This window comes from Setaria viridis, chromosome 3, assembly GCF_005286985.2.
Source record: "Setaria viridis chromosome 3, Setaria_viridis_v4.0, whole genome shotgun sequence".
Classification (NCBI taxonomy): Eukaryota; Viridiplantae; Streptophyta; class Magnoliopsida; order Poales; family Poaceae; genus Setaria; species Setaria viridis.
Window position 1 is genome coordinate 6,200,345 of NC_048265.2, and position 113,962 is coordinate 6,314,306.

The window sequence follows — 113,962 nt, forward strand, 5'->3', positions numbered from 1 at the left end:
TTTTGCATGTTTTTCCTGGTAGGAGGCACCTGACTAATGCGGTGTCTGGAACCTTGGTTACTCCTTTTTATTGATTTCCTTCCTTAAGCTACCTGAGCACCCTAGAATAGTGATGGGCTGCCAAGGTATTGGATCAAATGAATTCAGACACCTCTATGTATTTAAGGTATTGGTGTGAGTAGCGTGTAACGACTGGTTCTGTGCTGAGTCGTACCAACCATATCGAGGCTTTGTGCACGCTACCTTACCTTGCCTTGCGCGACGGTGCCGTCTGCCTCTTGCCCACCCACGCCGATGTCAAGTACCAGCACTGGATCCAGGACCAGAGGCCCAAGAACTGGATGAACAGTGATAGCCACCCAGTGGTGCACGTACCATACAATCCTTGCTATCTGGACGCTTCGGTAAACCAATCCGTAAACAGTACAATCCGTCTAGAAGTTGTATCAGGATACGAGTCAATCCTTACCCGTGAACAGTACAATCCGTCTAGAAGTTGTATTAGGACACAAAACGGATTACGATACACCAATATATATATATATATATATATATATATATATATATATATATATGCATAATAAGTAAACAATATGCAAGCCATACAACAGCGTTGAGTTTCCAGGAAAAAGCCCCTCGATACCATCTGAGGTAACAGGCCCCTAGATACAACTGTTATTTTTTTTATAGAAATGCCATTGTTGCTGAATGTAGATTCCTTGACACGTACCGTGATTATGCTGAATGTAGATTCCTTGAGGATCCTATCGACGTCAACCATTGCCAGTGCCTGGAGCCGCAAGTCATGGTAGAGTACTGAATTATGTTGGTGAACAAACCTGGAACATGGACACCAATTCGACAGGTTGAATAGCAGAGCCCTCTTATTTTTAAGAGAACAAAAAAAATCAAGTCAGATTACGGAGAGGTTCGGGTGACTTAATAATGAATTAAAGGACCACTTCACTGGACGGATCTCCTAATATCCAACCTAATTTTAATTATGAAATAATTGAAACATATCGATCTGTCATGAGCAACAATTATATCAGGATTGAATTAGCAGTCACTGTTGAAATTGCAAATGACCATCAACCAAACCTTATTATTATAAGATAACAGCAGTAAAACTGGCTTCTTTTTTCTTGTCTGTAAGATCCTCTACTGGTGTATCATCATAAGAAAAAAAAATCCTAAGAATGGTAGTGAAGATGAGCAGTAGTAGCAGAGGTCGATTTACCTATTTGATAGCCCTTTGCCACCTGTAGAGCTCTGGTGCACTGATTGTTTCCTTCTGTGTTTCATCTTGGGCAACCACAGGAAAATTGTCAAAGGATCATAAATAAAAACAAACACACAATGCATGTTGTTAATATTACTAATGGAAAACTAAAAAAAATATCAAGCAGTAGTAATTTCAAGTGGCAACAACAGGAAAATTGTCAAAGGATCATAAATAAAAACAAACACACAATGCATGCTGTTAATATTAGACTCTAAATCTTTGGAATTCATTCCATCATGTTGACTTTTCAATATCACAACATCATTTGAATTTTCATCAGTGACATGATTTTGTACAGAATTGATACCAATTTCTGCTGTGTTTGTTTTTTTCATGCAGTGGAGTCACAATCACAAGTCATTGATGCAAATGAAAAGAGAAGGAAAAGAGATAGAGAGCGTTATGCCAAAATGACAGATGAAGAAAAGCAGGATAAACTGAAAAAACAACGTGAAGCCTATCATAGAAGGAAAGGTAGAGATGCAACACAGTACCAAAAAAAATGCGCAAAAGAGAGACAGAAATATGCAAATATGCAGTCAGAACAAAAGAAAGCTAGAATAGAACAAGCCATAACTAACCGTGAAATGAGGAGCAGCAAAACAACGAAAGGTTCAATTGCAATGGAGAATCCTGCATATATTGAAACAGATATGTCAGTTGAAGTTAGTACATCTAGCCTTAATGTTAAACACAGGAAACATGTGACGCCAGGAGAAAGGCAAACATTGCTAGCTCGTCAAAAAAAAATTCAAGAAAAAACAAAAGGGGACAATTTATTCATCATCAGAAGAAGATGAAACCATGAGCGAAGAGGACAATGACATAGAAATGCAAAAACAGTCAGAAATCATGAATCTCAGTGATATTCTAAATTTTATACAAAACTTTCGCATTTCAATACAATATATGCAATACTTTAACATTTGAATAGACTACATACATCCATATATTATACTAACAATCTCAATCAAACAGAAATACCCTCTTTAGTATGCACAACCATAGAAGACATTGATACCCCCAAACAACTAACAAACGATGAAGATAATGGTAAGGTTATCAACTCCAAAGTAAATTCTCACATGATACAAAAGAAACAAAAATATGTATTCACAAAAATCTGTACCGATAATGATGGAGTGATATTTGAACAAGACACGAACGAGGATGATTACATGTTCTCATGTCAAGGTATGCTTCAATACTTTAAAAAAAATCCTTCCATCATTATGTTAATACTTTCCTAAAATTTTTTATATAAAAAAATTCAACAGAATTGGACACAGATGTGGATATTGAAATCAGAGAAGACGAAGAAACTAATACAAAGATCTCGGATCCATATGACATTGTCTACATCAACATACCAGACGACACAAACATGCTGAAAAATAAAGAAAATTGCATATACTGCAATGCAAAAAAATTTGAGTATGAAACTGAGGGGTTATGCTGCAGAAAAGGACAGATTAGATTAGACAATCAAGAGACACCTCCTGAACTCATGAGACTTTGGACAAGCAATGATTCTGATGCAAGACATTTTCGGAACAATATAAGATTTTTCAATGGACACTTCTCATTTACATCTCTTTATTGCCACCTAGACAGTGAGACCACTGACATGAAAAAAGCTGGTATTTACACATTTCATGTATCACAATATACAATCATTTGGAAATAGTCACTCAGATCCAAAGCATCTAGAGTTATACTTGTACGATGATGATCCAAGCCTAGAGCATCGGTATCGACGTTGCCGTGAAGAAAAGTACGAGCAAGACAAACATGTAGTCACAATTTTAACACAAGTTCTACATGAAAACCCATACTCTAAACAGTTTAGAAGTTTGGGACAGATCGAAAAGCTTGATGACTACATGCTGATCTTGAACCTTGACCAAAGATTAGACCAAAGAACATACAATGCACCAATAACTTTAGAGGTAGCTGCAGTGTGGATCGAGGGAAATGAAAGAAGAAATACCTTTGACAAGAATGCAAAACTACATGGAAACAACAACGAAATATAAGGCATCAAATCATACTATGGCTGCTATGATCCATTGCCTTATCCTCTATTCTTTCCAAGAGCTGAACTCGGTTGGCATTCAAATATCCCAAGGGCCAATACAATATTGGAAGAATTGAGAAATGATAATGTTGATCGCAACAATAGTGACAACGACCCAGGTTAGAATTTCATATACTTTTGTCTTCTAAATTTAGTTTACTAATATGAAACAACTACATAAATATTCCTCTAACTTTAGCGTTCCAATTCTTACACAGATTCAAGCAGTAAGCTGTGGGTAACCATGAGAGAATATTACTGCTATAAATTCCATGCAAGACCAAGCATATTCAACCCGATATTGCATGGTGGTAGACTTTTTCAGCAATTTGCCGTTGATACATACATCAAGATTGAGAGCTCCAGATTGGACTTCATATGGCATCATCAGAAAGAAATAAGGGTAGATCTATACAAAGGCCTCCTGGATAGCATTCAAGAAGGAGAACAAAAGGAAGATAAAGTAGGAAAACGAACGGTGCTAGCATCATCATTTATTGGAGGGCCAGAGATAAATTGCGATGATATCTAGATGCTATGGCTTTAGTACGCAAATATGGAAAGCCAAACATATTCCTAACAATGACCTGCAACCCAAACTGGGAAGAGATCATCCGAGAACTAGAGTTTGCACAAACACCTCAAGATCGCCCAGATCTTGTGGTTAGGGTTTTCAGGGCAAAACTAGAAGAAATGAAGAATCAATTGTTTAAAAAGCACATTCTTGGAAAGGTAAAGGCATATACCTATGTTGTAGAGTTCTAAAAGAGAGGCCTACCTCATGCACACTTTTTGCTGATAATGACTGGAAAATATAAGTATACATGTCCAGAGCAATATGACAGAATAATCTCTGCCGAGCTGCCAGACAAGCACGAGTATCCGGATCTATATAAAATGGTCATCAAACATATGATGCATGGTCCTTGCGGCATATTAAACAAAAATTGCCCTTGCACAAAGAATCGAGCATCTTGCAAAAACAATTATACAAGACCATTTAATGAAACTACGATTCAAGGCAAGGACTCCGTATAGAAGATGAAATGACTGTCGCACCGAAACAGTCTGGAATTGTAAACTAGATAACAGATGGGTTGGGAAATCCAACCGAGACTAAAGGATAACCCTTTACCCCCGGTTGGGAAACCTAACCGGGATTAAAGGCCAATTCTCTACTAGTGCTTTAGTTTAGAAGAATAGATATCACACATCTCTATCTATTATAGAGGCGCAGTCACACATGGGAGTGAAAAAAAACTGTTCATATTTGAACTAGGCTGGTGGACACGTGTTGGGTTCACTAGTAAAGAACGCGTGGAAAGCCACGGAAAATAAACGTATGTATGCAGAGATGGAAATAACAACATTATAAGACTATTCCGGTTATTAAGTGGTTGGATAAAGAATGTTAGTGGTGAAAATAATAAAGGAAAAATACCTAATTAATTAACTTGTATGGTATTATGTTACCTGTTGGGTGTAGCCTAGCTACTATGATCTTGAATTGAAATATCTGCTGATTTCACTCTAGGAAAGATAATAGCAGCTTTCCCCTTAAACTGTAATCGAATTTGATTTTAAGTATTCAAAGAAATGCGAAATATGTCCTCTTCCTTTTTTTTCTCTTTCTGCAAAGTGGTGTTCCCAAGTCCCAACAAGATAGAGGTCTTGAAGCACCTTCTTTCATGGCATCTAGAGGTCCCTCGGTAGCTTAAAAAATCTACACAACAAAATTCGTTTTGGCCTGTACAGTTTTCTCTGCTTCTCTCTAGACTTGTACTAGGGTTGCCTTATGATCTTACTTGCTAAGTTGCTAGTAGTGTCTCTACCTGAAGCAGGTAGTGATTCTATTAGAAGTAGGAATGTAAGGTTCTGCCCTGCTGTTCTCTTTCTATCTCGTTGCTGTAAACTCTAAAACTCTGCTGTACTATATATTCCGTTACTCGTCAATGGAAATGGGGGCCACCTCGATCCGACAAAAAAGGGGATAATAACATGAACCCGTATGTTGCAGCATAAAAAAGACTAAAAGGAGGCGCAAATATCAACTTTGATAAAAATTACTAATATGCTAAACATACAGTTATATGGATCTGCACCTAATTCACAATCCAAAAGCCTGTAGGAACTTTTCAGGTATATAGCACATACTTGAACAGAACAAACTATTGTCGATGAACCCAAAAAGGCTCATAACATTATGACATCTCCAACAAAATGAATATACATGGTTCACAAGCCTGTGCGGAGTGTTGGAACCCAAGACGCTAAATCTATCTCATAGGGGATGCTTACAGTGGAAGCCCAAGAAAAAGCTGCAGCCACCTGAATATCTCCTTAGTTCGGAGATCCAGCCAGAAGTAACGGCTGCCCGGCGCGACGATGAGCACGACGCCGCTCCTCTCTGCAAACCACTCCAACCGGACCTTGCATGTCTGCCAACGACGACCCAACCAACTTGTGAAATTCATGACCGCGTCAATCTTGATCACAGCCTCGGGCCGTTCACCCCACCTCGCCGGCGAGCAGCCGGACTGAGACCAAACGGAAATCCTGTCACTGTCCGTGACGAGCACGCACAGGTTCATGCACGCCGGCTTGGTCGCCAGGAGGATATGCTTCTGCCCTGCGGCGGCCCTGCCGTATGCGCCATGGAAGCTCGCAGAGAGCTTCGTCGCCGTCACCTTTGCTGATGCTTCCCCGACGTCGAGCTTGAAGATGTAGTATGTGGTGTCCGACCGGCACAGCCAGTGCACCGCTCCGTTGGCAACTAGGGGCGTTCGTCGTAGCCAGCCTCCGTGCACGTAGCCGGACTCGAATTCTAGGGCTCCATGCGCCGTGCACCGAGGAGAAGGTTTGGATCTGCAAGCAGTGGCACCGACTGCGTTTCGACATCACCGACGTCACCTTGAGCACCTGGAACGACCGGCCAATGACGCCGCCGTCACCGTCGCCGACGAGCAGGACGTACTGGCCGTGGAACGTCGCTCCGCGGTGGATGGTTTGGCTGCGGCCGGTTACGGGGCTGCACACGCGCAGCTCCTCCGCCGCCACGTTCGCTTGGCAGTCGTACGGACGAGGACGAGGCCGTCGCGCGCCGCCACGGGCTCGTGCAGCCTCGACGGCTCGCCGGACGGGAAGCACCCGGCGGCGGCGAGCTGACCCGTGTCGTAGTCCACCAGGTACTGGTCCATGCCTCGCGTATCGACCAGGTGGCCGCGCAGGAGGAAGGGACGAAGCGGTCGGCGTGGCGGAGGCGGAGGCGGCCGTGGAAGGCCGGGTCGGCGATGCGGCGGTGCAGGTAGGGCTCGCCGCGACGCAGCGCACGAGAGTGGCAGGGTCGGAGAGGGCCGCTATCTCTAGAACGAGGTCCAGCGGGAGCGGGAACGGCGGCGACGAGGATCCTCGCCTTGATCCTTTCCGCATCGCGATCCGTCGGAATCGATAGGCCTTCTTGAAATCCCTTGTTTCGTTGCATTGCACCCGTTTGTATTTGTATATATATTATATATAGATATAGGTATTTTCCGTAGTATAGAAGCCAGCCGTAGCGTACAGATTGATCCGTCGACGCCGTCCATGGTGCCCGCCGTTAGTCACGATCGCGGGGGGCAGGGTCCTGCCGCCCAGGCCCGGTCCTGAAACTTTTGTGGCTTGGAGCGAAACTAAAAGAAGAACATGTACTCGTAAAAGTAGTAAATGTAGTAATAATAATTATAATAAACATTTAAATCATGTGTCCAAAGCTAACACTCATATCAAGCAATTTATATTACATAAAAAATTTCTTCTAACATTTCTAAATGCGAAGTCATTGATGATGGCATCAAATTATTAGATGGGATCGACTTAATCAAATTATTAGTAAATTATACAAGTTATAGTACAAATGAATTTTGAACTTCGAATGTCAATGGAGGGGGTAAGTTTGTGTTACCTATTTTACTTCTGACCGTGGCTCGGTGACTGCCTGTGGTGTTTCCGCGTTTGTCGGCGTCGGACGGTCGGAGGCGAGTTCCTGGAGATCAGATCCCGGGATCAGGCAGAGGGAGCGGACGAGGATACAGGCATACATGCACCGCACAGCCAGGCCGTCGCCCGTCAGGCGTCACCGGCGGCGGCACTCACCGCGTCAGGGACTCAGGGTTTCAACGGAGGCGCGCGCGGAGCTGCAGAGGAGATGAGGAGTCGCCACTCGCCAGTCGGCCGTCAGGCGTCGCGTCAGGACTCAGGCGTCAGGGTTTCGTCAGCATGCGAACAGTCATCGATAATTCATGGTCGATCCGTTCGTCAGTTCGTGCCTTCGTGGATTTAGCTGCTGGCCTGCTGTTTGTGCTCGTCAGCTCGTCAGCCTATGGGTTTGGCCCAACAGATTAACTGAACGTCTGAAGTCTGAACCACGCAGGTAAGCAAGCTGGAGCTCAATACCCTAAAAGTATGTATACACGGGGATGGGCCCCTCCGTTATTTGGGCCCAGGGCAGCCGCGCTCGACACCCCCCTATAGATTTCCATTTGGCCCGTGGGCCGGCCCACAGCATGACATTTTGGCCCGGTACAGGCACGGCCCGGCACGACGGCCTTGCAGGCTGGGCCGACCCGGCCTACAGCACGAGCCGGGCCTGGGCCGCTGCCTCAGCCCGTGGGCTGGCCCGGCACGGCCTGTCCCATTTGGCCCGTGGGCCATAAACGGGCGGCACGGCCTGCCAGGCCTGCCTCAATCCCACACCGCACCGAACCCCTCCGCTCCTACTGCTTCGAGCCGCCTCCCTGGTCTCTCCGCACTCCCGCACTGCCTCCGTCTCCGCCGCCTCCCCTTGCCTCCGCGCCTCCCCCTGCCGGCTTGCCCCCGGCGACCTCCGCGCCTCCCGTGCCTCCGCCGCCTCCCCCTGCCGGCGTGCCCCCGGCGACCTCCGCGCCTTCCCTGCCTCCGCCGCCTCCCCGTGCCGGCCTGCCCCCGGCGACCCGGCCGGCCGGCCCCTCGCTCGTCGCGATTTCCGCCGCCTCCCCCTGCCCCCAACGGCCTGACCGGCCGGTCGCTCGCACGTCGCAACCTCCGCGCCTCTCCCTGCCCCTGGAGCCGTGCCCCCCGCCGGTCCCGTGGCCCTCTGCCGCCAACTCCCCGACCGGTCCCGTGGCCGTCCGCCGCTGCCTCCCCGGCTGGGACCGTGGCCCTCCACAGCTGTGACGGTGGGGAAAAGAGGGGCTAGAGCCGTGCCCCTCCGCCGCCGCCTCCCCGGCCGATCCCATGGCCCTCCGCCACCGCCTCCCCGGGCGGACCGTGGCCCTCCACTGCGCGGCGGCGCCGCGGCGGGGAAAAGAGGAGCCGGAGCCGTGTTGCGGGCCGGCATGGGCACGACGAGCCTATTAAGGCCCACCAGGCCAGCAGGTCAGCACGGCCTGCCTAAGAAGGCAGCAGGCCGGACCTAGGCTGCTCCTTCGGCACGTGGGCCGGCCCGGCCTGGCATGATTACTGTGCGGGCCTAAACAGGCTGGGCCTAAGCAGGCTAGGCCTAATCAGGCTCGTGCCAGGCCGGGCTAGGCCGCCCGTTTGGCCATCTATACCCCCCGGGCCGGGCCTGCTGCCGCCTACGCCGCCCGTCGCCCCAGCGGCCGGGTAAGAGGCGGGCAGGGCGTGCAGGAGGAGATCGACGGCTTGCCCCTAGGCGACAAGGGGTCCTGCTCCTCATCATCTCACGCGTGGCTGGGGACACCGCGGACCTCGTCAGGTGCGCCGCCACCTGCCGGTGGTGGCGCCGCCTGGTCTCCTCCCGTCCGCCGACGCCGCCTTCATCTGCCTCCATGCGCCGCCGCGCACGGACCGGTCCGTTCCTGGCCTCGCCCTGGGCTTCTTCCACCTCGACAAGATCGAAGCCCCGCGCTTCGTGCCGCTGCCCTCCGCGTCGCGGCTGCTTGGGGTGCTGGGCCTGCCGTCTCTCGATCGGTTAGCCGACGGCGAGGGGCGCAAGATCCTCGACGCCTCCTCCCGCGTGGTGGCGTCCCGCGCCGGCCGCCTCGTCGTCGAGATCCATCGTCCCACAAAGAGCGGCAGCTCCACCCTAGAGCTGTGCGTGTGCAACCCCGTAAGCGGCGAGGCCGACACTAGTAGAGAACTGGGCTTTAATCCCGGTTGGTAGGGTGCTTTTATCCCGAAAATGCATCCGGGATAAACCAACCGGGACAAAAGGGGGGGTCTTTTATCCCGGGTCACTCAACCGGGACAAAAGACCCCCTTTTGTCCCGGTTGGTAATACCAACAGGGATAAAAGGGTCGAGAGCGCCGACGCTTCCCAAAAAAAAAATTCCCGAGCTCCCAGGAGGCCCCCCGACACGCGCAAGTCACAAGTCACGCGATTTTTCACGCGAAATATGCGCGTGCGCGGTTCGTGGGATTCGAACCCACAACCTCCAGCCTCGCGCGTAGCTTCCTTGCCATCCCACCTACACACCACATCTGACTATATAGGGGATACTATCCTTTTGTATTAACTCGTGGGGACCCTTTTATCCCGGTTGGAAACACCAACCGGGATAAAAGACTTTATCCCGGTTGGTGTTTCCAACCGGGATAAAAGGGTCCCCCCGATTTAATTCCTTCCCAGTCACTTTCCAGTCACCTCGTTGGGAGTCCTTTTATCCCGGTTTGAAACACCAACCGGGATAAATGACCCCCTTTTATCCCGGTTGGTATTACAAACCGGGATAAAAGGCTCTTGACCCTTTTATCTCGGTTGGTGTTACCAACCGGGATAAAAGGGGGGTCTTTTATCCCGGTTGGTGTTTCAAACCGGGATAAAAGGCCTCTCAGAGTCTTTTTTTCCCACTAGCCTTTGCAACCGGGATAAAGGTCCCGGTTGGTGAGCCCCCCACCAGTGACCGAGTTTTAGTCCCAGTTGGTGAACCTTTTGTCCCAGGCCAACTTTAAACCGGGACAAAAGGGGGCGGATGGAAAGTCGTTTTTCTACTAGTGCGACGTGCTCCCGTGCCTGCGCGGCGACGACGACGCACCCGGGCCCTACGCGTGCGCGCTGCTCGCCGTCGACGACCTCCGCTACTACTGCAAGGACGACGCGCCACCGCGGTCAGCGTTGTCCTACCGCTTGGTTCTCGTCTTTGACCGCGACGGCTTCACGGCGTACCGGTGCTTCTGCTCCGACGCCGGCCGCTGGGGGCCGGAGGCGCGTGTAACTGGCGGGAGGCCGGCGAGGATTGACACGACGTGGCTGCACTGGCCGCAAGGCACCATCGTGCACCGTGGCGTTGTCTTTTGGCCGCGTCTCAAGTTCGCCCTCCTCACTCTGCCGGCGGTGAACACCATGGTCGTCGTCTATCACTGGATTGTCTACCGATCATCACTACATCAGCCTACTAGGGTCGACCCCGAACGACAAGCTCTGGCGGGCCTCGACGGACGGCGTAAGCAGTATAAACGTGAGTTCCCGAGATCTCTTCGGTGAAGACATATTCTCCGTCGGAAAGAGTGCCATGAGCGGGCTGTGGTGGTGCTTCCGAGGTGTGATGAGGCTGCCGAAGGTCATGCCGGAATTATCAGCGGTAAACTCGATGAAGCTGTGGTGGTTCTGCGAGCAGAGCGGCCTCGCCTTGGCCCGGACGTCGAGGAGTGCTGCTGTTACACTTTGAACCTTAATACCTGGAAGGTCGACAAGGTTGCAAGCAACGGTGCCGGCGGGAAGCCGTGGCTTGCCGTGCATGGATATGAGATGGGCCGGGTGTCATTCTTGAGCTCACTTGGGGAAAAGAGATGATGCATGGCGCGCAACTAGCTGGCTAGTGAAAAAGAAGAATGCACACGCTGTTGCATGGACAGTTTATCAGTGCGCTATGTGTTGCTTGCTCTGATTACAAGTAAATTACAGACTTGCCCAGGTTTATTAATAATTTTTCATGTTTTATTTAGTTTATATGGAGTTGTTCTCTCAATTATCTCAGATGTAATAATCAAGTGCAGAATTTTCAGTCAATCAACATGCAGTATAGGCTTGAGGCGGTAGCAAAATCCCATCAAAATTAAAAATTGTCACGGCCAGAAGCAGCATTTTGAAGAAGCTTAGCAAGATATTAGGTTTAGTACTTATCTGAGGCAGAGTTTATTCGCCCATGAGTGCAAGGATGACGATGATGGCTATTTGCCCGACCTTTTTCACTGGCCCAAGGTCAGTCGGTTATAAGCCACATCTGGGCTGCCAATAAAATGGGCCGAACAATGAGATGGTTGGGCGGCCCTAAACGTGACAAACAAGCTGGGTTTTAATCGGGCTTATCTTGGGCCGAATTTTCTCTCAGATGGGCCCGTGGTGCTTTGATTCCACTGTTGTTGTTCGGCTCCGCCTCCCGGAGTCCCGGGCTCCCGGCGCGGCGGGCAACCTTCCTTCCGCCTCTGGTCCCCCCGCCCCCGCCGCCTGCTTAAACCCCCGAAACCCTAGCCGTGCAGCACCCCCGCCCATTCCATGGACGAGCCCCAGCCGCCGCCGTTCCCGCCGCGCCCGCCGGTGGAGCTCGCCGGCGCGGCGCGCGACGCGGAGCTCCGCCTCGCCGCCGCGCTGTCCCGCGAGGAGGTCCTCCGCCGGCGCCGGCGCCGCCTGCTGCAGCTCTGCTCCCTCTACCGCGCCCAGTTCTGGGCGCTCGCCGACGAGCTCCCCGCCAGGCACGGCGAGTACTGGTGGGAGCACGGCGCCAGCCCCGCGCTCGGCGACGAGCCCCCGCCGTCCCTCCGGCTGCTGAAAGGGAATGGGGCCGGTGCTGGGCCGCCGGAGAATGGGGGCCTCGTTGGGCCGCTGGAGAATGGCTGCCGCGGCGCCGTTGCTCCCGCTGCGGCGGCTGCGGGCGGTAGGGCCGGGTGCGCGGCTTCGAATTGCGAGGCCAAGGCGATGCCCCTGTCCCTGTACTGCTTCAATCATATCCTCTTGGACCCCAAGCAGCAGCTCTATCAGCCCTGCGCCTTCCCCACTAGGAAAAGGTATGCTTCCTGGGTTGACTAGGGGAGTTCAGGATTGGATCGTGCCGTACAATTTCGCAATTTTGTTCTGTAATTCTGGTTTTCGCTGGACTATGTGTGGTGCCCTGGTCAGAAATGTTGAGTTTAGTTTTTCTACATGAAATTACAGTAAGAATTTTTTGTCGACAGCTTTTCAAGCTCATTGATTTGGTCGCTATGTTACTGAATTTTGTTTTCTAGCACTTGATTTGGAGAGGACTAGGTTTGTGGGCTGTTGAAGTCTTTGGCAAAGGCTCACAACTCTGGTTGGAATAGGTCGGTTCCTGCTTATTCCTTGTACCCCTTCTGAGTGGGGCTAGATACAGTAGCATCTGGACTGCTATAATTACATCCTATTTTAGTGAAATGTAAATGCTAGTGGATATACATGAGGATGGTTTATAATGGAAAACTAAAACTGCTGAATGAAACAAAACTAGTAACTGGCTTGATAGCTGTCTCCTGGCAGGCGCTTTTTAAAACACCGGATTGTGGATTCAACTTGTAGATTTTGAATCAAATATAGAAGGGATCAATTGTTAGCTCTTAAAAACTATATACATGCCATTTCAACATTTTTTTAAGAATGCATGTTTATGTCATAAATATAGGCTGAACATTATCACTGAAGCCCATACAGTTTGGTAAGCATTGATACAAGTGTTGCTGTGGAAACATAAATTTTAAAATGTGACAACAATTTTAATTGAACTCATGAACTATGTAACTGTTGCATTCTTCATTTCCTTTTCCTATAGCTATATTCTGTAACCTTTTTTAGTTTGTCAAATTATGCAATCGCGTATCGAGTACATCCACAGCTCCATGTTGTTTTGGGGAAACTGAACTGTCATTTAGATATTTGATTGATAGGTAGGTTTGTCCTCATGAGTACTTGTTATTCTAAATGTTCTGTTTTTTTTAATCTTTCCATTTTTTTAGCTTTGGCCTTTGGGTCTTCCTGGCACTTTATTGCTGCATTGCATTTTTTTTGGTTAAGCTCTGTTTGCTCATCATGTGTCATTTAATCCACCATATCATCTCTCTCTGGAAATCCATCTATCACCTCAACTGCTATCAGTCTCACCAACCAGAGTAAACTGGCTAACAGAAATAAGTTTTGGGATGCACAAGCCAGTACATTAGCTTGGATCTTTAACTGGAACTTTTTAAATTTTTGGGAACTTCTGGCGGGTTTACTCTTTCAATCATCTCTGTATGTTTGATTTTCCTCCTGCTCTATGTGCTCTTTTGCTTTACCAAGCTCCACATCTCAGGATGGCAACGGCCCCCGTCCCCGCCCCGATCCCTGAACTCTGAACCCCACCCCGGCCCCGAAACACTAATCAGGGGGAAAAAATAGCCCCGTCCCCGACCCTGTCGGATCCCCAAACTCCGTCGGGGCCCCGTGGGAAAACAAGAACTAGCAAAATTCCTCTCCATGTCAAAAACTTTTCAGTGTATATGCATTGGAGATTCAGATCATAGATCACAAAATAGATAAGAAAAGGAATTTCAAGCAACAAGTCAGATTGCATATATATTTCCGAATGAGTACAAGCATTGAACCACCAGTCCACCGTGAAAAAGAAACTAAATACTGCATGACAGCACCATCACGCTAGCAATCAGCACCACTAGCACTGAACTGAGAACGGAGAACACATTCAAGATAATTGAAATCGAGGATTGAGGAATCGAGAAATCAAAAGTTCAAGACTTAGACAGCAGGAGGATAGCTACATGGAGGACAGCCTGTGCGTTGACTTGGCTACTAGATGATCCACTCCACGACAAAGGCACCGAGCGACGAGCGTCCTCGTGCCCTCCGGCTCCGGCGGGCCTTGCCTCGTGCCGTGCGCTTCGAGTGATGGCGAGAGTGAGGATGGAAGAGATAGATTGAGACAAACGGGTGGCGGCAGCCGCCGCTTGCAGCTGCGGGAGGAATAGGGTTAGAGTTCTGGAAAGGCTAGATGCGGATGGGTGAGGTTTATATACATGGGCTGGAGTATTGGGCTGGATTTTTGGATGGTATCATTGTTTTCGGGGGGCCGTGGTGCCTCCACGGGGGAAAATCATCCCCGGCCCCGCCCCATTAACGTTTCGGGGCCTCGCCCCGCTTCCCCCGCGGGAGAAATTTGGCCCCGCGTCCCCGCCTAATTCGGGTCGGGTCTCCGCGGGGATCCGCCCCCGCGGGGAAAATTGCCACCCTGATCCACATCTGCAAATAGTGCCTTTTTATACTTGCCAGTATTTTAAGTTGCTTCCTAGCATAGGCACCAATGTGGAAGGCATATGCATACCTTCTCTGGCTTAATTCCTCAGTTTCTCACCCTTCTTGGAGAAATGAGAAGGTTCCAGCATAGTATGCGGTATGCCGTTCCTTGGCCTTCTGCAGCTCAATTTCTCAGTCGCCCACCCTTTTTTTTGGCTTGGCTCCATCCCCGTTCCTTGGTACACTTGAAGTTTTTCTTTAACTTAGGTTGTAGTCAATTTGGTGGTATCACTTATTGCAGTGGTGGGTTAAGGTCTTTGTTATCTGTTTACTACTAGTTCATATTTTCATCTATTTGCTATAAACTTATTATGGGTTTAAATTTATTGGTCTGCTTGCAATCAATACTTGGTCTTATGCATATGCATGCTGCATGCACATGTGTGAAACATTTATGACAACAGTGTACAGAAGAACAAACTTGTGTACTGCCAACTTTATTTTCCAGATGTTTTCTCAGATTGATCATTTGTACTTAAGGACCATTCCTTCATATCTCTCTTACTGTTTACTCTGATGATTTTCTGCAGTGGCATGCCAAATGGGGAAGCAATTTGTGGTAACCCTGTTCTGAGAGGCATTACTCCACTGCGGTGTGCTGACCATGATCCAAAATCTCAGAAACTCATCATAGAAGCTTTGAAGAATGCTGGAATTGACCTGCCCTTGACAAGTAAGAGTGTTCCAAAGTTGAGTCTCTTGATTTCTGAAACAGTCAGGGAAATTCAGATGAAAAGAAAGTTTTCCATGAATGCTGGAAAGACCGCACCTTCTGATATGTCATTGAAATGATTTGTTTGGATCAGCCTGTGATCTCTTTGTACATGATGGCCCTACAGAGATGGAGATGTTCCATTGTAAATATCAGGTGTCAAGGTGCACCAAATCTTCAAAAGAAGAAATAATGAATTGTTAAACTATTGGATGTTAAGTTATAGTGCAGAGAAGGAAGCTGTGCAAAATTGACCTGTTGGCTGCTTATAATTTACCCCCTTTAATCCTTGAAAGGAAGAAAACAAATTTTTGACTGAGCTTCAACAGCCACAGCAGGTAATTGAAATCACAACTATATCACTGTTTGCTCTTTTGAGTTGTTGATGTATATACATATTGTCAAATATATTTGCTCAAAATAATGAATCTGTATTATATGGAAATATTTCTGCAGTACGGGCAAGTATTTCTTAATACTAGTGGAAGAAACATCCAGGACTAGATATAGAACAATGTTATATTTGTTATAGTGTTGATAAGTCATAGATCGAATAGAAACAACTTGTTTTTAGTCCCGAGTGTTTTTTTTTTTTGCCACACTCAGTATCTATATCATATACATAGTTAGAGCCTTTTTAAGAGTTCTATTTCAATATTACAGTGCATCAGCACAGTGGTATAACCACTCTATGTGTATAGCATAATGAAGTGATATGTCATGCTGCTGACACTAATCTCTACACTGAAATGTGACAGGAATGCTAAATAACGTTCTAGGAATTGAAGGGTTGTATTCAGTAAGTACGTCTTGGATGATCAGTCAGGCTACCCCAATCAGTTGAAGAATTGCTACAGTTTCCTTCTCATTGGTCTTTCCTGCCTGGGAATGATCAGCATGGAAGTTTGTCTATCGAATGTTGTTGCTCGGTATTAGACCAGAAATGTTCCATCTTGTTTATGATCATACCAGAAATGTTTGTACATATTGTCGTAAATCAGTAGTTATTATTAGTTCAGGGTATAGGTATTTATGCTTGGGACTGCATCCGGCATGGGAAATTGGCCGTCCTTTGGGGACTATATCGAGCTTGTGATTTTTTTAGGGCAAAATCGATTAATTGAACTGTGAATCGTGAATACATGGTTGATTGAATTTGTGTTACTTGCAACGTCTATTCTTAGGTCGTGGTAGAGTTTTTTTTTGTTAGGCTAGTGAGCAACTCAATTGTTTGCAGCGTGTATATTGGTAACTTGATGTCTTGTCAGAGTAGAAGGTTCCCAAACCAGCAACTGTCTCAAATGACTATGTACTTGCCGCTCCCATTCTGAATGCTGGATTATTGCATTGGCAAATGGCAACCTTTCATCCTGACATCAGATCTTATTTTAGTGCACAGTTTCTGTGAGCTCATGCCGGCCATGCTCCAGAGAGTGTATTCTTGACATTTAATCTTATCACAGCATGTTTTTCACATTGTTTATCCGCTTGTAAGAACACTGTTAATGCACTCCTATACTGCATGAGGCATGGCCTGCATATTTTTCTGATATTTTTTGGTTTAATCTCAGCTTATTCAAAGATGCAACTCTGTCATGTAATATACCGTAGCGTAGGTATTTCAAGAGAACGTATTTTCTAAAGTTTGAATTCCTGTACATTGTTTGCGAATAAAAAACTCTATTGCATGCCTGATGCCTCGAGTTTTTTTTTTTTTTTTTTTTTTTTTTTTGTCCTTGGCTCCACTGGCGCATAGTACATCATAGGATCAACGATCATCAAGTCATTTTAGGGTCAGGATTCAGACCTCTTAGTTTTCAACCAACAATTAGTCATAAAAGATGTAAATTATGTTATACAAAAGTGAGGCTGTTGGATTTGTGTTTGCAAACGTTGTCTTATGGTTATGATTTTGTTAATCCAAAAATTATACTTACTATAACTCTATAAGAGAAATTATAAGTCTGATAATTTGGAGAAAGTGCTAAGTGAAACCATAACTATGTTTAGTGTCCTACATAGTACACAACGTAACTACAAAAGTGCTAAGTAGTTGGCGGTATCTGTAGCACGTGTCTTTATTTTTTATCAAAAGATCCAGGACCATTGCCCGTCAAATTAATTGTAAGAGCACACGAGTGTCATAGAAGTGTAGAAATCACGCCTCTTCCAAGTCCTATGTTAACATGGATATAATAATGAATTTGTAGTGTTCAAGCAAGTGCTTACCAAAACATTTATATCAAAGTATTTATTGCCTAAATATACAAATATTATGGTGCGTGCAAATTGTCGTGAAGCTATTAACATAAAGTTATCAATCCTCAATGGACATCAATAAGGATATTTATGACTAAATTCAATGGGGGTGTGGACTATTGATGAAACCATAAATGCTTTGACTGATAATTTGACGATGTGAGCGATAGCTTCACGTTACATTTTTGCAAAATACGTGCAAGTTGCTAGAAGAGGGGCAAAATGCCAAAACATGTACGCCTAGTGGGACCTATATTAAGGGTAAAATAAGTGTCTTAGAGATGTTCGTAAGGGCAAGGTGTACATTAATACATTCATAAGAGTGAGTGTGCATATATATATATATATATATATATATATATATATATATATATATATATATATATATATATATATATATATACACACACACACGCGCGCGCGCGAACAGCTACCTGTATACTGTGATTTATAGAACAACATGAAGTTTCATGAGATGTATTCCTATTTCTTATTTGGTGTAAAAATTTATCCATTTCGAGAACTAATTCATGTCTTAGGATCTGATTAGAATATAGGAATGTCAAAATCAAACTGTGTTCTGCTTCGTTGACTCAGGAGCCACCTTATCGTCATGGATCGCGGCTTTGCGTCCCCGGATCATGTCTATAGGTGTACCTCCATGCGCAGAGCAAGTAGAGAAAGAAGGAGACGAGCCCGAACATGGCGAGGAGCCAGTAGAACAGATCGAGGCGGCTGGCGTTGAGGTTAGCGCCGTCGAGCCAGCCATGTCCCCCGCCGTGGCGGGCGGTGGTGCGGTTGACCAACTGGATGAGGAAGCTCCCGAGCCACGACGCGACGCCGAGGATGCAGAAGACAATGGCGCCGCCGATGGACTTCATGCCGGCGGAGGCCTCGCTGTAAAAGAACTCGAGCAGGCCAACAAAGGATGTGACGTCCATCACGCCCAGCAGGAAGAACTGTGGCGTGAGCCAGAACACCGACATCGTCGGGGCCCCCGCGAACGCCCCGCTCCTCCGGCGGCCCTCCACGGCGGCGGCGACGGCGAGCGCCATGACGCTGAACACGAACCCAACGCCCACGCGCTGCAGGTGCGTGACGCCGCCGGCGTACCCCGTCGCGCGGCGCAGCCACGGCACGAAGAGCCGGTCGTAGGCGACCAGGGTGAGCATCTGGAAGACGATGGGGACGATGAAGAGGCTCGCCGGCGGGATGCTGGTTCCGCCGAGGCGGGTGTCCATGGTGCCGCCCTGCTGCACGGTGAGGGAGAGGAGCAGAGGGATGGGGACGTTGCCGAGGACGGAGCTGAGGAAGATGGGCACCATGCGGAGGATGATCTTGGCCTCCTCCACCTGCGTCACCGTGCACAGCGACCACCCCCGCGTGTCGCCGTCGTCCACCGCTGCCTTGTCGAGGAACCTTTGTACGTGAGCGACGAAAAGTCAATCAAACTGTGCACCAATTGTTATGAATTATGATCATGACAAACATATGCATGCGGTTTGCCGGCTTCCATGTTTGCACACCACGAATAATGGAGATTTAAAAATAAGCAATCATCAAACTATGGTTGTCTTTTGCTTTTGACAATTTCTCAGCGTGTTTGGTATGTTGAACCAAGTCTTTGGACTGACTATATATTGTAAGGTTGTGATGGTGCAATGCAGCCAATGGGCAGAACTTTAGTTTCATTATCTAGGAAAAATGTCTCCAAACTGAACATTATACATCAGATATTTTTATGGTCAAGATTTCAAAAGATTCACTATATCCAAAACATGAGTCTTTGCATCGTAACTGGAAAATGGCAACTATGAAAATTGCTTTTAGGTGTTTCTTTCAGTCCAATAAAGTTAATACGAAGACGACAGGACGCCCTCTTACTTGAAGCCTGAAGTTCTCTCCAGGAATTCAACGCTCGTGCCTGTGCTTTCAGTGACCACATGCTGCATCTCCATCTGATTCTCAGGCAATGATAACTTCCTCTTACGAAAGGCAGCTACGAAAACCTGTCAAAAAGTAAAAAAAAAAAAGGGGGGGGGGGCGCAACAAACAGATCATGTTTTTTGTTTGTTTAATTAATAAAAAATTCTTCTTGCTCACTCGGCGGATGAACCTATGTACCTGAAGGATTCTTGTGAGGGGGCTCCCCGTGGGCTTCTGGTGCCGGTAGAATGGCAAGCCGATGCCGACGACGACCGTGCCGACGAGCACCATGAGCGCAGAGAGGGCGAAGCTGAGGCCCCAGCCCTCGTTGTCCTGCACCCACACCAAGAAGACGAGCCCCACGAACCCTCCCAGCGAGATGCCGAAGGCGAACCAGTTGAAGAAGCTAATCTTGCCGTGCAGCTCCGCCGGGTCGTCGCCGTCGAACTGGTCGCCGCCCAGCGCCGCCGCGCATGCACGCAGTGAGCCCTCGCCGACGGGGATCAGGTACAGGCCCAGGCTGAGCAAGCTCAGGTTCCGACCGCTCACCGCCGTGCACTCGTCGGGGTGGTTGGTGACGTCGCACGGCGGCGGGTGCAGCGACGGGAAGTGAGCTTGGAATGCTAGGAGCATGTAGCCCTGTCCACCAAATCGTCACAACTTACCGAGATGAATTTTATCCAATATTGTTGTTTGCATACGTTTTCAATCTATATATTTTGCACGATGATATTTGTGATTGAAGGGAATATTTGCTAAGGGATTTACACAGATTCAGAACTACTCATCCATGATCAAATGATACTCACCATGATCTCGATGGGGGCGAAGATGAGGATGGTGTAGAAGCGCTTGATGTAGGAATCGGAGACGAAGGCACCGAGAAAGGAGAAGAAACATATAGCCCCGAAAAAGTTAGTGGAGGTGGTGGAGGCATCCTTCACTCCCATGTGCATCGTCCCATGCAAGTAGCTCACTAGATTCAATATCACCGGTATATTTGCTATATTTGCCATCACGATGAGAACTGTAAACACAGTGAAACATATGTGTTAACTGTTAACGATCATGATTTAGTATTAGCAAACATAAGCCTCAATATCAATGGTGTATTTGCTACGAAAAGGATAAGGATCAATGTACTGACAATGGATGAACACGCTGGCTTTCACTCCACCATGTCTCTTTTGGTTAACTGGCCGTCCCCTCCAGTCTGCAAGACCTTGCAAAGCCATAGTTTTCGGCAGTGTCCCAACACCTATGCTAAGGCCTGCAAAACAAACTTCTCTTGATTTTGGTGTTGCTCGAGCTCCTCACTATCTTTATAGGCAGCATGCATGTATATGCATGTATATGCATGTATGTATCTTAGACATATTATATATCTAAGTACCTATAAAAACCAAAACGAAAAGCCAAAACGAGTAGTATTTTGAGATGGAGGGAGTATCACTTTGTAGCAGAGCTATTCAATACTGGAAAAATAAAAGTGCACGCAAAATTTAGTGAGCTTTATTAAACTTATAATTCATCTGAACTCATCATGATTTCACATATTTTTCCATGTTAAATCTGACAACAAAAATCTCATCCAAAAACCTGATAGAAATATAGCGGCAGATGAAACAAAAATTTACACATGGACACATGGTTTACCAAATTAACAGACATTTACATAAATTTCTTTAAATTAATTCATCCTCATGTTTCTGTTGCCTAACCCCTGCTCTGTACATTCAGTTGTCGTGATACTGAATGACAATAACTATTTTGGTTGTTTTTGTTTGGTACCGTAGCTCAAACACATTTATATATAGGTAAGTTGTCAATGCATTCGCATGTAATATAATATACCCTTCACTTCATACAATTTATCTGATTATTTTATATGAGCTAACAAACAAATTATTTGAGTATATATGATTGTTCAAATCAACATCACGAAAGGTAAGTTCCAAGTCCTGTATTTTTGTTAAATTATTTATAGAAGAAATTGTGTCCTGTTAGGGACTTAGGAGGCTCTTCCTCCATCATGATGTACTTTCTTAGGACTATTTGCACCAGATATTATTATGAAACTCCCCCACCCCCCTTTTTTCTGGTGTGTTATCGCTGATACGGAACTTCTTGGTCCATTCAGCTTATCCAGCCAAGCGCTAAGATGCTAATACTTACAACTTCAAAGCAGAGATTAATTTATAAATTCTTGAGGAGAAATATAAGTCGTAGATATTTGATGTGCTGCCCTATAACTTATCAAATTGATGACTCATCTGGACTTATCATCTTCACTATATATAGAGATGTATAATGCACAAGAGCTGCCGCCACACAATGATTTGGAATATTATTTCCACCTGGAACCTGACCAAAAAAAATACCTTGGTAAGGAATCTGATGAAAAATATAGACACCCGATGAAACAAAAGAAATGCATCTCTAGTACTTTCAAATGTCCTCCCATGATTGACAATAACAATAATTTGATTAGTAGAGCAAACAGCACTTATATGTAGGTAAGCTGTCAGTGCATTATGATGCGGCCTATTTGTGTTCGTTGGATATACTCTTTTAAGAGTAGAGTCTTTCTTTTAATTTTTTTTTACTATTATTGATATTGTCCTGTGCAGTAGATGCCGCAACCTGTTTGCATTCTGTTTGTATGATTAAACTACTTTATCGGATCCAATAAAGAACTATTCGAGTACATGATTCTGCAAGAAGTTATCAACAACAATCAATTATTGGGAGATTAATAAAAGGTAAATCAAAAGTTCTTTATTTAAGTTTAACTATTATCATAAGAAATTTGGCCCTCACTGGCAGAAAATGCCAATGAGTATTAGTCCCGGTTAGAGAGACGCATAGGTGTTGAAAATCGAACCGGGACTAATCTGTTGAGACTAAAGTCCCCCCTCTTTAGTCCCGGGTATTTCACCCGGGACTAAAAATGTTCGACAAATAAAAAAAATGGACCACCCACATCATCCTGCCTGCTCCCACCACTGCTCCTTGCAGCTCCACCTCGACCACCGCACCACCTCCTCGAGCTCGCCCGCCAGACCTGAGTCTGCCGGCGCCAGCTCGGCTGCCCACTCAGCTCGCCCGCCCGCCCGCACCGCTGTGTCGCTCCGCCTGGAAGAAAGGGAAAGGAGGAGGAGAGAAGATACGGAAGAAGAGAAAGAGCGCTGCCTACGCGAGATAAGGGAGAAATGGAGAGGATGAGAGAAGAAAGGGGGAACTGAAGGTCCCGGTTGGTGAGGCAAGGCGTTTAGTCCCGGTTGAAAACACCAACCGGGACGGAACCCCCCTCCAGTTTCAGTTGGAATTACCAACCGGGACTAAAATTCCATTAAATTCTCAAGCAGTGGTAGCTTCCTTCTCCTAAACGCCGCCACGAAAACCTGTACTATCCACATAAATTAGTAAAAAGAAAATCAAACTTGCTTGTACCTGCAGTTTGCAAGAATTTCGTCAAATTTGTTAACATAGCGAGATGGCGAATGATGAATGAAATTATATATGTGCCTGAAGGATTCGCGTGACAGGGCTCCCAGTGGGCTTCCGGTGCCGGTAGAACGGCACCATGAGCGCAGCAAGCGCGAAGCCGAGGCCCCATCCCTTGTTGTCCTGCACCCACACCGAGATGACGAACCCAAGGAACCCTCCCATCGACATGCAGATTTCGAACCAGTTGAAGAAACTAATCTCTCTTTTTTTAGATTAAAAACAAGAAACTAATCTTGCCAGGAAGTTCTGTGGGATCGTCTTCATCGAACTGATCCCCACCCATCGCAGCCGCGCATGCTCGTAATGCGCTCTCGCCGATAGGAACTAGGTATAGGCCAAGGGTTAGCAAGCTCAGGTTCCGACCACTCACCGGAATGCACTCGTTGGGGCGGTTGATCATGTGATTGATTTAGATGCTTCAAGTGTTAACTTGTCACATGTATTTTATGTTACATTTGTTTTTTAGTACGAATATTTGTTTTTCAAAAAAGAAGTACATACTTTATTGAATCATCTATTTACACTAGATATTATTCAGAAGGGGCGTGGCAAAGTTCCACTGACTTTTCCCAGCATGGTATTCCTGATAAGCTACTTGTCTGGTAAGCTTTCAGCGATTTCATTCTTGGTGCACAACTCTAAGGTTATTTAACAGTTAGTACACAGATGGGACTGTACTATCATATTTAAGTGAAGGGCTCTCAATTTTCAAAAAAAAAAAAGAAGTGAAGGGCTCTTCTTTACGGTCATGGAAAAGTTATATTATTGCACTTAACACAACATTAATTATTGGGAAGTTAAAATGTGAGCTGCAATAGTTCTGTATAAGAGTGAAATTAATGGTAGAAAAAAATTTGTCTGTAAATTTTTGGATTTTGTGCAGGCACACACATCCAGCACGTGTGTCGATCGCCGCCCCACGAGCTGCATATCCCTGTACCTATACGTGCATGCCCCCAAGGGCCTACGTGAGGTGATGGTGCCGTATACGCCCGTACATGTTCGTCTTTGGGCTTATCCTAACACTACTTACTCCCTCTGCTCTCTCGCCAGGATTAATTTACGTTTATTACAGCGAAATATAACCCAATTTGAATGTCTGAAACGACGACAATTTTTGAGTTTTTGATTGATTTGGTGAAACTATACCCACCCCATAGTAGGATCACAAAATCCATAGTTTCTTCAGGACTCGTCAAGTTGTGCGTGGTCAGACCTCAGCTTGCTTCTTCAGGGACGCCGGAGACACCCTGTCATCCTCCATCCTGGATTGCATTGTCCTTGGATCATGCCTGTAGGTGTACCTCGACGCGCACAACAGGTAGAGGAGCAAGGAGACGAGTCCGAAGAGCGCGAGCAGCCAGTAGAAGAGGTCGAGGCGGCCGGCGTCGAGGTTGGCGCCGTCGAGCCACCCGGTGCCCCCGCCGCGGCGCGCGGTGGCGCGGTTGACCAACCGGATGAGTAAGCTCCCGAGCCAAGACGCGACGCCGAGGATGCAGAAGAACACGGCGCCGCCGATGGACTTCATGCCGGCGGATGCCTCGCCGTAGAAGAACTCGAGGAGGCCCACAAAGGAGGTGACGTCCATCACGCCCAGCAGGAAGAACTGCGGCGCCAGCCAGAACACCGACATCTCGGCGGCGGCGGCGGCGCCCATGCCCCTACGGCGGGCCTCCACCGCGGCGGCCGTGGAGAGCGCAACCACGCTGCACGCGAACCCGGCGCCGATGCGCTGCAGGTGCGTGACGCCACCGGCGTACCCCGTCGCGCGGCGCAGCCACGGCACCGCGGCGCGGTCGTAGGCGACGAGGATCAGCATCTGGAACACGACGGGGATGACGAACAGGCTCGCCGGCGGGACGTGGGCGGCGCCGAGCCGGGTGTCCATGGTGCCGCCCTGCTGCACGGTGAAGGTGAGGAGCAGCGGGATCGGGAGGTAGCCCAGGACGGAGCTGAGGAAGATGGGCAGCATGCGGAGGATGATCTTGGCCTCCTCCACCTGCGTCACCGTGCACAGCGACCACCGCCGCGTGTCGCCGTCGTCCACGGCTGCCTTGTCCAGGAACCTTTGAATTGATGCAGTACGGGAACCAAAGGTTAGTCAACGTGTGCGCACCAACTTTCTGTGCAGCACGGCGACCAAGTGGTCCAACTTTTTTGAAAATAAATCATCATTGCATTGGGTATACAGTATCTGTTATGACGTTGATTCGATCTAAGGATCGTCGTGACGTTGATTCGATCTAAGGATCGTCGTGACGCGAGACTTTCGTCATAAATTTTATATTTCATCACAAAAATACAATTTTTATAACATTTTTGCTTTGCACTACTACTATAGCAGAATGGCAAATCTATTGGAGTGAGACTAAAACTGGGAAAACCAATTTTCATTCTGCAGTGACAAAACTGCTGAGATGGCTTTGAGATTTGCACTGCAGTAGTGCAGTAACACACCTCTTGCTGCATGACAAAGTTCCAGCACAAAGTAGAATTGATTTGCTTGTATTCAAATATATATTTTTTTTGTTTTATTGTTTTTGTCCTAGACACAATGTGAAACAGAGGAGCACTGTTCTTGTTCTCGCCACCACTTACTTGAAGCCTGAAGTTCTCTCCAGCACTTCGATGCTGGTGCCTGTTCCTTGAGTGGCCTGATGCATCTCCATCAAATCATCAGGCACTGAAAGATTCCTCTTCCTAAAAGCAGCCACAAAAACCTGTGCTTCACACACACCAAAAAAAAGGGGGTCAGCAAAATAAGACAATAATTTCTTATAGGAAATTATGGTAACAATAAATTCCACTCCAAAATCTTATCAGCTTCTGGTGCCAAGTCGGAGCTGAATGTACCTGAAGGATTCTGGTGAGTGGGCTCCCCGTGGGCTTCTGGTGCCGGTAGAATGGCAGGCCGGCGAGGAGGACGATGGCGCCGAGGAGCGCCACGAGCGCGGAGAGCACGAAGCCGAGGTCCCAGCCCTCGTTGTTCTGCACCCACACCACGAAGACGAGCCCCACGAACCCTCCCAGCGAGATGCAGAAGGCGTACCAGTTGAAGAAGCTCATCTTGCCGCGGAGCTCCTCCGGGTCGCCGCCGTCGAACTGGTCGCCGCCCAGCGCCGCCGCGCACACGCGCACCGCGCCCTCGCCGAGCGGGATCACGTACAGGCCCAGGGTCAGCAGGCTCAGGTTCCGGCCGCTCACCGCCGTGCACTCCTCGGGGTGGTTGGTGATGTCGCACGGCGGCGGGTGCAGCGACGGGAAGTGCGCTTGGCATGCTAGGAGCATGTAACCCTGTCCATTGTTGGCAAGAAACAAGCTGATGATCAAACAGTTCAGCATCAAATAATTTGCAATCTAGCAATTTTTTTATGATACTCACCAAAATCTCGATGGTGGCGAATATGAGGATTGTGTAGAAGCGTTTGATGTAGGAGTCGGAGATGAAAGCACCAAACAAGGTGAAGACGCAGATTGCACCATACAAGTTAGTGGCTGTGGTGGAGGCGTCGGCGATGCCCATATGCATCGTGCCATGCAAGTAGCTCACTATGTTCAACAGCATTGGAATGTTTCCAATGTTTGTCATCACAACAAGGACTGCAAAAGAGAGTGGAATTAATAGACTCATCAATATTATTTTAATCTTTATTTACTCACATGCATCTTCTGGTTGCTGTGAAAATGTAGATTGCAGGAATCAATAATAAAAGCGTGTTTGAGAAATAATAACATTTTTTTCTCAATTAGTTTTAAAATTGATTTGTTTTACTTTTTAAATTGGGGGATATGATATTCCAGTACAATTAAATCGACTTCAACCGTTAGTTTAATTTTTGGTAATGTGTGGAAAATGGTGTTGTTACTTACAGTAGATGAACATGGTGGCTTTCGCCCCACCATGCTGCTTTGGGTTAACCAGCCGTCCCTTCCAGTCTACGAGGCCTTGACAAGCCATGGCTCCAGCTAGTTCTCAGCACCTATTGCACGCCAACAAGACTTCACTTGATGACCAAGCTCTTAGTTTTGTGTGTGTGTGTCACTCGCCTTATGATCTTTGCGAGCAACAAGTGCTTTTTATAGCCGTGGAATGTGAGAAACCCCATTGCGTCTTTTGTGTGCGTGTGTGTGTGGACATAAGGGCTGCTAGTTTGGTAAACTAAGCTCATATATGGTGCTGGCTTTTTCTCCGTGATCCTGACCCGTGTTTGATTACTAAAGGATTTTTGTGTGATTGCATCCTGAATAATAATTGTTACGGTACCTTCCACCAAATCACATGCATGATCCATTCGATACCTTGGAGCACTACTTTCTCATATACTTGCAGAGTAAGATAAGATTGCATTTTTACATAACTGGGGTAAAAACATATTGGGCTTTTCCGACCAGTATCCCTCGAACGAGCCAAAGCCAAAATGATCCACATATCCTGACTATTGTGGAGGAGCTCTAGCCAAGAAGGCATTTAGGGAAATGTTTGTCCATCTTCTAATAAAAAGGTAAAGTGGGGGAATTATTTTTTGCGAAAGAGAGCATAGAAGAAACCCAAAACCGATTTGTTAAGGAAAGAATAAATTTCCCAAAACCAAGCTACCTCTTGTTCCTATACTACTGTCTTAAAAAAAATTACAGTTTGCATTGGGATAATATAATAGTGCTAATATTAATGACTTTGGTAGACTTCATGCAAATAGAGATATGGTTTTGTGAGACACTATGTGAAAAAGAAAGTGTGGAACACTGTGCCGTTAGAAGTGTGGTTGCCTTAAACTGTTGCTTAAAATATGTTTTTTCTCAGTAGTTTTGATGAACTTATATATTTTATTTAAATTTACTCTTAGGGAAACAATGACCTGAAACAAGGAAAACGTGGTGGTCAAATTGAGCCAACTAAATAAAGGGTTTTTGAAATGGCAGCAGTGCAACATTCATCATTTTCATTTAGTGATCACATCTATATCCACGATATCTGTTCAAGACTTATCCAGTAAACGTGCTGCAATCCTCCTCCTTTGGCTAGATATTTTTCCATCATTTGTCTTTTCTCGGAGAGCGACTAGACAGCATGTAAGACCCCAGAATAGTCATTAACTTTATCGGCAGCAAGTTATAGAATTGATTTCTCACAGAAATGGCCGTTGAACCTAAAAGGTGGTAAGTGCGGTGTTGGCCATTAGCTCATGGAATGTCGGGGTAGCCAAATGTGCCACATCCTAGGTAGTTAGCTACCTAGGTAGTAGGCACGCATGCTCCGTGACAGCAAGTGATCCATCACCTGAGGCATCATCTTCAATAGTTGGTTCAATAGTTAGCATCATCTTCTAGAAAAAAAAACTATGATATATAGATTCCAAAATCAACTTTTAGCCTAGCCCATCAAAAGGAAGGGCCCACATATGCATAGCAGAAAACTTACGCCGCAGTCCTCGATTTATAAGCTTATAAAAGTATCCCCAAACTATTTAATTCATGCAGTGGGCTATACCTAATAAACCAACACGCAAACCACACGGACCAACACCATAGTTATGTGAACCGCCCAACCGGGGTCTCAACGGCGCTGACATGGACGGTCTAGGAGTTTATTGGTGAGACATATGGGTGGCGGTCTAGTCTACTTATTGGTGGTTATCGGACATCACAGTGTTTGTGTTTTATTTAAACAATTATTGTAGGGTGTGTATACTGGTTATGCAGAGAACATGAGTGGTTTTCCATGATTTTTATATCAACTTAATGTAACAAACTTGAAAATTAATAAAGCTTCGTTTATTGAAAAATATGGCTGGCTACTAGAAGCTCACTTGCTGCATACCAAGCAAACAAACACTTACTAATATAAGCAACAAACTGATAATTATGTGCTTTACTGAGATTTATCCACATCAAAGAATATATAGATTCACCAACTAAATCTTCATTCATAAAAGCTATGAGCCATTTTTTTGTGGCGAACCACCGCGGTGAGGCATGGCCTCAAGCGCACCTCACCTGAACAGGAAATGGTGGTGCGTAGCTACCACGCTACTCCCTAAAAAGGCATTGTTCTCAGCACTACGACCCACTACTAGTGATTAGTGAAGGCATGTATCACAAGGATCTTTATTTTCTCGGCCTGCATCCACAGATTAGACATCATGTTGTGATAATGCTACTTTCTAGGAAGCGTACATCATTTTGACTTTGCTAGCAAAAAGGTAAGATAATTCATGAAAAAGAATAATCCTTTTGGCATTATCCACACACAAGGTTGAGTTGGAGGACACACAAGATGCCCTGTACATGCCATTGAACCATTGGCAGTCCACTGACGAGTGATCTCAGTGAGTTAAGACGTCACCATCCTCTGCCATACGTTGTGATTTCAGTTGCTAATGCTGTTTAGTTGGACAGGGAAATAACTAAGTGCGATATATACGCCGGCATTTGCTGTGTAATTAGGTAGTGCTTGTTTGGCCACTCAAATAACAAGAGGACACAGAGGATGAAAGCTACTGGTCTGTGGTCACCATTCGCTCTACTTCCTAAGGCTGGTCACTGTTAAGCTAGCTAGAACCTGCACTGGTTACATTCATTGTGGGATCAGGTTATGGATGACCGTACGCTCTGATCCCCGTAGAACACAGTGTGAGGCGACCGATGTAGACGCGGGAAAAAAAAAAGCTGTTGATATTTTTGTAAAGCAATTTCTGTTTTCGCTTGAGCTTTAGTACCACTTATCTTACATCGTACTTATCTCATACGCCAAACTGGTGAATGCACCCGAAACCTAGTACTGTGAGCACAATCGACTTTTGTAGCACGCTGGCTGCTTGACCAGCAGCGCGAGCTGGGCTGCTGCCGGCCCGCTAGTGTGCTTACAAGCCTGGCCTAGCACGATGGCTTACAGCTACCCTGCATGAAATTTTTTTACTGATTTTGTTACCCGCGTCAATCGTTTCTGGCCCTCGAGAACTGGAATGTTATCTAGGCATTCCCTAGATTTTACTGATATGGACTAAAAAAAATAAGAGAACTATGCCACGATGGGCCGATGGCGACACGTGCCCCGAAAGTGTATCTTCTGTCCCCTCAATTTTTCTTTTTTGAGCCTTTCCGTCTCCTCAATTGGCAGTGCAACTAGATGTTAGGTGGTTGGGCCACTGCTTATTCAAAATCGGACAACTAACATAAAGCCCACCGGGCCAGAAGCTACTACCCTTCTAGGCCAGCAGACCAACTAAAACCTCAGTACGTCAGAACAAAATATTAAGTATGAACATAACAGAATATTTGATACATGAACGGGTTAAGTAGTATGCAGAGATTAAATTGTTCTACGGTGAAACCACGGAACCAAGTGTTTATATGTGAGTTTGCAGTGTGATAGTAAAATATTCCAAGAGGATACTAAGTTGGATGATTTTTTTTTCTTTATATGAAAATCGTAGCTCTCAATAAGATCTACTTATATAGTTGACAAGCTTTTAATTTAATGTCATCAAGATTCCTAAATATCAATAAAAAGATCCGGTCAATAAAGGTCGAGAGGTTAATTACCCATGGCAGCTCCGAGGGAATATAACCGACGACGTTGGATGCCATAACTAGGTACCACGTCGCCATGCACCTTTGCCTGGATCTGGAGAGAGATCGAGGCAGCAAGAAGCTAGCAAAGCAGATGTGGGTGTGTGGTCCATGAGATCCCTATTTAGATCCAACATGGTGCCGGAGCCACAGTGCGTGAGGGCCACCGTTCCACACGCACCAGCAATGCTGAATTTTTGAATAATTTACCAAGTAATTTGCTTTATCGACATTGCAATGCTATAAGAACAAGACCACATTTTTGCAAGATAGGAGGAGATCGGACAGTCGGCATTTTCTCAGCAAATGCCTCGGGGTTTCCTGAATAACGACGAGGAAGAAAAATTACCCCGGGTAATAATATATACTGTCCATGTCGGCGAAGGAAGAATATAATGGAACACCGTCAAGTTAATGATTGGCCTTGCAGGTACGATGAAGAAACAGGAACGGCAGGCACCATTATACATTGTCCATTGAGGACTCACGATCAGCAGCAGCGGGCACGCGAAATCATGTGGCCACCAGCAGCGGAGCAACTGACGACGGCAGGTGGCGATGCGTGTGGCTGTGGCCTCACAGTGTTCATGTGAAGCGCTGCAGCAGTGGTCGATCGGAACAGTCCTCGATCATCTTCAATTCCCCCCACGCAATCAATTCGTTTCCGCCGTTTCTCTGCTCTTTCGCCTGGTTTACCGGCGAAGAAAGAAACAGAGGCCGGATCAGGGGAACCGTCAGGTGAGTACTGGACAGTGGGCACTAGCAGGAGCGGTAGTTTTTCATGGTAAAAAATAGTGGAAACGGCTCCTAGTCTCCTACCTCCTGGCTCCCTCTCTTCTCTTGAGCTGACTCAACAGGTGCACTTGTTTCGGTTTCCAGGTGAAACGAAAAGAGTTGATAACTCAAGATGGCCTGTGCATGTACATCTCATTTCTTGGAGAAAAGTTACTCTCTTTAATTTGTAAAGACAGAATTCACATGGAACCGACTACCAAAGGCAACTGTCATGCATGTTCAAAGCTCCGGCTTCTAATCTGCCACCATTAGATCATGTATGGCACATGATTTGCATTTCTTTTTCTGTCTGAATCCAACAGGGTTGTGTTTAGTTTTGTTCCAGACTTTCAGTCAAAGCGCAAACGGCAGATCTTTGTGCAGAATAGTTGGAGAAAGGGAGAGAGAATCAGAGGGAGGCGTTGGCGTTAAACAAATCAAGCACAAATATATATATGCCAATGATTAAGAACAACAATAACAGGGATGATCCATTAATCTATTCATCCTATGAGCTCCCAACTAGATGCACACATTTTCCAACGAACTAGTATTCTGGAGATGGGTGATGACCACTGCATAGGCAGGAAAGGGGATAGCTTGCACAAGACTACAAAAGAGAACAGCAAGGTTGCCAGGTGATGAAGGCTCAACCCCTCCATTGCCAATATTAGCCTCCATACAGAAAATATATGAAATTGTTTTATTTACTTCATAATGAGATTAACATTTTATTTGTTCTTGTACAAAATGTGTTACTTTAAATTTTGTGTGGTGATAGTTTAGAGAACAAATATATATCATGTATGTGTTATATATCAAACTTTTAATAATTATTGTAAATTATCGATACTTAGTTTTACCATTAAACTATGAAAATGCATAAAAATAATTAAAATGTAAATACCCTCTCTTACATGCATCTGTTATGGCTTCATCCATCCCTCTAAAAGTATCTAAACTTGAAAGTTATCTTGTACGGGGAGAAATTTTTTACTAGAGGGTGAAATTTTTTTAGAAGAAGGGTTGGATTTCATTATCACAGTACGTTTACATCCAGCCCCTTGAACAGGGTGCCTCTAACGATAGGAAAAATTACAATGAATTCCACAACAGGAGCACCCAATGATCCTCGTCGCCGCCGACCGCCATTGCTGTTGCTCGAGCCTTCTCCATCTCCCACAATGAAGAAGAACCCAAGATGAAACTCACGGTCGGAACCTGAATCAACAAAAAGATCTTCAAAGCCCATCATCAGCACACTAGAAGCATGATGTTTATCCGTTGAACGCTCCGGTAGTCCTCGCATTCACTGGGCTCCGTCGTCGATCGCCTCACCAATGACACCCAAGCAGCAATCCTACAAAGGTAATTGAAGAACACCAGCTCACACACACGAGCAAGTGGAGAACAAACCGAGTCTGACCTAGCTTTATTACTTTGGACGAGAAACCGAGTGAATTGTGTAATAATGTAGTATATGTGGGTTAAAGGAACAAATTGAACGGTTTTGGATTACCTGTTATGCATTGAAAGCAAAGTTACAGAATGGGATATTCCGATAATCATATTGTCCATTTCGGAGACCCTCGACGACAGTGACCTTATGAACCCATTTCGCCACTATGGTCCCATTGATGCTTTTGTTCGGGCTCATAACTTTTTGAAAGGAATCAAGAAAAGAAATATTAAAGAGATTTTTTTAGCTCAATCGTACAAAATCGTGCACATCAACACACCCACGTACGCACGCCATGCAAAATTGTAGCTCCTCCTAAAAACACAAAGGTTCCACCACAGCCCATGCTTAAAATCAAATGTCTTGAGGATTTTCACTTTCACCCACGCGCGATGAACAAATCAAACAGCAAGTTGTCGAAACAGCGCCTACACGACACGTGCGCTCCTGCATATCGGAGGAAGTGCAAGCGTTAGTTGGGAGAAGCAGAGGTGGATGCCACGTCGGCATCTCGAGCTGCTGGATCTGTCACCGGCGAGTGACGACGTGGGCCACCGGATTTGTATCGAGATCCGGCACCGGAGGAATAGTAGTGCTGGAGGCTCACCTGCTCCTGAAAACCAGAAATCTGAATCTGAATAATGTGGGCACCTACCTGCCTGACCCCCACAATGTCACGGTTCCTAGCTAGCTACGGAAAGGAACCAAGCCAGCCAGCATCAAACACATGAACAACCTCAAGCTAGCAAGTGCATGCTTTGGTTTGGAGGTTTTGTTTCATCAGGCTCGCTGATTGATGATGTTCTTCAGGTAATGCCAGCCTTGTGATCAATCAATAATCCAACCCCTGACAGGCATCTACTAATTTCTGCATGGAACCGGCTGTCAGGCCAGCACTGTTGTCCAGACCACATCCACTGTCCGGCCAGCGCATCAGGCACAGGTGTCCTCTCTTTTCGCTAAAACAAACAGTAAAATCCCTTGGGTGGGGGTCACTACATAACAAAGAACAAATTACCGTGGGCACCCAGATGTCCATGTCGGCAGCTAGAGACGGTAGGATAACCATTTGGGTTTGGCGGTTAGCTTGGCAGCACAATGATCAGGACGCATGATCGCCGAGCACGCCAACTCATGTGCGGAACAGTGAGCCCGAGGCGGAGCGTTCATGTGAAGCTGCAGTGCAGTGGCGCGAGCAAACCGACGGAACTCACTCAAGCACTAATCGCTCATGGGTCCGAGTCCTTTTTGGCCTTCCGTTTCAATTCAATTCATGATTGTGGCAGCAACAGGGAAGCTGATGGATGGGTAACCGGCAAAGGAACAGGCGCCGGCTCAGGTGAAAGAACTAGTGGCTTTCTTTTCTTCTTTTCTTTATGTTTTTGCCTTTGAAACTGTTCATTAGTTTCAGTACTAGTTAGTGGAGCAAGTTCATTACTGTACCATAATCGCGAAAATAAACAATCAATTCTTCTGGTAGCAGACGGCCGCATGACAGAAACGCTTGTTCATTATCTTTTTTAGGATTTTTTTTTTGGAGTTTCAGGAGAGGGGAAGAAAAGGCTCACTGCATATGCAGGGCAACATGACAAAAGGCACTCTTTAATTGTGTGACGGTTCACATGGAACTGGTGTAGAAGAAAATTGTCATGTTCTCAAAGTTCAGTGTTCCCAACTGTTAGCCAGCCTTCCAGTCCAGGTGGTATCTGGCTTGGAATCTTTCGATTCGAGCTGGAAACGCACTTAAAAAATTCAGAAACAGCAGTGCACATGACTGCATCTTTTTTCCTCTGAATCCATCAGCTCCGATTCTAGTCAAAGCGCAGATCTTTGCACCAAGACTTGACTAAACAAGTAGAGTAGTAGCACAGGGGAGAAGGATTAAGAAATCAGTCACAGACAGATGCCAATGATTAACAACAGCAAATCAAGCGGACAGCTGTGGCGACTAATGATTAAGAACGGCAACAAGAAGATTGGGATCCATCGACTTATTTATTCACTCTGATCGATCCCCCAATAGGCACTACATTAATCAATTACTCTGAACATTATTCCGATAGGTTACTACAAATACTAGTTTATTTCCTGGAGATCGAGTGGCTGGGCGCTGAGTTGGCACTAGGCAGCAGGCAGGTCGCTCAGCTGGATCGGCGAGAAGCAAGTCGGCCACCAAACTCCCCAGCACCCCAGCTGCAATCATGGCAGCCGCCAACGCCCGCCGTCGCAGCATGCAGCAGGGACGGGGACGCCGCGCTCCGATCACTTTACAGCAGCAGCAGTGACGCGCTCGCGATCTGATCCCGTCATCGTCCAGCGGGATACTGGCCTCTCGGTTGATCGATCGGTCATTTAATTTGGTTTTCGTCGTCGGCGATCGTTTCTCCTGGCGGCGTAGTGCTCGCCGTGCGCGTCACCGGCAGACGGCGTTCAGCTGCAGAGGCGGACGGTGCACGCCACGGCCTGCGCCCAGTACTTGAGCCGCGCTTTCACCTCGTCGGGGCTGTCGCCTGCGACATGACATCCAAGAGGAAGAAGGAAGGAAATGGGTAAGGACGACAGATGCTGACAAAGAAGAGAACAAATCGTACGCCGACGACGAGTGGGCGTTCTTCTTGGTTCCGTGACGGGGAAAGATTCCATCTTGATGTGGACAAGTTGTCTTTCTCCGGCGACCAAGGAAGGAAATCCAAGTCCGTCACGGATCCAAGTCGGCTTACTTACCGGGGCTGGAGATCTTCCAGTTGGTGACGGGCGGCGTCGCCGGCGTGGCGGCGGCGAAGGCGGCGTCGGGGGCGGAGTCCGCCTGGTGGTGCTTGTCGTCGAGGAGGCGCTGGCTCATGGAGTAGCAGAGCTCGAGCGCCGGGAGCGTGCCGCGGAGCTCGGGGATCTCGTCGTAACTGAACCCGAACCCCAGGTCGGCGCAACCCTTGAGCTCCTCGAGGTCGTCGTCCGTCAGGCTGCGGGACCGGCCCACCCCGTCGTCCTGCCCCGCGCCGCCGCCGTCTGAGGCGAGCAGGACGGGCCTCGCGTCGCGCCGCCCCGGCCACGCCGCCTCCCACTGCGCCCCGCGCCACATGTCCTCCGCCTCCGGCTCGTGGGCACCGGGCGCCGCGTTGGCGGCGGCGGCGGCGCCGGAGTGGACGATCTGCCTGTTGGCGCGGCGGCGCCGGCGGTTGCGCGGCCGGCGGAGGAGGGAAGCGGCGGGAGGCGGGGACGGCGGAGGGGATGATGCGGAGGTGGTGGACGAGGAGGAAGACGAGGATGCGGCGGCGAGCTCGGAGTCAGAACTCCACATCTCGGGCCGGCGTGTGCGGTCTTTGCTGCGTCGCGCGGGGGAGGGGAGTGGGGAGGGAGGCGAGAGAGGTGGGGAGGTGTGAAATGGTGGCGAGTGGGTGGGGGGTGGGGGCTATATGTACCCGTGGTCGGGCGGGTGGGGGCCCAGGCAGCCCATTGGACTGAGTGGAGGTGCCGCTGGGGCCCGCGTCGATGGACATACCATGTGGCTGTTCATGTTGCCATGCATGGTGGGTGATGGATGCGCGTCAATGCGGTGTATACCGTGCATGGCCGTTCCGGCCGGCTCGAAGTTACTCTACAGGAATGCGTGCGTGTATCATTAAGTGTGTGTGCTTTATTTCGGAAGAAAGATACGTCCATTGCCAACCTTCTTCCCACGATGCACCTTGGTCCATCACCATCTCTCCTCACATTTTCGCACTACACGCAATCATTCTTCTCAGCTCACCGTTGCAGGTCCGTGGCGAACGCAGAGCCACCACCAGATGAGGAAACTTCCTTTTTCTTTTTCTGTTTCCTTGTTCCTCTCCGTTTTCTTCTCTTCATCATTCTGCCATGGATAAAACTTACGGGGGACGGGAGCCAGAGCTCGCCGGTTTGGCCACGCCTTTTGTCAGCCCAATGCCTGAAAAATGTATCCTAGTACGTTGAAGCCTGCTTGGTCCTCTAATAGCCTCTCATTTTCCATTCTCCTCAATTATTCTCATTGCTGTCCTCCATGAAATGGCACGGTTTCTCCTGCTGTTGGATGACAAGACGTCGCGTGCCGTGCGTCTTGTTGCCTTGTCTCGTCCGACCCCGATCCGTGTCGCTAACACTGAAATTCGCACGCACTAGTAGGTAGCTAGCCGGCTGGGACTGGAGCGGATGGGGATGAGCACGGCCCGATCGACCAGGCCACCCGGCACGCATGCTCCGACGTGGCGCCGGCCAGGTGTGCGGCTGCGGCTGGTGATTCCTCTATCCATCCTCTCCGGGAAAGGTAAAAGGTCCCGCGGCGGCGCGACGCGTGGACGGCGGGGTCCGCTGCTGGTGCGCACGCAAGCGCCAACGGTTGGTTGGCTGGTTGCGGGGTGGGGGGGGGGGGGGGGGGGGGGGGGGGGGGGGGGGGGGAGCCGTGGGTGTCGTGTGCCGCCAAGCCAGCATGCATCACCAGCAAGCATTGGCACTTTCCACTTGTCGCGCTTGAGCTTGGAGTGGTACTCGTCGAATCGATTCGGCCCTATATACGCGGGATACGTACGTGGCATGCATATTCAATCGTCAGCACTTCGGTGTAACCACGTTTCAATCATTTGGATAGAAAAGTTTGCGTGCGCGCCATCCTCCGATTTGCGACTGCAAAAGCTAGCTAGCTCTATCCTTGATCGATGCACGTGGAGGAGAACCATGTGTAGGTATAGCTAGGGCAGGTCGATTGCCACCTAAAAGCAAGCAATGCAAGCCGCCAGTCGACCGAGATATCGACACTAGCTAGCGCTGGCCATACGTGTGTCCTTCACAAGGTGTGTGCGTGCGTGCACAGTACTAAGTTTCACATTGTCGTATCTCTTGTGACTGTGAGTTGTGACGTGCTACTGAAGAATAATAAGGCGTGTATATGCGTGGGTGGTGCTCTGTGGATAAAGGCAGGCTTCCGACACGTGCCAAAACATTATGGATCACGAGACCGCACCGTTCGCCATGGCCGACTGGCCGCATACTCCTTATGCTCTAGAGTGGAGCGTAGTGAGTAAGCTTTTGCCGTGGTGTCCCTTTCGGCGACGTAGCGATCGAAAGAGAAAGCATCGTTGGGTCGTCGACACTGCAGCTATGCATCGAATCGATATGCACGGCGTGTCCATCGACTGTACGTGTGGCACGTGCAGGCAGCTACCTAGCTAGCTATATTTCCATCATCGTGTGAGTGAAGCTCAAAACTACGTATTCACCAGTGCCACATCAGAGAGAAGCTAGAACTGTTTTTAAGCATCACTCGTGGGTCCCATATATTGAAATAAACAAGGAGCAACAAGCTCCTGATCTGGTGAAGATCACGTTTACTTCATCTACATCAACCCTGCAGCAACAACTACAGAGGCATCTACGATGACTACAACCTCTGGTTAGTCTAATCTAAGTTTCCACATTAAGTTAAGTTAGTGATCATGATTAGGCTAAGCTAAGGTACTGTTTAAGTTAATGTTAGACTAAGTTAAATCTAATAGAAACATCGTCTTAAAAATATAACACCAACGCACATTGGAGTTTCGAAATAATTACTTGTTGTTCTATTTGTGTCTAGCTACTATGAAAGTGACTACACCTAAAAAATATGCAGGATATTACTTATTTGGATTAGAATTTAGAGTGCACTAGCTATACACACGTGACTGCCTAGTATATATAGCTAATATAAGTAGAACCGTTCATGGTGGCCGCATGCATGCATATACGCCTGTGCACGTACGAGGCATGGGCATGTAATGCAAATTGCGGTGATGCATCGTGGAGGAATCAGGACCATGGAGAGCTGATGAGGCCCCGAGACTAACAGAGAGACTCGGACAGAAGGAGAGCGAACGAACTGCCTTAAAAACTAGAGGAAGTTCAAGTGGTACGAATCAAAGTTTGCTCTAAAGCTCAGAACAGCGAACCCAATCAAGGAATTAATTAGCAAGAAGGTTTAGTTGTTGGTAAATAACAAATGCAACAAAGGAGGAGCCCCGCAATAATTTACAGAGAAACCATTGTACACTCCCTCCGATCACAAGTAGAACAAATCAAGCTAGACTTATACTAAGACAAACTTTTTTCTTTTACTTTGCTCAGTTCAGTACATGTTGAAACAGAAGCTCTCATCACTCATAAGATTGATCGTTCAGCGCAGTGTCATAAACTTTAGTTCCCTAGTACACTTGCTTGCATGCCTTAAGACGTCACTAGGGTGCAAAGGACATCGTCTAAAAAAAGGAGACCAATCAGATCGTGGTTAACCACGCATGTTGGTGTTTCCTTTTCGAAAATGTACCTAAAGTTGAACATATATACATATATAGAGAGAAATTATGCAGCTACGCATGCCATGTACAATGGACTCATGTTCTAATGAATGCCTGCCTGTTTTGTTAACATGCCGTCATTGTCCTTTCTCTCTGTTACTAATAATATCTACTACTTGATGCTCTTCTAATCCCTGCACGTTTGGTTTGATGCACATGTACCTAATCCAGCAACTAGTTGGCAAGAAAGGCGATGGGATCAAATACAGTATTGTTACTGTTGCTGGCTCATTCTTACTTTGTTCCAACTCCTGGTGCGTTCTTACTCCTTGAATTAACTTGGAGGTAACCATCGTAATAGTGAAGCTGAGCTTTTTTTTTTGGAATATACTTAGAAGAGCTGCATAACATTGAATTGAGAAGTTGTGACGAAGCTAGTAACTAACCACACCTAGCTTGGCAAGTTCTTTTTGAAACTCGCGCTTACTTGACAAGTTGGGCGGCTGTGCAAGTAAAGTGAGAGGATGGGCAAAACAATGAAAGGTAGGAGTAATTTTTTAGATATATTTACTTCAATCTATCGATGGATATGGGCTGCTTACGGAAGATCATGAAACTGCAAGCTGGAATAGGACCAAGTTCTGGCAATGTTCCTGAGCTAATGGGAGAGCTCCTAGAGATATAGCTCCAAGTCTCTACAAATTGGCATGGAGGAAAAGCAAAATTGTGAGGGAGAACCTCACTGATCATAACTGGACTAGAGGTTTATGGAGGATGCAAATGCTGGAACAAATGGTAGAATTTATAATACTATGGGACTTGGTGCAGGATGTCCAATTCAATGATGATGAAGACCAAATCAAATGGAGATAGACTGCTAATGGATCATACACATCGAAATCTGCTTATGAGGCACAATTTAAAGGAATTTAGAGTACTTTTGAAGGCAATACCATTTGGAAGGCTCACATTGAAGCTAAGCACAAGCTCTTCACGTGGCTGTTAATACAAAGCAAGATCTTGACAGCTGACAAGATATTGGCCAGAAATTAGCAATGCAATATTAACTGTCCATTGTGTGATCAAGAACCTGAAACATCAGCTCACCTGTGCCTGCAGTGCGGCTACTCCAAGGAAGTCTGGATGCTAGTAAGTAACTGGACGCGGGGGGGGGGGGGGGGGGGGGTAATCACCATTCCAACAAATGAAGATGAGGAAGTGGAAACATGGTGGACAAGATCGTCGCAACAGGCTAATCTATGGCAGCGTTCATGATCCTAATAGCATGGAATAATATGGAACGAACGAAACCGACGAGTTTTTCAAGCAAGGACTCTACGACCCTTACAAGTGTTCCATATAATTCAAGAGGACGTTAGGATGAGACAGAGAGCACGTGGTAACCTAGAACTGGGCAGTGTATCTTAATTTCTTTAAATGAGTAAGAGTAGACATCGACTCCATTTCTGTAATATTGAACCTTACGTAAATCTGAACTTCATTTTCCTTAAATGAATTAGCAGCGCTCCTGCTTTGTTTAAAAAAAATGAAACTGCAAGCTGGTTGGTTGCGCTTAAGAAATGTTCCGACATGATATGAACTTAAAAATTCGATATCACAGGGATGGTGATCTTCCCATAATCCCATGGGAACTTACCTCCGCAACGGTAGGAAATGATCCTCCTGTTCGTGTGAATGCCACAGCGGGGAGGTTCCTCTCTCTAGCTCAGAGCATTTGCTCACAATTGGATGCCCCAGCCTTTTCTTCATTCCCGTTCATGGGCAGTGTGGTTGAAGTTGAGATCGTTCTTGGCTGGAGGTTTAGCTAGAGGAACTGCCTGCTCAGGATCAAGAACACGGACAGCCCTGCCTAGTGGTTCAATTTTTAGTGGCGATCAATGTGGGGAAGGTCATCATCTCTCTCTCTCTCTCTCTCTCTCTCTCTCTCTCTCTCTCTCTCTCTCTCTCTCTCTCTCTCTCTCTCCCTCCTTATTTGTTTTTGAGAAAGAGAAAGGATGTAATTCAGGGAGTTCCTTGACATCTGCACCTGAAACAGGGTCGATGGTCCAGCCCTGCTGGTACGTTTGCATGCCAAAATGTGGTGACCGGCCTATACACAAACATGGAAAACTGGATACAGCTCTCGCAGCAGAGGCATCACTCAATCAACCGCTTGCTGTTCTTTCGGCGCCACGGCACCAAGTGGCCCATTGTTGATGTCAAGCTTCAGGGACACGTCCTTGAACATTTTGCGGCTGAGGGTGTTGTAAACCTCTCTCGAGTACTGCCGCGATGTATTCCTCCAGTCCATTCCAGCTTTCATCATCAGCTCAAATTCTTCGTAGCTGATCTTCCCGTCCTGTCGGAACACATTCTGGTTAGTTAACTACTGCAATGAATTTGCTTAATACTGTTGATCTGTTAAATAGTTTGCTAGTTCTTGTGAGGTGACAGCCTAACCTTGTCTTTGTCGACGTCCAGGATGATGTCGTCGATGGCCTTCTGATCGCCTCTTGGAGAGAGGGCCTCCTTCAACTCTTCGATCTCGATGTATCCACTCCCGTTCTTGTCGAAGTAGCTGAATACCTTGGGCAGGTGATCCTCACTACGGATTTTCTTCAGGTGAATGGAAACTGTCACAAACTCCTTGCAGTCCAGGGTCCCATTTCCATCTATGTCTGCCTAGAGTATGTAAACATAGGAGCATCTCAGTAGTCATTCAGATTTGTTTCCAGGTTATTATTTTTCTGAAATTTGTGCAGTTGATTAATCATTTAATCTATGGAGCAATGCTACACATTGGAAACTGTGGAAGATGAGATGGTTCAGTATATGTATAGCTGAAGAGGATCTTACAGCTTCCATGAGCATATCCACATCTGTGTCATGGACATTGTGCCCTATCGTTTGCAGTCCCTTTCTGAGTTCTTCGATTGTCAAGTGCCCATCCTTGTTGGTGTCCAACATGTGGAATAGCTCCTTGATTGCCTCAAGCTCTTCGGCCGGTAGGTACTCTGCCACCACCTGAACAACAAAAATACTTCAGCTTGGACTTTGAGAACATTTGTATACAATATAGGTATGGGATGGTATTGACAGCTTACAAGCAAGGCCTTCTTCTTGAACTTGTTCATAACAGTGAATTGCTTCAGCCTGGACCTCACTGCTTCCCCAAGAGGAATGTTGGGAGCTGCACTGGCATTCTGTATCCAAGGATGCTCTTCATTGTTGTAGATCATAAATGGTGGTTAATTAGATTCAGCCAACAAACAATTTTTTGGAGCAGAAAAATATTGAATGAATAGCTAACCTAGAACCTGCTGGGCAGTCAACCGAGAGTAGGCGCTCGGATCAAGCATCTTCCTGACAAGATCTTTTGCATTATCTGACACCTTTGGCCATGGCTCTCTCTCAAAGTCGATGTTCGACCGGATGATAGCCTGTGCAATCCCCTCATCAGTCTCTGCAAAGGATCAATGTACAGAAAGTCAATGAGTTGATGAACCAGATCAAAATAATTAGGTGTTTATTACATCGATTCAGACATATTTATGAACTTACCAGCCCAGAAAGGTGGGACACCACATAGCAAGATGTAGAGTATGACCCCTGCGCTCCATATGTCGATTTCTTGTCCGTAGTTCCGTTTCAGGACTTCAGGAGCCATGTAGTAGGGGGATCCAACGATCTCACTGAATCTGTCACCTGAATAGGAAGCGCTCACAATAATGTGAGAATTCTTTAAGGAATTTTTAAAATGTAAAATAATTGGAAGCTTTGTGGTTTCTGTGGACTTCCTACCTGGTTTGAAGCACACAGAGAGACCGAAGTCGATAACCTTTAGAGGGGAGTTCTCAGATGTGTTGGCATACAGGAAGTTCTCAGGCTTGAGGTCCCGGTGCATGACGCCGTGCTTGTGGCAATGCTGTAAGAAGGTAATGTTACCACATGTAAGCGTAGATAATCTCATGCCTTCGGAGAAACAGTAGGTCAATATATCTTTTGGTTTAATTTATCTTTGGAAATTTCTTTCTAATTTGCATGACAAAAATGTGTAAAACATGAATTTTGCAGATTTTGGAAGATGCATGGCAACATGATTCAGAACTTCTTAAGCACAGAGTGTGGAGAATGCATCCAGGAATTTTATAGGATTCCATTGCTTATGTCAAGAACATCTATACATGCATTTAAATGTTTGCCTAAACTACAATATAAATTCTGAACCATGAATAAACTTTTGAACGATCAAATGTGTCATTTGTTCAGTAATATATACTAGTATTTGTTTCTCATCTCATTTGACACCTTTCCTGTTTGTTTCCTACATGCACCATCTGACCACATGCAAGTCAAATTTGTTTCCAACACATCGAACGCATGCCTACATGCAAGCGTCAAAAGGTAGGAAATCCGCACGTACCAAGACGACCTCCATGATGGTTCGGATGACGGCGGCGGCGGCGCGCTCGGTGTAGTGGCCGCGCGAGACGATGCGGTCGAAGAGCTCGCCGCCCTCGCAGACCTCCATGACGAGGTGCACGGCGTCGCCGTCCTCGAAGGCCTCGCGCAGCCGCACGACGCTCGAGTGCTCCGGCAGCGACCGCATGATGGCCACCTCCCGCCGCACGTCCTCGATGTCCACGCTGCTCCGGAGCTTGCGCTTGCTGATGGACTTGCACGCCAGCACCTCGCCGGTGGTCGTGTCCGTGCACCGCCGCGTCAGCCCGAACTCGCCGCGCCCCAGCTCCTCGCCGAGCTGGTACCGCCGGAGCAGCTCCTCGGCGCTGGCCGCCGCCGCCAGGCCCTCCCCCAGCACGGTCAGCGGCGTCCATGGCTGCGCCGCGGCGCGCGCGGCGTCGGAGATCGAGGACAGCGTCGAGTGGGACCGCACGTTGGCGCCACCCAAGCGACCGCCACGGTTACCGGCGCCGCCACCGCGGCCGTCGCCGCCGCCGCCCCGCCGCGGCTTGCATGACGGTCGGGCCACGCAACAGTTCCCCATCGGCGCGGCCCACGCTCGGCCGGCCGGAGGACGACGACGTAGCGCGTTTCAGTGGCCGCCGGCCTTCCTCTCCCTGGACGGACGGCGTGGATCTCTCTCTTCCTCTCCCTCTCTCTTGGGCAAGAGAGGATCGGAGGAGAGAGATGGAGGGAAATGGCGCTGCCGTGGTCGATGGTTTTGACAGAGAGGCAGCCTCTCTTTCCCCCCGGATCCTTCGTTCCCGTTTTGCCATTTTTGGGATTCTTCCATTGCTTCCATGTGATCCCGTCCCGTTCGCATTCTAGCTCCGTTTCAAAATTTAATTGCTTCAACAATTCTTTGTAAAAAAAACTGCGACTGAAAATTTTAATGTCCACCGCATCAATAGTTATTTGCATTTATTTACCTTAATGTATAAGATGTAGTGTGATTTTTGCATTTTTGTCTCCTTAGATCTGTTGTCTCTCAGGAATTTTCAATATCTTCATAGTATTTAGATAATTATTATTGCTTATAATACACTATTAGGTTTCTTTCTGGAGAAAGCTGTAACATAGCGACGATGAAAACGTGCAGTAAAATGTGTTAAAGACAAGGAAATAGAATGGCATATGGGTGATGTGGCCTATGAAAATACTTCCTAGGTATGAGAAGATTGAGATGTCAAGGCTGGCCGCGGGGCAAGAATGGATTATCAATGTAGAGGAGGGAGATAAACCAAGGGCTTTATGTTGGTGGAGACCTTTATCATGATATTGTTGCATGGGAATCTAAAGGCCTAAAATTTAGGTGTGGTCTCCTTTTCAAAAAAAAATTAGGTGTGGCAGGTGGACCTAGAATGTGCATATTGTACGTTTATGTTTTTTTAGCAATATTGTACGTTTATGTTATGTTCTTTGTTCCTTCTTTGGACCTAGAATGTGCATATTGGACCTAGAATGGACTTAAAATTTAGGCCTGCTGCTGCTCTCCACTGCCTTTGGGCCAGCTGCGATTGCTCTTTCTTTGCGGGTTAGGCCGCCTGCTCTCCTTTGCCCTATTGGGCCGAATTGGGCTTGCTGCAGAGACGTGGTGGACAGGGCCACAGCCCACAGGGCACTTCCGAAACAATCAAGTGCAAACCCACATGGAACGGGTGAATGATTGAATGGGCCCTCCAGCTGTCCAGCGCAACACATGGAAACCCAGCTGCAGATCGTCAATGGAAACCCGCAACAAATATAGAATGTCAACAGGAAATTCTACAAATTATCTAGTGCATTGTCAAAAGGAAATCTATAAATTACCTAGCGCAAATGCATGAGAAGACGACTAGCATATTGTGATTGTAAATGTGTAAAGAAATTTCTTTGGAGGCATCAATAATGCACGAAGATCCCTGCACTCAACAGTATTTGCATTTCATCATGATTTCCAACCGCGCTGACCTTCATGGAGATGGGTTTATAGGGTACAATTTTTCTTTTTAGAGGAAGGTTTACACAAAAGGGGTGCTAGCAGTCAGCGAATTTTTTTATTTTTTATTTTAGCATTTTACAAAAATATATAGTCAAACAAAAAAAATTGCAAATCTAGGCCTATACCGCCATTTGAAACGGCTATAGCCAGATGAAACGATGGAAGGGGTACTGTAGCATCCTTACCGCCGTTTCAACCGCCGGAATCTCCCACCACTTGGCACTACACTTTCAAAAAATCATAACTAATTCATATCAACTCGGATGGAGATAAACGTTATATGAAAATTGTAGATCTCGACGAGATCTACAACTTTATAGTTGAAACTTTTTTTATTTAATATCATATTGGTGTTCAAATAATCGACACAAGTTTCAGATCTAAAATTGAATTTTAGTTGTGAAACTTGTGTTGATTATTTGAGCAATTAAATGGCTCCAAATGAAAACAGTTTGAACTACAAAGTTGTATCTCATCGAGGGATTCAATTAAGTTCATATGAATTATTTATCATTTTTTGAAAGTGTGCTGCCCAGTTTCAGATTAAAATTCCAATTTTAGATCTGAAACTTGTGTCGATTATTTGAGCATTAATATAATATCAAATGAAAAAAGTTTCAACTACAAAGTTGTAGATCTCGTCGAGATCTACAATGTTTAGATAAAGTTTATCTCCATCCGAATTGATATGAATTAGTTATGATTTTTTGAAAGTATAGTGCTGAGTGGTGGGAGATTCCGCCGGTTGAAACGGCAGTAAGGATGCTGCAGTACCCCTTCCGCTGTTTCGTCTAGGTATAGCCGTTTCAAACGGCGGTATAGTCTAGATTTGCAATTTTTTTGTTTGACTATATATTTTTGCAAAATGCTAAAATAGAAAATATAAAAATTAAAAAAAATTCGCAGTCGGCCTTGGGGATCCCTATGCATCACACGGACGATGGGAAATTAGACGTTGCACGGCCCAGTAACGGCCCACTCGGCCACTCCTCTTCTTCCTGCTGGCCCCCGTCTGCGCCGCCGCTGCCGCCAACGCCGCCGAACTCCGGTCATCTTCTCCATCTCTGCTGCTCCCCCGCCCCGCCGGACAACCCTTCGTCTTCGGCGGCGATCCCGCCGCCGAATCCGCCACCACCACCCCCACCACGCGAACTGGAACACACCTGACGCCCCCGCCGTTGCCCTCCGCCACCTGCGGCCGGCGGCGTCCCCGCCGCCTCGCCGCGCCGCCCAGCTCTGACCACCCCGTCCGAACCTCGACGAAGCTCATCACCCCCGCCGCCGACACCGCCCTTCCGGTTGTCTCCCACTGCCCCGACCGGCGGCTCCCGCCGCCGTCTCGCCCGCCTCCACCGCCGGGCCAACAGGCCACCCCGGTCCTCCTTCTAAGCCGCCGGCTACCAGAGAATCCCACCCCCGAAACCCAAACCCTAACAGCGGCGGCGGCCGGCGTGCACTCAAGCTGTCGGGAACGGGAGCTGTCGCGCGGAGAAGCAGCTTGATCGGACGGCTCTGCACGCATGCACCAATCTCCAATTGAAGACTCTTCCCACCTTCAGGAAGTGCATAGGATTTCCGGTGGGCCTTGGGCCAACTCAACCACCAAATATAGCTAGCTTTCGGCCTGTCTATTAGTCCACCAGGCCCCATCTCATAAACAAGGCCCACCAAGCCCACACCCGACGGGACGGCGGCGGCGGCAGCGGCGGCGGAGGCCGGAGGAGGGACAGCCGCACAGGGGTGGTTCGCGGGAAGTCGGAAGGGCGTAGCGGACGGACATGGCGGAGCTCGCGGATTTGGCGGCGGCGGCGGAGGCTCCGGCACCAAGCTTGCTGTCGCTGTGCCTGGACGCGGTCGCCGCCCATCTCACCCGCGACAGCGCGGGCGTAGGCGCGGACCGAAATGGATGGGCAGGAGGCTGCTGCAGCGGCGGCGGTCCCGGCGAGTTCGCAGAAGAAGTCGGAGAGGAGGCGTACGACGAGCACCTGGGGCCGGAGCAGGTCGCGGAGGCGCTTCCCTGGGAGCTTCTGCACCGGCTGGCGTCCCGGCTCCCTCCCGCCGCTCTCGAGTCGCTCCATCACGCCGCCCATGCCGGGTACCCTACGCCTCTTCCCTTCTCTCCCAATTAGTACACAGCAACGAGAACGCCTCGTTCCTGTTCCCGATTCTTTTCTTATTCCCTTTCTACACCTGCAGTGTCATCTGGTGTTTTCTCTGACGAAAACCGTGCATCTTTATGAAGGAAGAGATAATCATTATGCTTATTATTCCCAATGCCAGATGCTGCTCTTCTGCTAATACAACTGCTGGACTTGGAGGGCAAAATGGTGACAGACGTGGGATAAAACGTTCAAGGTTTTTACACGCATTTATGCAAAAATTGCATTTTGTCGATACTTTCCATATTGGACTGGAGACAAGGATCATCAGTGTTTTGCTTCCAATACCTGACATTTCTCATACGATGGTGATTTCAGGTGCGAAGATTTCAATACAGCTTGGCAATCGTTGTTCAAACTTCGATGGCCCCTTGGTGTTAATGCTGGGCATGATAGTGTGGCCATTGTGGATTGGCAGCTACAGTACTGGGAAAAGCATTTACAAGAGTACGCACTCGATGATCTGTGAATGGGTTTTATGAATGAAATGATTTAACACCTTCATCACATATGAAGTTTTGTTTTCTTACTCTTCGCAGGTGCCTGGATGAAGCTGCAGAGAGTGCCTTTCTTCCTTCTTTTTGTGGGGGTATTAGTGAGTCGAGTATATCAGGTCAGTATTCAGAATAATTCCTTCATGATATATCTACCATATTGTCATTTGTTTGTTACGTTGCTTGGTTAACTGATTAATTGTTATCTGCTGTGTAGCTTAGTTATAGAAACAAACCTCCACTATATGAAAATATCTTTATCTAACAGTGTGATACCTATTTCCTGTTAAAGTGACTTTTGCTGTTTTTTTTTGTTTTTTTAGATTAGCAGAACTGACATTAACTATTTGAAAATATTTTTTACCTAAAACTTTGATTGCCCATGTACTGCTGCAATGACATTTCTATGTTTTGTTCATGATTGAGCAGCTAAAATCATGAATTTCATCTACCGCAGTGAGGACATCCCTCGACAGCATTCAAGATTAACAAATCATTTAAGAAGATTTGGTTGCTACACAAGGTGCCAGCATATGACAATTGTTGTTCATATTCATTTCTTTTTTAGCTCAACATTTTTTATCAGTTTCTGCAGCACTCGCCGATAATGAATGTTCAATTCATTAACATACATGATTGAGGACTTAGTGATATCTATAATAATTTGGACATGCAATGTTATATGTCCTACAGTGTCGATGTAACAATGGATCTAATTGGACCTGCTGTTTTTGTCATTTGTTAGTCATTTGCAGTTCTTTATATCAACTTTGCTCCTTATTTTCAGGTGCTTGAGACTGCAAGGTGTTCTTTGCACTGCAGAAACTTATGTAAGGGTTTAATTGCCGATGCTGTACAGTAGCTTAGAGCTCCTTGACTGTCCACTCTCTTTTCTTTTATATAGCTGATGTTGTGAGTTTGTTGTTTCGGTTCTGCTCTTGTGTATGCATCCATGTTGTTTTGTCAAATGGGGGCATCTACATCATCAATGCAACTATCTTTATGTATACATTTGTCATCCAGATCATTGCATATCTTTTGAAATATGGTGAATCCTTTTTATGATGTTCAGATGATTGTGCTTTGACTGCTGGGAATGCTTTCTCTCTCAGGACTTGCTTCAACATTGCAAGCTCGAAAGATTAATGTTCATAAGAATTATATCAGAGCCTGAGGTAATCTTATGCCTGTGATATTACATTTGCCGTTGCATAACGTAGCATCTGGAACAACAATGGGGAGCATCATAAATTCATAACCATTCTCTGAAATCCGCCGAAAGGATAAAGAATGCTCGCTATTTTATTTTGGCATGTGCACAATAGTTCTCTTCAACCCTAGGAAAGACAGAATAATTCTCCAGTTTAGTTTACATGTGCTGTCGCAATTCATGATACTATTAAGGCTAGGTGAATAAGCATTTCAAATAGGAAGTATATCAAAAGCTAAAACAAGCTGTAGATATTTTCATCATTAAATTGTGTTGGTACTATCATTTTCTATATGGTGTCTAATTGTCCATCTGTTTTATGGTTCTTTTTAGTGATATGATAGTATGGAATTAGTGGCTCCAGTGGCTTAAGTTTCTTCTGAATTTTCATTGACAGGTTAGCAGTGTATGTCTGCTTCTGAGCTGCCATGCGGAGACACTGCTATCTCTTGAATTCATCCACTGCCAGCTTTATCCTGCTGTCATGGATAAAATATGCAAGGCTGTTTTGCAAGAGGGATCTCAAAGCCATGGAATCAAACAATTTAGTATTAAATCATCGCGTATCTGTGAAACCAAGCCTCTGACCATCTCAGCTGGTCTGTTAAAGTTTCTATCATCTGGGAAGTAAGCTGCATGCCATTTATATTCTTAACTGATTTTTTTTAATTTATATATTAGGGACTGACAAAATCGAACCATATTTTTAGTTTCTTTATTGTTCTTCAACAGCATTCCATTAGTATTAATCATGGGGGCGTTGACCACTTATGTGTTTCTGAGCTAGTAGTTGCTACTTTAACTTTTATGCACTGTTGTATTGATACTTAATGCAGTTCATCGCTATGTGAAACATTTGAACACTGTTAAATTCTTACGATTGTTCAGGTCGTTGCACTTGTTGTCACTCCATGATACTAAGATGCAGTCATCATTTGCTCAAATGATTATTCACACTCTCCTTGAGTCGTCATGTGGTTTACAAACTCTCGAGATATCAGAAAACAATGTGGGTTGACAGGAAAACCTTTTCTTTGATCCTTTTACATCTTTTCTACTCGTTAAATTGATTGTTTCTTGTAGATTGCAGGCTGGCTTTCGAAACTGAACAGAAGTTCTACAAGCTCCTCATTGGCACTGAAATCAAATAATTCTTTGAACTCCCTGTCCGTTGTTAACCTGAGGTATTACTTTGTCCTTGCTGACATAGTTGTTCACAAAACTTCTGTTACTAGTTGTTTTCAGAATTTCTGATGGCCTAAGTGTGTTTCTCATTTCTTGATTCTTATCATTCCAGGGGAAATAATTTGCAACAGGATGATGTTGTAGATCTTCACAAAATTCTAATACAAATGCCTAACTTAAGAGATTTGGATATAAGTGGCAATCCAATCATGGATGAAGGTATCAGGTACTGGCTGACATAACTGAATGCCCATCTCCATAGTAATCAATACAGAAAGTAGAATGATGTTTTCATGTGTCTCTTCAGTTTCCTCTAGATATCATAGACAAAGCACAGTATTTCTGAATATTTGTGATAAATTGTTGCCTCATTTAAACTGTTTCTTGTTGAGTTACCGAAGCATTGAATAGCTGCATATAAAATCGCAGATCATTGGTCCCTTTTATTTCATGGGCTATTCAAAAGGAAAATCCACTTTTGAAATTAAGAGTGGAGAATTGTGACTTGTCCAGTATTGGTGTCAGTGAACTTCTGGAGTGCCTCACATATGTTAAGCAACCACTTGATGTGCTATCTATAGCGGACAATCCTTTAGGGAGGTGAGTAGTATCTGTTTTTCATGCATTGTCCTATTGTTTTCACTTATTGAAATGCACTTGCAGTTCTGTGGCAGCCGTATTGGCCAAATTCTTGGGTTCACATGTAAGGGATCTAAATATTGAAGATATTGACTTGGGAGCATTAGGTTTCCAAATCCTCGAGGAAGCATTACCAATGGAAGTAGCTCTTTCCCATATCAACATCAGGTAGAAACAAACACTGCCAATCAATATATTATCAACTTCCTGACTGGCTTTGTTCATATATTGCAGTAAGAATCGTGGTGGGATCAGAGCAGCATACTTTGTTTCTAAATTAATATTGCAAACGCCAAACCTCGTCTCAGTCAATGCAGCAGCCAACATTTTACCGCCTGAATCATTGGAGGTCATTTGTAACACCTTGAAGCAGAGGACATGTAATATAATAATAAAATAAATAGTTTACTAAATTCTCCTTTGTTTCTAACTACAAGGAAAATTTGTATAAGCACCCGACAATAAAGATTGATTGATAACTAACTGGTCTTCCCTTCATTTTAGGTAATTTGGAGCGAGTGGATCTGACTGGCAACTTTCATTTGTCAAGCACTAGTTTTCCTGCATTCCTTGAATTCAAGAAGCATGGAAAGCCAATTCTGGTTGTCCCATCAAACTTGAGCACTTGTGCTCCATACGATGATGACCCATGACTAGTATATATTGGTAACTGCTTAGTGCTTCTTTTGTCTCTCCAGAGCCATGCTGTTGCTGCTGTATTTGTTTTGTCATCTGGCATAGATTGTATATGGTTGTGATTGTTGGATCAGGCTTGTTTATTTCCTTGGCATTGGATAGGAATGATCTGTTCGACCTGGATTTCGAGGTGACCATTTTTAATACTGCAACTACAGGCATGATAATACATCAGGCAAAGGGTAATGCCTTTGAAGTTTTAAGGTCATTTACTGCAAAAGGAGAACTGTGAGAACCGAGATTTTGTACAAGCTTTGGAGTTTGGACAGTGGTCTGTAACTGTAAGGCAAGGTGCTTATCTATGGAGCCTTATAGTTTGATATTTATAATGAAGATGTGTTGGAAACTAGGAGAAGATGAATGGAACTAAGGTAGCCTATTGGAAACAAGTTAATTTTTCGAGATGATCATGGCGCTCGGGCTTTGAATTGGTTTGCGTTCCATAGTATGTTGAATAGGTTGATGACTTGTGTATGTGTTCATACTTCATACGGCAACAAGCTAATGATCAATTATCAAATGAAATTACACTACTCACCTTATGCCTGTAGTTTGTGTTGAATGATTGTCTTTGTTTTGTGGTTCCATTGTTAGTCTTTGATGATTACACCTGCTGATCCAAAATACATGTCTCATTCTTGCCTATTGAACTTTTTTTTAACTTTAACCATTAATACATCAATAATTGTACATTTACTGTAAAATAGATGTTGCTAAATTCATCATTCAAAATACATTTGTAATACTTAATTATGTTTATTTGAAATGTTACATTTTCACAGGAATTGCTAGTAAAAAAAATTCACCTTACGGAGCAATGCCGATGTTTTAAACACAATTTATTTTAAATCTGCAGGGAGTAGGTGATTTTTCTAATCCAGGGCAGATGATGAGGAAAATGCAATGATGGTGTCCTCTACTGTCCTAACTATTCAGTTTTCTTCTCACATCTGGCATTCTGCACAACGAGAAATTAAATAAACTCTACACAGCCGCTAAAGTAACATACAAAAATGGCAATTACCAAGCAGCTCAATGCAATGACAAAGATAGGCACCACAATTTCCTCCGCACCACACAATATTTTCCTCCCCGGTGAACGAAACCATTTGCCGTTCGTCTCCGGTGAACAAAACCATTTTATTTCCGGGAGTTGCGCCACACGTATCAAGATTCAAGAAACCAATCGAGTCCAGCTAGGAAGCTGATCGATACCGTGGCGCATACATGCAAGAGGAGAGGGCCTCGAGCAGCAGCATGGACTCGTCGGAGTTGAGGAGGGTGTTCCAGATGTTCGACAAGAACGGCGACGGGCAGATCACCAAGAAGGAGCTGGGCGAGTCGCTCCGGAACCTCGGCATCTACATCCCCGACGACGAGCTCGACGCCACCATGGGCAAGATCGACGCCAACGGCGACGGCTGCGTGGACGTCGAGGAGTTCGGCATGCTCTACCGCTCCATCGTCGGCGAGGGCCAGGGCGCGGACGGCGCCAAGCGCGACGAGGAGGAGGACATGCGGGAGGCGTTCAACGTCTTCGACCAGAACGGCGACGGCTACATCACCGTCGACGAGCTGCGCTCCGTGTTGGCCAGCCTCGGCCTCAAGCAGGGCCGCACCGCCGAGGACTGCCGCAAGATGATCAGCAAGGTCGACGGCGACGGCGACGGCCGCGTCGACTTCACGGAGTTCAAGCAGATGATGCGCGGCGGAGGGTTCGCCGCGCTAGGTAGATGATCGGAGGATGGTCTTCATGGCATTGTAGATATTCGATTAACAGCTTCGACGTGGTAATGTGGCAAAATCTGATTGCACGTGTGAATTAATTCTTTTTATATTTGGCTAATTCATCGATGTTTCTGTAATTCTTTTTGTTTTTTGGTTGGAATATTTTTCTTGGATGAAAGTATTGTTTAATTTATCTGTGTGTAGGAATTAACAAAGTCATCTGTGCGGCGGTACCTGTGAAATGTTTGTTTGCAAATTAATTGGCTCATAGGTTTTGAATTTGCCTCTAATCTTTCTTCTCGGTTTAGTTATGGATCCCTTTGGAGGTTTTTTTTTGTATTTGTACGGTACGAAAATCAAATTCAATTTTATTCAGATCACGTGGCTTGTGATATCAACATTTCCCACCGTACAGCTCTTCGTGATCTGCAATGGAAGCTATACGTGAAAATCAAAGAAATGAAACGGAAAAAACTAGACTCTATCCCATTTTGCAACTGTGTTTCAAAAGAACAAAATAATGAAATTCCAAGCAGAAGAAGAAAAGATGGTTTAATTTCCCTCCCAAAATGGCGCCGTTTCCTTCCTCCGTCCTGCAGCAAAGCCCATGGAGGCCCAACGCTCGCAGACGGCCGACCTGGTTTTTAGGTAAGGCCCGGTGTCCATCGATGCGACAAGGGCTAGGGTTTTGCCGCTGCCGCACCCAGCCGGCTAAACCCCTATAAATACGAGGCACCGCCCATTACCCTCCCAACCCTCTCAGCTGCGCCGCCATCCAATGCTTCCGTTCGTCTCCGTCTGTTCCCCTCGAGAAGCTGTGGGTTTTCTTTTCGTCTCGTTGCTTGCCCTTTTGCTCTGCTAGATTCAATTCAGGTTTTGCTCTGGTTTGTTTGCGCTGTTTTCCGCGAGTGATTTGAGGTGGAAGATGCGTTTAGTCTTTTTGGCTTTCTCGGTGGTTTTGTTTTGGATTTGTTGATTTGGATCAGTTTTGGATTGAAAGATTCGGCACAAGGAAGCCAATTTGCAGAGCAAAGGGGCCAGAAAAGTGGCGATCTTTGCATTGAAGGTTGGCGACAACGAACTCGACCCTGCAGTTCTCCGTGCCGCGCAGATTTAACTCTGTTTTGTGACGGCCTCGAACAAGCTGCTACATCTTGCTTTGCCACGCAATCCAATGCTGTTTTCCCTTCTTTTTAAAGTAGTTGGTAAAAAAACGATCTCTTCTAATCCGGATTATATATATAAAAAGGATTGGAAGCCAATTTGCAGAGCAAAGGGGCCAGATGAGTGGCGATCTTTGCATTGAAGGTTGGCGAAAACGAACTCGTACCTGCAGTTCTCCGTGCCGCGTAGATTACTCTGTTTTGTGACGGCCTCGAACAAGCTGCTACATTTATTTTATTCACCATCCAATCCGAAGCTTTTTAACCATACAGTTATTTCCGCTTGATGTGTTTTAACCTAATGAACAGACTAAAATAACCACATCTGTTGGTGCAAACTATCTTTAAAATGAAAGGATATGTAAAATGAAAGGCTCAGCCAAGGTTTATTGCAAATTGTGATAAAATTAACTTATTATTTTTATTATAATGATTTTTTGTTTTAAGGAAAAGGATAATTTCTAAACATCCAAACATGCATCTTCTGATTTCTGCACGCTATGCTCAAGGTTGAGATTCAGACACGCGACTGCTGACATATGAACCTGTGTAGGCTCTGCACGGATCGTGAAACTCGACACGATCGGTGCTGTTGTGCTCCATCGTACTTATCGGGTTCCTGAATGAGCCCGGATTCACCATGGCTACGTGCTCCTACATTGCTCCAGTAAAGCATCAAGATCAACGTTTAGCTGCTCTCTAATAACTGTAATTTTGAAGCATGATCAGTAGCATGGAACTGAAAGAGGAGATATCTCGTACAACATCTTGTGCCTTATTGTCTGACGGCCCAGTGTCCTTTCGCCGGTGGTATTATAATCTCTCCGCAGCTCTGCTCGACGAGATTTCTGCGTCCACGCCCATACCTGCACTGCACTCTGCAGCAGAGCGAGAAGGGAGGGAGTCATGGATTCGAGGCGCCGAAGCTCACTGTTGCGGCCTCATCCCACTGACCCCTGGGCCCTGGTCTGCGGCAATGGCGCACCACGATTACCCTGCAACACCGTCTATTTGTCCGACACGTGGCACGTTAGCCCCACCAGGCGTAGGCGCATCTGCTGGAGCCATCTACTGTTCAACTACCGAGCTGATTCCACGTACTGCCGCACCACGATTACCGTGCGACACCGCCTATTTGTCCAACGTGTGGCACGTTAGCCCCACTAGGCGTAGGCACATCTGCTGGAACCATATGCCGTTCAACTACCAAGCTGATTCCACGTACACGGCATGCATCGAAGTCGGCTCCAAAATCAGATCGAGCTACCCCCTCTAAACATCTACAGCCACCACCATGCCATTCTTCACCGTCGGCGAGGTCCAGACAACCAGGCCTCCTGGGAAACAAGGAGACTCCCATCATGTCCTATCCCAGCTTAGGAGTCCACTTCTGTTTCAATCGAATGGAGGTGCTGCAGGTAGCAAGGGTGAGGAGTGAGCAACACGGCAGGTCATCGAGCTGCACGGGCATAGCAGTCGTCCGCGCGAGCTACGAGCAGTGGTGGGGGTTCGGAATGATCTGGATGATTAAACACAACGAATTGAGATCTCAACAGCAACTAATGCCTAAGCGGCAACGGTGTCAGCCTCGGCGTGGGTGTTGATCACAGAAGGATAGGATTAGGCCTGCTCATTGGATTGCAATCCAATTCTAACCCACACCAATCCACGTCAAGTTAATTTATTTTTTCAACCAAACTCATCTTATATTTATATTATCTAAATCCAAGCTAATCTACCCTACTAGTTGATAGAACCCATGAATTTGTTATAAAAAACTATGGTTTGCTATATAAACCTACGGGCTCATATAAAGAAACTCCTATATATTTGAAATAAATGTGAGTCCGACATATGGGTCCTACGTCAAGAGCTGGACTTTAAAATTAAAACATCGTGTTCACACCTTAAAATTTTAGCGAAATTGATCGAAATTTGTTGGAGATGATAGAGTTTGACTGCTCGCTAATTTGTGCTAAATAGTACGGCTAAACATACATTTGGACCCTGCGTTAAGAGGTGGACTTTAGAATTAAAACATCGCGTTCACACCTTAAAATTTTAGCGAAATTCATCAAAATTTGTTGGAAATGACCAATTTGACTGCCCACTACTTGTGTAAAATAGTATGGCTAAACATAAATGTGGGTCCCGCGTCAAGAGTCGGACCCTAGAATTAAAATCTCGCGTTCACACTTTAAAATTTTAACGAAATTGATCGAAATTTGTTGGAGATGACTTAGTTTAAGTGTCTTCTACTTTGTGCAAAATAGTATAGCTGGACATATATATGGACTCCACATCAAGAGTTGCACCCTCGAACTAAAACCTCCCTTTCACCATTTAAAATTTTAATGAAATTGATTGAAATTTGTTGGAGATGATTTAGTTGAATAATTAGCTACTTCATGCGAAAAAGTATAGTTGGACTTATATGTATACCCACATCAAGAATCGGATCCTTAAGTTATTTTGTGAATCAAACCAATGCAACGCACTCTAAATCATTCCCAAACTATTTTCTCTTAGGAGGAATCCAAATCAAATCAAACCATTCGATGAATCAGCCTATTAATAATTAATCTAAATAACTTACAAAAGAAACCCAATCCATTAAAACCATTAAACCCAATCAATTAGCAGGACTAGATAGGATCGTACTCCCATCAAATGCTTTTGATTGCTGGATGGTAGAATCCTGAAACCGTAGATACAATAGAAAAAACTAGGACATTTAATTTATATGGCGGCTGAATTCTCCATTCAACGAGGATTGGAGTTGGAGGAGCTCGATCTTTTTTTTTAAGGAGCGGTCTGCAATCCGCGCAATGGGGAAGGATGGGAAGAAAGCTTGATCGCTGGGCTTACGGCTCGGCAGACCAGCGGAAGGTGCAGCCGGCTCTCTTCCTGGTTCGTCTCTTCCTGGACAAGATATGGTCAGCGTGGCACGCGTCGGGCATGCAAACGGTGTGGCAGAATAGGCGCGGTGCGGCGCCGCCGCATAGAATTTCTTTCTCCTGGTTTCGCGCTCTCGTGGGAAACCGCCCGCGCAGGAAGCGTCTCGTCTCCCTCACATCTCCCTCGGTGGCAAGAGTCAAGGCCCAGCGACTCCTCGTCCGTCGTCCCCCACATCCCATTCCCATTCCTTCCTCTTGGTCCAGCTCCGGTCCCCATTCCTCCCTACTCCGTAGTCCCCACCCACATCTCCACTTCCTCCTCCCTCTCTGCACCGTCCAGCTCCGGTTGCCTTGCTTCCTCAGTCCACGACCTGCTGAGCTTAGCTGAGGTGAAGGAAGCGCCATGGCCGCCGCCGACCAGAGCCCTGCTCCCAGCGGTGGAGGTGGCACTGGCAGCGCCGCTTCTAGGTCCATCCTTCTACATCCTGGCGGCCTTGCCATTTGAGGATCTTCGCTCCAACCCGAGGGTCTTCTTATTCTCTCTACTGGTGGCCACTTTGGCGGCGATCCTCCCGCGGAAGCTCTGCCGGTTGGTTATCCTTCGCATGGCGCGGCGGTGTCCACACCTTCCGCTCTGGGGAGCTCCACCTTGCTTGGAGGGCGTGTCCTTCCTTTGGGGCTCCGCATTTAACCTCAAGGAGATCCTCGTGGTGCTAGGGAGGATGGTCCTCAGCTCTCTCGTCTCCGGTTCGATAGTCTGGATCCTGGTTTTCTGGGTTTGCATGCCCAGGAGCTCAATGCATATCAGGATCCCGATCTCGCTAGTGGTGGAGCTCCTGGCGCCACTGGGAGGCCTGTGCCTTCTAGCACTGAACAACTGCTGGCTCACAATGCAGAGGAATAGGAGGGCTCTTCCGTTTGATCGTGTCTACTGAGGTCAGGTAATTTTTATTTCGGAAACTAGGACTAGAAAATCTTCTATTGTTAATAAGTTTGCTGTTTATGATGCTCACAATGTTCTAGTTGAAGGCTTTGCAGGAAGCGGCCTCCATCTGCTTTGGAAAGAAGATGTGTCCCTGCAAGTAGAATAGTCTAGCTCTAATGTGGCCTTTGCAGGAGGCGGCCTCTGGCTGCTTTGTAAAGAAGATGTGTCCCAGCAAGTAGAATAGTCTAGCTCTAATGTTATCTTAGCTAGTTGAGATGTGTCCCTGCAAGTAGTTAACTAATTGTGAATATAAGCCAACTGCTATGAAGTTTATCTTAGCTTGTGTTTATGGTGATCCCTATCACAGAAGAACTTAGTCTATCTGCCAGGAGATCCATGCTTTTATTGCAAAATACCAAAATGTTCCTGCTTTCTGTATATGGGGATCTTAATAATGTGATGCATGCTAATGAAAAGCTAGGACCAAGATTTCGAATGTCAACTTTCTGTAATCTGGTTAAAGAATGTGGCGTTATGGATTTGGGTTATAGTGGTCCTGCTTACACTTGGTTTAATAAATAATTTAATGCTAATCCTACTTTTGAGCGCTTGGATATATGTTTAGGAAATGCAGAATGGTGTGCATCATTTCCTTACACAACAGTTTTCCACTTACCAATCATGAAGAGTGACCATGCTCCAATTTTAGCGGTCCTTCAATCAACCAAAACAAGAAAAAAAAAAGCTTTCAGTTTTGAGAACTGGTGACTTATGGAAGAGGACTTTCAGAGAGAAGCTGCAAGTGGTTGCGATAGTCCTCCTCACGCCCTTTCCATCTTCAAGCAAAGTTCTTGTTGTGATGTCGTCTGATTTACAAAAATGGAGGAAAGCAAACCAAGTGTAAACTCCCAGCTACAAGCAATTGAAGATAGCATTATCCAAATACAGGGTCTTCCTCCTAACATTAAGAATCACTCCTTGGAACATGAACTAGTGCAACAGCATCAAATGATCCTAGGCAAGCAGGCATAATTTCATAAACAGAGATAAAAAAAGTTTTGGGTTACTGAGGAAGATAGAAACACTCATTTCTTTCAACAGGCTATTCTCAAGCGGTCCTGCTCTTTCTTGTAGTTGAAAGCTTCGTCGAAGCCAAACTTGGTTTTCAGAAGATTGACAGAAATGATTCTTGAGATACATTGTTCATGATTGATTTACTGAAGAGATCGACCTTCTTACCAGTTAAATGTGCTGTACTGATAAGGGCTACTACTCCAATGCAATGATCTACTATGAATATTTAAAATGAAACAAATGAGGCAACCATTAAAAACAAAAAAAAAATGTATGTAAGCAGGAGACTAACTTCAGAAAAACAGTAACTAGAGGAAGAGAACGAATTGTTAGCAGAGGGCAAATCAAACGAGTTTTCACTTTTCACAAACCTATCAGAATCAGCACTGCCAACCTCGAAACAGCCTGTGAGCTTAGCAAGTTGCCCAACAGTCTGACCAACGGCGCCTGATGCAGCTGAGATGAAGACATAATCGCCTTTCTTAGACTTGCCACATCGAAAAATTTCCAGCCCAAGCAGTTAGACGGCCATGCCTGAATAAGGAAGAACAAGTATGAGTTCAGAGGAAGGTTTTAATATTTTCGTTGCAAAGAAAGAGTGGTTGCTAAACAATGAACTCACCAAGAACACCTGTGTAGTAGACTAGTAGGACAGAGGCAACTCATCAGGATGATTGATCTTGAAAAAGGACTCTGGATTGGGGATGAAAGTATACTCCCATCCTGTAGTCCCTAAACCCGCAAACCCCTTCCTCCCTCGTTTTCTTAAAAAAAGTTTTCTAGATTTTTTTGAATTATAAAAGGGGTCTAGGTCATTCAGCACCTACAGAAGGGTTCTGTAGAATTTTCAGTGATATGGTCATGCATTTGAATTATTTTCAATTGTAGAAACCAATGTTTCATCTTCTACAAAAAGCAATATACAACCTGAACCCACACAAACTTCTAACATAAGCAGATGCGACCATAAGCACCACAAACCATCAGTTCCCAGCACGCCTATCTCTGAACGCTCAGGCATTATTCAGAAGGATGCCCAGCACTCACTCCCGTGCGACGGCAACCAGTTGCTTGCCGACGTTGCGCCCGGTGAAGAGCCCAATGAGCGCCGCCGGCGCCTTCTCCAGCCCGTCAGCGACGTCCTCGACGTAGCTGACCTTCCCCTCCTTGAGGTACCCTGCCATCTCCTCCTCGAACTTGTAGTACTGGTTGAAGTAGTCGAAGACCATGAAGCCCTCCATGCGCAGGCGCTTGGCGACGACCTGGAAGAGGTTGTGCACGCCCTCCGGCTGCTCAAGGTTGTACTGCGAGATCATACCGCACACGGGGATCCGCCCGTGCACGCGCATGTTGTCCAGCACGGCCTCTAGTGTTTGGCCACCCACATTCTCGAAGTAGATGTCGATGCCCTCAGGGAAGTACCTGCAGAGCAATGGTACCACAGGAATGAGGAAGGATGTACTAAAATTCCCTGGCAAATCAGTGCTTGTCGTTGGTGCTGAACAGCTGAAGTGTACAAATCACAGGAAGATGAGCTCACGGACCTCCTCAAGGCGGCATCGAGGTCCTGCTCTTTCTTGTAGTTGAATGCCTCATCGAAGCCAAACTTGGTTTTCAGAAGGTTAACCTGAAGAATACGAGGTAATCAATCAATGGATGACGCCGTACTACTATAATGGCAATGTTGTATACCTATGATTATTTATTGATATGATACAAATGAACGAATGAAGGCGACTACAAGCTGCCCATGAGCTTGAGCAAAACTGTACATGCCCTTGAACAAGAGAGCCACTCATTAGCAAATGGCAAAGGAAAAATACGATTTCACAAACCTTCTCGTCAGAACCAGCACTGCCAACCACATAACAGCCCGTGAGCTTAGCAAGCTGCCCAACAAGCTGACCAACGGCGCCTGATGCAGCCGACACAAAGACGTAATCACCTTTCTTAGGCTTGCCCACATCGAAAAATCCAGCCCAAGCAGTAAGGCCGGGCATGCCTGAGTATTTGGGTTGCAGCACAGTGAGAAAATAACTTTAAACTGTGTAAGAATAAAGAATTTCATATACGTTTTTTTTAAGGAACAACATGGTAACATTTGGTTCAGTAAAAGGCCGATGAACATTCAATTAAAATGAAAAAAACGTTTGTTGGTTGGATAAATGGAACAAAAAAAAAGATTACACAAGAAATTTAAGTTGCTTAATCGGAGGAAGGTCTTCAGGGTTGACATTTTTGGTTGAAAGAACAACTCACCAAGAACACCTGTGTAGTACGACAGAGGCAGTTCAGGGTGATTGATCTTGAAAAACGTTTCCGGTTTAGGGACGAGAGTGTACTCCTCCCATCCAGTCATGCCCCACACAAGATCCCCAACCTTGAAATCCGGATGCCCAGATGCCATCACCTTGCCGACACCAAAGTTAACCAAAACCTGCAAGATTTGTACGAATGGAGACCACAGAATTGTAAGGTCCCCATCTGAAAAAGATAAGTACGTGGATCCATCTCCAGTGCAGAAGATGATTATTAGAGTATAGAAAGAAATAAACTCCCAATTTCCTTAGAATAATCTGGACAGTAATTAAAAATTTCCCATCTTTAGCTCCAATTAGTAATTCGAAGAACAGATTTCCATGCTGATAAACCACGGACGGTCGCTTAGTCAGAAAATCTGGGCATCTGAACACAAGCTTCCAAATTCACCAAAGTTTCCCTAGTAATTCAAGCAAGATAATCCAAGTCCTCTAAAATTCCTATGTGAACCGTACGAATAAAAAAATCTCTTACTTTTTATATCCCCTAAAATCTAAGCATCATCTCTGGTGTCCATTGACTAGGAGTCATCACAGAGTCTTAACGCCTGAAGAAACCACAGATGGTGGAGTCTCGGAGCATTTCAAGCAGTCTTCCTTTCTCTAATCAAACTAACATATTGGGAGAATTGATAATAAAATAGTGATCCAGCAGCCTCTCTTTATCTTTCTCTTTTCCTAATAATTATTAGAACAAACCAGTAATTCACCCAACTCTCCTTAAATAAAGGAGGAGTTGTGACTCTCCCAATATGGTAGTTGGATTGGGATGAGATTATTGGAAGACTACAATAATAGAGGAAATGATATTGAGGTATTTTATTAACTAGTTATTGAGAAATATTTATTGGGGAACTGTTGCTGCAGATGCTATACAACACGACTTATCGGAGTAGTTTATGACCAGACCAGTAACAACAAAAGTTTTGAGTCTTTTTATATAGAGAAGAGAAGAGAGAAGAGAGGAGAAGAGAATAGTGATTAGATAACAGGGCGTTGCAGACACGGTACCTCCCCGGGGACGAAGTCCGGGACGTAGCTGGGGCGGTCGTGCTTGGTCATGCGGCCACGCATGTAGGGGTCGCAGGAGACGTAGAGGTTCTTGACGACCATGGCCGCCGACCCCGGCGGCACGGCCAGGCGCGCCGTGCCGGTGACCACCTCCATGTCGTCCTCCGACGGGAACCCCGTCACGTAGCGCTTCAGGATCACCATCTTGTTCGGCACCTCCTCTCCCGCCGCCGCCATCGCTCCGCCGCCGCTCATCTCAACTCTCCGGTGGTGGTTCCCCTTGGGCCTTGGCAACGCGGATATGGGGTTTGCAGCGCCGCTTTCCTAGGATGCGTTTCTGTGCCTTGCGAATTAAACGTGTCTTGGATGTTGGACGTGGAGACTGCGGGGACAGATGTTTCTGGGGCGCTCGACGCCGTTCGCGAACGCCTCTGGCGGTGGTTGGTGATGACAGCGTCACTTCGACGTTGCCGGGTGGTGTGGGGAAGCCGGCAGGCCCCGCAGATTTGGCAACTTCACACCGGCGCAGACCATTCGTCATCTCTTGATGGGGTACTGGTACCAGAGACAAACTCCCGCACATCGAAGTTTTAACTTTTTATAGAAAACCAAAACAACCTATATTTTGAAACTGGAGAATGGGATTAGACATCACTCAAGGCGAGTGAGCTATTGTCGGGGGAACTGGCGCATTTTCTATGGCAACTGATGTCATTTACAAAAGGTTGCATAAAAATACGACCCAAGGGGAAATAATAGAACCTACAATCCATGGATTTTGCCCCGTGCTCAAAGGGTCAATGGTAAGAACAATGTCTATTATGTTCAGATCTTGGCTAAAACTTTTCTTTATCAGTTCCTATGTTCATCTAATGCCATTTTTAACATGAACATTATACACCTCATAATGCAGAACAACCAGTAACTGTGCTCGCCATCTGGTGCCCGGCTTCTCTTGGTTTATGCATGTAATAACTGCAGGGGATCTTTGCTCCTGCCGATATGTGTAATGTGTTTGTGTTTACTTGTGGCAGTGCCATCCTGTGTGAAATAATAAATATCTCGATTAGAGATTGTAATCCTGGATCCGAGCATGTGCTTGTGTGAAATAATAAAAAAAAATGTAGAGATAGGGGGCGGACAGGGGCCAGCAACGGAAGGGTGTAGTGAGGTGAGCCCGCCAGGTACCCCGCCTGAACGTACCTCCGCCCCTGAACGATCTCGACCAGAGATATAATTGTGATTTTCAACGGAATTATGCTACTTTCCTTAAGCTTGGGCAAAATTGTGTCGGTATGCCACTATTGATTGTTCACACGCGGCGCATATCGTGCTCTTATTGTACCTTGATTCCTTTATTTACCGAGTTTCATGCATACGTACTACCCAAATCAAAAAAAGATGCTAACTTGATCTTTAAATAATTTTTGCTTAATTCTTCCTTTGAAGATGTTAATTTTCTCTATTAACATTAACATTATGTTTTACTAATTAACTTCATACATCCATCATAAAAGACCTGCAAGATCATTGTGATGGTACATGCTATATCCTATTAGTCCTTTATTTTTTTATATAATGGAATCCTGATGTATCTGACTGATATGGAAGGATATGATCAGTTTTCATCTCTATCTTTAGAATCTCTATCTTTAGTCCTCTATTTTTTTTAAATGAGCCAGCAGGAGGGATGCTGCTATATTTAAATAGAGGAAAGCCCGACGGGCAGTAACAAAGGAAAGTTCTATATACTCTGTACACTCACATCCCGACTAACAATCTGGGGGAAGAAAAAAAGGGCCCCGCTAGGGCTAACTAATGATGCCGGCCAGCATGAATAAGACTAGTGTTTAGCTCTTGCCGCAATCCAAGTAGCCGCTTGATCTTTTATCTGACTGCTTGTTTGTTCCTGACTTTGAAAAATCCGCGCATTTCGCTCTGTCCAAATCTCCCACAACACTAGGATAATTAGGCTTCGTAGCCCTTTCGGCCAACCACTTGTGCACCCGCTAGAGTTGTCCACTAATCATGTAGCGAGTCATGTAGCTCCCAACGACTCGGGTCAATGTTTGTGCACCGAGTCCATGCACTCATCTCATTCCAAATTCTCCTCGTAAAGTTGCAGCCGGTAAACAGATGAAGTCATGTCTCTTGTGTAGCATTACAAAGAACACAAAGCGGATTACTTGGCTATCCTTGTCTCACCAATCGATCCGCTGTCCAGACTCTATCCTGGATAGCCAGCCAGGTGAAGAACCTGCACTTGGTCAGCGCCCAAGGTTTTCAAATGATGGTCTCGAAATTAGTCGTCGTGGATCCAAAAAATTGCGCTTGGTACGCCGACTGTGAACTGTATTGCCCGTCTGGCGCGAGCTTCCATACAATGGTATCCGGGACTCTCGGTCTAAGTTGCACTCGGCTCACCTCAACCCATAGGCGGTAGTACTCAATAAAGTGTGTCACAGAGAAACCGTGATGTAGACGATTTAAGTCCCGAATCCAGGCGTAGTTCGTCATGGCATCATGCAGCGATCTATTCTTTCTTCTGGATATCTTAAATAGGTTTGGTGCCATATCCCTCGGTCTTTGGTCGTTGATCCAACCACTTCCCCAAAATGACGTTTTCTTACCGTCTCTAATTGTGATCATGGTGGCTGCTGCAAATAGCTTACGGTTAGCTTGCGAGCAAGGGACGTCGCATCCCTCCTAATGACTATCATCGTTCATCCATTCCTGCCATAGCCATAGCAGGTGCAGTACTCTTGAGAATTTACCATGATGTAGTACTCCGAGGCCGCCCCCTTTCTGAGGCCTGGCTGACCTAAGCCAATTAACCTTGCATTTGCCACCTGCGATGTTTTCTGTTCCCGCCCAAAGAAACTATTTCCTCTTAGCGTCGATGAGCTTCGTGATTTGTTTGGGTGTGTTTAGGGTTGTCAGAAGGCAGGCTGGGAGGTCAGGACCGATTTGATAAGCGTGAGTTGTCCGGCTGATGACTTGTTTTTTCCGCTCCAACTACTAAGTTTGCCTATGGTCTTGTCCACCAGAGGTTGGAAGTCCACTGTCCTTAAGCGGGTTGTAGACAATGATAGACCCAGATACTTAACTGGGAAGTTGCCATTCTTTGCCGGGAGGTTTCGTAGTACTTCACTTAGTTGTATTCCTTCGCAGCGGATCAGGATTGCAGTTGACTTTTGGAAGTTTGTTTTCAACCCTGTTGTCTCTCCAAACATATTCAAGATGTGGACCAGCACGTCTATTTCCTCTTTTCTTGGTGCGACTAACATCGCCGCATCATCAGCATACATCGATATACGGTAGCACGGTGCACGTCCACGTACCTTGCTCAGGATTCCCATCTCCATTGCCAGTTCCAACAACCTTTGTAGTGGATCAATTGCTATGACGAAAAGGAGCGGGGAAAGTGGGTCGCCTTGACATAAGCTCCTGCCGTGCTTGAGCGGTCGGTTCGAAACCCCATTTAGGAGAATGCGGGAGGAGGAAGTCGAGAGTAATGTCGCGATCCAGTCGTGCCAACGCATCGGGAAGCCCAGGTGTTGTAGAAGTGATAGCAAGTAATCCCACCTAATGGAGTCAAAAGCCTTCGCAATATCCAATTTTAGAAACATGGCAGGTACTTTGTTTCGATGATATCATCGAGCCGTACTACGCACCGTCATAAAGTTATCATGGCCACTCCGTTTCTTAATGAATGCACTCTGACATTTGGAGACAATTGAGGTCATGTGCGGTTGTAATCTTATTGCCAACGTTTTAGTGATGATTTTTATGAAGGAATGAATTAGGCTTATGGGTCTGAAGTCTTGAACAGTGTCAGCCCCCTCTTTCTTTGGTATTGGGATAATATTTGATGAGTTGATTAGTTGGAGACTGTTACAGCGTAGAGAGTAGAAAGCATTTGCTGCTGCCATTACATCGTGCTTGATAATGTCCCAACATGATTTGAGGAACAATCCCGTGTATCCGTCCGGTCCTGGTGCTCTATCACCTGGCATTTTATCGATGGCTCGTTTGATTTCAGCTTCTGAGAAAGGGGAGTATAACGAGGATAGGTGATGTTGGTTAATCCCGAGTAGGCCCCAATTGAAGTCCTCTTGACGAGGCTGGGGTTGCTGCATGGTTACTTTAAAAAGTTTTGAATTTCAGTTGATTTTTCCTCATGTGTGCATACCCAACCATTGCCTTCTTTAGTCTCTGAATGAAATTTTTCCGGCGCCTGGAGTTCACTTGTTGGTGGAAGAAGCGTGTGTTAGCGTCCCCTAATTTTAGGTTTCTTATTCTGCTAGCTTGGTTCTTATGCGCTCGTTCGATCACAGTCAGCCCCATGGCCCTTGTGTTGAGACGTCTGCGCAGGAGATGTTCTGCCTCCAAAAGTGCTCGATGTTCTTGCACCATGTCCAGCCTTAGGATAATCTCTAGGGCCATGTGCAGTTGCATTTTTGCATCTAGTATGAGCTTGCTGCTCCACTCCCGTAGAGCAACGGCCATATCCTGGAGCTTGTGGAACGGTTCAACACGTGAGATTGCGTATTCCATGCCTGTGTTACTGTGTCCCTGAACCCCAGGAGTATTGTTCAAAAAATTTCAAATTTGAAGGATTTAGGGCGTCTCTCGGAGAGCAGGATCGGGCAATGGTCAGATAACGAGGTGGATAGGGCATGCAGAACATGGTTGCTGAAAGCGACGCAACATGACATTACTCCCGGGTAACGGCGACCAGTTGCTTGCCAACATTGCGCCCTGCGAAGAGCCCAATGAGTGCTGCTGGTGCATTCTCAAGCCCTTCGGCGACGTCCTCAACATAGGCAATCTTGGCATCCTTGAGGTAACTCACCATCTCCTCCTCGAACCTGTGGTACTCGCCCAAGTAGTCCGAGACAAGGAAACCTTCCATCCGTACACGCTTGGTGATCAAGCTCAACAGGTTTCGTACGCCCTCTGGCTGCTCCAGGTTGTACTGAGAGATCATCCCACACACAGTGATGCGGCCGTGCACGCGCATGTTGAGCAGCACGGCTTCTAGCATTGTGCCACCCACGTTCTCGAAGTAGATGTCGATGCCCTCCGGGAAGTACCTAGGCAAAATGATATCGAAATTTTGGTTTGAGACTTTATCGCAGTCTAGAACGGAGGAACTTGGAGAGTAAAATTCTTTCAAAAATCATGCAAAGTCTACATGTTCCCAACGAAAGTCTTCAGTCTTCGGCATTGGGCTCAGATCACAAACCTCTGCAATGCAGCATTCAGATCCTGCTCTTTCTTGTAATTGAAAGCTTCGTCAAAGCCAAACTTGGTTTTCAGGAGATTTACCTGGAGAGGCAACATGCAAGCAATTTTCAGATAATGTACTAAATGTGTTTCAGATAATGCACTAGGTTGGAGATTTGGAGTGTTTGGCTAAGTTGTTCCTGGAACCAGTAGTAGAATGTAGATGATGCTGAAATAAAATTGTCTTCCATACCGACCTTCTCATCAGAACCAGCACTTCCAACCACATAGCAGCCAGTGAACTTAGCAAGCTGGCCAACAATCTGACCAACAGCTCCTGCTGCCGCTGAAACGAAGACGTAGTCGCCTTTCTTAGGCTTGGCCACATCATAAAATCCAGCGTATGCACTAAGCCCAGGCATGCCTGAATGTTGATTGATGTTGTAGCAGAGTTAGAACAAAAATATGTACTCTGCAATACTAGATGTTTTCAAAGAGGTATATTATTTCTGGGATTAAACATGGCATTTTTGCTTTGTAATAATGAAAGAGTAGTAAGCGCTCAGAATTAACTCACCAAGAGCACCTGTGTAGTAAGACAGAGGCATTTCCGGGTGATTGATCTTGGAAAGGGACCCTGGATTTGGGATGAGAGTGTATTCTTCCCATCCGGTTATGCCCCAGACGTGATCGCCAACCTTGAAATCCGGGTGCCCAGATGCTACCACTTTGCTCACACCGTGGCCAGCCAAAACCTGAATGTTCTTTTCAGTTGGTTACACAAACCTTGAATGCATGGAAGACAGCGTTGAAGCTGAACAGAGTCTGTGATTTGGTTGCTGGAGACAGCATTGCTATGGTTACCTCCCCTGGGACGAAGTCGGGGACGTAGCTGGGCCGGTCGTGCTTGCTCATCCGGCCGCGCATGTAGGGGTCACAGGACAGGTACAAGTTCTTGAGCACCACCGCCGCCGACCCCGGCGGCACGGCGAGGCGCGCGGCGCCGGCCACGACCTCCATGTCGTCCTCGGCGGGGAAGCCCGTGACGTGCCGCTTCAGGATGACCCGCCGGTTCGGCACCTCCTCGGTCCCGGCCGCCGCCGCCGCCGCAGCCATGGCTCCCTGGTTCGCTTGGGCGACGGATTGGGTGCTGCCGGTGGAATGCCGCTCGCTATCTTGGGGCCGTGGCCCGTGGCACGTTTTGCACGGGAGCGCTTTGGCCTTTTGGCGTGTGTGGATGGGAACGCCCGTGCGTGGCCGGCCAGACGGCCAGTGATGTGGAATTATTACGTGGAACACAAAGTCCAGCTCGCAGGAACAACGATTATTAAGAGCACGGAGCACAACTTCTTGGAGACATCAGAAAGCAAGCTCATGAAAGCAGCCTGCGAGATAAACCTATAAACTTCATAGGGGATAACGAAAGGATTAAGCATATACTATTCAGCGATAAACTGACCATGACATGAAACATAACATCAACAACGACGACATAACGAAAGTTGGGAGAAAAGCTATTTCAGATGTTGAGGCCGGCAAGTGGCAACACATGTTCTTGAATCAAATGTCCATATATCGGCAGCCCCCAGCAAGAGGTTTTTGAGCTTTGAGCCCACAAAAGCAGATTAAAAAGAGCTGAAACTAAATTCCCAGCACATCCGGCCACGTGGATTGGGATAGGAAACGGTAAAGGGTTTTGCATTTCAGGTAGAATGCCAGGTCCGCCACTTGGATTCAATCACACAATCCAAGATCTAGCACTGGCGACATGGGCAACGTGACAGCGAACTCGGCCGCCAAATCAGACGACAAATTTTGCAGCAATTCTAATTTTTTTCCTTTTGGTCATGGTTCTGTTGGTTCTTTTCCTTTTGGTCATGGTTCTGTAGGTTCTGACCAGACGTTCAATTTAAAACTAGTTTTAGTGAAAGCAACAGTTTCTCCATTTCACGCTGTCCTCCTTAATATAATTCTGAAGAGCACATTGTGTAAATTAAGTAAAAGTCTAAAGGAAGTAGCTCTTCAGTTCTCCCGAGAGGCTAACAGAATTCAGTTCGGTTAGTCCGCTCTAGCATAATTAAAATTTCCTTTTACACAATTGCTAAATAAATTAGTCTTTCCATCATTTATGGTAAAACCTGTGATCCAGTTTCATCTTGTGTAGTGGACCTAACACCTAATCCTCTCTGAATTCGTTCTCCTTGCAGTTTCATACTCACAAGATAAAAAAGGAAGTAAGTTTCTCAGCTGGTGAAAAGCTTTTGCAAAACCTAAATCATATTGCTTCACAAACTACGTACAAAAGAAATTAAAAGATGGAGGTCATCAATAAACTCTACTCCCTCCATTCCAAATTGTAGGTTGTTAGTTTTTTTTTAAAATTTATAGATATTATTATGCATCTAGATATAATGTATGTCTAGGTGCATAATAGTATCTATGAATCTAGAAAAGTCAAAACGACCTACGATTTGGAACGGAAGGAATAGATAGGTTGACATGCAGCAGGGCTGTTGACATTTAGTACAATGTGCCGAATCAAGATGCAGTGGGTGGAAGCTGGGAAGGCTATTTTACTGGTCCATTCAATGGAACTTATTCTTCCACTATAGAAACTTGGCCACCTGCAAGCATACAGAGAAAGTTGGCACGTGGCAGAAACCCAATATTTGAGTCTTACTTTGAAAAGTTTGCCGCCGATATATTATTGACATTCTGCTATGCATGGGTGCGATATCATTTAGAATAGAATCTTTGATACTTTGACTCTTTCCGTTATGGCATCTCAAAGTTCACATCATCCACTTGCACGAGGACACATCTTAGGGTGCGTTTGGTTTTGGGACGACGTGGGTCGGGTCGGAGCCGACCTATTTTTGTAGGTTGGAGTGAACCCAGCTCGTGTTTGGATGAAAAAGATGGAGAGGGATGGATTAAACCCAGTCTTTAGTTTGGTTGAAGAGGTTGGGAGGGTTGGGATGGATGTCCTTTTAACACCGTTAGTTGTGGGCCCCACCTGTCAGCCATGGGGCCCACCTGTCAGCCTCTTCTTCCTTTTCCCCCTCCCTTCCATCTTCCTTCCTCCTCTCTCCTCCCCGGCCACCCGCGCGCCGGCCCCCACCTCCCCTGCGCCTCCTCCTCCCTGGACCGGTCGCTCCCCGCGTCGTCCCCGCTTCCCGCGCTGCGCTGGCCATCCTCCCTCTCTTGCACCGGCCGCCGGCCGCTGCCCCTCCCTCCCTCTCCCGAGCCGGCCTCCGTGTGCCGCCCCTGCCTCCACCCGTGCGCCGCCCGGCGCCGCCAGGTCCTCCTCGCCACCACCGCCTCCTCACCGCCTGGTGACGCCGGCTCCTCCCCGCGCACCGGCAGCGACCAAGGGAGGCATGCGGGCGAGCGTGAGATGGAGCCGCACGACATCCATCTAGGTCCGCGCGGTCCGTCCATTTTGGAGGAATCTGCTCGACCCGGATCAAGTGGGAATATTCCCATCTGGGTTGAACCCGTTCCACATCGTTTTTCAACCAAACGTGGGATGAAGGGGGTTGAACCCGTTCCGACCCAGTCCAACCCAGTAACCAAACACACCCTTAATGTCAAACGTTTCTTCCATGAGTTTATAGCTCCTTGCTTTGGCAATTCCTTGGTGGATAGCATTTATCCCATTTGAAAATGATGTCCTGTAGAACAAACAAAAAAAAGCAAAAATGGGTATATATGCAAATCTTACAGGAGCCACTTGTTAAAACAGAATATTAATTTTGATACCAGAAGGAGAAATTAGGTTTGTGTGACTTCTATCAAGCTGCAAGTTCGTATAATATTTTTGTACTCTGATGTGGCAAATATCCACTTCAGAGATTGCACGTGCATGGAACCTGGTCTTTCCATGAAATTTCAAAAGATAACTGACATGTTTGAAGAAGTACTCAAAAGTTTTCTAATCTCCCAATGCTTTTAAGTTCCTCTAGTTCCCAAAGCATTGAGAAACCACAACAATGCTGCCGTGGATAGTAGCAACCAAATTAAGAAATCATGATTCTCAGTTTATCATTACGTAATATGGAAAACTACATGAATACGAGGTTGAATTTTGTTCCTGAAATTGATTTTATAAATAGTAAAACAATTGAACTTGAATATAGTATCCTCATATTTTTCCACAAACCTTCTACCCTGAGCATTGTTAGGTTATGGAGTTGGCTTAGGGTATTCATAATGTGGATCTAAGATAATGTCAATGACTAGTGAGTATAAGCCTAACAATTAAATGGGTCGATGATAGTATTGTGCTGGTGATGATATTCATTTTTAATTCCAAATGGAAGAATTTTTCGTGATTACACTCTAAAAGAGAGTCCAGAGAACTATCTCTTGTGAGTAACATAAGGATAACAGTCCCACAAAGATATACGCAAAATGTATGCTTTGTCTCAAAAGACCATCTGAAAGTCCAAACATTTCTTAAAAATATCAGTAAAACAGATATGGTTTGCAATCAGGTAGCTAGTGTGCATTGACATATTTCAAACCTCCTATATATGTAGTACTTATCCATTCAGAATTTCTTGAAAAGATTGCTAGCCAAAGAATATATATATTCTATGTGGAGGGAAAGGTCAGTGCTATACGACGATGCAGATTACAACAGGGCAGCCCAGCATTACACCTGATCTCTCCTCTTGCTCACACTATAAATACCTGGCGCTTGCTTGCCTGAATTTCAAACCAACAAGCTACAGGCATGGCATGGGTAAACAAGTGATGAAGAGGAGGGATGCCTTACATGGTGATGAAGAGCATATCTCCCTTAGCCAAGAATGACTTGCCTATCTCTACTATGTGGTTCATCAGGGAGTCCTCATAATGGATGAATGGTGGATGATGGTAGGCATTCTGGTTAAGTGAGGGATTCTCTTCCACCATGCTAGGCTAGCCCTCTTTCTAATTCTCCCTTTGCACGTCTAAGTGAAGTTAGGTTGTGTGATTTGGTTGCAATTTTGCTAGCTCTTCCATTGGTTCAAGTTAGAGTTGGAACCATTCATGACCAGTTCGAAAGCATTAGCAGTTTTGAAGTATTTAAGGTGAGAAGGCCATATGAAAGAAGTACATTAATCGCCAAATGAAATGGGTAGATTAATTCCATTATTGTGCTGTTTGAGAAGTGGTGGTTTAGTGATTGTTCTTCTTCATCATTTGGATATTGACTGCGAGCTGTAGCATTTACTTAAAAAGGGCACATGAGAGGGAACACCCTTCCCACCATAAGAGCAGGTACATATGCATTGACATGTAATGTTGAGATGATTTAACAAAAAATCTGTACAATGAGATGTCCCCTAGCAATCACTACACAATATCTTAATTTGTGCATGGAAAAAAGGAATGTTGAGATCCTTTAGAAGTCTTTTGCGGTTCCAGCACACTACATAACAAAAGCCTCTGGTAGTCAACAATTACAGCCAGTCTTTTGTGCCAATTTGTCATATGAAAGTTTATTTTCCATCTAAGCTCTGATCTGGTTCCGAACTAAGTTTCATCTCCCGTGCAACAGCCCTATGAGCGCTGCCGGTGCCTTGTCAATTAAGCCCTTCAGTGATGTCAATCTTGCCATCCATGAGGTAACCTTCGGAGATTGTGCGATAGGATTACAAGTCAACACGTTAATTTAGCTCAGGACCGTGGATCGTTTTCGCTTACGGATTACGGTACACATTCGCGTATCACAAAAAATCAACAACTACAACAAGTCTTTGCATTGCACAATTTTTTTTCACCACATGCATGTAACCAAACAAAGCAAATTTTCCCTTGCGACGGCCACGACCTGCTTGCCGACGTTTCTGCCGGCGAAGAGACCCACGAGTGCAGCCGGCACCGCCTCGATCCCACGCAGACGACCTTCCCTTCCTTGAGGTACCACGCCATCTCCTCCTCGAACCAGGAAGCCCTCCATTCGGATGTGCTTGCCGACGAGCTGGAAGAGGTCGACGCCGTCCGGCCGCTCCAGGTTGTACTGCGAGACCTGCCCGCACACGGCGACCCGGCCGCGGGGGCGCATGTTGCGCAGGGCGGCGTCCAGCATCGCGCCGCCCACGTTCTCCAAGTACACGTCGATGCCATGAGGGAAGCACCCCTGTTGCACGGAGGAGGAGTTTTCCATGTGATTCATGAACATACAAAAAAGGAACTGAAAAGGTAACAGGTTTGTTGTCATTCATGGCAACCGTACCTCTTCAAGGCAGCGTTGAGGTTCAGCTCCTTCGTATTGTAATTCAAAGCGTCGTCGAAGCCAAACTTGGTTTTCAACAGATTCACCTGATGAGCGGCAGTAGCGGCATATGTTTCCTTAGTGTCTTTTGGAACAATGTTCACCAAATGACAAAAAGAAACTTCAGTTAGTTTAAGGATACCTTTTGATCAGAGCCGGCACTGCCGACAACGTAGCAGCCTGTGAGCTTAGCAAGCTGCCCAACGATCTGACCGACGGCGCCTGCTGCCGCTGAGACGAAGACGTACTCACCTTTCTTAAGGGTGTGCTTGGTTGGGCTGTGACTTTTGGAAAAGCAGCTGTGAGCTGTGAACTGTGGAAAAGCAGCTGTGGGAAAAACAGAAGACCGTTTGGTTTAGACCAGCTGTGAAACTATATTCGGCACTGACGTACAGCTAGAAGCCCAGCCATATGAGCCTCCACACGCGCCTCCTGAGTCCCCTCACAGCACTACAGATTGCCGGCCACGGCACCATGGCCGAGCAGTTTGCCGGCAGCGGCCCATCCTGCACAAGCTGCTAGGGTGAGGTGATAATCACAACAGAGGAAGAAATCGAAGGGGGAAATGGAGTAATAGCAACTAGATACCTTGGAGAATCACATTGGAGTAGTAATGATCGGAGAACCCCAGCCATCACCATGGATTTAGTGCAGCTTGTTTGAGCGCTGTAGGTAGCAGGAAGGGGAAAAAGAAATAGAGGAGCAGGGAGTTGAGCGTGTGTGCTTGTTGGCCTGCTCGTTGGGCTACAAGCAAAGAAGCACGGGTACCAGTGCTTAGTGGAGAGAAGCAGCTAGCACTCCACCTCCTCGGAGAAGCGTGCGAGGCCACTGGGTCGGAGGCTGGAGGGCGCACAGGGGCTGGCGGTGGCCTGGCACCGGGCGGCGGGCTGGGACAGGACAGGCACCGGCCGAAGAAGCCGAGTCCTGGCGGCGGCCGGCCTTGGGCGATGCTGCTGGGAGACGGAGCGGCCGGCCGGCCGGCTGAAGGGCAGGACCGCCGGCGGTGGCGGCGCACGTCAGCCGTCGGGAAGACTGTGCGGTCGGGGGCGGAACCGCGGGAAAAAAAAAAGAAGAAGAACGAACCGTTTTTTTCATTAACTAGTGGGTAAATAACTCAAAGTTGCTTACTTCAAAAGCCAACGAAAGCAGGGGGAAGAGGTGCTTTTGGGTTTGTACTATAATGAAAGCTGCTTTTGGGCAAAAGCATCAATAGCTTTGAGGCCCTTTGGTTGTCTTTTGACTTTTGCAAAAGTAAAAGCAGGTTGGAAAGCCCAACCAAAGGCACCCTTAGCCTTGGCCACTTCAAAAAGTCCAGCATACGCAGTAAGGCCAGGCACACCTGATTCATGAGGTTTTGCAATTGTAAGTTGTAAGAGCAACTGCAAGAGTATCCTAAAAAATTCTTTCCCAAAACTATGTGTTGGGGGTTCTCCCAAAAAAATTTTCCCCCAAAAGCATATCAGTCAACAGCAGATCGCTAATAAATAGCCCCCAATATTTCAAACACAGGCCACGTCATCGTATTGGGCCCATCGGAAGGGACGCGCGGGCGTGCGGGAATCAGGATTGGGGGAGGAACGCCAACGCTAAAATATACGCGGTGGCATGTTGTTTTTTAGCGTCGCTAAAAAATTGGGAAAGGTTTAGGTGGATTGTTGGTGTTCATTTTTTCTCTCCTTTTTTAGGAAAAAGGTATTGGGATAAGATTAGCAGCTTCTTGGAGTTGCTCTAACACATATAGTTACGAGGAAAGTCGGCAGTTGAATGGAAAAAAAAGTGGAACAAACAGGTAAGGAAACGGACATGCCGGATATTCAACTCAGAGGAAAAGTTTTTCTCCTAAATTTTATTTAGGACTTCGAACATTAGTACTTGCGTTGAGAGACCTAGTTTATCAACCCATGCTCCCGCACGGGCTAACAATTCCAAAAAAAATATAGTTATTTAAAATTTAGATTTTCTAGCTAATAATTAAAATTATTCATCTGCGATTCTTTTATTTATTTAATATTCTTACAATACTCCAGTTTTGATTTATTTTAATTAGTAATTACTTTATACACTTTTTCATCTAGATTAATATTTTTTCAACTTACAACACACCTTTATACATTGCATTCAACACTGAAAATCAGTATTTTTCATCGTTTCCTTCCATACATGTATAAATGGTCTACACGGTGACACACATCATGCGTATATATACTTGAACTTAGTATTTCTATATTAACAACGACATAAATAGATAATTTAGAATCATATATTTTTTTACTTTTGGATATTTCTGTACAATGAACATGCAAATAATTAGCTTAAAATTTAGGTGCTTACTTTATGTTATTTTTAAAGTGGTTAGTTTAGATATAAATTTAGAAAAGCATTTTAAGTTATTTTTATAATAGCATGTATGGATAATTTAGACAAAGATTATGGATTACTATAAATTATTTTTTTATAATGCGGAGGTGGGTAGTTTAGATATCCGTTTAGGGTTTATTATATTTTCTAAGAAAATTACCCACCTATGCTATTATGAAAATTTACAAATCTATGCCATTAGAATTTTTTTACAATGATAGTGGTGGTTAATTTTTATAAAATATAATATACCAATGGCCAGATTATTAGGGTCTACCAGACTAATGCCCATATGTTTTTGAATTTTTTGTGAATTTCCTAGCACGCCTTGTGAAAAATAATGCGCGGTCTCCAATTTTTAAAAATAAAGGCACATAGCTTACTACCAAAATTATTACGTTGAACTCTCTCTCATTTGTTAAATATGCTAAAATAATACTTATATAGATATATGATTATTATCTTCAACTGATTACTTTATTTATAATTACTCTACAACGTTTTCATCCACATTTAGAATCTTTCTTTTTTTCACTTTGCATTGCAGGTATGCGTTTGAATTTGTTTAATGGACTCTGAATTTGAGCTATATTTTAACATGAAAATATATATTCTCATTACTTCCTCTATATATTTATAAATCATGACACATATTATGTGTATATAACTTAATTATTATTTTCTATATCAATAGTGTAAGAATAGACAATTTAAAATCATATGTTGATGTAACTCTAGGTATATTTTTAATGAAGTTGATTTGGATTCAAATTTTCAATAACGGCATATGTGGTTGATTTAGATATAATCACCACTATTTTTATAATGTTAGTGGTGGGCAATTTAGATGCAAATATAAGGGGTTATTTTAAATTATTTTGTATAATGGTATAGGTGGGTAATTTAGATGAAGATTAGGGTTACTTTAGTTTATTTAATATAATGCCAGATGTGGGTAATTTAGATATAGATCTAGGATTACTTTAGACTATTTTTATAATGACACATGTTGGTAATTTTTTAGAAAATACAATAGATCTAATGGCTTGAGCCTAGCGAATTGATGACCAGATGTTTTGATTTTTTGAGAGAATTTTTTTCCCAGCGTGTCCATATAGGATTTTAGGTGGCTTCGTATGAAGGCTTCAAAAGGAACCTCCAATTAGTAATGGTAAGATTGGTTAGTGCGACGAACTCACGAGAACGCCGGTGTAATAGGACTCTGGAAATTCGTGGTGATTAATCTTGTTACAGAACATTGGATTGGAGATCAGGCTGTACTCTTCCCACCCCGACACACCCCACAACAGATCGCCGGGCTTGAAGTCCGGGTGGCCAGATACCACCACCTTGCTCACATTACAAGTATCCAGAACCTGACAGTTCCATATCATGTATAAGTAGAAACGCTCAGACAGCGAAAACTTCTGAAGAAAGAAAAAATTCAACAATTTTAAGTCGCATAGAACAGAGTTGAGTAAGCTTATGCATTATGCAACTTAAAATATTAACCTTCGCTCTATGTTGATGGCTGCTTAGGTGCTTTCTGAATCCAATTTGAACAAAATATTATGGCTGGCAAATCAGTCCAATTGAGTGTCCAAAGCTCTAGGTCTAATGCATATTTCCTTTTTAAGAAAGTGAAATGGTTTCTCAACAGAATGTACATGTACCGATTTGGGAAAGGAAGACGCTTGGAATGAGTAAGCAGAGACTGATGATTGCCCTGTGAGGACTGAGTGCTTGTCCAGCCGCTCGATCATCACGGACAAAAAGTGTTAGCACTTTCTATTCTTTTTTAAAAAAAATGAACAAGAGGCCATTTTTAGTTGGTGTTTAGTTTTTGCTCCACCATCCAGATACCATCAAAACTTTTGCAGGTCAAATTTTATTGTACATTTGGTACATTCAAATTTCACACATGCATGATTCATCAATCCATTGCAAAAAAAATGGAGCAAAAAATCACTTAGCTGGTAATTTAGTTAGCCTTACGACGTGACAAAAAATATACGAAAGCCCAATAAAGAAATATGAACAGGGTCCCAGCATGCTCAAAACACACAATCAATGAATCAATGCTGGTGTGTACCTTCCCAGGGACGTAGTCCGGGACGAAGCTGGGGTCGCAGTGCCTCGTCATGCGGGTGCGCATGTAGGGCTCGCACGAGAGGTACAGGTTCTTGGCCTTGAATCCACGTGAATGAGCCCCCAGCATATCCACATGGATTGGGCTAGGACTTAGCCTTGATAAATAACCCATCCGTTCTACGTTTTGATTTTTCTAAGACTTAGAAAAATCAAAACGACCCACAACTTAGAACGGAGGAGGAAGTACTAGGCTATAAGACCTTATCATTTATACATTCTCATTGTCGTATTTGCATCCTTGCTAGATTGATGGCACCGAACTGTTTGATTAATTTCTACATGGTGCAATACACCTAGAAATAGATTATGTGTTGATATATATATAACAATAACATAACCTTTCAGTCCCAAGCAAGTTGGGGGTATAGGGACGGGCTCCGAAGTCTAAGAATTTGTATTCAAAAGTTCAAAATGTACAAAAATTTGACTATTTTAGCTTTATTTTGTAACTTGTATAGTTAATTATACCCTTAAATAATGGATTAGCAAAAAATAATGGGTATTCAATGAATACCGTTGAATACTCCCGGGCCCCGTTGGGGTAGACTAAAGAATGTGTTGATATCTTACTATTACTAATTGAAGGCTCCTTTTGAAACCTCCCGGTGAAGCCACGTAGAATCCTAGGTAGACACTTTAAAAAAAGAGAGAAATTCTAGAAATTCTAACAAAAAAGCAAAACATCCGGCATCAATTGGTTGACTCAAATCATCATTACCATTGGATCTGTTATATTCTCTAAAAAATTACCCACCTCTGCCATTATTAAAATAGCCTAAAGTAATCCTCTAAATCTATATCTAAATTACCCACCGCTACCATTATATAAAATAAACTAAAGTAACACACTAACCTTCATCTAAATTACCCACTAATTTTCCCACCACTAATAATACTTAAAAAATAAATTAAAGTAACCCCTAAAATTTGCATCTATATTACCTACTTATACCATTATTAAAAATAACATGTGGTAACTCTAAATTTGAATGTAAATCACATTCATTAAAAATATACCCCAACATACACCAATATATAATTTTAAATTATCTATTCTTACACCATTGGTATATAATATAATAATTAAGGTATATACACATGATGCGCGTTATCATTTATAAATATATAGAGGAAATGATGAGAATATAGATTTCTATGTGAAAAATATAACTCAAATTTAAGGTTCAATAAACAAATTCAAGTGCATACCTAGGATACAAAATGAAAAGATAAAAACTATAAATGTGGATGAAAACGTTATAGAGTAATTACTAACTAAAATCTATCAAGATCGGATCCACCTATAAGTATGGTGTTAGAATATTTAACAAATAAGATGTAGCTCATAGTAGCAATTTTTGTAGAAATGTGGTCTCATTTTCTTCAATTGAAGAAAAAAAAGATGAATCATAGCGATTATATTTTCTAAAAATTTACCAACTACTATCATTTTGAAAATATTCTAAAGTAAATCCCCAATTTCTATATCTAAATTATCCAACTCTGCCATCATAAAAAATAATCTAAAGTAACACTAATAATATTTATTTAAATTACCCATGCATCTCATTATAAAACATAATTTAAAATACCATTATAAATTTCTATCTAAGTTACATACGCATACGCATGTTGTTATTAAAAATAACCAAAAGTAAATACCTAAATTTTAATCTAATTATCTTCACGTTCATCATACAGAAATATCCAAAAGTAAACTAATATATTATTATAAATTATGTATTTATGTTATTATTATTAATAAAATATACTTAGTTAAGGTATATATGTATGATGGGAGTCACCATATAGATCATTTATACATGTACGGGAGCAAGTGATGAAAAATATTAATTTTTATTCTAACATAATATATGGAGGTGCGATCCAAAGTGAAAAATGTATGAATGTGAATGAAAAGATGCATAGAGTAATTACTAATTAAAAATCAGTCACAACTGGATAAAGATAACGTACACATCTTTATGAGTATTGTGTTAGAATATTAAATAAATGAGAGAGTAGTAAGTAAGCAATTTTGATTATTAGCTTGGAGTTTATTTTAATAATTTTTAAATACAATAAATTTAAAAGGTAGTATATTATGAATTATTATCAGAATATTTGATCATACAAACATGTTTGCGGCTTTAGGTCTTTCGATTCAAGTATTTTGGCTGGATTTCATGCTCTAATATATATGACTATGCGCTGCATTATTTTTTAATGCTATTCACATTTGCCTCCATATTTGTACCTATAAAAATAATCCAAACAAATACGATATGATCATAGCAGCCCATGTTCGAATTACTATTTTTTGTCTTAAAGCAGGGAAGCCCAACATAGTAAGTCTCTTACTAGTCACTACCAAAACTCAAATGTAATCAAGTGGGCACAAACATACACCATGCAAATATCAGATAGCACACCTGAGTTAATCCTTTTACATGACGTGAGGATGGAAGTGTAATATAGGTGCTATGCATATGTGCATAATTCGACATGAGGATCTACGCTGTAAGAAGATCTTGTGTGTGGTGTGTTACAGATATTATTTGGAGAATAAAATCTCACTGATGCATGCATATCGTGGGGTGGTTCTTCGAAGTTTAGGTGGGATATCACAGATGGTAAAGAGAAGCTTGGATTGATGAAAAACATACTGCTGGAGTTTATTTAAGCTTTCATTCCTTAAACTGGTTATCTGAGTTGTCAAGCACGTTATGATTTACCATATCACAAAAGTACATTAAGAAAATATTCCATTCCAACAAAAGCAACATAGTCTCCATGCCTCAGTATCTTTTTTTCCCCTGAAAAGAACATTATAAAGGGCTAAAGGCAGTAGCTCTTCAGTTCTCCCAAGAGGCTAACAGAATATCTTTCAGTTAGTCCCTACATTTTGTTCTGTCACATAATTAAACTTTCTTTTCCAAAACTATGGTCCATTATTAGCTTTTACACCATTTCTGGTAAAGCTGGTGTTTCCATTTTCATCTTGTAGTGCACCTAACACCTAATCCTTAATGAATTCGTTATGCTTGAAATTCATGCTCGCAAGATAAGAAAAGGAAGTAAGTTTCTCAACTGGTGAGAAAGCGTATGAAATAACTAAATCATATTGCCTCTTAAACTACATACAGAAGAGATTCAAAGATGGGGCCAAAAGGTCAAGTTGATCCTAAAGATATCGATAACTCCAGAAAAGGTGTGTTCCAGTGAACCATATGCATCATAGGTTGACTTGCAGGCCTGTTGACTTATGTTAGTGCAGTGTTCCAAATCCAGATGCAGCGGGTGGAAACTGGGAAGGTTATTTACAGGTCCTTTTATTGGAACTTATTCTTCCACTAGAAAGTTGGCCACCTGCAACTGCAAGCATACCGGAGACAGGTGGCACTTGACAGCAACCCAATACTGGATTCTTGCTTTGACAAACTTTGCTGCTGATAAATTATTGACATTCTGCTATGGATTGGGGCGATATCATTCAGAATAGAATCTTTGATACTATGACTCTTTTCATTATGGCATCTCAAAATTCACATCAACCACTTGCAGGAGGACACCAAGTCTAGGTAGGGATCTTAATGTCAAACATATCTGCCTTGAGTTTGCAGCTCTTCTCTTTGGCAATTACATGGTTGATTGCAGCATTTATCCCATTTGAAAATGATTTCCTCTGAAGGAACAAACAAAAAGAGAAATGGAGTATATATGCAAATCTTATAGGATTTACTTGTTAAAACAGAATAAATCAAAAAGAGAAATTAGGTTTTTGTGCCATCTATCAAGCCGCAAGTCCATATAATATTTTCTTACTATGATGTGGAAAATATTCATTTCAGAGATTGTCTGCACAAGGAATCTCTTTGGTCTTACCATGAAATTTCTTATAATTAACACTTTTTGCAGAAGCACTCTATTTTCTCAATTTCAATTCTTTTAGTTTCCTATGTTTCCCTTGCATTGAGAATCAAACAACAATATCTTAGTTAGTAGTAAACAAACTAAGGCATCTTGATCGATTCTCATTTTATCATTACATAACGTAAATAGGAGGTTGAATTTTGTTTCAAAAACTAGTGTTCAAATGTAAAACACTGAACTCAAATAAGTAATATTGTCTCATATTTGCCTTCCTTTATCTGCAAATAGAGCCACAACTTCTAGCTTAGCAATTAGGGGATGATAGCATTCTAAGACAACATCAACAACTAAAGAATATAAGCCTGGCAATTAAATGGGCCAATGGTAGTCCTGGTGATGATACCCAATTTTCATTCCAATTGGAAGAATTTTTTGTCATTCTCCTCTAAGGGAAGAGTCAGGAAACTCTCTTGTAAGTGATCGGCCGTACATGGGTAATGGTCACATAAAAAATATGTAATTTTTATGATTTTCTCAAAGATCATCTAAAAGTCCAAACATTTCTGAAAAATGTAAAACGATTTTATGAACTTGTGTCTAGTTTAATTGACATACTGCAAACCTCATACATGCATATTTATCCATTCAGAACTGATTTGGCTAAGCTAGGATTTTCTTGAAAAGACTTCTTGACAGAGAATATATTCCATACAGAGGGAAAGGTCAGCGCTATGGGATGCAAATTGCAACTGGGTGCCCAGCTCTATCTGATCCGATCCCTCCTCTTGCCCACATTATAAATACTTGGTGCTGCCTTGCCTGAATGTCAAACTAAACAATCTATGGACCGCATGGGTAAACAAGTGATGATAAGGAGGGATGCCTTACATGGCGATGGAGAGCCTATCTCTCTTAGCCAAGAATGGCTTGCCTATCTCTACTATTTGGTTCATCAGGGAGTCCTCATGATGGATGAAATGTGGATGATGGCAGCCATTCTTGCTAAGTGAGTGATTCTCTTCCACCATGCTAGGCTAATCCTCTTTCTAATTCTCAATTCCCCTTTTTGCATGCCAAAATTAAGTTACGTATGCGATTTGATTGCAATTTTGGTAGCTCTTCGATTGGTAAAAGTTAGCGTCAGAATCATTCATGACCGATTAAGACTTGAGAAGCATGGCTTTGAAGAATAGAAGGTAAGAAAGACAACTAAAAGAGTGCGTTAACTGCCTAGTGAAATGGGTCGATCCCTTCTTTTCTTTTTATGTTTGAGAAGTGTTTAGTGATTGTTCTTTTCTTCTTCATCACCATTTGAAAATTGACTGCAAGATGCAGCATTTACTTAAAGATGGGCACGGCAGTCCTAGATCCTGAATCATCGCCGTAAGGCCCTTTCCCTTGTTCTCATGGTAGTTGCATCAAACCTTCTAGTTGAGAGATGATGAATCAGTCTGCAATCTGAAGACCGGGAAAAAGCAGAGCTGATAATGTCTGTAAGATCTTCCAAAAGTTGTTTGGTGATATATTCATCTTTCTGGTATGCTCAAGCATAAACTTCAATTACAGGTGTGACAAGAAGGCTTCCTCTCAAACATCCTTCAGTGTGGGACCTGATACTTGGTGCATGAAAAGATGCGAAAAAGAAGAAGCTAAGATCAGACATGGGAAATACGCACTATTCCCTCTCTGGCTTTGATGTATATTTGTGCAATTTGTTTAACCTTTCGGCCTGCAGTTTAAGTCTCAATATTTTTTGAATTTGTGTAATTTTCGGTAGCAGAACTTGCTTGCCCCCCTAGATTTTCTGATCAGATCATTTGTGAAAATGATAGTATAATCCAACGTGTTATATATGTATCAAAGGAAAGTATATATAAGCTTGGTGCCAACATCTAGCTCTGTTCCCTGGACTTGCCGTGGTTTCAGTTTGTACTAAAATTGATATACATCCCGCAAAAAAAATTGATATACAGGTTACAGTTCAGTTCATCTATAATCTTTTAGGTGCAGTGATTAAGAGTGTTTAAATGGTCGGATTAAAATCTGCTTTCAACCCATGTATTATTACACCTTTTTTTTTTATTGACGAGCCAGTTGCCACTCCCTCTTTATTTGAAAGGAAATTGTTCTGCAACAAATGGTCCCTTGATCCTTCCCAGTTTAAAACAAAATATGGAAGACATCCCATTTCGTACAGGCTGTCATTTCCGCTCGACACATTAGTATTACCAAAAAATAAATGGAAAGGAGAAGGAAAGAAAAGAAAGGAAAACATAAGAAAATCTACATAATTAATAAAAGGAAATAAAAGGGTGAATTAGAACTAGACTCAACTTGTCATGTTGTCGTAGAAGAACAGTAAAGGAATGCTAGTAGAACAAAAATAAAACAAAAGAAAAAAAAAGGAAACCAAAACACTGGACATGGTCCATACCTGGGCTGGGCCTCACCAGTTTTCCACCAGGCCGCACTGTCTGAAACTGAAAATCCCCCTCCTGTTTCTTTCTCCCGTTCAGTTCTGTGTCTCACTCTCGCCTCTCTTTCCCGGCTGCGACTACTGGGCGAGAGGCGCTGCCGGCCGCCGTTCGCCATGTCTCCCTCGGGCCCTTCACAGGCGAAGAACACCCACCAGGTATGCCCGCCCCCCTTCACTTCCCTCCTTGATGTCCGAAACCGAGCACCCCGGACCCTAGCATAAGCAATTTCTACCCGGATCTGACCCAATTACAAGTATACACGGTAGCGGATCTACGACCCGGGCTGCCCAGGCTGCAGCCCGGGTCCAAGGTCAAAAACAAATGGAAGTCTAGTAAAATTTAGATAAGTATCAAAGGGAAAAAAAACATGAGCTTCTAGTAAGCTGGGATTAGCCCCTGTCCTAGCCAATTCCTAAGTACGCCCCTCAGTATACATACATATGCGATACCTACTAATTTCGAGTTTGTGTCCGCCCCTGGTTACAGCAGCAGCGAACCGCGGCGATGGATGCTTGTGCTGGATGGTGAGTTCTTGATACGTGCCGGCAGTGATGGAGGGAGAACGGACCGAAGGTGATGAGCTGATTGACGATTATGTCGATTGCCTCATGTCTCTGGATACCAACGCTCGGCCCGGCCCGAGCGATGGCCTCATTCTCGGTGCCCCTGTTGTGGAAGGGGCGGTTGGAGGCGGAATGGAGCCGGATGCCATGAGAGATTTTGCTTCAGCTGAGGACCCCAAGGAGCCTGTGCTCGGGATGACATTCGAGTCTGATGAGGCTGCAAAGGCGTTCTACAATGAGTACGCAAGGCGGCTTGGTTTCCCCTTCCGTGTCGGCAGGTCTCGGCGCTCCAAGGGTACAGAGGAGGTAGTCGTCATGAAGAGGTTTGTTTGCTCCAGGGAAGGGATGTACAAGAAGAAACACAAGTCACCGGATGAGGCTACAAGGAAGCGTGAGAGGATGTCGATGCGGGAAGGTTGCAATGCTATGATGGAGGTGGTTAGGGAGTCGGATCATTGGGTTGTCTCCAAGCTTGAGAAGGCTCACAATCATGACCTGGGCACTTGTAGTACCAACGTTGGTTATCTTCGTGCTAGAGGTCTGCTTGGTAGCTCTGATAAGGTCACTATGGTGGGGCCTGACGAGATGGCATTTCTCAGGCAGAATGTTCTTGGGGAAGGAGGAGATGCTCAGGGCCTTATTGATTATCTCAAGAAGACACAAGCCAATGACCCCGCTTTCTCGCATGCCATACAGGTTGACAAGAATGGCTGCGTGGTGAATGTTTTCTGGGCTGATTCTAGGGCTAAAGCAGCTTATCGGCATTTTGGGGATGCTGTCACTTTCGACACTTCGTACAAGAAGAACAAGTATATGATGCCCTTTGTTACTTTCTCAGGAGTCAACCATCATCTGCAGCCTGTTATTTTTGGATGTGCATTGCTTATGGAGGAGACTGAGTTCTCGTTTGTTTGGCTATTTGAAACATGGCTAGCAGCAATGGGAGGGAAGGCGCCATGTTCATTAGTCACTGACCAAAACAGGGCCATGAAGGCTGCAATTGGGAAGGTTTTTCCAAATTCATATCACCGTTTCTGTAAGTGGAATATTTTGAGTAGGACCAAACAAAAGCTGACCCATGTATACACAGAGCATCCAACCCTAAGAGATGAGCTTGAAAGCTGTATTCTTGAGTCTGAAACTATTGCCACATTTGAAACAGCTTGGATGTCAATCATTGATAAATATGACTTGAGAAAGAATTCATGGCTTCAAGCAATCTACAACATCCGCCAAAAGTGGGTTCCTTTGTACTTGATGGATACATTCTTTGCAGAAGTTTCCCCAGCATGGAAATTGGAAACCATGAATGATTTCTACAAGAAATATTTTAATACAAAAACAACACTGGAAGTTTTTCTGAATCAGTTCAACTTGAGCATGGCAAGCCAATACGATGATGAAGCAAAAGCTGATATGGACACCTACGTAAATAAGGCAACTACAAAAACTGCATCCCTAATAGAAAAACAGGCGGCAAGCACTTATACCAAAGCAGTCTTCAGTAAATTTCAGGAGGAATTCACAGAGTCTCTGGGGTTTGTCATTCAGAAAATTGAAGATGGTTCTATAAGCAAATACAGCATCACAAAAGATGAAGATCCATCCGAAACATTCTATGTGACTTATAGTGCTTCGAATAAGATGGCAAACTGTAGTTGCAAATACTTTGAGTTCTCAGGTATTTTGTGCCGTCATATTCTTGGAGTATACATAATAGTCGATCCGCGTACACTACCTCCTGATTACTTTTTGAAAAGATGGACAAGGAAAGCCAGAGATGATAATGCTGTGTTAGAAGAAAACAACAATTATCATGATGAGGATCCTTCTCAGTCCATTACTAGCCGTTACAATGTCCTATGTGTTGATGCCATTAAATGTGCTGAGAAAGGAGCTGGATCAGAAGCAGTCTACAAAGCAGCAAAAGATATCTTACAGAAGGCGTATGAAGAGATTATTGCTTATGAAAGAAATCCTGGTCGGGGTTCCCAAAGGGACGACATAAACATCAATGAGGATGTCACAATAGATGACACGATGAATGATCAATCTATGCCAGATTCTGGACGGAAGGTACACTTAATATTATACTATAAATTAATCAGGAGAATTCTTCTAATCATTATTCAGTGCTATTGATGCAAGTTCAGTAGATGGTACTGATGATTACTGACTTAATTGCTGAAAATGGTCCTTTCTAATTGAAAAGCATGTAAACAGAAGTTGCATTGCATGTTGAACCTGCTGAGATGAGAAGAATGTCTCATTCAAACTTACTATATATTTTCATTTTGTTTCACTCCTAGTGCTAACTAAATGATAGACCTTTCTGATCTACATATATCAATTTTCTGTATTAAAAGCTACGCAAAGAATGATACATTTCTGTTTGCCTTTTCAGGTGACTAATCTACTAGGCCAGTTTCTTGATTCCTCTTGGTCTCCAGTCTGATATTTTTCTTGTCATATCTTTGGAGATGAAAAAAAATGCAATTTAGCAGCATTATTAGCTGTCATCATTGGCATGCAATTTTCTTTTTTGAATTGGCTAGTGGAAAACAGCATGTGGACTTTTCAACTTGATATGAATTTCCTTGAGAAGGTAAATGGAAATAATTATTAGGGTATTAGCACTGTACAATATTAATGTACCATGATACGTTTCCCCTGAGCAATGATAGTGTTCTGATTTTCAGAATGTCCTCCACTGGACTGTTGGGAAACAGGACAATTTTGTTTGAAGATGCCAGATGATTTCTGAACATGCTGAAGTCTTTGTTGCTTCAATAGAAGCTCTGTATGGTTCTGCCTGTATGTCTGAAGCTACTGAAGGTGAGTATGCAAACATCAAATTATTTGCTACTCAGGTTTTATTTCGTTAGTAAAATGTACATTTGTGGTGGTCCCTCAACTCCTATGGTTTTGTTTCCGTCTGGTCATCACTCATAAAGATATTCCTTACATTTGTACCTATTACATACTTAGGGATGATGCAGCGTTAGCTGTTAGCATTTTGGAGAATCTGGCAAAAGTTCCACACATTGACTTGATAATAATGTGCCTTTCATCCATGCACAAATCTGGTTAGTTGAACTTGTGCCCGTAAATTCCTTTCTTTCCCATCATGGTTGGCTAGCAATCTCTTAGACTCTACGGTTCAAAGACTGGTAAACCATAAGAGGAACGGGTAAATAAGTAAACTGGGGACTGGGAAATAATTTAATATGTTTGTGTTGTTTTTGTGGGGGATGATAAAAGCTCATGAAGATTATTTGTTCCTTAGTGTCCAATAGTTGCACAGCATATTTTGGTAAACTCTTCTAATCGATGCTTGCACAATTGTTTTTTCACCAGAACTGAGGAAGATATGGGATCAAGTACTCCTTGCTGGAAAAGCATCAGCTGATCAGGTGGAAGCTCTCAGGCAGCTGCGAAGCAAATATATTCAGGGAGGATGTCAGGATAACGCGTTCAGTTCAAGCTAATGAGACGATGTAAGGACGAAACGTTAGAAACCTTCTGTACCCTTCTCTGGGGTGTCTGTCAAATGTTAGCATGTGTGCCCACTTCCTGGTTGCACTGAATGGTTGAAGCATGTGTTTTGTGGAATCCTGCTACTGGGATGAAATGTTCATGTTGCTTCTGACATCTCACGTTCACGTACTATCTGATTATACTACGTACTCGCGTTGCTATAAATACTTTACTAATTATTAGCATCATCTATTGAAAAACGGGGCGAATTACGTTATCATTAGCTTGTTCCTTGTCAGTGACTCGCCGTTCTTGCATCTCTTCAAATTTTGGCATGCCATTTGATCTCGTTCGTGGACTTGATACTGTCATGGGTCTGCATGGTTGTGATGACGGGGGATGGAAAATTACTGTAACTGCTGCCCTTGTGGTACCCTCTGTTTACTTTCACGTCGCTAGGTAACGCACTGACGCCAACCGACCATGGAAATATCTGCAAGTTCAGTTTGCAGACGATCCGCTCCTCCGTCAGATGTTCCGGGCGTCGATCACTGTGTGACTGGGAGATGGCAACCTAGAGCTGTTCTGGAAAGATAGATGGAATGGAGATGCTTCCCCATGCGACATCGCACCTGATCTCTGTAGATTGGTAAGGCCGAGGATCGTCAAATCGCAAACGGTTGCTGAAGCTTTGATGGACAGACGTTGGGTGTCTGATGTTGTCGGACAGCCAACAGTAGAAGCTTTGTTTCAGTATATTCAGTTATGGCACTCGGTCGATTCAGTCGCCCTTCAGCTGGGGGTTGAGGACATTGTGTCCTGGAAATGGGAAGCAACAGGCACTTACTCGGCCAAATCAGCATATAGATTCCTATTCCTCGGAGCCACGACTTTCCCTGCAGCCAATGCGATCTGGAAGACTTGGGCACCATTGAAAATCAAGTTCTTCATGTGGCTAGCAATCAAAAAATAGGTTGTGGACTGCAGCAAGGAGGCACAAACGAGGTCTCCAAGATAATTCAAATTGTGCACTTTGTGACCAAGGAGCGGAGACCACTGATCACCTCTTCATGGATTGCTGCTACACCAAGGAGGTTTGGTATGCAGTCAGCAGACTACTCAACATCCAAACTCCTATTCCGACAGGGTCGCTGGTCGACTGGTGGATGCAGATGTGTCTGGGTTTTAACAGGCACAAACGAAAGGGCCTCGACTCCTCTTTCATGTTAATCTCTTGGACCATTTGGCGGGAATGGAATGACAGTCTTTGGACGATCGACAGCGCAGTCAGCTGCTCAGATCACCGCGGCCATCACCCAGTAAACACAGCTCTGGATAGAAGCCGGTGCTTCTCTGATGTCAGTTTTAGGATGGCCAGCTGCAGCTGAACGAGCTTCAGCACTTAGCACTTTAGCTCCCTGATGCTGCCTGTGCTCTTTTCTAAGTTGTTTTGGTTTCGCAATGTAATTTCACAACATGTAACACAACCGTGTGCGTGCGCTCGGGAAGGCCCGCATTGTAAGAACTATATTCATTTTTTTCTTAATGAAAAGATACGCATCTCTCCTACATATTCTCGAAAAAAAAATTGTCATGTGTCCTTTTGCACGGTGCCAATTTGGGATCATGGCTGATATATCCCAAAAAAATGTCAAAACCAGTGCAGAATTACATAACAAGGCTGGTTTTATGGGTGTTTTTGAGTGATCTGTCAGGCATGTTTTTTTTCGTGAATACGCAGGAGAGCTTCGTATCTTTGTATTAAGAAGATGTTGTAAAAAGGATTAGTACAATGCGGGCCGTCCGGGCGCACGCACACGGTTAACAGTTTATTGTCTATTACATGCGAGATTAACAACCGTTTTAGAATGAGACGAAGCTCAGTATGATACTATCCCGTTGCTTGAGCTTCTGTTGCTGCCGGCCAGCCGATGGTGGCCAAATGTTTGGCGCCCGCTGCTGACCAGAGAATGGTTTCATCGATGAGCTACTGTAACAGCTGCATCGGCTGCAAGGGGGTGGCTCCGCCAAACATCCTGTTGTTGCGCTCTCTCCAGATCATCCAGGATATAAGCATTATGCTGGAGTCAATACCTTTCTTCTGTGTAGCGTTCAAGCCATGTCTCATTTGGAGCCACCGTTCAGTTAAGCTCCCATCCGGCACCGGACCGGGAACGGTAGAGTGCAGGATGGACCTGATGAGGTGCCATAGCTGTTGAGTGTATGAGCATCAAGCGAACAGATGGTTGGAGTCTTCTAGTTCTTGATCACACAAGGCGCAGGCGGTGCTGTCCTGTAAGCCACGACGATAGCGTCTGGCTGCTGTCCACAAGCAATCTCTGCAGGCTAGCCACATGAAGAAGCGCACCTTCATCGGCGCCTAGGCTTTCCAGATCAATGAGCCTGCAGGAGATGTTTGTGATCCGATGAAGAACGTCCGGTACGCAGACCTTGCTGAATAAACCCCCGAAGGCTCCCATTTCCAAGTGATAACATCTTCAAAACCTGGCCTTAGCTGAACGCGCTGCAGTTGGTGCCAAAGAAGTACATACTGATGGATGGCCGGCACTGTTAGCCGTCCAACAACGTCGGAAATCCATTTCTTGTCTTGCAAAGCTTCAGACACTAGGCGCCTGTTTCTGACTCTGGACTTGACAGTGTTGCAAAGATTAGGAGCGATGGAGTATGGCGATGAATCACCATTCCACCTGTCAATCCAAAATAAAGCTAGGTTGCCGTCCCCCAGTTGTACTTGAATCGAGGCCTGAAACATTTTCTGAAGCACGTTGTCATTATCAAACTGCAGAGCGAGGTTTCTCCAAGGTCTGTCAGGGTCGGTTCTTTTTAACCACAACCACCTCAGTCTCAGGGCATAGGAAGCAATCCTAAGATCTGTTATACCAAGGCCTCCCAGTTCCTGTGGTCTGCATGATGCAGTCCAAGCGACGGGGCATTGCACCCACATGTCCAAACGGCACTGTCAGCCATGTTAACATCAACTTGCACCCACATGTCAGTTACACTTTATTCCTCCCCTAACCCCAACAGATCAGGGCAACAAAGCAACACGTGAATGGTATATGCACAATACAGAATACACAAGTAGAAGGATAATAAGTACACAACTTAATAACGATAATCAACCTGTATATTTGTCCAACATATGAAAGAAAAATAATGTCCTAGCTTTGTTGAGTAAAATGTGGTTCGCAAATATACCTTTGACATGTGACAACTTCATTTACATTTGTGTACTGAGTATCAAGTAGTACCAGCAACAGGAGCTAGCTTTTGTGAGGGCAAAGTGAACACCACATGGAGAACGAAAAAAAACATGCATTTAAGCAGCATGTATGTGGCATAAGTGGTAAGCAGTCCATGAAGGACCTTAAACATTTGTTGTGGCCGCTCACCCTTCACGAATCACGAAGGGGTGGTACTTAGGCTTAATCAGGTAATAAGCAACCTAAGCATGTGTTTGTTCTATCTATAGTGGTCTAAGGACATGGTTTGTGTGTTTTTGACAACTGGAGCTAACCAGTCTGTAGGGGAGGAGCAGATATTAGACTGCTATACGAAACGGACGACCTTCAATAGATTTTTTTGGATAAATGCAAAATGGCTCACTTACCCTATCACTCTCTCTTTCCATTATTGAGGTGTATTTTTGTAAGAAGAAATCTTCAAAAGTAGATTTGACATTTAATTTCTCTTTTGATACAACTTTGCATACGAAACACACATAATTTTCACTAGCCTTTGATCAAAAGTTGCAAAGGTGAAACCAAAGACTAATAATAATTTTGGTAAAGGGGCAGGATACTTCTCAAAGAGATTGTATTTGTTTTTATATGTTGTCATTGTTTAAGAAAGATTGTCTTCATGGGCACATATTAGAGGCAGGTAAGTTCTTGCTTTCTGTGTTACCTGCTTTGTCAAAGTGGCTCTGAAGAGGAAAACGTGGCATTGGTCTTGTTGATGCACTTTTTATATCTTTATTTACTAACCATGTTGCCAAACCATTTTTTAATAAAGTGGGAGTTGCTAGAGACTTGTTGTCCTGATGAATGTTTTCTAAAAATTTGCAATATATATTGTATCTATGTCGGAGCTTGATCCATTGCATCCTGCTGAGTATATCGTGATGCTTCACAGGATGGCATGGCAACATGGGGTTTGAAGTTTTGAACATCGCATGTAACTGGGGTCTGATGAATTCGATAAAAGAAAAGCCAAGAGTCAACCTTCTTCCTGGGGGTTGACGTGTATCATTGGCTCCAGGACTCTATCCAGAAAGCCAATATTACCTCACCCTGACAAAGATGTGCTGGGTGGCATCAAGCCACATTCTGTCCAACTTGGGACAAAAGCTCAGAGGCGTTTGGATACCAGGGGCTAAACTTTAGCCCTGTCACATCAGATGTTCGGATACTAATTAGGAGGACTAAACATAAGCTAATTACAAAATTAATTGCAGAATTCCTAAGCTAAATCGCGAGACGAATCTATTAAGCCTAATTAATCCATCATTAGTGAATGGTTATTGTAGCATCACATTGTCAAATCATGGACTAATTAGGCTTAATAGATTCGTCTCGTGATTTAGCCTAGAGGTTGTGTAATTAGTTTTGTAATTAGTCTAGGTTTAATACTCCTAATTAGTGTCAAACATTCGATGTGACGAGGCTAAAATTTAACCCCCTTCTCCCAGACACCCCCTCAATGACAAACTGAGTTCCGGTGCAGGCAAGGTAAGGACCTGTGATGAGTAGAAGCAGCTGCAAGGAAGTATGCCAGGTGCAGGCAAGGCAAGGACCTGTGATGATAATGTAGCAGCAGCTGCAAGGAAGTATGCCAGGACAAAACGCATCAATGTTATCGATAACTGAGACGTGGAGATTTCTAGTTCGGTCCTTGATAACTCCAAAGGGGCATCTAGTGTGGTTACAAGCAAACGATTGTATTTTGTGCTTCAGTGAAAATATTCCCTGTTGGACACCGCCGCGAATGTGACTGCAAAAAACATCACATAATTTATTCATGGCATCTGTGCATAACAAATTAGCTGGACAGGTTACAAATTTACATGCATTCCAGTTTTCTTGTTGGTTCTCTCTTTTAGCTGTGCGCTAGAAGCTAAAAATCCCATCTTTTTTTCACATGAAACACTACGACAGAATTCTTTATATTGCCCTGGGGGACTTTAAGCGTGAAATGGGCTTTGGCCTTCAAAGGCACCTCCTTTGTACTGCCGCCAGCATCTCCAACCTGCATGCCAGATTTTATATCAGTTGATTCCAGTATTTCAGTAGAAAGGCAAAACTGTCATTCGAATCATAATTGAGAAACTCTCTTGGCCAAGAAATGCTAGGAAAAGAAGAAAAGGTATTCGCACCTTGCAGACATGAAAAGAAAAGTTGTCGGTTAATTAAATGTGGACGAATGCCTTACCCAAAGTGATGCCCATCCAAGCCTGTTGTCTGACTCATAACCAGCTTTCCACTTGAGATGCTTATTTTCCTTGTGCTTGTAGATGGCACCCCAGTAATTTGTGTCGAAATTGTACCAATAGCTGGCAACAAGAAGAAGTTCCATAAGTTCAATGGGGTCACTTGACTTATAAACAGCATCCTTCAAGCTCCACATGCATTCTAATGTCCAGGCCCAAATATTGTGCAACTTTCACGTGCATCTGAGACATAATTATATGGTGCTTCTATCATTTGTCAACCTCACCCCTACTTTTAGATATGTTTATGCAACCATATAACTGTTTGAAGTTCAAGACATTGTGCGCCAAATTCATGTCATTGTAGTTACCTCAGCTTGTCCGATGGCGTTAATTGGCGCTTGAATGCGAATGCTAGTGAATTGGATGGTAGCGAGATGCTGGGGATAAATGATATCTCATCATCCTAAAAAATATGATCAATGAACCACTGTCAGTTGCATATAGTAAATATAAATGAAAGAAAACCAGCTGAGACAAGCCTTACCTTGTAGCGGTATTTAATGTTCATTGCATTATCGTTGTACGCAGTTGTGCAAACTCCTTTCAAAACACGTGACTTCACTAGGCCGTTTACTGACAAAATTCTGTTACCCTCATCCAATATCTTCTCTTTTATTGAAACTTCACCATTTGGAAAGAAGAAAGTTGCTCTTGGCTACAAGAAAGAAATGCATATTTATTTTCTTTTAGTGTGATCAACCCATGCATTTTACCAATGAACTTAGGCTTAGCAAGGTTATAGTATGTGTATGACCATTAATTGCACAAATTCATAGATGTTTAAATAATTTCAAAAGCATAATTTCGCCATTTATAGGCCATCTTCAGGATTACAACTGTATAGCTTTCTTTTATTTCTGCTGATACATTCATTAATGGAGAAAATTTCATAGTTATTTACATAATTTTCAAAAGAATAACGCCATCATTTATAGGCTAACTTCAAGATTAACATTTGTATATTTCTTTTATTCCTCCAATTTGTGAAACACTGACCGGTCCATTAGGAGGAACCAGAGATGATAATTCAATCTTGCATGGTGAATCTCCCAAATTTGCAGTAACTGACACTTCTCCTTGTTGCTCCTGAGAGAACAAAATGCAGTAATCAATAGGGTAACCCTAATCAATACTATGCAGTAATGTAAATGTAATACAGTTTCTAACCTTTGGACAAAACAAAAAGAAAGATACAACAATGCAAATGCTTGTGTCATGCTGACTAAGATGTGCAATTTCATTTTTGCGTGAGAACACAATGAATAACATATAAGATTCAGCAGCATATTTGCCATTTCTAGTGGTAATATTTAGTCTTATAGACTTAGCTAGCAGATTGACATAGAAAACAAAACAAAGTATAGACTGCATCCTGTAATCATTGCATGATGGTATTTACTAATATTGGTCTATGTGTAAGCTCAGAAAGCCAACCTTGAATGAGTAGCATCTAAGCAAAGTGGAGAAAACACGGAAAAGTTTTTCTGGCAGATTCAAAAGTGTCCTTATCATCAGTAAAATTCATCAGCTGATGATTTATGAAAGAAGATCAAATTAAGCACCAACGCATGCTCCTCTCGTTGATCATTATTAAATGATTGTTAAGCGATTAATCACTCAAAGGCAAATACTCAACTTGTGCGAAACATAGGCAAGGCCTGATGGTGACAACAGGAAGGGAAGAGAGGCAAGGGAAGGAGATATGATTTTTTTTTAGGCCATGAAAGGAGAGATAATTGCTGGGATGGTCTAAAACACATACAATACTATAGAGTGGTTACTCCAAAAAATCCTGGAAACCAATTCTTGTTTCATTTAGAACAACTAGATAGGAAAGACAAAACATTCCACTGCTCCAGACCATGAGGTCCAACTGCATTGATGTACTATTAGTAACATGTCCCACGACTGGACATGGATGATAAAACTTCAGTAATTGGTGTGCTTTTCAAATAACCACTTTGAATAAATTATTTGTAGATATACTGATTATTAGCAATTATTCTTCAGCATTATAGGAGAACAAAAAAGAATAACTTTGCAAGTTGTAATCTGAACAAAAGCATATTGCATATCAAGACAAATGAACAGTGCATCCATCGAAGAAGTTAAAATGGAACTCTTTAAATACAAATTAGATGCTCGAGTTTTTTTTTTTTTGCATTGGTATGACACAAACTGTCAAGTCATTCTTCATTTCAGAGCACATCCAAGAGCATCCAAATAGAAAAGAGAAAAAAACAGTTTTTGGTATAAGAAAATCACAATCATTCTAATGCATGTAGTAGTCCTTTCAAAAAGAATGAGGTGATTCCCAATTGCCTCAACCTCAGTAAAAAAACAATCTTTCAACTGAATATTTTAAAGATGTAGCAATTACAACATGAGCTTAATTTTTTTCGAGGATTAACATGAGCTTCATGATAACCAACCGCTCAATAACAACCAAAATATCATCTCTTCACAACTCACAAATAGGCATGATTTGAAGTTTCACTTTATCAAAGTTAACTCCACGGTGCAAGTCAAATAAATAATTAATGTATGTTAGTTCAGATGAAAAGCCTTCTTTCAATATGAATTCTTTACCATAGTTTAACTTTAGTTTTGATAAGGATACACGAGGAAGAAAAGCACTTGAAACCAAGTGAAGACAAAATTCGCAAGACATAGAATGCATGGATAAACTCAAAGAGAATACTCCCCAAAAGTTCATCACAGGAAACATGACGCAGTTATCAAAACATCTCAATTGAACAGAACAAACCTTGCTACTGTGGTACTTGAACTGAAAGCACCTATCCAAGTGAATGCAAGAAACAATAGATTTGTCATATTCATAGTTGCAAGACACAGATAAACAGTGTGCTGAACAGCCGACATGAATATATGATTGTTCTCCACTCTGGCAATTCTGAAACACAAGCCAGTTTCAGAGTCACACAGTACTGCTATAGAGCTATATACAAACAACATGCATCGCTTCTGACTTAAGAGTTCCAATCATGAAAAACAACAATTTTGAGCAGAAGATAGACATAATACATGGAAAACAACTTCTTCCGCCACAGATCTAAGATGTCTCTATATTCAGGAAAAATTACAGAAAGGATAGAATACAGGCTACCAAATGCTTCATCCACATGACTATGCACTTAAAACAGACAACAGGCATTTGATGGTGCTAAGCTGCACTAAGACATGTTAGGTATATGCACATCCTTAACAAAATCACATATTCAAATTAATCAAAGATCATACTTGTTAGAATAGCAAAGTATCTGACATTGACTACAATATTCTAACACTAGTTCCTCAAGGTAACAAAACAGGATGCAGTTCTAAGATTTTGGAACCAGTCCTAGCAAAACTCCATGTTTGCATGAATCAAAGATCTTACATTATGTGAGATATTATGTAGTGACTGGTTCTTGTCCCTACCATGTGCTTATTTGTTCCTATATGCCTGGATCAGTTCTTTAAAGAATAACTCAACTTGTTTAGCATTGCATGATTATTTGAAAAACACAAAACTTTGATCATTATACTAAAGCTTACACAAACTATTTCCACTACATGTCCTACTTAAGAGCAGGAGCTCTCCAATCCATTCAACCTAGTTTGAGTAGGACATGCTCATTGATATGTACAAGCTTAACTATTTCAACATAAGCTAGTACACTTTCAATGACAGACACTGATATTCTCAACTGAACATATGATCCAACAGCAACTTTGTTTACAGTGCCCTATCCTACATGATATGGGGTCATCAAGAAAACAGTTGTCAACATACAATTCGTGCAGCCATGCCACAAGTTAAGACAACCCTGGGTGACAGACACACCACAAAAGCAAGGTCCAACCTACATGCATTAGAACTGAACCCTACCTACTTCTAGAGGAAGACATGCTGTGTCATCTCACAAAGCAGACCCATCCAGCAAAGAATGAAAGCAGACCTGGGATGCCCTTTTGTTCTTCCTTCCCCAAACAAAGCAAGAATGTCTAGTCTTAGCATTTTCTGGTATTCCCAGTCCCAGAGTAATCCCCCACACTTTAAAGTGCACATTTTGTACAAGCAAAACTCTTACTAGCACCTAACTCTAGTATCCCATTTCAGTCATAGCTGACAAAGTGAACTGTCCACAGTGAGTATTTCGGTTACATTTCATTTCCAGAAACATTTGGGTTCCGTTTACATATTTCAGAATTACAAAATCCTATCAGTTCCCTTTCACTTCCAAATGCTGGAAAGCTAATAGTAGTAAAATTAATTTTATCACCTATCGTATCATTCGCAATTAATCACGACAGAGCTAGGATCAGAGGCAGCAACAAAATTCGGGTGGAAAAGGCGCGCAATCAATCAGAGGCCGCACCTTCGTGTTGTGCGAAGCGCGCAGGCGCAGAGAGCCGGCGAGGTCGGCGGCGCCCCGCAGCACGGCGCCGCGGGACGCGGGGTCGACGACGACGGAGAAGTTCCGCGCCAGGAGGGCCACATCGGGCGGGCCCCAGGCGATCCCTCCTCCCCCTGCACCGTGGCTGACGCGGAGGCGGAGCTTGGCGAGGCCGTCGAGGACGCGGCAGGAGAAGCGGTGCGAGAAGAGCCGCCGCTCGCTGTCGAACTCCGAGGTCACCCGGACGGGCGGACGCCGGCGCAGAAGTGGGGGCTTCGGCTCCGGCGCCGGCGGGGGCGAGGCCGGGTCCGGGGTCGCGGGGACGGGCGGGGCGGCGCCGTCTCCGTCCATCGGAGGGGGAGGGAGGAGTGCGGGCGCCGCCATGCGATGCGCCGAGGTGGGTAAGAGAGATGGGGTGGCGAGAAGGAGTGAAGGGGACACGTGGTGTCCGTTGCATGAGGATGCGATAGAATGAAGAGGAAGGAGTGGAGGAGGAAGCATCGAAGGATGCGATAGAATTTTGTAGACCCCTTTTCTTTTCGAAATTGCAATTCTCTTCAATAAACTTTTAAAGTGCATTTGATTTCTCCAGAAACTATCGGCTCATATCACTTGAAAATATTTAATTAGTTTGACACAAAATTGTTCCCTTTTATTTTTCAAACTCTTTTAAAATCAAAAATTCTTATATACTCTTCCCATTCTATATCACTGGTAACTTGTATTGTTCTTCGCCAGAACATCATAACCGTAGTCATTTGCATGTTGAATCTATATCATTCAACCAAATAATATGCATAAGCTTAATAATTACTAAATTGTTTAAATGACATTTTGACTTGATCCTAGTCCGAATCAAACATCTAGGTTTCTATACACTCAAACCAAGTTTTTTTCATATTGATGACAAGATTGTAGTGTTCCTTTGGTTTCAGGGGATCTAGGCACAAAGATAATGTCATATTTTATGGTGGTATTTGCAGTAGTTGGCATAGGATGAGGCATGTATAAAAGAAATGAGGGTGCTTTTAGCTATTATATTAAGATAACATTAGGATGTGGTTACCAAAGAGGGTCACTTTGCCAAGTGTGTAAAGACCCATATGTCAATCCAATCTAGTCAAAATTTGAAGTTATGTTGGTGGAATGACCCATTGACAAAATAAGTCACATAATAGATTGGTGGTCAATGCAAAATGACGAAAAAACCACTAAGACGACACCCAACTAGACGCTCTAGCCGCTACACAAGACTGGATGAGAACTTTTGACTGAATGAGGACTTTAGAGGGTAGATGATTGTTTGAAAGACAAGACCATAAGAGGGAAATACGAAGTGGCTGATGATTGTAAAGATAGGGGTGAAGCTTCAGGAAGACCCTACCAAAAATAGGTATAGGACTTCAATCTAGAGTGTGTTTGCATCCTGGTCACGCCGCATGTGCGGCGCGCCACAAGTTAGACGTTGGATTTGGGCGCCACAGTTTTTGGCGAGAAACAACTAAGAAAAGCTGTCGTCACCACATCCTCATCAGAAACCAAGCACCGTCTACAAGTTTTGCGGAGCCGCCGCATGTTAGGCTTGGCTGGACGTGGCGGTGAACCAAACACCTCTAGTCATATAGTCCTATTACGCTATTCCTACACATCCTCTTGGTCAAAAGATGAGGAAGGATGCCCGAAGGTATATTCCCTTGGTATATCCTCTATATATTTGTTTATTTGAATATTTCTGGCATGGTATTTTAGAGATCCATGTAGGGATAGTTGGTAGCTCTTTATTATTAAAGCCACTGCAAATGTCAGTAATGCGACAATGACTTGAAGAGAAACAAACACATCTCACGTGTTCGATTGTTTTCTAAGTTGAAGTGAAAGTCCAAGGCCACCAACTGCATATTTGGATCCACATCAGTCCAGGTCCAAGACTGCCAACTACATGTTTGGATTCATATCCACCAACAAAGTTATAAAAGTAGCTATGCTCAAATTTGATGACTAGACGGTTGCTAGTTGGTGCTTTCTTTTTCACGAGGATGAAACACATATTTGTTGCTAGACAATTTTTAAGGTTTGTAAATATTCCAAAACTTATTTATACGGGTGTTAGAATAGTTACAACATGTATTGAGAGTTTACATCAATTTAAAGAAGTTGCAAGGTTACGTTAGGAGGGATAAGATTTTTGGTCATCTTAACTCAGTTGATGTTGAATTTGTTCATTTGTTCTGCAAGATTTTGATAAGTTCATTTGTTCATCTTAACTCAGTTGATTTTTGAGAAGATTCCAGAAATAATATTGGAGCTACCTCCGTCCTTAAACACATGATATTATTGGCATTTTATGCAAATTGGACAACAATATCTATTTGATTAATTAGTTTGGTAAGTTGAAATGAGCATCTCATTAGATCTAACATCAAAACTATATCCATTTGCACAAATACCGTAGAAAAGACGAAGGTCAAATGAAAAAAGAGATAATGATGGCATGTATTTAAGATCAGAGGCAGTACCATTTACGATCCTAGGATCATTAACGGGTTGTCCTGGCCCCATGCTCCAGTGACACAGCCGGCAAACCACTCCTCCCCAGCGAGCCTTTCACACCATCGCTTCCGTAGACCACGCCCAAACACCAGTACCACCACCACACATCTCGAGGCGCATCGGACGGCACAGTATCCGCCTCACGGTACACCGGGCGCACCCGCAGCCACCACCCCGAGTCGCCGCCGCGTCTCCGCCGGTCGAAGCCCGCGAAGGGTCAGCGCTATAAATATCCGACCTCGCCGGAACCCTACCCTTTGAGAGCTCCCTTCTCCGCCCCTACCCAAGCTCTCCCCTGTATCCCACCCGCCGCCGCTGCTGCTAGGGAGCTTCCATCCGCGCGCCTACAACGAGAGCTAGCAGCAGCAAGCGGTCGCTATCGTGCCGCTCCGGGCCGTGCCAGTGTTCCCAAACCCTAACCCCGATGCCGCAGATGGAGGGGGCCGCCGACCAGATCGCCGCCGGCTGGTTCACCGCTGACTCGGCGGCCGAGCGGCCGGGGGGGCTGCCGAGGAGCGGCTCGTCCAGCCGCCTCAACGCGCAGGCGCCGGAGTTCGTGCCACGGGGCCCGCCGTCGCCGGCGCCGCCCGCGGTTGTGGTGCCGCCACCGCCCCAGGTGATCCGAGTGTTCGCCGCGCCTCCACCGCCGCCGCGCGCGGCCTTCTTCGCGCCGCCCCCGCCCCGGCCGTTCGAGTACTACGCGCCAGTGGGGGGACGCGGCGGATTTACCACCAAGGAGCAGCAGGTGCCGGAGCCAGAGCCGGATGCGGAGCTGCTCCCTCCCGCGGCGAAGGCGGAACAGGCGGTGGACGGGCTCGAGGACGAGGTGGTGCACAAGATCACCAAGCAGGTGGGTGTTGTTTTTCCGGTTGTTATGTTTAGATCAAAGGCAAATATTATTAGTATATTTCGTCGATTTGAAAACATAGGCTGGCATTCTGTTGACCAAAAAAAAATTCGTCTTTGGGTCAAGACTTAGTCAAGTGCTAAAATGATTCTGTGTTTAGGACCAGCAATATATATGGCTTTATGCTAATTTGAGCATGCTAGAAATTTGTTGGTGTATTTGGTCAATACTCCAATTTTATCCAGGGGGAAACACTAGCAACCGAGGTATTGCAGTGTTGAGGTGTACTGGCCATCTGGCCAAGTTGTGTGAGAATCTGAGATCATGCGTTTGGCTAATGAACTGAGCACTCTGAACATTCATGCTAGTTTTGACTGCAAGTGATTTCGTTTGGTTTTTTAGTGTATCAGTATTTTTCTTCAGACAGTATCAATTAGGTTGTAAACTTATGAAGTCAGCTGTTCCTTGTTGTAAGGTACATTATAGTCTAGGGAGTCATTCGCTCCTAGCATCTATCTGCAGAAAATTGATCTACTTCTCTGTTTGTTACTATAGTCAAGTACGTCTCAGAATATTTCAGGAAAAATATGTATGTCTCATGGAGCTATTTGTAGTGGTAAAGATCAGGACATGGAGCAGCGATAGTGCTCTTTACTTGTTTTAGGACAGCATTTTCCTTCTTTCCCTTTTGTTTTTATTTGTATGTTTCATTAACTACGGGTGCAATTTCTGTATTGCATTTTTGTAGGTGGAGTACTATTTTAGTGATATAAACTTGGCTACCACAGAACATTTGATGAGATTCATCACCAAAGATCCTGAGGGATACGGTGAGTTTTATATTTGTATTTTAAAAGTAAACTTCATATTTGGATAGTTGAATCTGCATGTTTCTATTGGTGTTTGTGCCACTAATCTACATTTTTTAAAAACGGGGGCAGACATTTTTTAAGCTAAATTTAAGACAACCTTACGTAATGCCTTTCCTTGTTTTTATAAGTTTTTCCTTTTTGCTGGTGCCTTGTGTTGGGTTTCATCTCTAGCTTACCCTATCTTGCTTGGGACGAAAAGGTCCTTGTTATCATTGTATGACTACATAACTATGTTACTTTTTCTATAGTTTGTATAGGCAAGCCACAAAAATAGAAAAATAGTACCTGGTATTGTTGTGATAATAGTGATGCTCTTGTACTTACTGGTTACTAAGGCTGAGGCTCCCCGTCCCAGCCCCTGCGTGTTTGGTTTGTAGGAATCTTGTTTTGACTCTCCAGCTAAAGCAGTCATTGTATGTTATGTTTTCCCCACTACTAATTTTCTTGTAAATTGCAGTGCCAATATCAGTTATTGCTGGCTTCAAGAAAGTAAAAGCTTCTGTGCGTAACAACTTCATGCTTGCAGAAGCTCTCCGAACCTCATCAAAACTTGTAAGTTTCTCCATGCCGAACTGTCCCGTGAATCCATTGTTCTTGATCTTCTGATTTCAACTAAGTGCTTAATAGTTAATACCTGCTAGATTTTGTAGCAAAGCATATTTATATTTGCTTACATACTTCGCATTGTAGGTTGTAAGTGATGATGGAAAAAGGGTCAAACGTCAAGAGCCATTTACTGAATCTGATTTGCAGGAGCTTAAGGTATTAATGGATTTCTCTGTACTGTATATTTTATTTCATAAATTTGAGATTTTACATTGATCCATTGTTTCCTCTCTTGTAGTCCCGAATTGTTGTTGCAGAAAATCTTCCCGGTGATCCTTCCTACCAGAATCTTAAGAAGATATTTTCAGCTGTTGGCAGGTATGGTCATTGCAACATGCCAGCACCTTTTTTTTGCCTTCCCAGGATCATTGAAAAAGTAATAGTTTTGTCATGTTCCAGTGTGATTTCAATCCGTACTTGCTATCCTCAGACTCCAAATGGCTCTGGTCCTGCAACTAATAGATCTGCCAAGCTAGATATGCTTTTTAGTAACAAGGTAACTGCAATTTCACTGCTTAAGTACTATCTGTGGATACTAGTTATCTTACATAGTCCTTGATTGTGTCTTATTGCTAGTATCCAGCAGCTGCAAAAAGTAACATGCAAAGCATACTATATTGGCATAGTTTTATGCTTTGAAGCCCCAAGGATTTAGTTTTGACAGAAAAAACTGTTCCTTCAAATCTTATAACATCAGGCATATTTATATTAGAGTAAAATACACCAGCGGTCCCTGAACTTGTCTTGTGGTATCATTTGGGTCCCTAAATTCTCAAAATGCATTTTCAGGTCCCTAAACTTGTCTCAAGGCGTTATCTAGGTCCACAAACTCTCAAAGTGCATATTTAGGCCCCAAACTTGCCCTTGGGTTTCATCCGGGTCTCTAAACTCTCAAAATACATTTTCAAATCTTAAAACTTGTCACATGTCGCTGATGGCAATGCTTCCTTCTTGCTTGTTACCTTCACAACCACCTTATGCTAGTGATCACACATTTGTTGCTTGGCACTAGATTGGGGATCTCAAAATGCACTTTGAGAGTTTAATGACTTGGATGACACACTGAGACAAGTTGGGGGACCTGAAAATGTGTTTTGAGAGTTTAGGGACCCTGATGGCATCTTGAGACAAGCTAATGGACCTGAAAATGCATTTTGAAAGTTTAGGTACATAGATGAAACCCCATGACAAGTTTAGGGACCGCCCGTATATTTTACTATATATTATGAAACTTTGTTTGCCAGATTAAGATCATAATCTCATCTCAAAGAGAACTTCTATTACTATGTTTGCTGAAAGAAATATTTTAGCATTGGCTACAAATATGAACATGTTATCCAATCCCCAACTACTCTGTCGTCTACAATCCTTTTTTTTTTTTTGTTTCCTCCCAGGCTCTATGCTAGCCATTCCCACTGTTTCGTTCTTCAGTTAATTTATTATTCTACAAATTAATATTGATACTTACAGTTGGAAGTTTTAAGCTTCTGTATGAAGTTCAGTATTTGTGTCTGTAAGGTATCTCTCCATGGTGGTATGACTCTGGAATAGGAAGGAATTCTTTTCCTCTTTTTTGCTGTTCATATCGCGACTCTTTGAGTGTACTCAATAGTTATGTTGCATGCATATTTGTATTAGCGCTTCCTCGTTGGTTTACTAATGAACTACTAAATCTTTTCCTTGAAAACAGTTGCATGCTTTTGTGGAGTACGAGACACCTGAGGATGCTGAGAAGGCAGTATGTATCAGTTTGGATTGCTTGCAGCAGTACCTTTGCAGTGTACACCTAGTTCTGACATTTGGTTGGCTTCATGCAGATTGTGGCGCTTAGTGATGAGGAAAACTGGAGAAATGGACTTAGAGTCCGCTTGCTGAATACTTGCTCGGTAACCAGTTCAGCAGTTTCTTTTGATAATTGGGCTCCTTGCATTTCTCATTTGGTGCATCTCACGAGCTAAAATCAGTGACTATTTGTTGTCTTGACGATTGACCTGCTTTCCTGTCCGTGCTCATTGGAGTCTTAGCTTGCCATTTGTAACCTTTTATGATTTTATGCCCTACATGAAATCCGTATTTGCATCCTGGATTGCTGTTCAGTTATCAAGAAGTTTGAAACTTCTGTTCCACTTCTGGTACACTTAATCTATGCGACTTTCTTGGATTTAGGCAAAGGGGGCAGGCAAAGGGAAAAATGGAACACACGGAACTGATGGAAATGGTGAGGAGGATGTCTCCACTTCGAACCAATCAAATGAGAGACAGTCTGAAGAAACCTCTCAACTGTTAGATGTCTTGCCAGATCACTTGGTAAGAGCCTATTGTTATGTTCTTTTTCCTGAACCCTAAAACAGCAGAGAACAAAAAGGAACTTGGCCCGAATTATGTACTGATAAGTGTAGGACCGACTCATGACCAGTAGATGAAAAGAAGGATCAAAGTATGATTTTGTTCTCACTTTATATATCTGATGAAGATTATAGACAATTTTGGGCTATTTAGCTTAGTTACATGAACTACATGTACAGTTATGAGAAACCTATGCTGAATTTAGATAATCTTTGCTGCTTGTGATTTTTTTTAAGTAAACTGCTTGTGATTTTTTCCCATGGGTTTTCTTCATGAATCAAACTGCTCTATGGACTAGATTCCGGTTGCCTGTCTAGTGCCTACAGTTCCCTTGGATGTACTGGTGATAGTACATCTTCATTTGCTTTTGTAAAAAATGTTTGCCTTGATAGCATCTTGTGCTATTTTTAGTCATCATTGACCCTCTCATCCACTCAGTTCATGTATGCTTACGCTTTATGCTTTATCCTTGTACAATAGTAGAGAGAATAACTTCACCTGACACTTTAAATTTACAGTTTGACGAGACCTTCAATGACAAGGAAGTTCCGAAACGCGGCAAAGGGCGAGGTCGCGGTGGCAGAGGGCGCGGGCGTGGCAACAACCAGTACAACAATTACCACCACAGCAACAACCAGCACCACCAGAACCACCAGCCACACTACAATCACCACGGCAACAACCACCAAGGTGGCAACCGCGGCGGCGCCCACCCGGTTGGAACTCCGCCGCACAACCTAATGAGCAAGCCCGAGCAGCACCAGCAGCTGCCGATTGGGGCCAGCAAGCTTCCTCCGGGTCCCCGCATGCCTGATGGTACCCGGGGTTTCACCATGGGCAGAGGGAAGCCTCAAGCTGTGCTACCAGGTCTGTGCGCGGTTGGCGAGGCTTAGTGTTGGTGGTGAGTGAGAGGCATGCTTATTGCTGCTCTTGTGTTTGTATATCTTATTATGGTGTGGGGATTTCTGTGTCAAGATTTGTTCCCAGATGGATGCGTGCGCTAGTGTTTGGACAGAGTCTTGTGGACGGTGAAGTCGGTGTTATGTACGTCTAAACAAGTTACCATCTCCTTGTAGTTGTCTCTGATTGGTCACTTTGGGGGGGGGGGGGGGGGGGGGGGGGGGGGGGGGGGGGGCGCAACGGATCATCGTCAGTTATGCGGGTGCGCTGGGCATCTGCAGCACGATGGTTATGCTCGAGGGTCCTTGAAGAGGCTTCGAGAGAACATAAAATATTACTCCGTTTCGAATCCAAATCCAAATTATAGGTTGATTTATAAATTTTATTATGCACTTATATAGACATAAAAGTCAAAACGACCTTGGGACGGAGTAATTTGATGGCCGTAGCCGGCTTTAGGATATTCCGGCGGTGAGTTCGACTACAGAAGTTTTTTTTTTATGCGAGTAAGTTCGACTACAGAAGTTCTGTAAAGAGCTTTAGCTGTAGAGGCAGTAGAGGATGGCTTATTACCGGCTTATGCATCGTGAGCTCTAGTGGTTTCGTACAAGCACACCGGGAACGGGAAGGACATGCAGTGTATAGCTGGTCATATGGGCTTGGCTAAAGGGCCAGCATGAGGCCCGATCGATTTGGCTCGGTCCAAGCATGGCCTTGCCCAGGGGCCATCGTGCCTGGGCTGACAAAGCCCGGTATGCCAGGCTGTGCTTGGGCCACTATCGAAGCACGCTGGCGAAGAACCTGTTTAATTGGCTGGCCCGATTGGCCCGCCGTAGCTTCCCCTACAGCCCACCCATATAAAATCTAGTCCATATCATATACATATTTGCGAATGTGATGTATACATGAGATGAAAATTTGTGGGAATGTAATGAACTTGTGATGTGTGATGTATATATGAGATGAGCTTGTGATGAACACGTGATGGACGGGATGGGCTGATGGACGGCGGGCTGACGGCTTGGCCCGGCATGGTTATGTTGTAATACCTCCGGCCCTTCTTGAGTGAGGGAAGGAACTGATTTCCGACTTCCTCCTAGCTGAGTATGGATGCTGAAGTTAGATGGCGAAGGCTACTTGTTCCTCGGCGTGTTAATCATGTGCATCAATTGCTAATCACATGCATGCATAAATGCATCTAACAATAATAGCTAATATAATTAAAAAGGTATAAATATGAAAAATATGGTCCTTGCGGCTAAAATATTGTTCTTAATGTCAAACTATCATTAGTGAACCATGATCAACTTTACAAAAAGAAACAAACTCGAATTCCAATCTAAATGCATAAAAAACAGGAAATGCCAAGTGTTGGAAATTCTAAAACTAGCTGTATTTGAGTGCTATTTAAAATTACTTTTCATAAACATTCAACTTTTGGTCAATACAAAACTTGTAGTCCTTTCTATATACTTTCTAGTAGATATGATCTTGATGTGTGAAGTCTTAGTTTAGTTACTCAAAACTTTGAGTCAAACTCCAGTCAAACCCATGTTTTTAGCCTCAAACCAAAATCTGCCGAAGTCTTTAATTGCTGTGAGTTTTTCAAAAGTTTGAAGCCCTAAATCTATATTTTTTGCATGATAACCTCCAGTACCTTGAGCGATAATGGATAGTCCTATGTCTATACTACACATTAGTGGTGTTGTGGGTCAAAGATTTGAACCCTACATAATTTTAAATTCGAGCCAAAGTCGACCAAATTGGAGATGAACATGAACTCCGAAAATTTCAGTTATGGCTGAAATTTGCCAAATTCTGCGCTTCTCTAACTCTCAAACCATGTAAAATCTCACCGGAGTATACAAGAAATATTCATCGTTGATCCCTCTACAACTTTTAGTTTGAAATTTTTGAACGTTTCAATGCGAAATCGCGAGTAATTTCGAGGTGAAAACGTTGACTTCCTCGGCTCGGCTGAGCTCTGAACCGGCCGGCCGTCCCCAACACCGTCAGGCGCCGCGCGCCACGCGGCCGGCGATGCGGGGCCACCGCCCCTCGCCGCCTATCGACGTGCAGATCGGCCCGCGGTGGTCGGGGAGCCCTCCTCATACATCGGCGCCAAGCACCGGTCGTTCCCTGCCTCTCTTCCTCCCCCATTCTTCTCATCCTCCATTCGCACGCCGTGCCGAGCCTCACCTTCGCCGGCAAAATCCGGCAAGCTCCGTCCACGTCCCACAAATCTCCAGCTCCCGTTCTCTTTCACCCCCTTAGCTACTCCGACGACCCCTCCCAAGCTCCGGCCTAGCTCATCTCCGCCGGGAATCAGAAATCCCGCGGCCGCCGTGCTCACTCCACCGCCACACCTACCAGGCTACCCCACCGTCGACGGCGCCCCTCCGGCCATCCTCCACCCGAACCAAACCACCAGGTAAGCTCCCCGTAGCCTCGCATTGCCCGTGCGCTCGCTCCCCGTCTCGCACCGCCGCTCGCCGCCGGCATGCTCCGTCGTGCGTCCGTGCATGACAAGTATGGTTGTAGATGCGCCTCGTATCTATGGGTCATTACCGTTGTGACCTCGTCGCCGGCGAGCTCGCCGCCGGCGAGTACCCGCCGGTCAAAGCCGCCATAGCCGCGGCCTTGACCACGGAACGTAGAGCGGGCCCAGGTGAACCGTAGGCAGATATGAGGTAGAGAGAGGCCGAGTGTGAAAAGTTTTAACTGAGGTTTTTCGAGTATTAATTTTTCTGAAAAATGTGTAAATCGGCACAATCTCGGAGAATGCATAAGATAATTTAGAAAAATGAAAAAAATGCGAAACCAATTTTTTTAGCTCTGTTGTTTGTAGATGTTCACACGAAAAATATTAGATCTGGTGAAATGACCATTTTGCACCTGCTAAATTTATGTACTCGTTTAAAAGGTTTACAAGTAGTTTAAATATTTTTACCGCTCCGAAAATCATGAAAATTTACAGTATCTTACTTTTAGTATGCTTGTAGCTCTGTAAATGTTTCATGTCCAGAAAATATAGCTAGGATTTAGTTATGATTTTTTTTCTACGATGTAGCTTTTAATGTGTTAAAAATAATTCTTGCGAGGAAAAATTATGAAACTTGTTTACAAATAAGAAATGTCATGCGTCAGTTTCGCATCATTTTATTATCATAGGATCTATATTTGTATTTTATCTTGCCATGCAAACATGTTGCATTTAACAAAAGTGCTTTTTAAAAATCTGCTAAAAACATCGGTCAAAAAAATCTGCTAAAAACCATCTAAAAATGTAGGTCATGTTTTTATGGTAAAATTAACTCTTTAGAACAATATCCTTTGTTTTTTTATGTTTATACATGTCATCGCTTTGTTTCACTCTTTTTTAGCTTAATTTCTATCCAATATGTTTAATGAGCTATATAACTTATTTACATTAGTTGTTTCTGAAAATTTATATAAACAACTGGTAATCAAGTTGAATAAAAAACTTGCTTATACTAGTTTGCTTTTAGTTTGTCATATTTGCTTATGTCAATCATGTCCTTGCATGAAAAACAATACATGTATTTTTGGTGAAATAAATTAAACTTCATACTTCAGACGAAATGAAAGTTTAAATATGATTACCATCTTGACCATATTTCCTTGTGTAGTCCATTTATGCTCTTACTCGGTAAATGAATGCACTGTTGTATTTTAAAATATTAAACATCCATGCTCATTTACATTGCATCATGTGATTCATGTAGATCCCACAATTGAGAACGTGGTGTACCAGTTCATAGCAAAGGAGCAGCAACTAGGAGCCCAAGAAGAAGTGCAAGATAACCAGGCCCAAAGCCTAGTTGGCATTGACCCTATCGCTCAGGAAGGCAAGCTCCGGAGCATAACTTCTAATTTTCGTATGCAATATTATTTATCTAAGTATGATGCATTAAGTTCCTAGGTGTTGATTGGAATCATACATACATGATCCCTAAATTCCCTTGGTTGCTACTATTATGTATAGGTTGTTAGCGCTGCCATGCTTAATTAGAATTTGGTAGAAGTTGAGTGATTTGCATGTGTAGGGCATGTATAATGTAGTGTCGTAATCTGATTTGTGGATGTGGATTTGCATGTTAGGTTTTGACCTTGCTGTGGGTCGGCATTGCCATTGCATGGGAGCAAGAAAGAAAATTTATTCGAAATTGAAATAGCAAAGTTATAATAAAATCTAGTTGGCAAATTGTAAGTTATGATAACGTGCAAGTGGCAAATTGTTAGGTTCTGCGGAAGATAACATTCAAGAACTTGCCATCCATAATGGTTATAAAAGAAGCCTCCGTACATTATCAACGTGGATATACTTGGACTTTTTAGATTGGGATGGATGGACGTCTCATGTTTATTCCATTGAAATATATCCATAGCCTATCTTCTGCTTCACCCAATCCATTAGATCAAGATTGGATAGCTCATGTTTACTCAATCAAAACACAACCCTAGTATGCTTGCTACCGATTCATCCGATCGTTGGATCAAGATTGTACGACTCATGTTTACTCCATCCACACATATATAACCCTACCTTGCCTCCTGCCACTGCACTCCCTTTCCCTAACTGCACCGCCGCCGAAGAACCAACACTCGCTGCTCACCTGTGGCACTGGGTAGGTATCTTTGACGAGTTTTCGCCCCTTTCGCCTTACCCTTTCCTATCCATTTTTGCAGCATCCTCACCCCGATTCCGTTCTTCTTCTCATCTTTGGTAGGTCCTATCGCCGGATCTGGCCTCCGCTGCACAAATTCTGGTACCAGGTAGTCATCTTTGGTGAGTTCTCACCCCTTCCGCCATTACCCTTTCCAACCATTTTCATAGCATCCTCACCTCGATCCCATTCTTCTTCTTGTCTTTGGTAGGTCCTGTCACCGGATCTGCCCTCCGTCGTGCAAATTCTAGTACCAGGTAGCCATCTTTGGTGAGTTTTCGTCCCTTCTGCCACCACCCTTTCCCATCCGTTTTCGCAACATTCTCACCCTAATCCCGCTTGTCTTCTCATCTTTGGTAGGTCCTGTCACCAGATCTGTACTCCACCACGCAAACTCTGCTACCAAGTAACCATCTTTGGTGAGTTTGAATCCCTTTCGCCATTACCCTTTGCCATCCATTTTTGGAGCACCATATCTCGCCCTGATCCCACTCTTCCTCTCGTCTTTGGTAGGTAGATCCTATCACCGAATATGCCCTCCGCCACACAAACTCGACTTCATCGTGATACCCCCTTGCACGACTATGTCCACCACCACCGCCAATCTGACCGGATGCGGTAAGCTTTCCTCTTTGCCTGTTGGAATCCATAGAGCCCTGAAGCCTAGAAACCTGCCGATGATGGCATTGGGGGGAGGGGTGGTTGAAGAAGTTGAGAGCAGGTCTTGTCTAGAACATTTAGGTATGTCATAGATTTTTCATAAAAAATATTAAATTCCTCGATAGAAACATTTTGTTATCACTGGTAGAAAACTCGGGTTTAGTCCCGATTGGTAGGGGCCAAATCTCTCTAAAAACCATCTGGGATATAGTTTTCGAGATGAAAATAGGTCCTTTAGTCTCGGGTCATCCACCCAGGACTAAAGGCCCCCCTTTTGTCCTGGTTGGTATGTTTTCGAAAAAAATAAAAAAACCCCCGCTCCGCCCGCGCTCGCCAGCTGCCCCGCACCGCTCCTCCCCGCGCCTCCTCTTCCCCGGCCTCTTCCCCATGCCTCCTCTTCCCCGGCCTCCTTCACCTCACGCCTCTCCGTTGGTCCGCGCCTCCTCCTTCGCCGGTCGCTCCTGCGCCGCTCCCCCGCGCCCGCCGCTCCGCTCCTCTTCCTCCGCCTCGGCCGCTTCGCCCCGCGTCTCCTCCTTCGCCGATCGCTTCCCCGCGCCGCCCGCTCCGCCCCCCGCGCCCCCTTCGCTCCTCTTCCTCCGCCTCGGCCTCGGCTACTCCGTGCCTCCTCCTACTCTGCCCGCTTCCACGCCGCTCCCCCATGCCGCCCGCTCCGCCCCCGCACTGCCTGCTCCGCCCGCGCCCGCTGGCACCGCTCCGCCCGAACCGCTGATGCCTCTATGCTCCGTGCCGCCGGCCGCTGTCACCCCGTTGCTGCTCCTCATTGCCAGTGAGGGGCTAGCAGAGGGGAAAGGGGAGGGGCAGCATAGGGAAGGGGAGGGGCGGCGGCGCCCGCTCGCCTGGAAGCGCCTGGAGAGGACAGAAAGAGAGGAAGGGGATAAGGAGATGAGGAGGAGAGAAAAAGAAGAGGATAAGGAGAGAAGTGCTTGAAAGAATGGGAGAGAGGAGGCGGAGAGAAAGATAAGTAAGAGGGAGGGGGCCGTGGCGGGTGGGGTGGGTTTTTTTTGTCCCAGTTGGGAATTCCAACCGGGACAAAAGGGAGACCTTCCCAACCGGGACAAAAGGCCCCTCCAGGCCACTGGCATTTACAACCGGGACTAAAGGG

General features: G+C 44.6%; 12 protein-coding genes, 1 long non-coding RNA gene, 2 other non-coding genes and 1 pseudogene across 23 annotated transcripts; 8 read left to right on the forward strand and 8 right to left on the reverse strand.

Moving 5' to 3' along the window:
* Positions 1-11,780: 11,780 nt before the first annotated feature.
* On the forward strand, positions 11,781-16,510 carry LOC117847035 (uncharacterized). Its single transcript, XM_072292598.1, has 3 exons — positions 11,781-12,341; positions 15,165-15,684; positions 16,105-16,510. Exons 1-2 carry the CDS (start codon positions 11,833-11,835, stop codon positions 15,424-15,426), a joined length of 771 nt encoding a protein of 256 aa, XP_072148699.1. The 5' UTR covers positions 11,781-11,832; the 3' UTR covers positions 15,427-15,684; positions 16,105-16,510.
* Positions 16,511-18,024: 1,514 nt separating this feature from the next.
* Positions 18,025-20,830, reverse strand: LOC117850165 (protein NRT1/ PTR FAMILY 4.3). Its single transcript, XM_034731971.2, has 5 exons — positions 20,679-20,830; positions 20,341-20,558; positions 19,730-20,170; positions 19,490-19,614; positions 18,025-19,024 (listed from the first exon to the last, which is right to left on the reverse strand). Exons 1-5 carry the CDS (start codon positions 20,764-20,766, stop codon positions 18,217-18,219), a joined length of 1,680 nt encoding a protein of 559 aa, XP_034587862.1. The 5' UTR covers positions 20,767-20,830; the 3' UTR covers positions 18,025-18,216.
* Positions 20,831-23,872: 3,042 nt separating this feature from the next.
* On the reverse strand, positions 23,873-27,113 carry LOC117847275 (protein NRT1/ PTR FAMILY 4.3). The gene is made up of 5 exons (XM_034728453.2): positions 26,912-27,113; positions 26,424-26,641; positions 25,895-26,335; positions 25,640-25,761; positions 23,873-25,107 (listed from the first exon to the last, which is right to left on the reverse strand). Exons 1-5 carry the CDS (start codon positions 26,997-26,999, stop codon positions 24,252-24,254), a joined length of 1,725 nt encoding a protein of 574 aa, XP_034584344.1. The 5' UTR covers positions 27,000-27,113; the 3' UTR covers positions 23,873-24,251.
* Positions 27,114-34,819: 7,706 nt separating this feature from the next.
* On the reverse strand, positions 34,820-36,244 carry LOC117846944 (uncharacterized). The gene is made up of 2 exons (XM_034728068.2): positions 35,568-36,244; positions 34,820-35,353 (listed from the first exon to the last, which is right to left on the reverse strand). The coding sequence occupies exons 1-2, from the start codon at positions 36,139-36,141 to the stop codon at positions 35,274-35,276; spliced, it is 654 nt and encodes a 217-aa protein (XP_034583959.1). The 5' UTR covers positions 36,142-36,244; the 3' UTR covers positions 34,820-35,273.
* Positions 36,245-41,166: 4,922 nt separating this feature from the next.
* Positions 41,167-44,391, reverse strand: LOC117847830 (calcium-dependent protein kinase 29). Its single transcript, XM_034729115.2, has 8 exons — positions 43,548-44,391; positions 42,926-43,049; positions 42,686-42,829; positions 42,435-42,587; positions 42,229-42,344; positions 41,981-42,148; positions 41,585-41,806; positions 41,167-41,483 (listed from the first exon to the last, which is right to left on the reverse strand). The coding sequence occupies exons 1-8, from the start codon at positions 44,127-44,129 to the stop codon at positions 41,286-41,288; spliced, it is 1,707 nt and encodes a 568-aa protein (XP_034585006.1). The 5' UTR covers positions 44,130-44,391; the 3' UTR covers positions 41,167-41,285.
* Positions 44,392-46,801: 2,410 nt separating this feature from the next.
* On the forward strand, positions 46,802-52,491 carry LOC117850016 (uncharacterized). Of its 5 annotated transcripts, none has more exons than XM_034731787.2 (15): positions 46,883-47,661; positions 47,847-47,921; positions 48,044-48,172; positions 48,265-48,338; positions 48,649-48,742; positions 49,007-49,049; positions 49,332-49,394; positions 49,827-50,056; positions 50,318-50,438; positions 50,513-50,613; positions 50,727-50,840; positions 51,044-51,214; positions 51,278-51,421; positions 51,488-51,633; positions 51,758-52,491. In XM_034731787.2, the coding sequence occupies exons 1-15, from the start codon at positions 47,345-47,347 to the stop codon at positions 51,904-51,906; spliced, it is 1,971 nt and encodes a 656-aa protein (XP_034587678.1). In that variant the 5' UTR covers positions 46,883-47,344; the 3' UTR covers positions 51,907-52,491. The 5 variants fall into 5 exon arrangements, 3 of the variants coding, with proteins under 3 accessions (XP_034587681.1, XP_034587678.1, XP_034587680.1); XM_034731789.2 differs by having other exon boundaries at positions 47,523-47,661; positions 47,763-47,921; XR_004639157.2 differs by lacking the exon at positions 51,488-51,633 and having other exon boundaries at positions 46,802-47,661; positions 51,289-51,421; positions 51,758-51,972.
* A 260-nt stretch (positions 52,492-52,751) lies between these two features.
* On the forward strand, positions 52,752-53,735 carry LOC117850017 (probable calcium-binding protein CML28). Its single transcript, XM_034731791.2, has one exon. The coding sequence runs from the start codon at positions 53,177-53,179 to the stop codon at positions 53,684-53,686; it is 510 nt and encodes a 169-aa protein (XP_034587682.1). The 5' UTR covers positions 52,752-53,176; the 3' UTR covers positions 53,687-53,735.
* A 968-nt stretch (positions 53,736-54,703) lies between these two features.
* LOC117851114 (small nucleolar RNA snoR86) lies at positions 54,704-54,831 on the forward strand. Its single transcript, XR_004639476.1, has one exon. It is a non-coding gene; the product is annotated as a small nucleolar RNA snoR86 (small nucleolar RNA).
* A 114-nt stretch (positions 54,832-54,945) lies between these two features.
* Positions 54,946-55,071, forward strand: LOC117851115 (small nucleolar RNA snoR86). Its single transcript, XR_004639477.1, has one exon. It is a non-coding gene; the product is annotated as a small nucleolar RNA snoR86 (small nucleolar RNA).
* A 5,521-nt stretch (positions 55,072-60,592) lies between these two features.
* LOC117850761 (2-alkenal reductase (NADP(+)-dependent)) lies at positions 60,593-63,499 on the reverse strand. Its single transcript, XM_034732625.2, has 5 exons — positions 63,066-63,499; positions 61,996-62,173; positions 61,572-61,738; positions 61,281-61,363; positions 60,593-61,158 (listed from the first exon to the last, which is right to left on the reverse strand). The coding sequence occupies exons 1-5, from the start codon at positions 63,318-63,320 to the stop codon at positions 60,780-60,782; spliced, it is 1,062 nt and encodes a 353-aa protein (XP_034588516.1). The 5' UTR covers positions 63,321-63,499; the 3' UTR covers positions 60,593-60,779.
* Positions 63,500-67,609: 4,110 nt separating this feature from the next.
* LOC117850762 (2-alkenal reductase (NADP(+)-dependent)) lies at positions 67,610-69,503 on the reverse strand. The gene is made up of 5 exons (XM_034732626.2): positions 69,159-69,503; positions 68,872-69,049; positions 68,552-68,718; positions 68,314-68,396; positions 67,610-68,161 (listed from the first exon to the last, which is right to left on the reverse strand). The coding sequence occupies exons 1-5, from the start codon at positions 69,408-69,410 to the stop codon at positions 67,783-67,785; spliced, it is 1,059 nt and encodes a 352-aa protein (XP_034588517.1). The 5' UTR covers positions 69,411-69,503; the 3' UTR covers positions 67,610-67,782.
* A 4,392-nt stretch (positions 69,504-73,895) lies between these two features.
* On the reverse strand, positions 73,896-79,262 carry LOC117848977 (2-alkenal reductase (NADP(+)-dependent)-like; annotated as a pseudogene).
* Positions 79,263-83,598: 4,336 nt separating this feature from the next.
* LOC140222337 (uncharacterized) lies at positions 83,599-84,851 on the forward strand. Its single transcript, XR_011897724.1, has 2 exons — positions 83,599-84,430; positions 84,508-84,851. It is a non-coding gene; the product is annotated as an uncharacterized lncRNA (long non-coding RNA).
* A 565-nt stretch (positions 84,852-85,416) lies between these two features.
* Positions 85,417-89,632, forward strand: LOC117850756 (protein FAR1-RELATED SEQUENCE 5). Of its 4 annotated transcripts, none has more exons than XM_034732615.2 (6): positions 85,417-85,573; positions 85,905-88,057; positions 88,386-88,586; positions 88,681-88,816; positions 88,970-89,067; positions 89,339-89,632. In XM_034732615.2, the coding sequence occupies exons 2-3, from the start codon at positions 85,970-85,972 to the stop codon at positions 88,434-88,436; spliced, it is 2,139 nt and encodes a 712-aa protein (XP_034588506.1). In that variant the 5' UTR covers positions 85,417-85,573; positions 85,905-85,969; the 3' UTR covers positions 88,437-88,586; positions 88,681-88,816; positions 88,970-89,067; positions 89,339-89,632. The 4 variants fall into 4 exon arrangements, with proteins under 4 accessions (XP_034588506.1, XP_034588509.1, XP_034588508.1 ...); XM_034732616.2 differs by having other exon boundaries at positions 85,430-85,573; positions 85,908-88,057; XM_034732618.2 differs by lacking the exon at positions 88,386-88,586.
* Positions 89,633-94,468: 4,836 nt separating this feature from the next.
* On the reverse strand, positions 94,469-99,840 carry LOC117850760 (outer envelope pore protein 37, chloroplastic). Of its 2 annotated transcripts, XM_034732624.2 has the most exons (7): positions 99,353-99,840; positions 97,738-97,884; positions 95,967-96,056; positions 95,455-95,625; positions 95,279-95,373; positions 94,910-95,030; positions 94,469-94,726 (listed from the first exon to the last, which is right to left on the reverse strand). In XM_034732624.2, the coding sequence occupies exons 1-7, from the start codon at positions 99,752-99,754 to the stop codon at positions 94,595-94,597; spliced, it is 1,158 nt and encodes a 385-aa protein (XP_034588515.1). In that variant the 5' UTR covers positions 99,755-99,840; the 3' UTR covers positions 94,469-94,594. The 2 variants fall into 2 exon arrangements, with proteins under 2 accessions (XP_034588515.1, XP_034588513.1); XM_034732622.2 differs by lacking the exon at positions 97,738-97,884 and having other exon boundaries at positions 99,353-99,837.
* A 2,339-nt stretch (positions 99,841-102,179) lies between these two features.
* On the forward strand, positions 102,180-107,660 carry LOC117850759 (la-related protein 6B). The gene is made up of 10 exons (XM_034732621.2): positions 102,180-102,770; positions 103,516-103,597; positions 104,097-104,191; positions 104,330-104,401; positions 104,484-104,563; positions 104,645-104,741; positions 105,936-105,983; positions 106,063-106,131; positions 106,412-106,552; positions 107,110-107,660. The coding sequence occupies exons 1-10, from the start codon at positions 102,345-102,347 to the stop codon at positions 107,482-107,484; spliced, it is 1,485 nt and encodes a 494-aa protein (XP_034588512.1). The 5' UTR covers positions 102,180-102,344; the 3' UTR covers positions 107,485-107,660.
* The last annotated feature ends 6,302 nt before the right edge of the window (positions 107,661-113,962 follow it).

Bases quoted from the DNA above. Each gene is read 5' to 3' on its own strand.
- LOC117847830 (XM_034729115.2), bottom strand. From the start codon at position 44,129: ATGGGGAACTGTTGCGTGGCCCGACCGTCATGCAAGCCGCGGCGGGGC. The intron at 43,050-43,547 runs GTACGTGCGGAT...ACCTTCTTACAG, and splicing joins CCATCATGGAGGTCGTCTTG to CATTGCCACAAGCACGGCGT. The intron at 42,830-42,925 runs GTAGGAAGTCCA...CTTCCTATTCAG, and splicing joins CTCTGTGTGCTTCAAACCAG to GTGACAGATTCAGTGAGATC.
- LOC117847035 (XM_072292598.1), top strand. From the start codon at position 11,833: ATGGACGAGCCCCAGCCGCCGCCGTTCCCGCCGCGCCCGCCGGTGGAG. The intron at 12,342-15,164 runs GTATGCTTCCTG...GATTTTCTGCAG, and splicing joins GCCTTCCCCACTAGGAAAAG to TGGCATGCCAAATGGGGAAG.
- LOC117850759 (XM_034732621.2), top strand. From the start codon at position 102,345: ATGCCGCAGATGGAGGGGGCCGCCGACCAGATCGCCGCCGGCTGGTTC. The intron at 104,402-104,483 runs GTATTAATGGAT...CCTCTCTTGTAG, and splicing joins CTGATTTGCAGGAGCTTAAG to TCCCGAATTGTTGTTGCAGA. The intron at 106,132-106,411 runs GTAACCAGTTCA...TCTTGGATTTAG, and splicing joins GCTTGCTGAATACTTGCTCG to GCAAAGGGGGCAGGCAAAGG.
- LOC117850165 (XM_034731971.2), bottom strand. From the start codon at position 20,766: ATGGCTTTGCAAGGTCTTGCAGACTGGAGGGGACGGCCAGTTAACCAA. The intron at 19,615-19,729 runs GTACATAGGTTC...ACTTTTTGACAG, and splicing joins CCCTCACAAGAATCCTTCAG to GTTTTCGTAGCTGCCTTTCG. The intron at 19,025-19,489 runs GTAAGAGGGCGT...TCACGTACAAAG, and splicing joins GAGAGAACTTCAGGCTTCAA to GTTCCTCGACAAGGCAGCGG.
- LOC117850016 (XM_034731787.2), top strand. From the start codon at position 47,345: ATGGCGGAGCTCGCGGATTTGGCGGCGGCGGCGGAGGCTCCGGCACCA. The intron at 50,841-51,043 runs GTACTGGCTGAC...ATAAAATCGCAG, and splicing joins ATCATGGATGAAGGTATCAG to ATCATTGGTCCCTTTTATTT. The intron at 51,215-51,277 runs GTGAGTAGTATC...ATGCACTTGCAG, and splicing joins GCGGACAATCCTTTAGGGAG to TTCTGTGGCAGCCGTATTGG.
- LOC117850761 (XM_034732625.2), bottom strand. From the start codon at position 63,320: ATGAGCGGCGGCGGAGCGATGGCGGCGGCGGGAGAGGAGGTGCCGAAC. The intron at 62,174-63,065 runs GTACCGTGTCTG...CAAATCTTGCAG, and splicing joins CGGACTTCGTCCCCGGGGAG to GTTTTGGTTAACTTTGGTGT. The intron at 61,739-61,995 runs GTGAGTTGTTCT...CCAAATACTCAG, and splicing joins GTACTACACAGGTGTTCTTG to GCATGCCCGGCCTTACTGCT.
- LOC117850760 (XM_034732624.2), bottom strand. From the start codon at position 99,754: ATGGCGGCGCCCGCACTCCTCCCTCCCCCTCCGATGGACGGAGACGGC. The intron at 97,885-99,352 runs GTGCGGCCTCTG...CTTGTGTTTCAG, and splicing joins GCGCTTCGCACAACACGAAG to AATTGCCAGAGTGGAGAACA. The intron at 94,727-94,909 runs GTAAGGCATTCG...TCTGGCATGCAG, and splicing joins TTGGATGGGCATCACTTTGG to GTTGGAGATGCTGGCGGCAG.
- LOC117847275 (XM_034728453.2), bottom strand. From the start codon at position 26,999: ATGGCTTGTCAAGGCCTCGTAGACTGGAAGGGACGGCTGGTTAACCCA. The intron at 25,762-25,894 runs GTACATTCAGCT...TGTGAAGCACAG, and splicing joins CACTCACCAGAATCCTTCAG to GTTTTTGTGGCTGCTTTTAG. The intron at 25,108-25,639 runs GTAAGTGGTGGC...ATCAATTCAAAG, and splicing joins GAGAGAACTTCAGGCTTCAA to GTTCCTGGACAAGGCAGCCG.
- LOC117846944 (XM_034728068.2), bottom strand. From the start codon at position 36,141: ATGTGGAGTTCTGACTCCGAGCTCGCCGCCGCATCCTCGTCTTCCTCC. The intron at 35,354-35,567 runs GTAAGTAAGCCG...GTCATGTCGCAG, and splicing joins CTGGAAGATCTCCAGCCCCG to GCGACAGCCCCGACGAGGTG.
- LOC117850756 (XM_034732615.2), top strand. From the start codon at position 85,970: ATGGAGGGAGAACGGACCGAAGGTGATGAGCTGATTGACGATTATGTC. The intron at 88,058-88,385 runs GTACACTTAATA...TTGCCTTTTCAG, and splicing joins TGCCAGATTCTGGACGGAAG to GTGACTAATCTACTAGGCCA.
- LOC117850762 (XM_034732626.2), bottom strand. From the start codon at position 69,410: ATGGCTGCGGCGGCGGCGGCGGCCGGGACCGAGGAGGTGCCGAACCGG. The intron at 68,719-68,871 runs GTGAGTTAATTC...ATCAACATTCAG, and splicing joins TTACTACACAGGTGCTCTTG to GCATGCCTGGGCTTAGTGCA. The intron at 68,162-68,313 runs GTTTGTGATCTG...CATTTTGCCTAG, and splicing joins CTGAATGCTGCATTGCAGAG to GTACTTCCCGGAGGGCATCG.
- LOC117850017 (XM_034731791.2), top strand. From the start codon at position 53,177: ATGCAAGAGGAGAGGGCCTCGAGCAGCAGCATGGACTCGTCGGAGTTG.